The 121,896-nt window shown below is 50.6% G+C and overlaps 1 protein-coding gene across 2 annotated transcripts; it reads left to right on the top strand.

The window, feature by feature from the left end:
* The first annotated feature begins 68,024 nt into the window (after positions 1 to 68,024).
* UNC5B (unc-5 netrin receptor B) lies at positions 68,025 to 121,597 on the top strand. Of its 2 annotated transcripts, XM_074830229.1 has the most exons (17): positions 68,025 to 68,188; positions 106,733 to 106,954; positions 110,707 to 110,850; positions 112,618 to 112,721; positions 113,625 to 113,805; positions 114,371 to 114,538; positions 114,853 to 115,017; positions 115,794 to 115,826; positions 116,940 to 117,134; positions 117,594 to 117,986; positions 118,423 to 118,510; positions 118,600 to 118,768; positions 118,882 to 119,115; positions 120,028 to 120,177; positions 120,434 to 120,598; positions 120,689 to 120,867; positions 121,381 to 121,597. In XM_074830229.1, the coding sequence occupies exons 1-17, from the start codon at positions 68,098 to 68,100 to the stop codon at positions 121,544 to 121,546; spliced, it is 2,847 nt and encodes a 948-aa protein (XP_074686330.1). In that variant the 5' UTR covers positions 68,025 to 68,097; the 3' UTR covers positions 121,547 to 121,597. The 2 variants fall into 2 exon arrangements, with proteins under 2 accessions (XP_074686330.1, XP_074686331.1); XM_074830230.1 differs by lacking the exon at positions 115,794 to 115,826.
* The last annotated feature ends 299 nt before the right edge of the window (positions 121,598 to 121,896 follow it).

Consider the following 121,896-nt stretch of genomic DNA (forward strand, 5'->3'; position numbering starts at 1 on the left):
TGCCTTTGGTAAAGTTGTGATTATTATCAAGGCTATCGAAATCTCCAGAGTCTGAAAATCAAGGTGAAAGCTTGCTTTCATGGATTATTTCCAGTCACTTTTCTTCTGGCTATGCTAAAAATAACACAGGAATAGCTTTCTTCGAACTTTCCTATTCCCTCCTGGCTGGAACGGAGAAGGTCAGGAGGATGAAAGTGAAAAAAGAGTGGGGGGAAGGAGTCACGGCAAACTCTTCACATGTACGTGTTTGGATGAGATTGCTTGCTGGTTTGTTTGGGTTTTTTCCTTTGATCTAAACCTGATTAACTTTCTTTCTGCGTTTCTTTCCTTTAGCCCATGCAATGCTGAAGGCTGGGTGTTTCAGTCCTTCTGGAGCAGAAAACTTGCCATTTTTAACCATTTCCTTTCGAAAGTTCGTTAGAAACATCCCCAGATCTAAAGGTTGGTCTGACAATATTGCCCTCTATGTTGTACGACCTCTATCCAAGACCTCAGAATGATGCTGTGTTGCATATCTTGTGTTAGGATAGCTGACCTGCTTTCCCTTCCAATGGCTATGGGTTTTGCTAAGTACTAGGTTGGTGCCTAAATCTGCTGCATGTTTTTAGTCTGAAGTATTTCCACATGATCTAACAGGAGATAATGGTACCACAGGAGATAGCCAAGGTGTTATCTCAAGGTGCATGTCCAGGAGAGGAGAACTCTCAGGCCACTCTTTAGGCCACTCAGAAATGGCAGAATAATAGTTTCTCTCCAGAAAAGAGAAAAATAAGAAGCCTGGTGCTAACCACAAGTGGGAAGGCATTGCAGCTGAAAAATTTTCCTATGGGAGAGATTTCAGCTCGTTACAGAACTACTTCAGTCAGCTGTAAGTTTCTGAATTGTGATGATATTTTTCAAGCAAGGAGATAATGTGATGATGTTTTCTTCAGCTGTTCATTAGTGGTGTAAAAAACAATAGATCATCAGGTATCCTCTCCCATCCATAAGCTCATGCTGCTTTTAATATCCTTTCTTAAAAAAGGAAGACGAACAGTCCAGTGTTACGCATGAGAGAAGGCACCTTTGCAAGACAGTTGTTTGTTCTTGACCCTGGCCACCATAAAAGCTCCACTCAAATTCTCTTTATTCTTTCCTACCCACTTCAGTGACAGGTCACCTCTCTACAAAGAGGTAAGGTGAAGGGTCCAGCCCGGCTGCCACCTCCTGGGAGGGGACTTTGCTCACAGCTGTGGGTCAGCCTCTGATGGACGCCCTCCTGCCCACAGGAGCAAAGAGAGAAGTGTTTCCTCAGCCGTGGCTTTTCCAATCATTCCCTTTTCACCATTTCCTGGCTCACAGTAGTCTCTTTCCCTTATAAACTGATATTCTAATCCAAGCCTAAAAAGCTGCCTTTCCTACCCATCCCTGCTGCCCTTCACACCGGGTGCCAGCTGCAGTAGGAGATCACACTGTAACAACCAGTGCAGGAATTTCTGCTGTGGCTTGGCTAATGAGAGCCTAATTCTGTCACCTGAATGTACCTCAGGTTAATTAGAGGTGGAAATGGCCTTTTATTTTCAGCTGAAACGTGTTCCCTGCAGTTTTGCTGCTTGTCCTGATCTGGCACAGCAGTGCTGCAAGCAGGACCGAGCGGTCTGCAGGAGCTTGCATGGGGTCCCAACCTTCTTTCCCCCAAATGTCTGTTTCTGGGCTGCTCCAAAGAGCTGAGCTGGCTCCCCACAGAGAGGAGATGCCCCCCACAATAAATTTGTGGCAGGTTGGCCCCTGTGGAGCCAAGAGAGCCCTGCTGGTCCCACAGGGAGGAGGTCATAGGAGCTTCCTCGGGTTGGTGGCACTAGCAAATTCCACTAGCTTCTTTGATCATGGGTTATTGATATTATTGTGTGCCCACCCTGATGCCTAGACAAGCACAGTGTTGCTGACATATGTTGTCCCAGCCTTTTCAAGAAGGGCTTTTCAGAAATGTCTCCCAGGATGTGAGTGGTGGGAGGATAACCTTGGAAAATCAGTAGGGGAGGCATGCGTTTTTCCAAGGCTTGTGATGCAAACCCTAACTCGGTGCAGGGCTTGCTGGACAAGGTGCTGCAGGCTATTTCCAGCTTTCTAACTGGGGTAAAGCCAGAGTTTCTGCACTCTTCCTGCACTAAATGGTAATATGGTGTAAATATGTGCAAGGATCAGGCCCTGCTTAGGTTTCGAAGCAGCACCTGCAGAGGTCAGATGTGTAAGACAAGAGGGTCACTGAGGGTGACAAAGATGGTCCCAAGGGGGGACTAGAAAAGAGCTGCAGCTAAACCTTCAGGGTCCTGAGAACAGCACTAAACCCTTCAGCCACAGTGCCCTGGAAGGCACCAGAACATAGCCCAGCACTGTGTCAGAGCATCCCAAGGCAGCCTGGGGTATCAGGTGGGATGTCCAGGGACTAGCAGCCACCTGAGGGACCAGCTGAGGCAACGCCAGGTGCCAGGCACGGTCGCAAGGACAACAACCAGACAGGAAAGCTCTGGGGCTCTTTCAGCAGTCTCCCCCTGTGTCACTTAAGAAATTAAATAATAATGTATTTATTGAAATTCATTGTGTCATTCCATGTGCTGGAAGTAGCAGACGCACAGCAGCTCAGGTAGACTTTAAAAAAAAAGCAACATGTGGAAGTGTTTGCAAAATTTCTGCTGAAAGGAGGAAATATATATTTATATGTATATATAGAGTCCATCAGCTCTGCCAAAACTGTGGTCCCTCTTGCTTCTCCAAAGAGTAGGGGAAAAATGCAGAGCACATCTGGCAGGTAACATAAAGGTAATGCAGCACTGTATTTTGGGGGGCAAAACATTGTCATCGTGAAGAGTTAAGCTGAAGCTGCAACTGTGCAACATGTTCCCAAAGATGAGAGACAGACAGGCACTTACAGGAGACACAGACATTAGCGGAGCAGGGGGACAGACAGCTTGGCCCCCCGTTCCTTGGTAACTAAGTACCACTTATCTATAGAAGTGTATTATGGGCAGAAGTTGATGTCTGTGCCTCTTCCCCATGGCAGGACTAGTGACTGTGGAGACCCACACAAGCCTTTGAGTGCAGTTTAGATCAACATTGATCAGATTTTATCTAGCTTCTCCTTTTGCCACTTCTGCCAGCAGGGCTTTGCTTTTGTTTCCAAGTCATGTGATGGGGCTCTTTTTGCTTCCCAGTTTCTTTGGGTGGGTTTGCAATGATGGAGAAGCTTGGGCTGTATAAGGAAGTCAGAAGCGATCTTGTGATACAGTGATCTACCTTATTCTTAGTTCAGGAGACATTATCTTCAAAATAATTTTTGATGTCATTCTAGGGTGCAGAAGGGTTCTTTTATAATTACTTATTTTATTCTTGTCTCCTGAGTGATATGTCGGTAGGCATCCGATGAACCTTGGCCCCAATCCAGAGGCACGTGCTTACATCTCAAGTATATAAAGCAATCCACAGGCATTGATGGGATTGCTAAAGGCTTGGCGTTAACAATGGCCTTAAGTGGGTGTTGAGCCTGGGATCCTATTCATTGGGCAGAAATGGTCACTGAGCAGCTTGTGCGAGCCAACGTTAGCCCATGGATCATCTCAAGTGGTCACTCCAGCTGTTTATTATTCCTTATTGGTAGCGTGTGACTGATCACCGAAATTACCCTCTGTTGCTTCTGCGCTCTGATTAGATTCCTGCAATTTTGGAAGAAGTGGGATAATAAATAACAAATCATGAGGAGTGAATAACAAGTGCCTCTGTTTGTGCCGAGTGGTCCTTCTTTGCATGCTGAAATGGGGATTTATCTGCTGTCGCTTTCCTCTGCCTGCTATTTTTTATTAGTGCAATGAGTTTAGGTGTGTTTCTCCTAGCAGCAGCTCAGGTCTTGCTGAAGCAAAGAGCTGTTTGCAACCTGAACGTGCATTAGCCAGGGGAGCTGGCAGCATTTGGCCAATTCTGAATCTGCTGAAAAGCCTGTAAGAGAAAGAAAAAAAACCAAAACAAAACAAATAAAACTGGAGGGGAGGAACCCGACCCTAATGCTTTTTATTCCTGCAACTTTCTGTCACCAGTTAAATAGAGAATCAAATATGATCAACCAGTTAGAAAAATGAAATAAAGTCTGGGTTTACTTGATGTTGTTGCTTTCTCTGGCTGTGTTTTTCTCCCAGTGCACGTGGGCTGCAGCTGCTGACATAGTGTTGGCCATGTCAGCAAAGGTTAGGAATATTTTTTTTTTTTTTTTTTTTCATCTGGTGCTCTCTGCCTGCGCTGTCAGCCGCTCGGACAGAGCTGCCTCCCTTCATCGCCCCTGTTTCGGTGTCCTTTGAAAGCCAGCAGTGTCACCTTTTCAAAAGGGAGCATAAAGCTAAAACTCTTCTACAGCTTTACTGGAATGTTGTGGAAAAGTGGCAGTAAAGTTGACTAGGCAGGGAGATAAATTGCCTTTCCTGCCCATCAAAAAAATAAAAGCCTTCTCTGAGTGAACGGAAAAGGTATTTTTCCCCCAGTTTTTCCTCCTCCATGCTGGCTGCTGTGTTCAGAGGGGAGATAGTGTCCTGCAGCGAGATCCTTGCGCCTCGTGGAGCGTGCTCCTGGTCCCCACGATGCCAGCAGGAGCTTTGCCATCGACACCCATCGGGGCCAGGGTGCCATGCTGGGGTTTTGGTGTGGCTGCAACCAGACAGGCCTTTCTAACGCCGTTCTGCAGCGCTGAGCACAGCACAAGTGTTTGCAAGGGCAAGGCTGGAGGTACCAGTGATGCTTGTGCAGGCAGATCCATGAAAGCCAAAACCATCCCCAGCCCCTTTTCTACTAGCAGTGAGGTAAAGTGCTTGCAAAACCAGCCTCTTGCTTTTGGCTCTGTGCACTATAACAGCATTTTGCCGTCTTCTCCTTGGTCCTATTTTATTTTTTTTCTTTTTATTTTCCCTAAGGACTTCTGTTTTTGAAATACTCTGTTGATTTTTTGATCTCCTCTACTTTTGAAAGGGCCGCCAGGAAGGTCTTGTCAGCAATTTAACGGGGAGATAAAAGAAGAAGGAAAAGGGGATTGTTAACAGAGGGATAGTGCCTGACATCTGGACAGGGCTAATACGTGATAAGACAGGAGGGTGGTAGGCAAATCTGCTGTGCTTGATCTCTTGCCAAGGCAGGACTCGAACTCGATGGCTTTAAAGCACGTCAGTGTGGATGGAGCCCGAGTTGCCCAAATCCCTAGCGATGCCTGCTGATCAGGTATCTGGAGGCCTGGGATCCCTGCTTGGATGCTCGTTGAAGTTAAAAGTCTTTTGGTTGACTTCAAAAGGATGTAAGCCCAGATTATCTACCCTGTCTGTTTTGACTGGGGGAGATAAAAAAAATAAATAAAAAGGAAGTTCCTGCTTCAAACCTGAGTCCTCAGGAGATGGAGGATTCTTGTAGGACAGGAAGTTAGCAGCCAGGGGTTTGGGGGTGCTGATGTCTTTCCAGAAAGCTTTGTCCCACGCAGAGCTCCTGGGCAATCCACCTGAACCTGCAGGTGGAGGTGGTTGGAGCAGGCATTAGGAAGAGCAATCACCAGCTTGTTAGTTATCGAGCTTGTTAATTATTTGGTTTATCTTGGTGCTTTTCCATTCCTCCAATGACTTTGAGCTGGAGTAGCTGGTTTTCAGTAAAAATCAGGCAAATGAATAGGAGGATATGTTTAGGTGCTGGCTTGAGACTCCTCTGGGGCTTCAAACAGCCTTTGGCTCCGGTGGAATTGAGAGCTAGTTCTTTAATAGATTGGTTTTGTAGTAGATCACATCCACTGCCTTGTCCCCAGCTGTGCATGGACCTGAGTGGCAGCTCCAAATCCAGGCTTGGTTTTGCTGCTTGGGTCCAATTTCTGTTTTCTGCTGGCTGCTCTTTGCAAAGTTTTGCTCTGTGCTGGAGAAAAACATGATGACAAAAGCTCAGTGTTTGGGGAAGGACTTTTCCCGTGAGTGCAGAAGTCTGTGCACAAGGAGAGGTTCCAGCAAAGAAATCGATGTTGAATACATGCTACCTTCCTTTTTTGGTCCATAGCTAGGAAACAGGTGGGGTTTTTTAAGGGCAAAGAAGGCAGCAGTTAGCCATGGAAATAAATTTGGCTACTGCCTGCATTAGAGATAACTCTCCATAAGAGATGCTGGCTCAGATGCTTCTTCCTCTCCATCCACAGGTGAGAACAACTTCAAAACTTAAATCCAATATATAAAGGCAGAGAGGGAAATGTTTAATTGTCCTAACTCTGCTGCAGGCTGATAAGCTCGCATTGATTTTCTGTAGCAAAGTCTCCAGAGTGTACATGTTGGTGTGTGTGCATGTACCTGCGTGAATGTTTCTTGCTCCTTGGGTATTTCTAATCTCCCATTGCATGGCAAGAGCTCGATGCTTCCTCCAGAAAATGGCCATTTACAGCACAAGCTTTTATTTTTTTTTCCCCTCTCCTTTTCATCCTTTCTATTGGCTTCCTACAAACTTTCCACCACAGTGGGGAGAGAGGTCTCAGGAAAGATGTCCTTTCACCAACGTGTGTATCTCAACCTGAAGCTCAAAGGCAGGTTCATATTCACCACATCATTTAAAACCATCCTGTCCAGGCGTCTAATCCCTGCAAACAGAGGGAATAACACAAATAAAGGAAGTACCCAACTGGGGCTTTACGAATAGCTTGAACTATTTTGTACTGGAGAAGAACAAAAAATGTCCAGTTTACCCGTTTATTCTGAGGGGTTTTTGGAAAGAAAAATAAATGAATGCAGACAAGAAGGGGTAGTCCAGCAAGTTTTATAGCTCATGTCTGAAGCCTATGACTTCCAGAAATTTTGGATGTCTAGCTGGAACCTGGCTGTTTATCTCACCTGAGCCTCCAAACCCACTGAGATTTTTTCCCAGTGCTAATTATAAAAAATTGGTTTGTCTGTAGTGGTGGAGAAGTGTACAGAGGAGCCAAAAAGGAGACAAGCAGTGTTCAGATGGGGGGATAGGAAAAAGAGAAAACGCCAACGTCCCTAGAGATGTAATAGGCTTAGTAGGCCTGCTTGACACATGTCGGATAAAATAAAAAAAAAACCACAACAATATTTATAAGAAGATTAGCTTGAACATGGTGAAATTTCTCTAGGGACTGTCCATGGCTGAAGCTCAAACCAACAACTCCCAGGGCCTTATCAGAGTAATGAATTTCCACCACTTTGGGCCATTAGAAATCCTCCCCTCGGCGCCTTTCCTCACCCGAAGCGTCTTTGATTTGGGGCGCATCTGCTGGGAATGGTTCAATTTGTGCCGTACCCCTACTCGGCGGGACAGAGGTGCGGCGTTGGGAGTTAACTCACTGGAAATAATGTGATGTGACTATCTAATTTGTGGCTGCCACCCCTCTGGGAAAAAGACCTGTCTCTGGGCAGCAGATTATCCTCAGGCTCATTATGACATTGTTCCGAAACAAATCCCCCAGGCTTCTGCCTGTAATCACTTTTACATACGTGTGGGCAAATATCTCTCCATCCGCGCTCGCCGTGTCGCAGGTGGATATGGAGCCAGGGCCGCGTTACACCGCAGAGAAGAGATGTGGCCATAACTGCTAGCATGGACAGGGGCTGATAACTGGTGATTAGTACCGGCGCTTAAGTTTCAATCAAAATTAGGGTTAGGTTTCATTTTCCTGAAAGCCAGGAGATGTAGGTTTGGGATCTTTTTTTGGTTGGTTGAGTTTGGGGTCTTTTTTTAGAAAAGCAGCTAAACAGCAAATATAAAGAGACTAACCTTTAAAAATTTCTGCTTAAATTTTCAGCAGGCATAAACATCTGGGAGAGCAGAGAGGTTAACCTGTACTCCCCTTGGCTATTTTTGCCCCATCCAGCAGTGACATGGAGCTGCTCCAGTGTTTTCAGGGTTGGTCCCTGCAAGTCTTGCCTTGCCAATGTCCCAGGGCTATGTGCCGCAGTGCTTCTTCTGCCACTGCCACCACTATTTCCATGAGTGTTCTGCTAAAAGTCATAATTGTCATGTTTTTAACCCATATACTTGGGTGAATCAGAACAAACATGCTACTGAACGCAACAGCAAAGTGGCTCTTTCATATCCCCTTAATGGTGGGAAGCACTGAAGACCACGCCAACACCAAAAGCAAGATTTTCACTAGTGGTAGCCAGTCTATAGAGACTGTTTGGGGACCTGTTTGGGGATATTTTGGTGATAGCTCTGGGTGTGCCTATCAGCGAGCTGGTGGGGTTGGCGGGGGATCTGCAGCACATAGCTGTGAGTTATTTTGAAGATGTGTGGTGGTGATGTTTGTGGGGTATCAGGTGAGCAGCTTGTGATATTTGGGATGTTTGTGTTACATGGAGGACATGCTTGTGGCACCAGGGGAATTTGGGTGGGATTTGTGATATTTGAGTATTGAGGAAGCTTGTGGTTTTGGGAGAAGTTGTTCTGTGTGGTTTCTGGACCCCTTGAGATAGCTTCAAGAAGTCCAATATTGCTGACTATTTTCAAAACTTATCAATGGCCAGCTCCAACTAGGTTTATTTATTCTGTTGCATCAAAATGCTTCTGTCTGTTGTTCTGCAGGAGGTTCAGACTGGACATTAGAAAAAAATTTTTCCCAGAAAGAGTGGTCAGACAGTGGAATAGGCTGCCCAGGGAGGTGGTGGAGTCACCATCCCTGGGTGTGTTTAAGGGTCGTTTGGGTGAGCTGTTGGGGGATATGGTGTAGGGGAGAACTTTGTAGAGTAGGGCTGATGTTTGGACTCGATGATCCCAAGGGTCTTTTCCAACCTGAATGATTCTGTGGTTCTGTGATTCTGTGCTATTAGTCAGCTGCAACAACATGCAAGCTTTCGATTAGCAGTTGCTTTACAGCGACCCGAGAGGGGCTTGGTACTTGCTGAGACAAGACAACATATTGCCTTGAGAGCCTGGGCTTTGAACTGCCTTCGTGGCTAATGTGGCCAGAAGCTATCTAGAGACAGAAGCCAAGGTTTGAAGACATTGGTGTATTTTTTGTGTTTGAAATGCCCAGATCCAGCCTGGAGCAGCTGGTGGGGGAAGGACCCCGTGCTGGCAGCCAGCACTTACATCGCTGAACCCATGCTCGCCCCAGCATGGTTTGGCACACTCGCCCATTCCTGGCAGCCTGCTCCTCTGGGGTTACAAGCAATTAAGCAGTGACCCTCCCTTGTCACTCAGAGGCAGGAGCAAAGGCGTGGACCCCCCTTCCCCTGCTCTCCTGGGTGTCCAAGAGTACAAGTTTCCTGCTGGCCCTACGATTTCACATGACAAGGGCCACGCACAGGGCTCGGGAGTGGCCCTTGCTTTAAAAATCACTTTTGCAAGAATTTGCTGTAGCAAAATTGTCCTTGCTACAGCAGACATCCTCCTGGGGTTTGCATGGTGCACCACAAGAAACTCCCCAAGTGCCGGGAGATCGCTGCCTTGTCTGGCTTTGCCTCCTTTCCATGAATTATGATCATCCTCTCTCTTGTCATCCCCCTGCTCCACCACAGTGAGGAAATTATTTATTTGGGTGGGGAGGGGCTGTTAAGAGAGATGGATTATGCATTTGCAGTTTAAATACAGGGAAAAGGGAGAAAATACTCTTCTTCCTTCTTCCCCCCCCCCCACCATCTTCCTTGGTGGGCTCGGTGCTACATCCCATATTTTTCATCCAAATGGAATGGTTTATTTTTATCTCTTTAGAAAAATAAGCATTAAAAGTTACAAGATGGATCGCCTGCATGCAGATCTTCAAGGGCTGGAGGGGGAAGCTGCAGGGATATTGTGACCGAGAGGAGGCTGAAGGAATAAGTCAGTAATATGTGTGGAACTGAAAGGTGGCTGGACCGTTCATTCCCATTATGAAGAAGTGCACTACCATTAATAATCATTTTAACAAGAGCTGGCCTGAGCTAGGAGATCTGGGCTACATTTCTGGAGAGTGAATTTTTATTTAATAAAAAAAAAAATACCATGCATACAAATGAAAAGGTACGGCAGGCTCAAGTCTCCTACCTGATATTTATTATTGCTTCACCTGCCTTGAAATAGGAACATTTATTTGGCTAACACATATTAAAAGGGCTGTGCATGCCATATTTCCTTTCCTACAGCACTCAAAACCCAGAATACTTTGATTTAAAGCTCCAAAAGTGCTGGTTTCTGAGCAGCTGTAACCTTTCCAAGGAGGAAAGGACCACCTTGCCTGGATGAAAGCTTCTAACCATCAGAAATCCCATGTTTCTAAGGAGGGGTCGTACAAATCTCAGAGGCTGCCCAGTAAGGCTGAAGTTTGCCAAAGCATCTGATTTTGCTCAGGTGCGTTTCTGTAGCTCTGGCTTGTCTGGAAAGTCAGTGGAGTGCAGGTTCAGGAGATGGTGCATTGCTGCGGATTTTACCCATAAACCCACATCTTTTAAAATAGATAATGTGTTCCTTTTTAAAGAAATAAATGAGTAAAAACCTTTGGGTCTTTTATGAAGCAGCCATCAGGAAGAAAGCTTTTAATCTTGGCGATTTAAGAGAACAGAGAAATTAGTTGTTAACCAGGCACTCCTCATCTACTTTATTTTTTAGGGAAAAAAAAGCAGCAAGGCAAAGAGCCAAACCTGAGTCAGGGGTGTTTGAGCTGCAGGCTGGGAGCTAATTGAAGCCCACTGGTACAATCCCTGCTCCAGCTGTGTTCCCTGAGCCTGTAGGTATGTGGGTAGCAGGAGGCACAGGAGGTCTTTCTGCTCTTACTTGTGCCCAAAACATCCCCGCACTTAAATATAAGCATCTTTGTCACGGTGTGCCAGTATTTGTGCCTACACATGCCATGGCAGGTATGTGGGACAGGGGACATAGAGCCAGCTATGCATGTAATACGCAGCCAGCATATTATAACCTTGAAGTGCCACCAGAAAAAGTTAAAAAAGGGCAGAGGGGTTGGGCAACACTAAGCTAAGATGTTCATTCAGACATGAAGATCGTGGCTGAGATACCCCTGTCAATGAGGAAAGCACAGGCAAACTCCAGAGAAGGACTGTCCCATGGAACTTCTCATGCCACGGTGGTGTCAGAGCAGTCCTGGTCTCCTGGCACCTGATACAGCATCCTGCAGGTCAGGATGCTCTGCAAGTGCTCTTCTCTATAGACAGACCTATCGCTACATTAAGGTACTTGGATTTGGACACAGTTAAGGTCTGAGAGGTCTGCAGGGCATCCTGGTTTGTTTTATGCTGCTGGTGGTATGATTCAAAGTGAACTTAGCCAGTTTGTCCTCAGGAAAGTGGTTCTTTTTTAATTAATACAGAAAAAAAGAGTGACAACGCACTATCAGCTGGGCTCCTGCTATGTCTGACACCTTTATCTTCCCCTCCTGACGTTGCTTGCCCAGACTGTCTGGTAAATGTATTTGATGTTTTCTTCTCTAGATGGGCTGGGATAATTGATGTTCGCCTCCTGTTAAGCACAGGGCACCACACCTGGGAAGGGGTGCCACACAAGCCACATGCTGCGTGCTCGCTGGGCATGTCCCAGTGTACCCTGGGGCTAATGAGAGCTGTTGCACCAACAGCAAACTCCTTATTTTAGTTAAGTAAGTCTCTTTTCCCAGCGACGCAGCTTGTGTACCTCTTTGGACCCAGTTATTCAAGCACTGGGCTTTCAGAGGTGACTCGCTGTTGCAAGGACAGCGTATCTGACTGAAGAGATGGCGGTTTTGGGTAGTGCCAAGCAGCTGTTATTTGGAAATGAAGGTGATCCTAAGTGCCAAGGGACAGGGACAGCTCGCTTTCATTAGTCATTGTTAAGATCTCAGTCCCTGGACCTCGCAAAGGCCAGGAGAGGTTGAGGATTTGCTATTTTCATGGTGTCGCAGCAGTAGATGCTACGGGCTCAGTATCTGATGGGAAGCGGAGAGCAGAGGAGCTATCTCCCTGGAGGAACTGAGGAGATGGGGAGATATCTTCTCCTCCTCATTTAACAGAGCTTTCCTGCCATTAACTGAGCCACTTCAACCCTCTTTCCAAAAAAGCCCTCTCCCGTTCATTTTGCCTTTAGCAGGGGCGCTCACAGAAACCTGCTCTTGCAGCGTTTGCCCCAAATTTATGGGGATTTGCTACTTTGAGAGCACTACCCTTCTGCTAGATTTGCTTTAAAAGAAAACAGAGTCAAAAGCTAATAGCGGACGGGCAGACAGGTGCTGATGTATGAACACGGAGTGTGATCCCACATGCCTTTTCTCCTTAGGAAATGAGAAGAAACTTAAATTACCAAGATTTTGGTTTCCTCCTTCATGATCCACAGCCCTCCCGTCTCTGTACCTGGCTCACTCCATACCCCCACCTCCTATCTCATACCTGCTCTTTCTCCATCTCAGAGATTTTGGAAATTCAGATCCATCTGGTTTTTCCGATGGCAAGATAGTGTATCACAGGCAACACAGGCAGGGCCCTGGAGGAAGCACGGCATTAATTAATGGTAATCCCTTAATCCTAGGGTGATTCGAGAGACTGCATTGCCCACTTTGTCCTCTCCTGAGCACAGAGAGGTGTCAGACCCGTAACAGCAAAACTGCCTGTCCAACACTGCATCAAGCATCAGAAGTGGTTTTTTTCCTCTGATTATCTATATTTGAATAACTAAGTATTACCACAGGTTTGTTTCTCCCCTCCCATAGGTTGTCATAATCTGGTAAAACCACTTTTGCCACAAAAAAAAGAGGGAGATTATTTCTTTTGCAATTCTAAGGGTAATTAGGGGTAGAATTTGCTAGGACGGGTTTTCTGCCTTCTGCCCTTCCCCTTGGCATCAACATTTTTATTCAGAAAGGAGCCCTGAGTGCCCAGAACACCATTCCACTTGGACATCTCATCATGTTTGATATGGAATTTTCCTGAATGCTTTCATCCAGCCGATCAAAACCCTTCAGCTCTCAGCTATCCAGCATAAAAACAACTTTTTTAAAAAAAATTTTTGTGCATATCAGTTCTTCAACACCAACATGAAGCAGCAGGAGAAAACATCAAGATCATGTAATTCCCACAGAAAATTACATTTGGATGAAAAAGCCATTTTATCTCCCCACATCCCCAAATGATGGTTTGAATAAAATTAAAAAAAAATAAAAATTGACTAGTTCTGCTTCTGATGGTGTCTGTCTTTCCTTCTCCGACAGGAAAGCACCCCATCCTGGCGTATGCCAGGAGGCACTATTGGGCTGTGAGTATTAAGGCCACAGCAACACAACCTATATCCTTACCTCTCCTATTTCCCACTGGCAGCCTTTGAGCTTTCAAAGTCACCAACCCAGTAGGAAACTGCAGGGCAGCGTTTTGATGGCCTAAATTTCGTCTGAGTCACCTTAGCTGTGCCTTTCTTCTCTTTAATTTGCTCCGGTTTTGTTATATTGCTTGCTTCTGCATTTCCCATTGTAACTCAGCCTTGGGTCGAGGCCAGCATTAAGCACATTTGAGCCTCCAAAGGAGCCTGTTGATATTTTGTGTTGGGTTTGGCACAGGGGTGAATTTTATCCCTGGATCATGCTGACCTGGAATTTAAAAGGCCAGGAGACCTCCCCAGCTGCAGTGCAATGCAGCTCTGCCCAGGCTGGATGCTCACACAAGCTCCGGTTCTTCTCGGCTGTGATGAGGTCAAGGCTAGCAAGCCAGAGCATGACAAGGAGGGTAATGTTTGCTAAAATTTGTTATCTTACAATGCAAAGCTCCTCAGAGTGTCTTGCATCCTCTCCAAGGACCCTTGATGCTTCCTCTTGGACCATCTTCACCAGGGTGGTCCAAGTCCTCCTCCCAGCATCCCCTGTCCCCTCCCTATGCTCCTCAGGAGAGGACAATTTACCTTGGGTTTGCCTGTGTGTAAAATTTAGGACCACTTTTACCTTTTCTCAACATCAGCAGAGTTGTAGAAAAACTAAAGCCTGGGCTTCAAATTAAAAATTAAGACTGATGATAACATGCCTATATGTGTCATTAAAAAACTGCTGGGTTAAACAAGTACAGCACATTTCCACACACCTGACAGTGCTGTTCTAGGTCTAATAAAACCTCTTCTTCTAATGCAGAAAAGTATGAATATTTCTCCAAAGCTCTCTCTTTGAGAAATTCATCTCTGCTGTAAACACTGGCCATCTCTGAGGGTCTGTAGGTGACTGCTGTTGGGGTCAGTCCTGTTTCCAACCTTCTTTGCTGCTCAGCTACATGAATTCAAACCAGAGTGAGTTAACAGATGAGGCACAGTCCCAGCTACGGCCATTTAATTGAGTGGACCCAGCTGCTGGGGGATAAAAAGGGAAGAACTGAGCAATCCTGGGTTAGTGAAGGGCTTCTGGGGGTTCTTTTTTGCTGGGGTTCTGTTATCAGGCTTCTGCAGAAAGAACCCCAGGTCTGTTGTATTTAAGGTTAGTAGTTACTAATGCCCTAAACTTTTCTTTTTCCTTTATTTCAAGAGCTAAAAGGCTTTCTGGCTGTGCTTCTATTTGCTTTCTGTATCTTTTCTTTTGTAGCATAGGAGAAGGTTTTGGGGAAGTAGAGCCTGTCTTTTTATCAGCTGTTAATATATTCAAGGTCACCAGCTTTTCTTCCTTTTTGGTGCTCAAATTTCCTTATCTTGTAGCACTTAGAGCAGCCTTCTGGTTTATGAAAGCTGCGTGTGGGAATGCCTGGGAAGTCAGGAAAGATGCCTGATGAAAGCATCTTGGTCTGTGTGTAGTAACAGCAGCAATCCTTCATATGGGAAGAAAAAATAGTGGAGGAGCATAGGTGCTGCGATATGTGCTGATGCTGTGTGTGTAATAGCTGTGATGTGGATAAAACCCCAGCTGTGTTTAGCCTTAGTTTTGTATTACTTTGGATGGGTGAACCGGAAAAGAAAAGAAATGGAAAAAGGAGTCCCACATGCATAAAAATTAGAGATGGAAGGACCTAGGTCATCTACTCAATACGTTCCTGCCACTGGATGGTTGTTCCTGGACTGAAATCTCTGCTTGGAGTTGTGGCTGGGAATACATTAACCTTTAAAACAATAGTATTAGAATGTTATATATTTTCTTTAACCCAGATGCTGGAAGCCTGGTAAATGTGAAGTGTATCTGAGCGAGTGGTCCCCCAGGAAATGGGATTTTTGGGGGCTTGCTTTCTGAAGGAGTGCTCAGCATGCTGTAGTTCCCTTGAAGGTGGTGTTGACCTGGAGCACAGCTGGCCAGCCCCTAACCCAGGGAATGGTATTGTGTCCTGCCAGGGCTTTATGAGCACCGGTGCAACAAAGCCAAAGTCACTGGGGTCCTTGCAGCAGTGACCCTGTGGTGGCACTGGTCCTGCCATACCCAGGACTGGTCTCTGGTCTGTCCACAGGAGTCCCACCTTGAGCTGTAGAAACAACTCATGAGAGTACAAGGAGATGAGAAAGTGTTGCCTTGCAGGCATGCAGTTGTTTTTTTAACCTCTCATGTAGGGTAATTAAATGATACTCTGGAGCTGAACTGCAGAGGTCTTGGGTAATTTCAGCTCCTGCTTCTGTGGCTGTTTCCTGGAGATGGATGACAGGGAAATCTTTCTTTGCCTCTCCTCACTTCAAAACAGCATAGAAGCCAGCAAGGCAATGTGTCTCCTTGAGTTTTGTTAGTGCCCAGGAAGGCACTTCAATAGTAATGATTTGCCTATGGCTTTCAAAGTGGTGCTCTTAAATTCCTGTCGGTGTTTTAGCCTGTGTTTCATGGGCAAGAGGACTGGGACACCAAATTAGAGGAACTCTGGTGCCTTATCTGTTGAGCACTTCTCCCCTTCCTCAGCCTCTGCCGCTGACTTCTTATGGGCTGAAATGGTGCCTCAGTTACAAGTGGCTGGAAACTTTTTCCAAAGGCAACAGGTTGGTAGACCAGGTCCAATGTGGAAACCACTATTTTTTTTTTTAATCTTCTGTTTAGACTGTTGTCTGCTGCTTCTCTGAGTTGTTCGTCAAGTTGCAACACAAAGACACAAAGAGAGATGTACTGTTATTATTGGTGGTTGTTGTTCCTAAGTCTTTATTGATTTTTATGAAAGAAATAATAACAATGTGCATGAGGTATCCAGCTAACAAAAGAGGTCCTGCAGTACTCATCTTGAATTAAATATATAGAAGCAGAATCCAACTGGGATATTGACAGGCAAATACAAAGCTTTGTGATTCAGCACAGTGCTGGAGTGAAAGCAGGACTCTGCCTTGCCACAGCCCACCTTGGCGAGGAGAGAGACAGCATTGTTCTTCTCCAGCTCATTGAGAAACATGTCCAAAACATCTTCGCCTGAGGTCGGAAATAAGAATGTTATCAGTAGGAGGGAGCTGCTACCTAAGACTCAATGGTGGGCTGATCTGTGGTATCTAGGGGGGGAACTGGGATGCCCGCATGGCAGCAGGAGTGGGGTTTGAACCTATCCCCTTGTAAATCAGGACGGTAACTCAGTCAAACTGCTGTGCTTGAGCTCACCCTGGGTGAGCAGATCTGTTTCTCTAGAGGGTTTCTGACAGCCATTTGTTGTTTGTCTGGGTTTGTGGTGTACATCAGCTCAGGGCATCCTGCCTTTCAGCAATAAAAAGTCCATGAGGAGGGAAAGCAAAGGGAAAATCTGTTCCTCATGGTTGGTCATTTTTTCCTACTGGATTAACTTGCCAAATCTTACTCGATGGTTGATGCATCCCAAGTAGGGAAGGATGTGAGGAACTAGCTCCGACATTGAAACTAATCTGAACTCCATCTGCTTTAAGCCAACCCTAACAGAGGGGTTGGAAAAACTCACTCTCCTTTTTCCCTTTTCTCCCCTTACTTTTGCATGTTCTCATCCAGGTCAGGATGTAACCCACAAAAAAGACCATGTCACTGCTGTTCCACCTGGGAGCAAAAGGCGTCGTGGCCTTTGTAGGTTTGTTGCCTGCTTCTTACTCCAGAAAGACTCTGAGATATTCAAACGAGGCTCAGGTAATCCTGTAATGTCAGAATTTGTCTCTCCCTTGACTTTACAAGGAATTCCTGAGCATGATATTGAATCACAACCATATCTCTGCTCTTAAATCATTTCCTCTAGCAAAACATCACCCCATAGAGGAAGTCCTTTCAGCGAAGACAAAAATGAAAGCATTTATCGGTTTGAAAAGATCCCTCTGTGTGCCAGAATCAGTGAGAGAGAGAATGGGAGTGTTAGTGCCTCTGGCAATGCCTTCACAAGGCTGTTTGTCATCCCAGCACAAGAAGAAGCTGAGCACACACAAATATTAAACTAATATTTTTGGCGCTTGGTGAATTTTGATCATCAGTACATGGTGCCTGAGGCAGCAAACAGGAATGAGATGCAGTATCCTTAAGCTTTGTATTCATGGCTGAATTGATGCTCCTTTTATATTTATTTATAAGTGTGTATGACTCTTAGTATTGCTATTTATCTGTTGTGTGAGAGAGAGATGCTAATGATAGCCAGTAGCAGGACCCAACCCAGACTGCCAAGTCAGGAAGCAAAACAGCAAAATAAACTGGTTTTGGTGCTCAAGATGGTGCCTACACTAAATTGATGACATGGCAATTTTCTGCTCAAATGTGAGTGGAGAGATGGCTGAGGATGTGCAGGATCACTGGAACAGACTCCACATTTCTCAGATCTCTGCAGCTTGGTGTCAAAATCCTTAATCCTACCTAGATATGGGGCAGAAAAAGAAAAGGAAAGCTGAGAACTGGTTATCACCAGAAGGTCAAGGCTAGTGCTGAGGCTTTTGTACAGCTGTAGGATAGAAACCTGTCCTCCTCCTCCAGACATGCCCTAAATTGGTGCTACTAGACTTGACTTTGAGGAGCTGGGGTGTTTTTATTTTTTCTTGGACAAACAGAGAGGAAAATAAAGGGGGTTGTCAACCCATGACCCTTCTGAAAAGATGAGGCCACCCTTTGCGCTCCAAATAGCCACACTGTTGGTTGAGATGTACTTTGTAGAGAGTGTACCAATTATGTGGGCTCTTTCAGAGCCTGGGAGCGGTGTGAGCTGTTATTTTCCTGAGTGAACAAGGAAGAGGCTGAGAAGTACAAGAGGTGATAGACAGCTTTGCAAATAAACTGCAGTTAACCCAGAGTTAAATTTAACTCCCTGGGAACATCAGGAGCCAAAGCCAAGTTTTGAGCGTTGCAGCATATGGGGACAAGCACCCTCCCAGCTCACTGTGTCTGGCTTCATGGAAGGAGCTGGTCCAGCACTAGGTTCATTCAGCTTCTTCCTGTGGGGAGATGCAAGAAAATTCCCGTGTTATGCTCCTTGCTCGAGCCTGGGACAAAAATGAACTGAACTGCAAAGAAGAAGGACAAGAGGTTTTCTCTGTTTCACTTCACAGCCATCTTTGAGGGTGATTCATCCTCCCCAAATTCCTGGCAATTTCTCTCAATGACCAGCAGCTCTATCTTGCGTTGCTGACTCATAACTGCTGGAAGCTTCTTTGGCTGAATTCAGAGTAAGGAATATTTATGCATTGGCTTTGATCTTGCATGAAGTTGTTTTATAGAGGGCAAGGGGCAACCCAAGAGAGGCGAGGAACAAAAGATGTAGTGAGGAAGAGGTAAAGATGAAGGAAAATGAGGTAAAACCCAAGGAAGGAAACGTGTATGTGGATTTTGAGCAACGGGGAGAAAACATTCAGCTGATCTGAAGGCAAACAAATGAACAGCATGATGAATGATGCAAAACTATGCACGGCGGTTGATTTCTTATTGTGGCAGTGATATTAGTAATAAAATCAATACCAGTAGTTAGCTAGGCCTAATAACTACACAGATAGGATCAGATGAGATTAGATTGATATTATTTCTCCTAATAACCCATTATTGTTGCTATTGCACACTAGGTAGTAACAGATACCATGTCTTCTAATTAAAATGGGGGCTCCAGTACTTATTCACTCATAGTCATAACTGGAAATGGCTAGTCCATACCCCAGCAATTAAATCTGTCCTGAAGGCTTTCATAAATGAAAATAAAGAGAGAATCCATTGAGAATCCTCTGCCTGACAGCCTGGCACTGTGGGCATGTGTGATAACCAAGTGAAAGGCATGGAAAATCAAGGCAATTAAAAACAGGGTTGCCCTCAGCTTTGGACCACTCAAAAGCCCCAAAATAGGCTCTGCAGCAATTTTTGAGGTTCTGATGTCAGGTTTCGAGGCTACATTTCATGCTGGAGCACAAACAGAGCACTTCAGGTTGTTTGTCGAAGAAGACTGTGTTGAAATGTCTGCCTTCACATCAGACATGTCAGGCTGCGGGTCACCACCTCCCCCTGGCTCGAGGTGACCACCGTGCCCGGCATCTCACCTCGGAAACCTCCCTGGCGAACTCCTGGCCTCAATCAATGCACTTCCACGAAAAACGCTAGCTTAGAGAAAACAGCATATTTAAAAGCAAAAGGCACGCTGGGTTTTATTGAATTTGTTCCAAACGGTTCTACATTCAATCACCCAGAAACTGTCTCCCTGCAGGCAACAATATCTTTTACTAACGAGTGTTTGCTGTACGAAATAGCCTGTCTTGTACTTCACAAGTTCTTTGCTCTGACTCTGCACATGCCCTGTGTTAGGGCTCCTTCCTGCTTTTCTTGTCTTTTGGGGCTTCTTCATGTAAATGAAGCCATCTGCAAAGGGGGAAGGAGGGGAAAATCAAGACATGAGGTCACTTCAGGTCTGAAATGTGGTGAGAAGAGTATTCTGTTCGTCTTGGATCCTGGCCCTGGGGGCTGGATAAAGTCACTTTGGGTTGCTCTCCTGATCTCCAAGCAGAGCAGGTCATAGTACAGCATTTCTGTGGAGTTACAGCCTGGGTGCAACATCACGTACTGTGCTGCAAGGATGCTTTTGGCTTCCACAGAGGCTGGGTGTGTATCGGCCACACCAAACCAAAGTGCACAGTGCTTTGACTTGCTCAGACAAGGTGCTCTGCTCCCACCAGCTTTATTTTGGTGTCTCTGCAGTGCAGCAAGGATGTTATGGAGGAGAAGACTGTTCTGCACCAAGGTGTTGCAGCCCACATGGCTGCCTTTAATCCTTTTCCACTGGTCACCTCTTTGGTTTTAGTTTTATTTTTTATCTTTTTTCTTTTTTTTTTTTTTTAAAGCAACTGAAATACTTCTTGAGGATGAAGTTTGCTCTCCCCTAGCTCTCCTCCCCTATCTTTCCCCTCCCCAGTTGTGGCCAGAGTCTCTGGTCACCCAGGGGTCTGCTGGATGCACCAGCTGCGTTGGGGCAGGGATTTAACTTGAGCCTTGGGACAACTTTGCCAAAGGGAGATTAAAAACCTGACTAATTAATTTGGTCAGCTGATCATGGGTTAAGTGAGATGTCTGCCTTGCATCTCTCAGGTGACAGCCATCTGCAAAGGGGAGAGCTGGAGGAGCAGGCTGCTCCTCTCCCTACCCCCTTCAAACCTGTGCTTTCAGAAACAACAGGAGCTTTGGGGTTTGTGTGTCTTGAAGAGCTAGAAGAGGATAAAACTCTCCAGCTGCCCAGGAGGGAAAGAGAGAGAGAGACTTTGAATTTCTTCCCTTAACTCATAAGTCACTCCAATTGTTTTCTTCTTCATTTTTCTGCTTTTTCTTGCTCTCACTGCCTCTCTTTGAATCAGGGATTTATCTTCACCGGCACACATATGCAGGGCTATCGCAGAGAGCGTTGTCTAGCAAAACACCCGCCGAGTGAGTAGGTGCTGCTGCTGAACTGCTCTCCGCACCTCCGGGACTCTCCCTTCCCACCTGCATCCTGTGCACAGCACCGTCTCCCACCTCGCTCCCATCAATCGAGGTGTAAGAGTTTATTAGCAAAACTGCTCAGACGAGCAGAAAGGATGGAGCAAGGGGGAGAAAAATGCACTGAAGAGACTGGGAGGCAGGAGTGAACTAACCTAAAGCGAATGAGGAAAGCCTGCAGGATTCCCAGAGTAGGACTGCGCTGGGGGGCTGTACTGCTGCCTTGTCTTGACAGTATCCCAAGGTGGAATGCTGAAGGACAGCACATGTGGAACAAGACAGATCATGCTCCAAGGTCAGCTAGCAGCCACGGCTGGATTATCTGTGCTGTGGTTTTACAGCTAAATATCCCCAAACTTTGCCTGTCCCGCCAAACCTAGGTGTAAGTGCTGTCCCACCAGCTCCAAAAGCTGCTGGGTGTGGGTGAAGGGATGCTCAGAAAACATCTGCATGGGCAGCCACTCCTGAATCTACTCCCACATCTATGCCAGAGGTGTATACCCCCCATGCAGGGAGACAGGTACCCCTCAGTGTGCCCCCTCCCCATGCAGCCATCCCCACTGCATTGCCGCTGCCTCATTTCAGCAGCCCGGTGGTGGTTGGCAGTGCATCAGCCTAAAAATAAAAAGACAGATTGTCCACTTCAGCTGTAATTACCGACTGAAAAGACCCAGTGAGGAAAAGAAGGGGCGGGGGAATGTGGAAGGGAGGACAGAGAAGGAAAAGAAGAAAGGGAGAAAGCAGAAAGAAACACATCCTTGGACAGGTTATATCAATCATCCAGGTTGCTGCTTGTGCAAAGTCCCTCTCTGGTCTCTGGGAGGGATAACTGCATCCAGCACTAGGGAAGCATTGCCTGAGAGATTACCTGGAGCTGTGGCTTCCTTGGGGTGCAGAGGGAGGGGTTCTACCCTGAATTATCCATTCACCCCAAATTATTTGCCTACCCCATTCCTGCCATTCCCCAGCAAGCAGGGCTGGCTGGGGTTGCTTACCTTTGCCCCAGGGCCAAGCCAGGCTCTTTTTCAGGCAGCATCGAGCTCTGTGGTGTGCTTGGCCAGACTTTGATCAGCCCTGGCCTGTGCCCACACACAGAGCTCCTGGCGAGCATACACAGAGAGGGGAATTTCCTCTTGTCAGGAACCAGGACTAAACTATGCAGGAGTGCTAGATCCACAAGAAATTTTGTTTGGGCTTCTTTTGCCACCCTCCCCACCCCATATATATCCGATTTGCTCATGTCTCCATTTCTCTAGAGTCTTTAAATCTCATCCTCCTCACCAACTGGGTCCTGCTTGTAGACCTGTAGTTTGGCTTATATTTATTGGGGTTTTTTTAAGTGTATCTGCCTCACTGATTGGGAGAAGCCAATGCTCTTTGACTGGACCAAACGTGAGGGAAACACAATGCCAGTGCTCTTGGTAGCGCTGCCGGCCCTGTGCCTTCCCCTTACTTCAGCCCCAGTAAGTGATGATGAATCCTGGGTGTCAGAGGCAGCAGATGATGAGTTAGCTGGGGAAGCAGAGAGCAGTTTGGGTGACATTCTTGGAGTCACTGACATTTCTTGGCACTGCAACAAGGTGTCGGAGGCAAGGATGGGTCCTGGGGGAGTGGTGGCACAGGTCACCCAAAGGGTCAGCAAGGAGAAGGCAGTGATGACCCATGGTAGGGAAGTCTTGGGGTTGCAGCGTCGGGGCTCCCATGCCTACTGCAAGATGGGTGCGATTCAGTCACTCCCACAGAGCTCCATGAGTCAGAAATACACCCTGGGGATGGTCACCTTGCCAGCCTCTGGCTTCCCACCTCCTCCAGCACCTAGAAAGGCTTGAGAGACCATGTACGAGTCGCTCCCTGGGAGAAGCACTACAGCTGGTCAGAGACAGCATGGCAGATGGAGAGGCACACGCATACCCCAAGCCTATAGCTCAGGCTATGCCTGTGTGCGCTGCCTCTCTTTAAAATGCCAGCAATGTCCTGTCATTATCAGCTAATGCCCTCTAATGGGTCCATTAAACAGCTCTGTCTTTGCCTTGGCTTCTAATTCCCCCTCCCCTACTCATAATCAGGCAGCATTACCTGCTTCAGAAGATACGATTACACTACTTAATTCTTTCTAAATGACAGCACTGAGCCAGCAGCAGAGAGCCGTTCATCCTTACTTGGCCGAGCAAGACCCCTGGATGCCGGACCGAGGGCAGCAGTGGCAGGGGAGACCCAGCTCTCACACCCAGCTTTCCCCTTCACTGCTGCAACAGCAACACGGGTGTCCCTGAGGGCACCTGCCTGTAATTATAGCAGATTTATTGCAAGTAGTTCCTCCATCTCTGTCTCCATCCCTTTGGGGCAAAGAGCTCTTTGCTTTATCTCTACCTAAAGCAAGTTTTACCAACCTGCTGTTGACCACAAGGCTTGCTGCCCCTCCAGCCATGCCAGCCCAGATCTTTGCTTGCTGCTAGGGTGAAATCTTCCACAAAACCCAGCAGGACAGCCACATGCCCATTGCTGGCCCCTGTGTGCCCCTCCATGTAACCGTCTCTTAGAACACTAGAGGAACAGCGACTGGAGGGACTCAAAATCGACTGCTTTTTGCTCAGTACTTGGCTGGCTTTCTCTGGAGTTTGGGGAAATTTTTGATAGTGCTGACTATTGATAATATGTCACTGGGAATTTGCTTAGCACTTCATGGCACAAATGCTAAAAATACAAGGTCCTGCTCCCCAGAGTGCTTGGAAACATTGAGAGAAAGCAAACTCGAAGAAGCAGTAAGGGCATGGAGAGGTGTGGAGGTCCCAGGGGCACAGCCAACTCAGAAGGCTGCTGGGGATGGGCCCAGGCAAGGCTTCTGGGGGACCCAGAATAGGAAAGGGAGGGAAACATGGGTCTGCGGGAAGCTCAGTGAAGGGCTGATGGTGCATCGTGATTTCGGGACCCACTACCACCACATGACCTTGGGTGAAGTCATTTGCTTGTTTCCACTCCCCTTTCCCTGAAGATGGGGAAAACAGGGCTCTGGGGGCTCTTGGAGATCCATGGGTGGAAACCACAGTGATACTAATTTTGGCTATTCAGAGGAAGGCTAAAGGAAGACGTTGACAAAAGGAGCCACAGACCCAAGAGATATGGCGAAATGTGCGCACTGCTCTGTGTCCTATAGTAGAAGGTTATTTGTAGCATAAGGCAATGACAGAAATAGCCTTTAAGACAATACGGTCCTTCCTGCAAACTTACTGTGCATTTTACTCTCAGTTTTATGTGTCAGTTTTATTCCTAATGACCTCTGATATGGCAGGCGGGCCTTCATCTTCTTTTCGTGCTGGGCTGCACACTTCTTGAGGTTTGTTTTTTTTTTCCTTTCCGTGTTGCTCTGTTATAATGTCATGCTGAGCTGCTAAACCCAGCTGCAGTTTTGACAGATGATGTACTAGTTCCCTCTGCTTTGGATTTGACATTTTCATGAGCACTAAACACACATGCTTACAAATTTTAAAAGGGAAAAGAACCCTCCACCACCACCACTCTCTCCTGTTTTTTTGGTTTGGCTTCATTTTGGAGTTGACGAAAGGTGCCAGATTAATGGCCCTTGAAACTGAAACCCTCTATTTAGCCACCAAACAAGTGGGGTGAGGGATGCTGCTCCTCTGCTGCTTCTGCAGCAAGCCTCACCCCATGGCAGTGCCATTCCTGACACCTTCACACTGTGGCTTTCTGCCTCGGCTGTGGTGACAATGCTGCTCAGAAGGAATCATCTGTACCATTAACCTCTCCCATGGCTTTGCGGCTCAGGATTTAGCACATGAAGCTCTAAATATTTCAGGACTGTGCTGCTAGACACAGCAACTCTGTCCTTCTTTCCAGCCAAGGCTGTGTTGTGCAACCGGTTCAAGAGAGATGATCCTCTGGCGGATGGGAGGGAGGGTTAACCCCAGAAGGGAGACCGTACTTGAAGCCCAGTCTCCTGGCAGAGAAAGGATAGGGAAAAAGGTGAGAAGAAATTTAAAACCATCAGCCCGTGCTGATATTCTGGGAGCTTTTATGCTGCAGCAGCAGAAGACAAGGGGAATTTTTCCTTCCATGTTGATGGAAGCGGGATCAGGCTATTTATTTTTGATGAAATGCCAAGAAATAGTTGATTGTGTTTAGAAGCAACAAAAAAGGTATAATAAATAGTGCTTCCTGCTCAGAGACAGAATGAGAAGTGCAAGTGAAGAGACCATATCTGATAACCACCTGCACACATCCTTTTTTGTGCTGTGACTGATATGACTCCAGTATCTATAGTGGATCTTGGGCTAGAGAAGACATTGAGGTCTATCTACACTTCTGTCACCTAAAGAGCTGACTAACCTTGCATTGAGATATTACAAAACAGGGAGTACTCTGGCACAGCAGATTTTAGAGGTCCCATTTCCATAAGGTAGCTCTGGATAACTCAGAGGGAGAAGCTGTGGGTCAGTTATTGTAGAGAAGACAGACAACCCTGATTCTGAGGCTGCTGGGGCTCACCTAACCTTGGAAAGCCAACTGAAGAAGATCATCTTCAAACTCCAATCAAGACAGAGAGGAGCTCCAGGCTGCTTTTTATTGTATGGAAGTACCATGAAGAGAAGGTAGCTGAGGGTTTGCTGTGCCACCAACTGTCAAATCACAGACAGCTGAAGGAAGGAGGGAGGACCTCACACACATAAAGGAAATCCATCTGAGTCCATACTCTGCACCCTCCCAATTTCTGTCTAATGAAGTGCTGATCCTATTACTGGTGGAGCTGAAGCAGTGTGAGATTTAAGAGGTTGGTGGACAACTGTGAAGTTGCCCATGTGAAGGCTGGGTTAAATCCTCTGGTGGGCTGCACCCAGTTGCATGGAATTGGGGCCGCAGGTGTTGTGGAAGAAGTGGTGTTTTGGTCCTCTGCTGGCATCTCGCAGAGGTTTGGTCTTCAGAAACAGCAGGCACAGCGTGGAAGCTTTCCTCTTTCTTCTTTTTTTAATTAAAACCCAAACAGGTGAAAAAGAAATATCTTTTTTCTTTCAGGGAAAGTAAATGCTTTCTTGCAACATCTTAATTTTAACTGTAGGGAAAAGAGGATTTTCCTTGCTTTGGGCCCATTATCAGTCCATCACAGTTTCACTTCATCAACTGCGAGCTCCTTGGGCCAGGACTGCCTCTTGTACATGAACCAGGGGTATAAATAAATGGAAAAACAAACAGCCTTGCAGAGACGAGTGGTCACCACTTTTGTGTTGGTGCTGCTTTGGGCATTTGTGGAACAGAAAAGGCTGCGCACTCTGGGTCAGCTCTCCACCAGCTGGCATGTAGATGTTGACCTGTTTGCTGCCACCTCAAGGAAAAGGTAGGTGTATCATTCACTAATTAATATTTTGCACTGAAAATTGGAAATGCCATGTAAATCCTAAATGCCTTTACTGGGTTTTTTTATTGTTATAATAGAGCCAGAGGAGCAGCAGCAAGCGGGAGCAGCACACCCTGCCCATTCGCAGGCATCACAGCATCTCATTGAGAAGATGGTTTTCTCTATGCTGGCCACCCACTTTTGCTTGCACAGGAAATACTAACCCACGGCATTGTAATGGGTGAGAAGAGAGAGGAGGGAGGCCAGGCATGAGAAAGGCAGGCACAGGCAATCAGGTAATATTTCCCTTTACTAGTCACAATACTGTCTGAGGCATAAAAGGAAAAAAAACCCAGAGGGTTTGACCTTACTTGCCACTTGCACCTTGCTCTAAGCATGGCATTCACCTCCATCTCTTGGACCCTCAGCAGCTGGACATCACCTTCATGTCCCTTTCCCAACTGGGCCCTGGGGCAGCAGCTGATGGTATGTTGTACCACTGTGCTTGAACGTCAGCCCTGGGGAACCGATGGGCATGGAGGACAAGGAGAAAAAGTCCTCAAATATGGCAAACCTGTGCTGCTGCCAGAGACAACAGTCGTGCCGGATTTGGTCCCGAAGAAGTTGGTAAAATAAAAGGAGCAATTTTTTGCTGGCATCACAACTATGCTTTTCTCAGGTCCCTCTTCATTTTGGTCCTATGTGTTCCACTGAAAAGAGCTGGTGGGTGACACTGACACATATCATCCCGCTCCGCAGGAGGAGCACATCTTAATTTCAGGGCTGAATGGACAGGTAAACTCCTCCACCGGAGGAGCACCCACCCTAACATCCCTTCTGAGATTTCCCAGTCAGCAGCTTGTGGTGAAACTCTCCTTTTTATTTCAAATCCAGGGAAGATCATGGCTGGGTGCTGGCAGGAGGTGGTCGAGTGGGAGCCCGTCCAGGTAGGAGGCAGTGGGCAGAGATGTGGCCATTCATTTCCCACTGAGGCGTCCTGCCAGTCATACACAGCAACTCTTTGTGAGGGGAAATTATCAGGAAACAAACCCAGCTCCTCATCTACACCCCTGGGACTGCTTCTTCAGGCACCCCCAGGCTCCTGCAGTGCAAGTGATGCCAGGGAGAGCGTCAGAGGTACTGGCCCCGCATCGAACAACAAGGAAAGGGCATGGGTAGGTAACAGCTACCCAGATGATGCCTGCTTTTTTTCTTTTAGTGCCAGTGATCTGGGGGTAATGCATTTGTTTGGGAGATTTGAACAGAAGTGGCAACAGATGCACTGTGTAATAAAAAACGCGAAAGCCACTATTATGCTTTCAGGAAGAGAACAGAGAGGAGAAAAACTGCAGGCATCAGAGATAAACACACGCAGAATTATGAAAAGGCAATATTTAATAGTTCACCAATCACATTCTCATTTCCAAGGTAAGTTACCCCTAGAGCTGAATTAAATATAGAACTTTTTTTTTTTTTAAAAGCACAAAACCAAGCACCTACCACCACTAAAAAATAAAATGTTGGCTGCTGCCCCTCCATTAGGAGAGCTCTCCTATTTCTCACCCCTGCACCTCATCCCCCACTTTTAGGCAGCCTGGGTCCGTTCTTATTCGGCATCACCTGGCAGCCCCTTCCCAATGGCTCTGCCTATGGGTAAGTCACCCCACTGCTTGCAGGGGCTGAGCTGCGTGCCTGACAACGGCAATTGGGCAGTGGGTTTTTTTGGAGCCTCTCCTTAAGGGCTGTGTTTTCCCCTTCACACCTGAATGTTTTCACTAACACAACATCAAATCTAGAGAAACTCGTGCAACTTGATGGAAGGTTGGAAGAGGCAGTAGGTAAAGGAGAAAGGGCAGTTATGGGAGCTTCTTACACCAGCTTCACCTCTAAAGGCTGTAACAGGGTGAAATCAAGGTCCATCTAGACCAGTATCTTCCACAGTTGCTATAGGCATATTTTCAGGGAAGGATAGAAACAGGCAAGTTGATGTGACTGGTCCTAATCTCCTCATCTTCATGTTCCCATGCTGTTGCTTGTTACCTCCTCCAGCAGTGGAGGTTATACCCCTGTGCATGAGGCAGAGGTGCCAGGTCCCTCAGCTATCAGCAAAGTTGGCACTGATGTGCTAAGGCTGCTGTGGATCAGCTGGACCACGAGTCTCATTCCCCCCTGGCTATCAGTATCTATCTGGTGGCTCTTCTCTTGCACCTCCATTATGGGACCCTCTTGTTCTGCACTAATATCCCACCAAGTACAATAGGACTTGTGAATAGGCCTTTTAGGCACTGCATTAATACCACAAATAAAAAAAGAATAACTGTCCCTAAATGGAATAGTTCTTTCAAGGAGGTATTATCTTTAATCATTTTTAAATTCGTGTAAGGCAACTTGGAATTACCTACAAAGGACTCTCTATAAAGCCAGATTGTATTGCATTTAATACCTATGCTTTTAGCCCTCTCTTTCCTTATTTTCTTGTACTTAGATAGATTTTCCTTTAGAGGGCTTTATTTTTTTTTCTTTCCAAGTGTCTGTGCTGGCTCAAAAGTGACTCAGTACTTGATCAATACCTCTGGTGGCTGTCGGTACAATCACTGATGGGAAGCCAGCAGAGAATTATTCAGGTGAAAGTCTCCAAGAAAAATCAGTCAGGGGAAGGTCGGTTAGTTTGCTTGTTTTCAATCTCCATTGTTTTCAGAAATGGGGGGGAACCAGAGAGACAGCCAGAACAGATTTTGGAGAATGCCAGAAGTATTTAAATACTCAATGGAGGGAGGTGGGAGTTTATAGCAACACAACACATTACCAGTAAAATATAAAAAAAGACAGATTTCCAATACAACTGCACTTTGCGGTAGGGAAAAGCCTGTAAGGACCTAAGAAAGGCCTTTCTGGTTCAGCTGAAGAGTGTATCTGTACTTACCACAAAGGCTGTCCTGACCTCCAACTGCTTTCCTCTCTGAGGAACCCTGGAGTCTGATGTGATTTCTCTGCCTAGTAACACCCAACGGATTTTCCTCCCTGCCTTGACTCCATGCCCCCTGAGACTACACAAACCTCTTCCTCCCAAAGATGTTAAAAGTGCAGAGCAACAGTGTTGAAGTTTGCAGACAGGCAGAGGGAGGGGAAAAAGTCAAAAACTCCTTAAAGGATCAAATGTCCTTGCAATATTTTACCTTGGTATGCACTGCTGTTCTCTTCTCCAGCAAAACACCGCAGCTCAGAGTGAGCAGGAGGACCCTCCCTGCCTCTCCCCTCTTGTCTTTGGGAATTAAGTTTATTCGTGATGTTTGCAGGGTGTTAAACCCCCCCAGAAACACCTTCAGATGCCAAGTGATGCAGGAAGCAGTCCCACTGTCTACGATGGGGACCGGTCCCTTAGGACCCTGAAAAAGTGCTGCTTTCCACCTGGGACTGAACCAGGTCATGCCACGTTGCAGACCCTTCAATGCTCTGCTCAAGGGATGTTCTGCTGTTAAAATCCTCCCCAGTGACTTTCCACTCCAGCAGAGCATCTTGACCTTACAGCGCTGAAGGTACTTGAGGAAAGACCTGCATCGCTTCTGCATTTGGTTCTGGGCAGCCGAAGGGAGGAGAAGCAGCAGCTCCTTAGCACCCGGCAGACATCTCTGCTTGGGAAACCCAGCCCCTTGCCAGCAATGCTTCCTCCGTGTGTCTCACGTTCCTCCCCTCTTGCTCCAGCCCCATGCAATGGATGCTGTGCTACATACTGCGTGTGCCATCCATCTTTCCCACCATGTGCTATCACATCTTCCAGGAAGGGGCAGATTAACAAATTGATCTGGAAGGAATTTCTTCATTAAAGGGAAAATGTTTTGGTGGGACAACAGCAAACTGTATCTCTCACTGGTCTCCAAGCACTTACAGGTGATGCTGGTACTCGGGTAAATAAGGTGAGGGGCCAAACTTCAGGGAGCCCCTCGTTAAAGCATTTGCAGCACATTGCTGCATCAGCCTGAGAAAACATGACTGTGACCCCCCCAGGCTAAACCCGGCAGTGAGAAACCTGACAGCCTAGGTGGAACCAGCCACAAGTGACTTCTCCTGTCCTTCTCAGGAGGGAAGATAAATGTCGTAAGTCATCAGCCATCACAGCTTATACAAGGCACATTTTTCTGGTGCTGAGCTGAAACCACTCTGGATGGAGGCAGCGCAAAGGGAAAGCACAGGGAGGGCAAGGGGCAAAGCGGAGCTGTGAATCCTGCTAAACTTCTCATGTCCCTTGAGCGGGTCTGTCAGCACTGATAGAAAAATGTGTGCGTAAAACTGAGGGAAACAAGGCATGCAACCATCTGAGCACTGAAAAGGCAGCCAAAGCAGGTAGATAGATGGATGCCTGGATGGGTGGGCATCTGTGCAACACCTACCCCTGCAGAGACTAAGCACAAACTCTCAGAACCTGCTGCCTTTGCTGAACAAATGGTCTTCCAGCAAAGTGCTGCTGATTGCCAACAGTGGTAGACCACAGGGGTGTCTAGAGGGGCTGAAAGTCCTCCACCCCTTCCCAGAAGCTGCCTGCTCATTTTTGGCATGGATACCTGAGCTGAGCAAGCCCATCTTCCACAAGTCCTCTTCCTTGGCTGAAGTTGCACCTGAACTGCCCATCAGGTGGGCAGCCGTCCTCCTAGCACCCATCAAGCCCAGCCCCCAGATGCTCTGTGCAGCCCAAAGGCCATGGACCACGTTCTTCTCTCCATGCATGGGAATGAGTGCAAGGAAAATATTTTCAGTGCTGAAAAGTCCATTTTCTTCTCTTTTTCTGTCTTCAAGAAACTCATGTACCCCAGGAGAGCTTCCTTATTCTGGACACGGAGGAGCTGGCTCTGCTTTCTACAAAGCAAAAGTCATCCCAGCGGCTTGTGAGCAAGGTGGCCATAAGAAAGCAGCAGACTGGAAAGGGTTAGAGCAAGGGGAGGAGATACACTGGGAAGCCCAGCTTCTCGCCCAGCTTCCAGGTAATTTAAGCTTAATGGTGAGTAACAATTCCTGTAAAAACAGTTAATTTCCCATTGCTGTCATTTCACATTGCAAAGGCCAAGAAAATATTTTCAGCACAGTGGGCAGTGCTAGGCTGCACAGGCAGGCAGGAGGAGGCAGGGATGGGGATATTTAGCCCAAGAGGCAGGCACGTTTTCTGTGAGCCGAATTCTGATTTGACTGATTACCCCCTTGCCCTGAGTTTGGATGGGGGATGAAATTATGGGTCTCCTCTTCCCTGAAACTCTGGTTGCTGCTGCTTGGTCTCACTTGTCAGGGTGAGAGAAGGCAATTCATTGTCGGCCCATGGCAGACACTTTCCTTGGGGATACCTGGAGCCAAATACAACTTCTGTGTATTTAACAGTCTGTGGTGCAGACTTACCCATGATCTTGTCCAGTCTCTCCTGGAGCCCACGCAATCTTTTGGCATCCTATAGAAAGCTCTCTCATGCTCCAATACACTCCATTGCATGAAGAATCACTTGTCCTCTTCTGACAGCATCCCCAAGCCATGGGCTCTGCCAAAACACCTCCACCCTGGTCGAGGACCACTGTGGTATTTCTGCTGTCAATTGACCCCAGGGAGAAAAGGACAAATCTTGCTGAATGCAGGATGACTTTGGGTCATGCAGACAAAACTGCACCACCAAACTTTGCTGGGTGATGAGTATAGCCCTGCAAATGATTCCGTGCAAATAGCTTGCTAAGTGAATCGAGCTTCTCTTGCCTCTCGCAAACCACCCGTGAACACGCTGCGACCCGCGATGTCCTCAGGTAAACCAGTTATTGGAAATCATTCGCCACTTCAAAATTTGTTCTTGGGCTTATGGCGTTCAATAAGCGAGCTGTGCAGATTGGCAGTGGCTGGTCACATAAATCACGAGGCATTTTTTTCCCCTTCCTAGACATGCCAGAAGTCAGTGGGGTGGGACACATCCTGGAGAGAGACGGTGGACACACAGGATCACTGAATTTTGGAGCATTTCAAACCTTTGCCTCCCCAAGCAATTAAGCCTTGTGTAACACATCACTCCAAGGGAAAATGGACCCTGGCAGAGAACATAGTTCAGATTTAATCTTGCTGTATTGAGTTCACACATAAATAATTACCTGTGAACTTGCTGCTTCGATCTGCCCCACTGACCGGCCTCTGTTGAGGCCTGGGAAATTCTCTTTAGTCAGATGTTTTGCATAAGACGAGCCAGAGGAGAGGTGCCAAGGAGAGGTATGATTTTTTTAACGTGAACGCATCAGGCAGTGTTTGCAACATTTGCCCAGAGGATATTCAGTCCTGGTATCGCTATTTTCGTGGTGGCTCTTTGCAATGATTAATTTAAAGTGCCATCATCAGGAATCATGGGAACATATGATGAACCCAATTTTCCTTTTAAAATAGAAGTAAGTTTCCTTCCCAACATTACAGAAGAAACCTGGGAAAAGGTCATCATTAAAGACATGTAGAACACCCCTCTGCTTCTCATCTAATCTCATACTTTTTCATTGCATTTCTTAATTTGGAGAAGAAACCCTCTCGTTTGGAGTGCACCATATGGTTGCAGATCATCAGAATGGAAAAGCCGATATCATCCAACCGTTAGCAGCAGATGCCCCAATTTCCCACAGCCAGGGTGCTCAACAACAGGCATGCCAGCCACTACCTTATGTACATCTTTCAAGAGCTTTCATGTCAAAGTCGGCCTTGTGGTTCCCACAGCAGTAAGCGAGGTGTGCAGACTGGGGATGATGTCTCCATCCATCACTTCCCTGTGTATATATTGAATCTTACTCCTTCCCACCCAGCAGTCCTTCCCAGTCACTTCTCTGTCCCTATGCAAGGACGAGAATTGCTGCCAGCCCTTGCCTGGGGTGCCTTTGCTATGCATTATTTGCCTGCCTTGATGATGCAGCCTACTTCTTCAGGCCATCTGACAATGTCACCTTTTAGGAACCTTCACCATGGCCATGAGTTTGTATTTTCTTACACTTTGTAGCTTTTGGCCTCTTTGCATCTGCTGTGTAACACTCAGAAACACGTGGCCTTTGGTTGGGTGGAGGAGGTAATTTCCATGTCTCTCAGTGTTCCATCTCAGAAGATGGGACCTCTTAACTGAGGGTCTTTCTTTTTTTTTTTTTTGTTTTCCCCAATCTTACATTTTGAAGCAATATCTTATTGCTTGATGAGGCCAGGAAAAGCCTTTCCTGTAAATTTGCAGGCTGCTTCCCTCCAGCTGTACTTTGGATGAGGCCCCATGGTGGCAGATGACCCCAGTGCTCCCCTCCCCTTGCCATATACATGCCTCCCCGTCCCCATCTGAGGTGATCCCATGGACATCTCTCATCTCGCTGCTTCCTAATGGCATCCGCTGTGTCTGCCTGGGCTTCCGACACTACTGCTGCTCTCGGTCAGGCAGAAGAAAGTCAAACTCTCTCTGAACCAGCCCCAGACATGGGCTAGCATGGGGGTAAAGCCACTCAGGCATTTGAGCGGCTCGGGTTTGATACAGCAGGTCAGGTGTGCTGTGGCGCACAGCATCTGGCTGAATGCAGAGCTACTACTTCGCCTAACGTGCCAGGTCACCTTCACGCCAGGTCTTCCCTGCCTGAGCATCCTCCCATGGAGGCAGTGGGCCAGACCTCCGGGTGACAGCCAGACAGCAGGACAGGGTTGTACTCACCACATTTTGCTTTATCCACCCACTCAGACATCTCACACATCATCTGGATCTGGGATTTCTGAAACATTTCTGCCACGTCCTTTACTCCAAACCCATCCACTTTCACAAATGTTGCATGCAGGTGCGCTCTGCTTCATCCCCAGTGACCCTTCCCTGCCTCAACAATTCACCAAACAAGCCACCTCCTTGTGTCCCCACACCTATCCCAAAGCTTCTCCATCTTCTTCTGTTGCGGCACCTTGCCTTTATTGTACCCTGCGCATCTTTCCTCTCTCTTCCCATCCCCTTGTCTTAGCCACCCTGGGGTGAATCCCATCCCTTATGGCAAACCCCTTGCCTTTAGCAAGCAGAGGGCTCACAGTTATTTACCGGGGAAAGGATAAGCTACGGCGTTTATATAAAACATATTAATAATTTCTCCCTTTCCCTCCACATTTACCAAATTGATTTTTGAACTGCTAGCAGTCGTATTGCAATAAATATAGTTGAAATCCATTGCACGTAATGGTTTATAAATTGTGAGTCATAATTCAGCGGGAGCCTTGGGTTTGGTTTGCTGGCTTCTGTCAGTGCGTGCGTGCGCGCCTGTGTTTTCCTTTCTCCAGCCCTTAAGCCTGCACAACTCTCCAGTGGAGTAATAAATTGGGAATAATAGAAGCTCTGCTAACTAAATTTCACTTGTCGGTTGGAAGACTTCATGCTGTGCGTTAAGTTCTTGCAAATAGTGCAAAGTAAAAAATAAAAATAAAATAACACCCCCCCGATCCTCCAGCTCTCTGGTCTGTGTTATCAGCGTGTCTGGATGGGAGGAGAGCTCCTGTTTCCCACTCCCAGCAGCAGCATTGGTTTATCCCCACCATGAAAATAGCTCCTTGTGCCTCCAGGCAATGTTGGTGCTGTGGGAGGGAGTAAGTTTGCAGCTATTTTGTGATGGGGTCCTCTTGCTGGGGTGCCCACCTGTCCCCCTGCCACAGTGGAGATGGAGAGGGGGGATTGGCAGGGGACCAAGTGCTGTCCCAGGATGCGATAGCAGCAGCATGAGGTTACATATTCAGTTCACAGCACAGGGTCCTTCCTCCGAACCATGTTTGGCTGTTGTTCGAGATGACTGTTTTCAGTACATCCCTGGATCTGTGCAGAGGGAGGTTTTGGCATCAAGCATGGGAAGGTCCCAGGGTGGAGGAGGTGGGAGCAGCTTTGTCCTGGCTAATCCCCCAAAAGTTTGGCCCCAGCAAAGGAGAGATGCTTGGGAAGAAAGAGCATCTGACATCAGGGCAATGTCCCCAGGAGAGGGACAGTGATGACCTCTGTCTCCACCAAAATCACCTTTGCACAATGACGCATGAGATGCTGTCCCCACAGCCACCATCCACAAAAATGTGGTGGCAAAGGCACCAGGCAGGGGAAGCAGGAGGGTCTTGTGCAGGCTGCGAGATCCCCCTGGGGTGCAGAGACCGAGCTGGAGCTCAGTGCAGAGGCTGGGCAGGAAAATCCATATCTGCTGCAGATTTATTATCTGTCGGGCGAAATGTAGCACAGATATTTTTAAAACGTGGGGCCATTAAGCTCTCCAAATGGGCCGGCTCACCTGCTATTTTAACAACACGTTGTGACACCATCTGATTTTATAAGTATTCCTCTCGGACTTATTAACTCTAAGCTGTCTCATCCCATTTTGAGGGAGGAAAATGCCATCAAGATGACCGCTCCAGTCGCACCAAAACTGTTTAACGAATTTTTATGGGGCGCAGGAAATTTAAGCACCAGTCCAGAACTTTGGAGAGGAAAAATGGATGTTAGGAATGGTGGTATTTACATTGCTTTTCATTTTCTTGCTCTTTTCTCTGCATGGCCTTGTGTTCATTGTGGGATTGGTGCACGAGAGCCTGTGAACTTCATCTGGGTCTCAGTGATGAAGAGGATGGGAATATTTACAGCATCATCCCAGCAACATGATGTGTCTGCAATAAGAGCACAACCCTGGACACAGACTCCTTTTTCGTGCCAAAAAACCCCTCTCCTGAAAAAATACCCCCCCAAGTGCTGCCAGTGGCCGGCACATGCCCCTGGGCAAGGGGAGAGGCAGTGCCAAGAGAAACGGGGGTGAGGTCATGGAAAAGGGAAAACAAACTATGTCTCGTGTCTGGGAATTGGCTGCCAGCACGGAAGAAGGGCGGAAAAAGGGACTTTGCAGCTTCCTAGCCCTTCGCTGGCGGTGAAGGGCTCGTGGCAGCTCTGGGGATGAGGAGAAGGTTGGATGCTCAGCTCTGCAGTCTGAGTGTTTTTTGCCCAAATGAGCTTATTTTGGGGAAAGAAAAAATTAAAAAACACTTTGGAGAAAAAGACATCTTGTCATGACATGCCAGGAAGCTGGTGGGTTTGGGGGATGCTTGCAGCACCGCTGCTCTGTCACATCATGTCACATTAACAGGGGACCAAGACACCGAGCCCCCTGCCAAGCCCTGCTCTCCAGGTGCAGAACAAGCCAGAGGGCTGCGAGCAGGGGCTTGGCTGTGCTGTGCCCTTCATGCACACACTGTGCATCCCTATGCCAAGGCAGGGGGGGTGTCTCGGCACCCACTTTCCAGCGCCAGCCCATTGCCCCTTCCCTGGAGCACGGCTTTCCAGCAGGAGCCAAGCTCTGGCACCCACGGTCGGTGGAGCAAACCAAGTAGAAGCATGACACATCCCAGAAAAACAACAAAGAGATGACTGAGAGGAGCTGGATTTGGAGGCGAGGAATGACAGCATTTAACCCTTGGTGAGACTCACTGCTTGTGGAGATGGTGCATGGTATGGACCAGCTGTGGCAAGGCAGGCCAATTTTGGGAAAAGAGCCAGGTGCTGAAGAGAGGCACCTGTGACCCTCCATCTCTGCCTTTCTGTTGCCTGTGAGGGATAACCATGTCCACCTGCAGCAGTTTTAGCCACATCAGGGCTCTAATCCCTCCACCTGCATCCTAGCCCTGCTATCAGCTTTAAAGGGTCTTGTAGATACTGCTGTTAGCTCCAGGATCTGGTGGGTGGGTAGGAGGTCTCAGACCTGGGTGCTTGAGCACTGTGGAATGCACAGGTAGGAGATATGGCAGCTATAGTATGGCTGTGAGAGTTGAATGCCTGTTGTAGAGCGGTTTGGGTTTTTTTTACAGATAGCCCTTAATGATTATTTGCTGAGGACTGTACTCTGCTACCAATGTTCTTACTAGCAGAGCTGTGTGAGCACCTTCTAGTTTTTACCTTTAGGAATGAAAAAGGAAACTTTGGTTCCAATTGCTGGCAGAGCATTCTCCAAAAACTGCCTGTGCTCTGCCTTGCTCCTTCTTTTTTTTTTATATCACAAACACAGTAGAGCTTTGCTTGGAAAAATTGATAAAGTAGCCAAGAAGAATACACTCAACTGCCTGGGAGAGATAATCAGTTGTTAAAACATGCCTGCTGCTCTAATTAGAAAGGAAATTAAATTGGGTTTAAAGTGGAATTAACTGAAGGCTCCCTTATCCTGTCCATCTATTGTGCTCTCCCAGCCCTTCTGGACAAATGTGATGGAAAGAAAAAGGAAAGCTGATCCTCTCTGAAGCCCCTGGAGATCCCTCCAGAGCCTGGACCTGAGCAATGCCAGAGAAAGACATCCATTCCCTTCTGCTCAGCCAAAATGTACCTTCAGCTTCAGTATCACCAGTTACATAGGCTCACGCAGAGCTCGTGTTTCACTGCTGTCTTGTGCTAATTTTTGGCATCCAGGGAATAGGCAGAAGTAGATTGCCTGTGTCTAATAGGTGGTTTAAGCTGTTAGAAATGATTTTCTGTTTATTAAATCTTAGTTGATACCACAGATATTTTCTACTTCTTTGGGTGAAGGGTTAAAAGCCTGTGTCACTGGTGCTAATACAATGGCAATAACACTCATAGACTTTGCCTCTCCTTCTAAAGGAGAAGCAATCTGGCCCTTAAACCTGTCCCCTTGGGAGGAAAGTGTGCAAATAGGTAGACTGTGTTACGTGGTCAACACGCTTTTGTTGTCTGCTTTGTGATCCTTCCCCTCTTGACAATAGGGTAATCCATCTTTTGGCCTTCTCTAGAAAGGTTCCCTCCCTCCAAACACTTGTTGCTGCTCTCTGCTGTTTGGGGAATGATTTCGGGTTTCCCACATGTGCCTGAGGCTTTCCAGGATGCTAACAGCTCTTAAAAGTGGATGAAATTAAATATTAGCAATAATAAAAAGAAATGGTAAGGCATTGACATGACCCCAGTAGCATCTGTGAGGACACTTCTTGCAGTGCCTCATCACCCTGCCTGACACCTCTTACAGTAAAACACCTTCTCTCTGCTTTCACTTGAAATCTGCCTTTGCAGATTTGGAGGAGGAAAAACAAGATGTTAGCTCTGTGTCAGGAGTTTGCCTGCAAAACCATAAAAGATGGCTCTAAAACTGGCTCAGGGTGGTGATGGGGAACTCCAGGACAGGGACCAGCAAGGGTCTCTGTCAGCATGCTGTTTGTAGGTATCAGTGGGAGAAGCCCATTTATCAAAGGGAGAAGAAAGAAATGGCCCATGGGCATACTTTGCCACCACAAATGGCACGTTGAAGTTCAAACCATGGGTCCCAGCAGGGAAGGCCTTATCTGAATACCAGCTTGCATAGCAGTAGCTGTGCCAATTTTTATTCCTGTTGGCTGATTTGAATGTATTTATTGGCAGAAGTCAATGTTTGGAGATATTTGCTAATTTTGGTATCTCTAGGCAAGCTCCTTTGCAGCCATCTCATGCCATGCAGCCTTCACCATTACCTCTGAGCCTGAATAGCAAAGGCAGGCCCCTTCCAACCAGACCTTCCAAAGAGCTCAGGCCCTGGTTAACACTGGACAGATGTTTCACCAGAGGGCTGCATGCATTTTAAAAATTTGGCTGCTCCAACTTTCCACATCATCCTCCCAACATCTCTTCTCTGTTAACATTTGCATTTAATACCTGTGCAACTCCAGGAGTTAGGGAGGTAGGAGCAGTTGTGCTAGGGCTGGCAAGAGGTCCACACATGATGCCATCAAGGTTGGAGCGAGACAGTGTCATGGGGCACTGCACCCTGAGACAGTGAGTTCCAGCAGTAAATCACACCCCACCCCACCCCCCAAAGGCATCTTTCCCCTTTTAAATTTAAATCAAGCTCCCACCCCCACATGTTTTCATGGTGTGAGAAAGGGGAAATACCTTCCTGGGACCATTAGTTATGTCTGTGCTCCATTAAGGCCTTCTTATTCAGCTGCTTTCTGAAACTGCCAGTCCCTGACCCATCAATCTCTCCTTGTCTATGATGATTTCTATTAGTTGTCTCGGAGCCTCTTGTGTTTCTGCTATGTCTTTTCTTGGATTAAAAATATAACCATGTATTACACGTCCTCTGAGGACTTGGGGGAATCTGATGAGTGGGTTCTTTGGAAATGCAAACGCTCAAGACTAAGAAGCTGCTGTACGCTCAAGTTCATCTCCATGCACTGTTAGACATGTACCAGAGTGTTTTGAAATGATCACATCCACAACGTATTAGAGATCCTCAGCTGGGCCATGCACAAAGGAAGGAAGCAACTTCTGTCTTTTCCCTTGGATTGAATTCCTATAGATCCCAGCCTTCTACCTGTCTGTCATGGCTCGCTCTAAGGAGATCCTTGCAGATAAATGAGCAAATTGCTTGATGGCTGAAAAATGTGCATTCTGTGTCCTCTGTAATTTTTACTGCCACACAACTGTTTGTGGAAGTGAAATGCAATCAATAGATCAGACCAGAAGGCTCTAATTTCAGCTCTGCAAACATTGAAGAGTCAAAGTTTTCTCTTGTCCTTTTTTTTTTTTTTTTTTTTTCTAGTGCCACCAGAGCACTATCTTCAGGTAAATTCATACCTTTGTACTTCTTGTTTCCTTTCTTTAGATGAAACTCCCTCCTTGTCCAGAGGGTCAGCAGATGTGCCATCAGAATCATAGAATGGGTTGGGTTGGAAGGGACCTTAAAGATCATCTAGTCCCAGCTCCCCTGCCATGGGCAGGGACACCTTCCACTAGACCAGGTTACTTAAAACCCCGTCCAACCTGGCCTTGAATCCTGCCAGGTGTCCAGGAAACCCAACTGAAATCCTGTTCCCCTGGTTGAGGGTTTGGCAAAAATGACCAAGTGGGGTTTATCTGTCATCTAGTTCATCTGGCTGTCCTCAGCACTTTTGGTGAGAAGAGCATTAATAATGATTTCTATCTTCCACCCATGACTGCATTGTAGCACGGCGCTCTGATTCAAGACCCAGAAACCACAGCTTGTCCCTCTTGCACTTGCCTGCCTGGCTAGGGGATGGATTGGGACCATGACCTTTGCTCTGAAGGGTTTCTGAAGGCACCTAATTTGGTTCAAGACCAAGACGTGGCATAGCCCTTTGAGCCAGCATTATGGAAACCTCATTCACCAAGAGGCTTGTCTGTCTTCTCCAACTGGCAGAGCTGCAGAAAAGTCCACTACGTAGCAGCTGTGAGGTGGCTGATCTGCATAATTTTGTGTTTTACTTGTTTCTGGGTGTTTTAATCTGTTGCAATTAGCTAGCAAGCCTTGTTTTCTTTATGACCATTTGTAGTGCTGATTGTTTGCCATATATCTTTGGGCCTGAGCCAGAGAGAGCGGCAGTCTGGAAACCAGCTGGTACCTGAAGCTGGTCACAGAACTGGACTGATGCACAGATTATTTTGTGATGACTTATTTTGATTCAGAGCCATGAAGAGGTGAAGGTTTGATCTTTACCAGCCTGAAGTATCACTCCCCTAAAAAACAAAACCTCCCCAACCCCCCCCAAAAAACCAAGCCTCTACTCTTTGACTCAAATATTTGGCTCCTTCAGGTCCAGTTTACACTGAAAAACTAGTGAATAACTGTTCAATATGACTTGAGGAGACTTCATACTTGATGGTGGTCCACAGGAGATGGAGATTTTGGTGTTGTTCCATGAGGCTGCCAGCCGCAGAAGGAGGAAGGCATCACTGATAATTCCTGCTTAAGTTACCTGACTGTTGCTAGTTCAGAAAAGGCTTGCAGGCTAAAGAGTGTAAGAACTTGCTCTCAGAAAATTTGGGAGGAAAACAAAAGAGTTGAAAGCTGCTTTGCAAATCTGTTCTGTGTTGCTTGTGGAGTAGGAGAGGATGAAAATGTTAAAAGAGCAAATTTGTCTCTGGGAGGTAAAGCATGTCCTCAGTGGAACTTGCAAAGTTGCCAGTCTGCAGGAATTGGGGTGCTCTGATTAGTGGAGAAGTCTGGGTGGTGCAGGCATTGCCTGAAAGCATTTGAAGGTGGTGATCAGTGACACCAACCTTGCTCTGCATGCTCTTCTGGTCCTGGTTTTTATACAATGCCCTCAGTCCAAGCTTCTTTTGCTAACTGCATGGCTGACACCAGTCAGGATCTCCCAGCAAACTCTTTCTGCTGCTATAGCAGACACATAAGAGATAGGAACACCAGCCACCTGGGCTCCTCAGAGGTTAAAAATAATCAGCTATACCCAATATAAACTCAAAAATACGCATCACCTGAGCACTGCCACTGTTACTCTACCCATGTCAGGAGATGTGGGCAGATGGGAACAAAAAAAAAATTTGACTCCATCAAGACCCAGCAAATACACACCCATGTCTTTTCACTGATGGTGGTGTCCTTCTTCACGTCCCTACACCTGGGCTGCAAGGCAGAAGTGCCCAGGGCATAACTGTGGTGCAGAAGGGAGGCTGGGAAGGGCAAGCAGGTATCCTGGTCACCTTCAGGATGCTCCTGTCTCCCGGGGCAGCTATGGGGTGGGGGAAGCTTCCTGCATCCCTACCAGGTATTTGGGGTGTCTGTCTGGCAGCTGGGGCTGCTCAGGCTTCCTGCTGTGCAAGACATCGCACAGAGTCAGTCTGGGATCACAGGTGGTGCTGGGTTAGAAAGAAATAATATTCATGTCTCTGTTCCTGGGTCACACTTGAAATTAATGAATGGCTTTGGAAAAAATGGGCAAGTTTCCTTTTATTAATATAGTTTGGACTGTTTCTTTGCCCATGGGTGTCTGGGCACAATTAGGTCATGCTCTCAAGCTTTCTTCAAACCTAGAAAATACAAGATTTTCTCTTGTAATGAGAACAGAGATGCTCCACTAATCACATGACTCCCGAAGCAGGGTCTTCAGCAGGAGAAAAGGCAAATTTAGTAAGCAGCCTGCAATAAAATGATGATCTGGTGTGACTGGCACGTGTAGATATCCTTCAGTAAGAGACATAAAAGCCCACGCCAGGATTCACAGGGCTGTAATGAAGTCATTGCAGAGTACTCACTGCCGGATGGCTTCCTGGGTCTAGCTCTTAACGGGTCTTAATGGGCCAAAAAATGGGAGGCTGCAAGGGTGAGCCTGAAGTGAAGTCCCGATTTCTCTGCAGCGTGGTGTAAGTGGTTTAGCGCCCCATCCAAGCGCTGAGCTTTTTGTTACAAATGGATGAGAGGAGCAAGAGAATTGATGTTTCTCTGAGATTGCATTGAAGATGGGTATTTGGCAGGTACCTTGTCAGGAAGGATTACTTTGTGGGCAGAGATGCTGGAGGAGAGGAATATTAAGGAGAGTTTGGAGATTTTTCTTTTCTGGGGGACTTTGAGGGATGTGTGCATGCTTCTGTAAAAAGGAAAAGCCCCCCAAACAGCTGCCATGGCCTGAGCATCTCTTGTGGAGCACAGCCTTCTTGGCATGGGTCCCCTCCTGCAGCCCATTGGGGACCCGAGGCCACTGTTCGCTCTCCAGCACCACCCATCTCACTTTTATCCTACATTTAAGATGTTAAAATGTTAGTTTGGGGTGTTTGGGGGGGATTTGGATGCTAGGCTGGCTCCCCATCCTGCTCCACCTACCGCAATGGGCACTGGGGTTTGGGCACCCCGGGGCTGCGTGCATGGATGGTAGTGACCGCAAAACAAAAGATAAAAAAGAAACCACATGCACAGGAGGGAAAAATAATCAAGCCGAGGGGAAGGAAAAAAACAACTTGTCCTCTTATAACATAAAAGCCCTCCTCCCCTCGAAAGAAATAAAAGCCAGAGTGAAATGAAGGTAAATGCCAGAGGTTTAAGTACCACACTGCCGAGTGTGTTTTAAAGGTTACCTTTCAGGGGGTTGAAGAGAGAGCGAGCGACAGAAAGGGAAGGAGTTGGAGCACTTCCCATTGCGAGGACCACTCCAGCTCTTAATGGATTTTTATATCCCTGTCTGCTTTTTGTGACATTATTAAAATTGCTTATTTTTATTTTTTTTTCCCTTTTCTTCATGTAGGGGAAGGGGTTGGGGCGGGGGGGCATGAGGACAAACTCTGTTGCCATGGCAATATCCAGCTACACAGTACACATCTGCATCACTGATTTGGTCCAAAGATGAAGTTTTAGAGTAGTTTGTAAAGAGGAGAGATAGAAGCTATGTCTGGGAGCGTGTGCATGCACACACACATGCACACACCAGGACAAAAGTCACAGGGTATAATTACAGGCGTGGGAAGGTGACATTTCCAGTGCTTACCTGACCAGGATAACAAAATGAGGAGCCTGAAGCAAGATAAACAACTGTGTATAATATGAATGTGGCAGACCCCCCTTGCCTTACATCTAGCATTTGCTATTCAAAAAGTATGCCAAATTTTATCTCCGTTTTAGGGTTTATCTCTGTTTTAGGCCTTTAGCTTTGGTAGGCTGTGTATGTGCCTGGAGGACCTGTGAGATGTGGGTCACTATCTTCCAAAAGCAGGCATGAAATTGCTCTCAGAGGGCAAGTACCATCTTTCTGCACCCCAGAGAGCTCTCCATCATCTGCTCCTGTGCAAATCAGCCTGCTGGGTAAAACCCAGGTACCGTGGGTGGCCTCAGCCCCTGACAGTTTGGGCTACCAAAGCAAGGGGGGCCGATGGCACAGGACCTGCCAACACACTCACTGGTCCACTTGTGGTCTGCAGCGGGCTCCGTGGCATACCCCTGCTTTGCCTTCCCAGCTGGATGGGTGGCAGGAGGGCCACGAAAATACCCCAGCAGACAGTTTTGCAGCAGGAGAGTGACCCAGCTCCTCCCTGGGACAGCTGAGGATTCTCTCTGCCTGCTGGCCAGGGCTTGGCGTGGTTTTGCCTCCAGAAGGAAGGGGGTCTGGGGAGCAGTGTGGCTCGGCAGCACTCGCCAGTCCTCCCGGCATGGCTCTGAGCTGTCGTACAAGCTACTGTAAGATGACACAGCCCTTCCTTCAGCCCTTGCTCTCCTTGGGACAGTGATTTCAAAGACAGCAGCAGAGAAAGCAAAGCTCTGCTCTCTTGGAGGGAGAGGAGAAGCCTTCCACCACACATGCAGGCAGGTGGGAAATCAGCATACACCAAAGGTGTCTGCTATACTTTTGAATCCTGCTTTCTCCTTCCGGTTCCCCAGCCCTTTGATTGGGTTTGCTCTTTTTAATTTTGTTTTCCTGTCAGAAGGCAAACCCAAGCTATTGCACCCAGTGGTGTTCAGATTCCACGTGGCTGAATGAGCTCAAAATTACTCAGAATGAGCTGCCTGCCCCAAAAGACCCCTCTTCCCTGCCCACCCAGCCATTGGGGAGAATCCTATTTCAAGATAGTTCCTGAGCCTGGCTTTGTTACCTGCCTGGGTAAGCTCTTTGCTCTTTACAGCTCAAATGTCTCATCCTCTTGACACACTGGCAAAAAAAAAAAAAAAAAAAAAGCAGCATATTTTAGGTTTCTGCATGGGATAAACAAGTCATGCTGGGACTAAACTTGGATGGGAACCAGCATTTCAGCTGGTCACTTCCCTTTTCCTCTGTGCAACTGAAAGATGTCCAGGGCTGCTTGCTGTGAGCAGGGTAGCATCACCTGGTGCTTAAAAAACCAGTCCTTGCCAGGGCTTGCTGAGTGCAGATGCTCCATTTCCTGCAATGCCTGGTGGGCATGGGATCCTGGGGCGTTCAGCCTGCAGCACCCTTCTTTTTCCAGGGATGGAAAAGGATCTCATGGTGCTCAGCTTGCACTGGCTCTTGGGCAAGAGAGATGCCTCCCCTCCGCTGCAAATCTCTGTTCACGAAGCAAAAGCACACCGAGCGGAGGCATGAGGTGATGCAGAGACTGGGATGCATTAGCACCGGGTTGCTTTGGCAGGGTTTGGCATAACCCGATAGCATCCATCAGGGCTCAGGCCCCCCTGGCAGGCCAAAGGGGTGCAAACTTCTCCCAGAGGGCTCAGGAGGTGGCATGGAGGAAAGATTCTTCAGCACGACGGCAATCTCTGACTCCACGGGCCCCAGCTCCCCTGTTGGGCGCCCTGCCTGGGCTCTTGCTGGGTGTCAGATGGCCTCATGGAAACAAATTATCGCCTTGGCTGGGGAGGTTGATGTGATTTCATTTGCTGCTGCTTTTACCAGCCATGCTCGGTGCCCAGCAGGACCCAGGCAGCATTGTGGTGCTGGGGGAGGAGAGCAGATATGATAGAGGGTGTCCCCCCCTGGTGCTGAGCTCAATTTTAGCCACTCTCACAGCTCCTGCAGAGAGGGATTTGCTGTAATCTCAGGCACAGCTGGAGGGAGAGGAGGAAATCCCATCGTGGGCTGCCCTCACCGGGTGGCCAGGCAGAGCAGCATCCCCTCCTGTGGGAGATGGCAGGAGCCCCCTCCCACCTGGCCACCACCCTTGATTCCATGGCAAAGCCTTCAGCAGCGATCCCAGCTCCTGGCAGGGGACCAGAAATAGTGAGAAGAATGAGGGATGCTACCTCTGTTCCACCTGCAGCCCCCTCTTTGGATGCATTAGTGGGCTGCATTCGTACCCCCATCAAGTGCCGGGGTAGGGACGCAGAGAGGACCCCCCCCTTGCACCCAGAGCCCTGTCTGGTGGGCAGCACATCAGCCCCCGGCTTTATGTCACCGAGCCCCCTCTTACACGACCTCCATCCCACCACCATGCTGAGCTGCCCAGACACGTCACCTGGCACTGTTACTCCAGCAGATGGGTGGGAAAAGAGTTAACTTGTTAAAACTTTTCAGAGCCTCACATCTGAAATCTGTGTTTTGTTGGCAAACAGGTAGTACATCTAATAAAATGAACCTAATCTTTACTCCAAAGCTGTATTTTTTTTTTAAGCTCCAGGGGCTCTAGCAACTGCTGCTTTGCTCTCATTTCTTTTGCTCTTATTTCCTCAGAAAACCCACAATAAAAATACAGTGGAAATGCTTGGAGAAAAGTAGTTGTCAAGACAAGCAGTTATTGGAAATACTTGGGGCTGAGGAGTGACACAGACATCACGCAGTGACCAGGCAGTGCAACCCCACAGCTCCTCCTGCACCCAGCCAAGCACACCGGGAAGATCTCCACAGGGACAGGCCTTCACCGGGGATGGGCTGGGGCCCGATCCTGGGGCTGTGCTGGCCACGGCTCTCGCTGCAAGGCAGGACTGGAAAGGTATTAACCCTTTTTTTTGCAAGAGAAGAGTTTATCATCCGCATGTAAGGAGAGCAGCAGCACCTACTTGTGCCATGCTCGGGCTTGTTTATGGCGTGGTGTCAAAGGAGAAAGGATGGGCTGAATAAGAGACCTGTGCTATCAGAAAGAGGAAAAAAAAGCCTGGTCAGGCTCAGTCCCTCCTGAGACTACGCAGTGCGTGCCAGTGTATATATTTAGGGTTTGGTTAGCTTTCCTTGGCTCCCAGCAGTCCCAGAGTGGTAGCCTGGCGCCCCAGGCCAGTGCTGCAGGGACACGCAGGCGTACCCGATGCCCGCAGTGATTGCTTAATGTGGACAGCACTCGATTACGACTTGTGTCTATTGCTTTGGTTGATAATGCTGCTACAATGGCGGGGGGAGAACATGAAAGCAAGGGAGAGATGGAGATTTAATTGGATAATTCTCACTGAAGCATCTCCTGGTTAACCAGCCAGAACCCCACCTGCATCTTTACATTATTTTGCATGTTAACAAGGTCTGCGTCCCGTGAAGCGGCTGGTGGGATATGAGGGGTTATTAAACCTGGCAGCACCACTTCCATTTATCCTCCAGGGTAACTAAAGAATGTAAGTGGATGTCAGTGCTCCTCTCCAGTAGCCCTTGGGGAGCCGGGTGCCCGGTGGGGTGGCTGGGCTCTTCCTTAGGATGCTCACACACAGAGTTGGAGCAAAATGCTGCTGTTGAGGAGCTTGGGCAGCTTTAGTGTCATCGTGAGCAAACACTACCCACCAGCAGAGAGAGAAATAATGAGGCTTTAACATATAAACTCTTATCAGGGTGAAAAAACGGGAGCCCTGTCTTTATTTTGCCTTTTCCCCTGCATTTGACTGATGAGTAATAACACAAAGCAGGGTAGTGGGAGCAGAATCATAGAATCTTTTAGGTTGGAAACCTTTAAGATCATAAAGTCCAACGGTTAACCTAACACTGCCAAGTCCACCACTAAACCACGTCCCTAAGCGCCACATCTACATGTCTTTTAAATACCCCCAGGGATGGTGACTCAACCACTTCCCTGGGCAGCCTGTTCCAGTGCTTGACAACCCTTTTCGGTGAAGAAATTTTTCCTAATATCCAATCTAAACCTCTGCTGGCGCGGAGACCTTGAGACCACTCTCCACCTGAGACCATTTCCTCTTGTCCTATCGCTTGTTACTTGGTTAAAGAGACTCATCCCCAGCTCTCTGCAACCTCCTTTCAGGTAGCTGTAGAGGGCGATGAGGTCTCCCCTCAGCCTCCTCTTCTCCAGACTAAACACCCCCAGTTCCCTCAGCCGCTCCTCGTACGACATGTGCTCCAGACCCTGCACCAGCTTCGTCGCCCTTCTTTGGACACACTCCAGCACCTCACGGTCTCTCTTGTAACGGGGAATGGAGCAACAAGGACAACTGAAAATGTCTGGGCTTGTTTATTTTGCTCTCCCTAATTATCCAAAACAACCTGAATGGATGGATTTCTTTCTTCCAAGGCCAGGCTAGGCACAGACATTAAGCTAAGTGGGAAAGACCTGCAAGAGACGGTCACGGACAAATGCTTAAAAATATAAATATATCACTGGAAATTTCTGGAGCTCTTCCCATCCCAGACAACCTGACCTTCAATTTGTTGAACTTCATCCCACGATTTTAATCTCTGTCAGTGCAAACGCAAGCTGGTTGTTCCTGGAAACACTGAGCCATCCCCCAAGCCTTGAGAGAAATTCATGTTGCCCTTGTCCCGCCCCAGGATGTTTCACTCCAAGTGCTTTATTTATCTCAGAAGCATCGTGCTGTTCTCCAGGAGGTTGCCCTCTGCTCCAACCCTCAGAAAACATGTCCTGAAAGTTGTCACTCGATGGGGAAGCAAGGCATAAGTGTGTTTGTCTGAAAAGCTGCAGAAACAGGCTGGGGAAACAAACACTGGGAAGGAAGAGGAAGATCTCAAGTTCTCCCCTCACCAGCATTGATAATAGTCCTAGCAAAGAGTGGAGAGCCAGGGAGAAAGCTGCTGTAGGACCCACTCCTGCCATAGGACCCCCCAGTCTGGGTATTTTTCACATTGGCTTCTAGGAGGAGAAAAATTCTTATGAACAGCTGATAATCCCAAATTCTGAAAATGATTGTGGGTAGTAAATTAGCAGCAGCAAGTGGAGGCAGGTGACTCAAACTGACTCATAACGAGTCACAGGGAGCATCCTTCTCCCAGAGCGTGGTCACAGCTTGGCTTGACGCAGCCTTTGGTAGGTATCCTTTAACTAGAGGGAACCTCTCTGAATGCCATGAAATGCCATCAGGTTTGCCCATGCTGACATCAAGTCCTGCTCCAAAGGGAAGTGCTTTTCTGGTAATTAAAATTAATGGGCTGTTACAGTTTGGTTCCATCCAGGTTTTCCCAGCTAATAGATACCATGGGAGGATTGGTCACTGCACAAACTGCTCCCTGAGCTGCACGGCTCAGACTGAGAAGGGACGTTTAAAATCCCCAAGGTCCCCAATCCAGACATAACTTTTAGCCAGGGAGCACAGCCGGTAGTAGACATTAGAGACTCCTCACCAACACCCATCCGCTCCAGAAACACAAACTCCATTCAAAACCAGGCACCTCTGGCCCTGTTACTCACAGAGAGAGACGTCAGGCTCTGGCAAGCTCCAAAGCCTTGTACTTCGGGACTTTGGATTTAGGTCAATGTAAGCATGGTGTTAATTTAGCATCAGCAGGAAAGGCTCCAGTCCCTCAAACGTGTTCCTGGTAAACACATACCGCCCTGGTTTCGGGGTGGGGTGGGAGGTCTTTATGCTGACCAGCAGTGTGTGGCACTGTCCTTAGTGTCTCACCCAAAAGACCAGTGTTGGCAATAGGCAACACGGTGGACATGCCTGCAGGTGCAGGCAGTGAGCACCTCCACATCATCGGGAAGCCACAGCTTCGGTCAGCTGCTATGGTCTTTTCCCAGATATCATGACAGTCTCCTTTGCTGCCTGGTAGATTTTCGCCCACCCTCTTGGCAAAAACAGAGGGAGGATTTCTGCCAGACTCCTCTCCTCCTGAGTGGCTCTTGTTTTCATCTGATGAGCCCATAATCAAGCGGCCACCATCCTCCTACACTTCTCCCCTTTACCCAACATGGGGTTGTGGTTGCAAATGGAAATCTCGAGCCCCATTTCAGCATGTGGGGATGAGAACAATGAGAACAGCATTTACGGGGAACTGCTTTTTCCATTGATTCCACTACCACTTACTTGGTCATGTAGGATGTAACACAAAGTGTGCTGGATTGAGCTGCAAGACTCTTGCTTGCTTGCCTCTATGGTGGTGGAAAACCACACTGCATTTCCCTGACAGCAGAGACCAGGAGCACTCAGCACCTCCAGAGCCACCAAATACCCATCACAGAGTATCATGCCCAAGCACTAGATGGCTTCAGCCAGCTGGAAGACCAGGAGATGCTATTCGAGGCTCATCACAAATAGAAATGAACTGGGATGCGTGGCCGGAGACCCCAGCCCCTCCACCCCATGCCCCTCCTGGATCCGGCCCATCTGGTGGATAACCCCCGCAGCACCCCTGGTGCTGGTGTTGTTGGCAGGTATATTACAGGAGGAAACTGGGCTTTGCCGTGGAGAGCGCCAGGTGTCATTCAGCAAAGGATGTTCCCAGTGCTGGGCAGTGACACACATTGTTAGCAAGGCCAGGCTGAATCAAGAAAAACAAGTGAGATGACACTCAGCGATCAGTAATTCCTCCCCCTCACTCATAACTCTGTCAGCCCTTTCAGCTGGATTGTCAAAATACGTTTGTCACAGAACAATCCCTACTCTTTTTTTTTTTTTAATTTTTATTATTTTTTCCCCTTTTTCAGACTTTGGCTGAACTCATCCGTTTGGAACAAAACCCAATATTCATTTCCTCTCTGGGCAGTTGATTTTATTATTGGCTCACCTGCTCCCACAGTTGAAAAGCTATAAGACTAGCTGGGTCTTCAAAATTAAATTCTGTTGGGTTTTGGGTGGTGGTGTTTTTTTTTTTTTTTTTTTCGCAGCCTCACGTATTCCATGACTCCAGGTTACTGGCAGGGATTTGAAGATGTACTTGGCAAAGACACTTTCTGTCTGGGATGGGGATGAGCAAAACAGGAAGCCTGCTTCTCTCTAAATCAGCATCTTTCCAAAGGCTCAGACTATTCCAGAGCAGGACAGACCTTGCTTGTGCCTTGCACACCTTTTGCTGGGGGTGAAGTGGAGCTGGGGGCAGTCACTAGATGTTCCACTGGGCAGATGAGGCTAAAGGAGGAAAACATGGGTTACTTTGGGGCTTTTTTCGGAGGAGAAGGCTCATGCTCAGCCCCAGTTGGCAGCTGGGAGCCCTGCCAGGCTAGGATGGACTTGGGATGTTGGTTGGTCTTGGGATCCTTCCCAGGCTCCTCGATTCCTGCCATGGCAGGATGAATTTTGCTGCTTCAGGGACTGCATTCAGGAGGCCAGGTTCAGTTCTGCATTGCACTGCCAGCTTTACTTATTTTAGTTACTGATCTTCTCTGCTGGTCTAGTAGAAGAAAAATCTTGGGACAGGGAGGGAGGGACCCACGTGTCCCATTGCATCGCTACGATCTACTCTCCCAAGCCAAACCCAAAATGCTCCAAGGGCTGCTTGGAGAGCTGTGTTAAGGGCTTAGAAACTCCTGATTAGCCACTGTTGGATTAAACTCCCCACCTTTCTTTGACTAGGTGATGTTATCTTCATTCTGCAGTCGGAGGAGTGAGGTCCAAGTATAGGCTAGCTTTCACCTCCCCAGCAATATTCTCTGCCTCACTTGTCCACGCGCGTGTTTTCCATGCCTGTCTTTTCCGTGGGAATCCTGGCTGAGACATTTGCTCCCTCAGAGTTCCCTGCAAGTGCTAAATGAGGTGCCGAAGCCAAAAGCTGACCTCATCGTTTCTCAGCAGGAAATAAGTTTGCCAACAACTGGGATTTTCACTGACCTCATATCATGAAAGATCTGCGTCCCGTCTTACCTGGAAACACCAGCCACGAGACAACGCTGGTAGCAGGAGCCAGCATTTTTACTGGAAGGAATATTTTTAGCCTGGCAGGGCATTGCGCTGGGAAGCTTATTCCTTCAGACAGTAATACCTTGGTCTGTTAGAGCAAGCACATGGGCTCTCTGACTGCAGTGCCCGGAGGAGCAGCCTGGCCAGCCAGGGGCTGCGCCAGCACCGTCCCCATCCCCATCCCCATGCATCCCCAGAACGGTGGACGGATCCAGACCTGCCCGTCCGCCAGCACGGGTCAAGGCCGGACATGTGTTAGAACATGAAAAGCAATTGCAGCTGAAAATGAGAGGAAGGGGAAGTGTGAAGAAAACCTCATGGGTGTCAGACAAGCCCCCCCCGAGCCTGCCCTGAGAGGTCTCCCCATCAGATAACGCCCGGGGAGACGGCTGCTCTGGCGTGCACACTAGCATTACTGCTCTGCCCCAGGAAATTGGTGCCAAAGACTGGTGGACTGGAGAACCTGGAGGCTGCTGCAGTGCGTGGCATCGTGACGAGCCGCTGTTCCCTGAGCTGCCAGGCACTCACCCACGCCGCCACGGCTGCAGAACATATGGAAATGTGTAAACGGGGTTGGGTATCCATGAGGCAAGAGGGGCCACGCACCCACACTCCCTCCAGGCTGGCATTTTCCTCCGTGATCCTCCCGATAAGCTGGGTGCAGGAGGGTGGGGAACAACACGAGCTGTCATCTGCTGTACCTGCAGACTGAAGAGAAGGAAAGAGCCGGCAGACACTACATGTCCTACACGTCAGGCTGCCCACGCAGTTTTCTCCCTCCCAATTACCAGCTGCAATAAAGGAATGGGCAGGACCAGCCTCATTAGTGGGACTGGGATTGAAACTGGGGCTGGGACAGTCTGGGCTGAGTTTCCAGCCTCCGTGTGGGCTGTGTTTCTGTGCCCGCACTGCGCAGGATCTTGCAACACAGATGGAGCGGTCAGGGGGAACCACGCCGTGAGCCTGCGAGCCTGGAGCTGGCTCCCGAACGGCTAGCTTGAAACCCAGAAGAGGAGGATAAATCCCACCGGAGTGTGTGCAACACCTGGATCTTGGAATAAGGGGGCCTGTCGGAGGGCCCAGGGGGATGCAGAGCAGGCTGTCTGGGGAAGCCTCTCTGCCTGCATCCCTGACCCAGCATCTGCACTGTCAGATAACACCAAGCGGCTGCTGCCTTCGTTCCAGTCTTCCCCTAGCAAGCCCCCTTGCACCGTTGCCCTGGTAAATAAAGATCTCCAGCCTCCCAATATCGGCACGCCGTTTCCCCAGGCAGTCCCGGGCTCCGACCCGCACTGCTGAGACCTTGCCCATGCTGTCGCAGCGTCTGGCAGCAGCAGGCAGGAGGGGGAGGTGGAGATGGGGTGGCAGGTGAAGCCAGGGACTGAGAGTGCGACTGAGGAGGTGATTATTTTATACTTTTGGGGGAAGGAGGAAGCAATTTCCATGTGGCACTCCCTGGGTATACCTGGAGGGCGCAGCTGATGAATAGGACTGTTTTACTTGCCGCAGGCTGAGCCACGCAAAGCTCAAGAGAGTTTTTTTCCTGAGCTGCTCCATTAACACAAACAGACAGCAATGCTAGCTGCTGACACCAGGGTTAATTAAATCCATCTCTCCATCAATTCTTATTCAACTATTATCGATGGTCATTAGATCAGCAACAAAGTGACAAGCAAACAGTAATAGACTCATCTTAACCCTTGCGGCGCTGGAGAAGGGTAAGAGGACCAGGTGAGCGGGGAGGTGGTTTCTCTGGCGCTCTGCTCAAACCCTGCTGTTCTCCCTTAGAGCATCCCACCTGTATTTGAATTAGTCCCCTTGGTAGGGCAGGTCACCAGCCCTATTACTCCAAGAAGCGGAGTCTATGCCTGTGTCCCAATCTGTCCCTTTCCAACAGCTTCATGGCCCGAGGTCCCCACAGGAGTGTGCTGTTCCTCAGGGATTCTGGGGGCAGCATATGCAGTCCGTGGCCCGGTGACATGTGGACTGAAAGCAGAAAGGTCCTGCTGCTGCACCCTTCTCACCAAAGCACAGAGACAGCAGGACGTTCTGGGGCAGCTGTGCCTTAGTGTTGGTCCATGGGGGCAAAAAATCCCCCTCGTCACAAGGTGGCCCCAAGCTGCACGGCGGAGTCAGGGCGGTGATGCCACCCTGGGAGGGGAAACCCACCGACCACGGGAAAACTAGTTCCTGGCATAACTCCATCTGTGAAAGGACTAACAAGAATAAGGGAAATGTGTGCTTTCAGCTCCTAGAGCCCTTCCTTCCTGCAGCAAAGCAGAGCTGGTTTCCCTCTCCATGCCCATGTCCTGAAGGCCCTCCCAGTGCCACTCACACTTTTGCAGTCAGGCTCGTGGGGAAAAGCTGCCGCTGCTGCTCTCCTCCCTCTCCCCTTCTGATTAACAGCTTAAATGAGAACTGAAGGCTGCCCAAGGGCTGCAATACATTTTCACGCTTCTGCCGCTGCAGCCAACAAGCCAACGTCCAGCTCTCTTCAAGGTCACTCGCAACCTTCAAGTGACTTTCTGGCTTGCTCAGGGAGTGATGCTTGCGTCCTGTGGTTTTAACTCATGGAGCAAAGAGATGGGGTCTTGCTGGGAGTGCTGGGGCTGTGTCTTGGTGGTGGGTCACATGGGACGCGTGGTGATGGGTTATGAAACGCCTGCAATAAAATTAATACGGAATTCTGTGCATACATGCAGGTAAAAAATCCACATGTATTCACCCTGATTTTTGCCTGGCCATAGTGAAATCCTGTGCTAACATTGCCCTTGGTGGTCCATGCAGGTCTTTCCAACCACCTGGGGTAGTCCTTGGAGGTCTTACATACAGGTTAGGTAGCCCCTTGGTTAGGAAGGGTGAGAAGGACTACTGGACATGACAAGGCAAAGCCACCGCTATTTCATGACCCCAGTATTTGGGGTTACATTGGTGGGTGTGCTGTAGCCCAGAACTCTCCAGCTTTATGCTTTCTACTTCAGCAAAGTTACAAAGTGCCACCAAACATCCGTCTCCAGATTGGTGGGATGGAGCTTTTGGTGCTTGTTGGCTCGCAGTGGAGGCTGGCTATGACATCTTGACCCATCATGGTGCAGGTAAACTGTTAAAAAAATAGATTTATTTAAAAATAGATTTATTACCACTTTTCTCCCTCTTCTTGTTCTTTCCTGTTGTTGTGTTACTGGAGTCGGGCTGGTTGTGATGGTAGGGCACAGCCAGGCAGGGGAACAGGGCACAAATTTCTGGAGAAGCTGCTTGAACACCCTCTTCCCAGACTCAACCCAGAAGGTTTCAATGTGAAGACAAGATTTCTGAGTGCTCATACAAGTTCCTCATGATGGCCCATCTAGTCTGCCACAGAAAGTGTTTGTTCTTGAAGGATTGCCTGGTGTTTGTGTTTCTGGAAATAGTTAATAGTCACGGTGTTGGTTTATCGCTCTTAGGTACACACTGCTGCATCTCTTTTGTGTTTTTGTGGGGTTCAGAGATCTCGGCATGTGCCACAAATAGCTTTCTTTGTGTAACTCTTCACAGCGGCTTTTAACACCTGCAGAAGCTGCAACATGTTTGAGAGCTGGTGAAGAAACATTTTACGAATTGGCATAGTCAGGAAATGGGCACGCACAAAGCGAATGGCCAGGAAAAAAAGAGCTAGGACATTGCAAGGCGTATGTGTGGCAGACTTCTGTCTCAAAACACAGCCCTGTTGCTACAGAAAGACCTTCTGGGTCACTGACCTCTGGCAGGGTCCGTGCGCAGGTGGCCCCTCGCCGCCTTCTTATGGCGGTGAGAACGGCAGAGTGGTGACAGCAGGTAGTATCTGCCTGTGATGGGCTAATCCTAGTCTCCTGGCCATCGTCCCAGTCCTTTCTTTGGAGAAGGGAGACTTTAGTCCAGGCAGGGAATGGGGCACTGGTGAATGAAGAAGCAGAAACATAGCTTTTCCATGGTCATCTGAAACTGGGATACGTAAGTCTCTGGTGTTCCCCCTGTGTACATACCTGAGGAAGTATTTTATCCCTGCTCTTCCTCAGTGAAGGGATACAGGATGGGCATGTTAGGAAATGTCCTTTGTTCCTAAGCTGGGGGAAACAGCACAGAGGGGGAAAGTTATTTTGGACTCAGGCGGATCACCTTTAGCTGAGGGCAGAGCTGCGAGAGAGAGCGATCAACCTCCTCACTGCAGCCCTCTCCCGCTCCCTTGATCCCTGCTCGACAGGGACCCTCAGCTTTGCAAGACTGAGCCTGAACACAGCATCGGGAAAGATAAGAGGTGGCTCCGCAGCGGGGCGAGGAGGGGGCAGAAGCACTGCATGTGGTGGTCTGCACGCCTGGCCGGCGAGCAACGCCCGAGAGCAGCCCTGCTCCAGATAGGGAGCGCGGCTCTGCTCGTCAGCTTCAACCACACACACATCCCTTGCTTCTCGAAAAGGAAAATAATTGCCATATTCATTTGTGGAGGGAAATAATTACTTCATTCATGACATGAAGTCAATTTTTGTCCTGAACCGGAGGGAGCCCTGTACTGACAGAGGGAATTTCAGCGAGAGCAAAAACAAGCCTGGCATTTGTACACCGCAATTAAAGGCAAGAAGGAGCCAGTGTTGGGGTTTTTTTTTTCCTCTCCTCCTGTTTTTTTGCACATCAAATCAGATAATGGATAAAATGTTCTGGCTTCTCTGGCTCAGACTGAGGGAGAGGAAAGGTCTCCCTTAACTTCATTAGCCGTGCTGAAATGTTGCGGTTCAAAAGATGACTGCGGCAAGAGAGCACTTTCCCCCCCGCCATTTGCCACGGAAGCTGGGCAAGGACTGACGGGCAGATTGAAGGAGCCTGTCCATCGTTTAGCAGGGCCAGGAGAGGCACAGGCAGGCACTTAACACAGGTTAAACAATTTATGGGAATTAAAAAGGAAAAGAAGAAGAAAAAAAAAAGGCTAGAAGGCCTTTCTGCCTGTGCCATCAGTGGGGTCAAATCTGAAATCTATTCCTTGGAAAGATCAAAGGCTCGGGCTGGGATTTCTGGGCGAGCAGCACAAACTGCTAATGGACTCTGGGCTTACGCGCTGCTGCGCACAGCCGTGCTTGCTCGGCCATCGGCACGGGCAGCAGCAGTGCCTGGCTTTCCTCTGTGGGCTCCAAATGGAGGTGAGGCATCCCCATTGCAGCCTGGGAGGGTGTGAGCCCATGCACCCTGTTGCGTGCCTTGCTGCCCTGTGTTGGGGTCCCTCGGGGAGCTGGTGCCAGGGTGCCTCGCTGCTGCAGGACCCGGTGTCCGGTACGTGCCCAGGAGTGCAGCCACCGCGTGAAAAATGGGGCTCCCGGGAGAGCAGGGGAAAGGGCAGCCAGCATCCTGCAATGGGAGCATGCAGGCTCCTGAGGATAAATTTTAAGCCAGAGCCTTTGGTAAGGCTCCTCTGCTGCGGGGTGGGTCCGACAGTGCTGAGCTCCTCACGGCGAAGAGGATCCCCGTGCTTGGTCCGGATTGCCCGCCGCTCGCCTCTGGCTGCCCCCCAGCTCACCCGCTCCCAGAGGAAAGCTGGGGGCATGGCTGGCTCACCCGGAGCAGAGGGGAAGGTGATATCTGCACAGGCTAATTGATACTAAATTATGTGGGAAAAGAGGAAACTGAAGGCGGGCGGTTCTGTAAACATATCTATTTTTCACAATCTGCACCACCATGATTGAAACTGGTGTCAAGGGTGATATATGATAGAAAATTGATGAAACATTGATGTCAGGGGATGAATATTTCAGGAGGAGCTGTATACATTGTACAGTGCTTTTCTTAAATCTTTAACCAATGTTGGATAACCTTGAGAGGGGTGTTCATAAGTTTATTCTGTGACAAGGGGAGCAGGGATCCCGAGGGGATTTGGGGTCTGCTGCCCCAGGGAGGAGGGCGATACCCCAGTGCGAGGCTCAGCGCATCCCATTGCACAGGGCTGTCTGGCTAAACCAGCGCCACAGGGAAAATCCTTGAGGCTAACACATGCCAAACCTTTCCCAGCTCTGAGAGCAAGCACAGGACATAAAGGTCAGCCCCAGCTCCATCTTCTTTCCTATAGCCCTTGGAGCATCCCCAGCCTGCGGCTCTCCTGTGCACCGGCTATAGCTGCTTCCCAGCCGCTTGACCTGATCCTGGCCTCAGTGTGCTCGGGCACAGCACCCTCAGATCGATGGAAAACGAGTTTGCAAGCTGCTTTCTCCTCCAGGTTGACCTTTAAGCATCAGCACCTGGCTTCAGCAGGGAGTCTGTCCTCGTTCAAGGGAGAGGGAGAGTAACTGGAGGCTTGGGGTCCAGCTGGGGACAGTGAGCCCAAGCCATGAGCAATTACAACATGGGGGAAGCTCAGTGCAGCTCACAGTCTGGTAAGTCTAGAAGAGTCCTGCTGGCTCGTAGCTATTTTGAGGTAAGGCATTAATTGAGGACCAGAGGGAAAACAATAAAGCCATCCCCGAAATAGAAGCTGTCAAAATGTCGTTGCTAGGAGTGAAGCCGAACCCGACTTTTTCTTTTTTTTTTCTCCTGTTGCAGAGCCTGTTGGCTTCAAAGCAACCGTGAGGGGGCCCGAGTTTGGGGTTTTTCTTTGCTCCCACCAAAACCAAACTTCCCAATCTCCCCTGTGCCCAGAGTAGGGGCCGAGAGGCAGCAGCAGCTGGGTACATGTTAGGACTAATCCTTTTTGGTGACATTTAGAAGGCGCCTCGGGGGCCCTTTGCGTTTGCTGCTCCAAAGATTTGCTTGTTTATTTTGGAAATTAGCAGCATTCAAGCTTTTTTATTAATTAAACCTCTAAGAAAAAGTTTTTTTTCACATGGAGGGAGCATCATCCAGACACATGGGTGTTCAGTGGGGTTTTGTTTCCAGGATGGGGAGAGAGAGGAAAGATTTTCAATCAGGAGGGTATTTTTAAGGAGCACTTTTGATGATTCATGTACAAAACCAGTGTTGTTGTAACACGTGTGCCTTTCTGGGACAGGACCTCCCGCTGCAGCTCCTTCCTGGGGCTGGTACCTGGGAAGGGTCATCATCTCATCAGGACTGGCTTCTCCCCAGCAGCCCCAAACTGAACCAGAGCCAGATGATTTACGCATCTCCCATCCCATCCTGCCTCTCCATCAACAACATTTTATCAAAGAAGCAGGATGAGCATGAGTGGGGAGGGAAAAACAGAGGAAAAAGCCTGCTCTGCTCCCTGTCCCATCCCCAGCTGGACAGGCATGGTGGCCCCTGGGGGCTGTCGGTGCTGCTGGGCAGGGAGCCTCTCCTGCATGGTCCTTTTGGGTTGTGCCCATGCCACAGTTTCTGAGGCCCCATCAGGAAGACCGTTTTCCTGCCACTGATATTATGTCACAGCACTTGCCATCTTTTATTCCCCCACACAAAGCTGCAAATCGAGACCCTGAGGCATCTGCGTAGCACCAAGAAGACTCTCATATATCTTTTTTTTAAAGATATATTTTTTGGTTTGCAGTGTTCAAACACCATCTGCTGTTTTGTACAGTGGCACTTGCACAGGAGGGGGTAATTTTTAAGTGTAAATTGTTGCTTAAAGTACATATTGATGGTACCGGAGGCTGAAACAGCTGGGAAAGCCCTACAGTGAGCACAGAAAGCACCACAACCCTGGTCTGTAATGGCCATCCTCATTGTGTGGGGATTTCGCTTCTTGCCTTCCCACCTGGAAGAGCATCATCCACCCTCGGTCTCCTGCAAACCCAGGGACACCTAGCAACTGAGGTCCTGGTCCTGAAATACAGGCTGGAAAAAAAATCCCGGATGACCTGGCTGAATCAAGGCCAGCTTCACCCCACCAAAGCCACTTGGGCTTATAATAATAAACTGATAATGCTGCCTGTGACGTGCAACGATCATGGTTATCGGGAGCGATGAGGCATCATTTCAGAGGGATGCGCTTGGCCAAAACCAGAGTAATGGTAAGAGCTCCCCAGTTAATCCCCTGGGCGCTTGCTCTCCATTTCAAGGTGAGCAAAGCAACAGCAAATACCTGGCGAAGAAAGTTAGTCCCTGATCTGTAGCACTTAAACAAATACGATTAAAATAATTGCTGCAGCTGGGTGGCTGTTCTCTCGTTTCTTGTTATGGAGTGTCACCAGGATGTAATGACTGCAGCAGCGCGGCCCCGTGCTATTTCAACATTAATTTGGTATCTCATTTCCAGCTATCACCTTATTTATTTTAGAAGCTTTAATTTATGTCAGGCCAGGTATGCCAACTGTCCCAATTACACGAAGGTCGGGGAGTGGCTCCTGCAAACAGCACGTGAGTCGCAGTCAGGTGTGGCAACAGCCTCTTCCCTGGGATCTCCTCCTGCCACACCGGGATGATGCTACCAGAGCTCCTGCCGTGGTCCAGGCTCAGGTATGCTCCATAGACCAAGCATCTCCAGCCAAGCACAGGGAAGCAAATAATTCTTTTCATGTGTGATTTTTATTTTTCCTCCCCCTTTTCTATTTCCTCTTTTTTTTTTTTTTTTTTCTGTTCTAGTTTTTGCTGGCAACAACAGACGTTATATTTTGACGAGTTAATAAACATCTCCCCCGGGAGCGAAGGAGCTCCAGCATGCTCTGCTTCACCATGTTTTACGTCTGACTAACAGAGTTTGCAGAGCAAGAGGTGTTTTTCTAATCTGAGAACTTGGTGGTTCATGTTTCAGACTTCTCCCTGAAGCTGCTTCTCTTCCCTGCATCTCAGAGGCTGATACCATGATGCTCCTGTATTATCTCCTGGGGGCTAAGCCATTGCTGCAACCTCCCTCAGCCCTTTCTGTCACCGCTCCCAAACCCAAATCATCACTTGGATCTCATGTTTTTGAGCTGTTTATCAGCCTCGGATGTTAAGATACTGCTGTAAATCTTGCTCTGTGGCATCTCTGGGAGCTGCATGCTCCCATGGCGCAGGGTTCCTGTGCTGACAGAAATCCTTTCGCTGCAGGCAGGGTCACCAATGAACACCAGGCACTGCTACAATGAGCTGCTGGGGATGCTAGGTCTCTGCATCAGGGATGTACCTTGTCTTGCTCCTTCCAAGCACCTCCATCTATTGCTCCAGTAATACAGAGTCCCACAACCTGTAGTTTTTATCAACCTTTCAGACCAAACCCCAAGGTTTCTTCATAATTTTGAGACCGGCAGGTGAAGAAGCCCTTGGAAACCTGAAGAGCAGGGACAGATGGACACAGTTCCAAAACCTGGCACTTCTAGGATGTCCCCATGGATGTATCAACCTGGAGGTGGCTGCTACCTTCATGCCTTTTGGCAAGAAGAAATGAGACCTTGGACGTGGCACAAGGCAGGCCCGGGAAGACAGCGCATGGTCCAGGGAGCCAAATTGCCAGTTCTAACTTGTAGAACATTATTGCTCGTGAATTATGGATAGTTATTGCACCTCCTGGGCGATAAATTATTGAGCTGACATGCTGGATGGAGAGCAAGGAGCCGGTGCCATGTCTACGGCAGGCGGATCTGGCACGTGGTGTCTTTACAGGGAGGGGGGGATGTTTTTTCTCCCTTCTGAGCAAGAGCATCTCTGCCTGAAGCTGCAGAAACAGCGGGGCTCTGCCTACTGTAACTCACCGAGTCAGCTGTGAAAGCAGCCGCAGGCGAAAATCCCTGGCAAGGGATCCCAGAGGAGTTTGGGGGGGTTCCCCCCAGTCCCAGAGGTTTTTCTGCTTGCACTCTTATTGGGTTTGCACTCTTACTGGGGTTTTGGAACGGATAACACTGGTCTGCAAAAGGAAATGAGATGGGTTCCTTAAAACCCAGGTATAGGAATGCTCACCCAAAGCAGGAGGAAGGGCAGCATGTTGGCCCCTGGCTGCAAACAGCAGCTTCTTCCCCCTCTGTAGCGTCAGATATAGTTTTGCCTGCAGAAGAGGGAAAACTGAGCTTAGTCTGTTCAGTATACAGTCGGTTGTGTAATATTTGTGTTGGAGATGGAAGATAATGAGAGCTAACCAATGCTGTAAATGTGAGGGTGCCACGCACACCACTGTGTACGCAGATGCAGGAAACCAGCTGGCCAGTATCTTAACAAGAAGGATTTAACAGGGATCATGGCCATGCTCTGTCAGCCCAGGCACTGTTTTTTCTTATGGGTGAGGACTCTTCCTGGGGAGCTGTATGATTCGCTCCAGTGCTTGGTTTGAGCACACCCTGGTCCTAAAGTTTGACATGGCCCTGGCCAGCCAGCTTGCCCCCCCACCTGCCCTATCTCCCCAGAGCAGCCTGCCCAGTAACTTGGCGGGGATGGGATCTGGCACCTCGCTGAGGTGGTCATTAATCACCCCCAGCATCTGCTCTGGAGAAGGGGCAGGCAAGCAGGGGCAGCCAGTCCGTGGTTTCTGAGCCTGGCTCGGTTCAGCCATGAGGCAGAGCTATGTGTTGGTCCCAAGACGGGACAGAGAGACACTTGTTTCACTGCTGCTTTGCTCTCCAGCACTGCTTGTGCCACCTCAATGCAGCTTTGCAATGCCCAGGGCTGGGTGCCACCCTGCACTGGGATGTGGATGTAAAGCCCGGTGTGTGTCCCCGCCTCTCTCTGCCTATCCTGTAGCATCATCCCGGGCACTTCTGAGGTCCAATAATGTCCTCCTTGCCCTCAAGAGGATTTGGGGAACAGTTTATTTAGGTGATGAGACACACTACCTATCTCTTTATCTCCCTCGCTGTGCTGGTCCAGATTGCTGGCAGGGGATGGCAGGTCTGCCAAGCCCTTTGTCCCACTCGTGCTCCCGGCAGCCCCAAGCTTAGAAACTCCCTGAGGTGGCTGCTCCATCATGTTTAACAGACCTTGACAGACCTGTGTGCCCCTAGAGTTTGCCTAAATGCTTTCTGGGGCCCATTTAGGCTGTAGGTCTCCATAGCACCCTGTGGCAATGAGTTCCATAATTTAATCATGGGTGGCGTGGAAAAAGCACTGTCTTTTGTTTGTCCTTAAATCTGCTGCCCGATAACTCGATTTGGACACTCCTAGTTCCTCTGTTGGAAGAAATGGGGAATTATCACTGCCTCTGCACCTGCTCCACAGCACTGGTGCTTTTATACTGGCCCGCTACAGCTTTTCTTTTGCTTCTCCCTCATTCATACCTCCTGGCAATTTCCCACTCCTGTGCCAGCCCAGCCTGGCATCGTGTAGAGGATGGAGCTGGAAAGGTCTCTGCTCTGCTTCATGGCTGTGTTTATCTCCACTTCTCTCCTGCTCTCTTCTTTTATAGGCGTGGGAGAGATGCTCAGGAGGCACTGCTGGTGCTGGTCCAGATGCTGACAGGCTCCCTCTGGAGCAAACTGTGGCCTCAGTGAAAATCCCCAGGGCATCTCCTGGTGGTTTTGGGCACTGGCTCCTGCCTGCTGAGTCTGTGTGCACATGTGGACCTTTCCCCAGCCACCCAACCCAGCCCCTCACAAGGGGAAGGGTTCATAACACAGGTTATGGTCACCTTGGGAATTACTTATCTCCTAACCAGGCTTTCCTGGCCCCAGGGGAGCGGCTCTCACCTCTGTCCCACTGTGGGGCAGACATGCCGTGAAGCATCAAACAGGGTGGAGGAGAGAGGTGGCACGAGGGCCTGAGGGGGGGATGGGGAGGACAAGGAGGGGTCAGCCTCTCGCCGCATCGAGCAGGACTTCTATCGCATCTCAAGCTGAAGCTGCGGAGGCTCTGGAGTCAGTAGAAAGTGAAGTGCTTTCCCTAATCGAATCACACGCCAGTGTCACTCGTAAAGCTCTGCAAAGCAGAAAGGACTTGGGAGCCACTGAACCACAAACACCTCCTCCCCCCCAGCGCTTCCATGGAGACCCTGACTTTCTTCTCCTCCATCACGAACAGGGTTTGGGAGGGAGCTGGAGCAGGGGCCCAGGGATCTCACCTTGTGCCTCATTGTCTGGTGCAGAGCCATCACACCAGGTATCCCATGGGCTCGAGGATTTAGGGAAATGTATATGGTGCTTCATGGTCTTGGTAGTCTTCTTGGGGATGTTCTGCCCTTGGTGGTCATCTCCCCAGCAGGGATGTCTCCCTCCAAGCAGGTGCTGGGCATGTATCACCTCTCACTCATCCAGTGGGTCTTCTCCATCGTCAGCTTCCAGGAAGATGTTACCTCTTCTCCTGCTCCTCGCTTGGCTCCTTCATGAGCCCCTGTCAGCCCAAGCATGGGATATACGATGTACAGCCATGCCGTTGGGAGGCAAGGGGTAGGACAGTCCCTTGCCTTCACCTCCCTGGCCCAAGCTAAAAGGGGTAACCTGGGGACCAAAGGACACTTTTCCCAACGCAGAGTGGGGGAGCCCACAGAGCAGAGGAAGGAAGGGACAGTCACCTTCAAAGAGTATGGGAGATGCTGACGGGGGTGGACATTTCTGAGAAAGCCCTTCATTCAGGTTTTGACGGTGTGTCAAGCCCCGAGTACATTGCTGCCTCTGAGCATCCCCACAGAGCTGTGCACAGAGGCTGGCTAATGTCGAACTGAGAGGACAAGCTGGCTGCCCACCAGCAACAATCTACCCAGCAAAATACACTGGTCTGCCTGTTTTGCAGGAAAACCTGCTCTCTGCTCCTCCAGCCCTTTTTCTGCCCTAGCTTTCTCCGCGTTACAGAGAGAAACAAATTCCCCGTCCTTTACAGGCAGCAGCTGGGGCTTCTCCATGGCAGTAAACATCATCCTTGAAGCAGGTCCGTCAGCGGCAATTTCCACAGCCTCCTCCCGTGCACCCAAAGCACGCAAACAAGGAAATTGTCAGTAGCAGGGGAAAAAAAACCAAACCACTGCTAAACTCAGTATTTACTTCGTGCCGGGGCTCTCTTGGTAACAACAAGCTCGCTAGAAAAATCCCCCCTTTAAAAAAAGCAGGGTGATTTCAGCCTGGCTGGATTCCCGGAGGAGGGAAGAGGCTATTTGTGGAAGAGGAGATGTGGCAGGGGCCGAACGAGCCTCCTGTGGCGGCGGGACCAGCAGATTTCAGCGGCGGCTGCTTTCCATGAGCTGGAAACATGCAATTTTCCACATTTGGTCCCTGCTGGTGAGGGCGAGCTGGTGGGGAGCCAATGCCAGGGTGTCCGGGCTGCAGCATCTCACGGAAAGTAAAACTGTACAGCCATAGCTTTTCCTTGCTGGGGAAGCCCTTCCCAGTATCTCAGCCCTACGTTATCTGTAGCTTTGCTGCGTATCTCCTCTTCTTCTCCTGTCTGCACGTCTTCAGACGCTCTCTTCTTACTAATGCCTAATTAGGTTGGCGGGACTGTTTGGCCCGATAGCATAGTTATGGATAATGTTATGCAAATTGACTTGAAGACCTATGAACCCCCAAATAGATAAGCACCTCTGGCTACCCCCGTGCTTAGCTGCCTGCGGCCCTTCCAGCCAACCACCGCTGCAAATACCATGTGGGGGCTTTAAAGAAAATGCTCTTTAAAAAAAAAAAAAATTATCCTTTCACCCCCAGTAGAAAATTCTTTGTATCATAAAGGTACCTTGACATCTCAGTGCAACCAAGCCCAGCCTTACCCCAGATAGCTGAGATATTCAGTGAGGAGCATGGTCACCGTCCGAAAGAAAAAGGCACTTACAGAGGACATTTCGGCCCACCTAAGGTCCAGACTGCCTCTAAAGTTTGGGTGGGAAAGGATACCCACCCCTCCTGTGACAAGGCGATCACGGCTGAAGGGCGCCGTGACCTCGAAGTCTGAACAAGCGAGTCTTTGTCTCACCTCCTGATTATGCTTTGGGAGTTTCCTCTGTTTATTATTCATCTGATTGCAATCTTTTTTTAACGCTTTAACGCACCCCCCTCCCCGCTATGCTAGAGACCCAAATGCCGACCTGAGACATGCCCCGGCGAGGTGGGAGGGTCCCTGCTCAGATGCTGTGCATGTCAGCGGTGGGGTGCGGGCTGCTGGTTCTCCCACATCCCCGAGCGGGAGCAGTCCCTCCCCATGTCCCATGCAGAATGCCAAAAACCAGGCATCCCCTCTGATGCTGCCCCTCTCCTGAGCCATATCCAAACCGGCTGGTACGGACCCTTTCCCACGTGCTGCCCGCTTTCTCTTGGCTTCATCCAGCCCCATCACCCACTGTCCCTCTGGGCCTGGTGTGGCTGGGCGGCTGAGTCCTGTGCAACTCATTGCACCTCCTGACCGGCCGCTGGGAGTGGTCCCGCTGCACTGGGGGTTTGATCGACATGTGCATGCCAGGCCATTAGAGGAAAACGAGGGGTAATACGTAAACACCTGGGAGGAAAAACAGCCCTTTGCCTTAATGATAGTTTGTCATGTCATATTTTTCTAAAATTGCAAAATAGTGGTAGGCTAACCATTAATTTGCATTGCTTTAATTCATATTTTGAATACCAGACAATGACTTAAATGCCACCCGATTTAACCCACACGTTCTCACTCACTTCTACAAAAGAACCCATACAAAAGGCGCACTCCGCTTCCAAAAGCAGGCGCTCTGAACGCCCGCTGGCTCCTCCACTCATTCAGACCAATACCCACACTGGTACCGAGCCATTCTTCAGAGCCCCTCAAAGTGCTTTACACACCGGCCTGAGTGTTATCGTTGTTTTTTAATAAAAGAAGAAACACCCGCCCAGGCATGGAGCCCTCTCTTGCACAAACGGTTACTGAGCTTCGGTGCAAGTGCCCCGGCTCTGGGGGTGCACGTGGGGCCAGAGCCAAGTGCCACTGCGCCTTTGCGTTACGCTGCCACAAACTGCACGTGTGGCCTGAGCCGGCTGGAAAACTGCCTTTTTTGCTGGTTTATTTTCCCAGACCTCTCACTCCCAGCCCCTCTCCAACGCCAGCAGCACTGGGTTTGCATCAGGTGCATCCCTCCCCCTCGCTGCCAAGCCAGGCTCTTCTCTTACAGCTTCACCCCCTTGACAGCCACTGGAAATCAGATTTCTTTTCGCTCTTAAGCCTTTTCCGGCACGTCCCACTGCTCTGTAAATACAGGCTGAAGTGCAGCCGAGTGTGGGATGCTCGAGGTAGCACGCAAGGCAGCTGTATCACTGGCAACGTGCAGGTGGCTCAAGCAGCCCCCGTTTTGGGGTCTGACTGGGGTACCCACAGGACTGAGAGGGTGCTCTGCGAAGGTGGGAGAAGGCAGCTGGGCAGCAGGGAGAGCTCATGACGGCTCTGAAAGGTATCCAAAGGTGGATTTTCCATTTTTGGGTGATGCCCAGAAGGCCCATCCCAAGCACAAAGGCCACCCCTGGCTTTGCTGCGCCCCCAGGCATAACCCCCTGGTCTGCACGCAGCACCCCGATTCAACAGCAGAAGCCGTCCCCCAGCTTCTCCATCCCATCAGGGTTTGCACTAGCCCTCCCGAGCCGACAACCGAGCTCAGGCTGAGGAGCAAACCCGTGGCTGGAGCAGCACATTGGGCTTGGAGAGATCCAGTGCCAAACCCACAGCCCTGGTTCCACCGGGCTGGCGGTGAGGCACAGGCGGTAATTACTGCCTGCCTGCCAGGGTTTCTTCGCCCCCACTGCCCTACCGGGGAGGAACTGAGCAGCTGCCAGCAATTAAAAGTAGTTAGCAATTCCCATGCTATTTTAACCATTTATAGGCAGCAATGGCAGCCCCTTCTCCACTTCTCGCTGTCACGCAGCGGTTTGCAGGCCTCCTTGCATGGATGGTGCTGCACGAGATGCAGTGCTGCTCCAGTGTAATGCAACTTCGCTGAACTTGGGGTTGTCTCCTCTCACCCCGCTCCGGTGAGCACAGGGGCAGGATGGGCTTTAGACCCAGCCTGAGGGGAGACTCACCACTCAGAGTAATGGCCTCAAGCTGCACCAGAGAAGGTTTAGGCTGGCTCTTAGGAAGTATTTCTTTCCAGAAGGGGTTGTTGGGTGTTGGAATGGGCTGCCCAGGGCAGGGGTGGAGTCCCCATCCCTGGAGGGGTTTAAGAGTCGGGTTGACCCAGCGCTGAGGGATCTGGTGGAGTTGGGAACGGTCAGTGTGAGGTTCATGGTTGGACTGGAGGATCTTCAAGGTCTTACCCAACCTAGACAATTCTGTGAGCTTGCAAACCTCTAAGTTTGTTTTCAATCCTTTACAAGAAGGGAGATGTACAGCTATTGAGGTGTGGTTGCAGGATACCTTCCCCCAGTGTATGAATTTTATTTTTTTAATTATTTTGTGTGCGTGTGCCTGGGTGGCTTTATGCTCCTGCGGGTGTATTCTGCAGCCTGGGTTTCAATACCGGTTCTTGGGGACGGGGGGGGGGGGGGGGGGGTAACAGTCCATCAGCCACAGGACACGTTGCGTCACGCGTTCGGGTGTTTTTCACGCGTGATTCTCCCCGGGGCGGTGGGCACGGCGTTTCCCTGGGGGCCGGTGCCCGCGGGGGGACACAGACCGACACGACACCGTCGCCGAGCGCGTTGCGGGGCTCCCCCGTGTGCCCGCACGTCCCCACTGCAGAGCTGGCCCCGGCGGTGCGAATTTAACGGCGTTTTTTCCATCCCCGCCTCGCAGCCCCTCTCCCCGCCGGGCGTTCTACACCCTCCTCCCCCCCCCCCCCCCCCCCCTCCCCGGCCGCACGGGATGATGATGATGACGACGATGATGATGGGGGGGGGGCGCTGAGGCCGGGAGCAGCTCATGGCAAGCGGGGGGGGGCGGGGGCTCCTAGTCCCGCCCCTTCTAGCCCCGCCCCTCCCAGCACCCCCCCGGCCCCGCCCGCCCCGCTCGGCGCCGGGCAGCCCGGCAGTGTGGCGAGGCGGGCGGGCAGGCAGCGCCGTGCCGCTCCGCTCCGCTCCGCTCCGCTCCCGGCCCCTGCCGCCATGCCGCCGCCCGGCCCCCGCCGCCCCGCCGCCCTCCTCCTCATCCTCCTCTTCCTCACGCTGCTGCTCCGCCGGGCGCTGGCCGCCGCAGGTAAGGGGGGAGCCGGGGAGGGGGGCAGAAGTTTTTCGGGGCGGGGGGCGGTGGGCAGCATCCCCGTCTGCCTCCCCCCCACCCCCAAAAAAAAGTTCACTGCGGTTTACCCCTTTTTTAGGGGCAGATCGAGCGGGTTTCCATCCTTAGGGCATTTTTTTATTATTATTTTTCTTTAATATAGAGGTTGAGGGGTGTGCAGGGGAGCGCTGAGCCGCCCTCCGCTCCGGGGGATGCTCCGGGGGATGCGGGCTGGCAGCGCCGCTCCCCGCCCGCCCTGCCGCTGCCGCCTGCTTCTATTTTTTATTTTTTCGATTCTTTTTTTTCCTCGGGAAAAGCAAAACAAACCCAGCCCCATTTGTAGTGTCGCCGGCTGTGATTCCCCAGCGGCTCAAGTAAGTAATTCTTGAGCCTGGATTTTTTTTATCTGCCTTTTTATAAACCGAGCTATTGATGGCCGGGCAGCTAAGTGGTCTTTTCCTATGGCTCTTCAAAGTTTCCTGTGCGCAACCCAATCTTGTGATTGAGATGCACTTAAATCCAGCCCTTCCGTTGGTAATCCCTGCCACAGACAATAAACAGAGGCGCGTCTCTCCTGCTGCCCTCTCTCGTTAGGACTCCTGTGATCAAATTCAGCCTTTCTGCTATATTTCCACACACCCCCCACCCTCCCCGCAACTCAGGAACATCCTCAGCATCTCAGGACTTTGTCCTTTGTCATCCTCCGGCGGTGGCAAAGCAAAGGTGCCGGTGTTGATCCTCCAGGTATAAAAAGATGTTCTCGAGTTTAGAGCTCAGAAGTGGAGCCTTATAAAGTTTGATGGCTTTTAGAGGTTGGAAGAGACTATAACCGTAACCGTTGGGGTCCCGGTGATGGGCAAGGTCGTCATCGCCGTGGGATCTCGGGAGGAGAGCCCATCGCTCGCTTCCCGCAGCTTGTGGCAAGGGTTTGAGGACGCATCGCGAAGCTGCGAGCAGCACGGATCGGTCTTGTTAGTAGTTAAAAGCGTCTCCCGATAAGCTGATTTTCTAGGAAAATGAACCAAGCCTTTTCTTCTGAAGCGTAATGAAGGTGACGAGGAATTTTGGGGAGGGAATTTAATTAGATTAATATTTTTTCCGCCTCCGCCACACAGAGATCTAGTGTGTTTCAGCAAATGGAAAACAGAAATGGCACTATTGACTTATTCAGTGGCCTTGACGTTGCTGCCGCAGCATCCTCCAGCCAGAAGAAACTCTCCCTTGCTGGAAAGGGCGAGCTTTGAGAGCTGGCAACCAGTGTCCCGCATGGCGTGTGCCGGAGGGTCCCACGCTGTGGGAGTGAGCAGCGAGGGGCCCGGAGGCTCGGCACGGCGTGGGATGCTGCGGATGGCAGGGGGTTGGGAAGGCTGGATTAGCCAGGCTGCTGTGGGTCAGGGTTTAGCTGTGGCCAAGCAGCCTGGGGATGCTGGGGTGGGGGGAATGTCGGCGGGGTTGGTGGTGCAGGACCCCCGTGCCTCGCTCTGTCCCGTGCCGAGCTCTTTATTTTTGCATGCACCAAGTTCACGCAGGGGTTGAAATTGGGCAGGAGGGAGGGAATGAAGAAGCTAAAAACAAGTTAAACCTGACCAAGCTGGATCAGTTTGAGTCTGGGGAGTTTTCTAAAGGCACACTGTTAAATCTGGCATATGTAAACGGGTATAAAGTTTTTAGCTGTAGAGCTATAATTAGTGTTTCTCCAGGAGTGTAGGGTAGAGATTGCATGTGATGATACAGAGGAGGGAGCCGAGATGGGTGATTAGCCCCGGTGATCATCGGCTCCCTTTCCCATCTTTGCCTGGTTTTAAGGAGGGAGGGAGAGACATCACCCAGAAAATAATTTGCGCTTTTAATAACAGAGAATGTATTGGGGTTTGAAACCCAGAAGCAGTCAGTCCACTCAACCCCAGCACTGCTGCTCTGCTCTCCAGTGCTGCTGGGGGAACCCCAGCTCCCACCCACGTCCCCCCTTCCCGGTCCTGGGGCTTTGCCTGCGGGGCCGCTCACCATGGTTCCTTCTGCTTGAGTGTGCTGCTCTCGATAGGAAAACAACTTGGTGTGAGGATTTTGAGCTTGTTTGAGGGCCTTTCCCCGCAAGGCGGGTTGCACAGAGGTTGCAGAAGGGCTGCCAAAATCCAGAGGGTGATGCTGGAGGGGGGCTTAGCTTGACAAGTGTGTTTGCAGACAGCGTGACGCTGCCGTCCTCGTGAAGGACTGTCCTTCCATCCTTCTGCTGTACCACCATCAGGAAAACACCTGAGGAGGGAGGGAGGGGGACATCTGCACTGCTGTCCTCCACTGGCATGGGTCGGGGGCTCCTGCGCATCGGTGGCAGGAGGCTGCCTGCCTGCTGCTGCCATTGTGAGCAGATGGCCGGGGGAGAGAGGCTCCAGGACCTGTTGCTCATCAGCAAAACCTACCCTCACCAGAGGTGGAGGCTTGCTTGCTTGAGGACAGCAGTGTGTGGATGGATCTGCTCTGGCTTTTTGTCTCCTTCTCCTTCAGCTCCTTGGTTATGGAGCCCCCTCTCTCCCTCTTAGAAGCGGGTGCTCTCTGTGCATGACAGTGGCAGAATGAAATAATGAAACAATGAAAAAAGGAGAGAAATGGAAAAATACTACTTTAAAGAAGGCAGAATCTTTGAAGTGGTAGTTGGGGAGGAGGGGAGAAATCCAGATTGCATTTTCTCTGTTTAGAAATCAAAAGTGCAATACTGCTGACCCAGTAAGCGGCTCGGGGAGTCCAGCTGTGTCCTTTATCTCCTCTCCTGTGTAAGGTCCCATGGGCCCTTCTGGTGCTGTGCATGCTGGCTCCCTTTCCATCCCTGTTCTAGCCATACAGGACTAAAAAAAAATAAATCTGTATTTTGGGTCAGTTAAGCCAAGATGATGCAAGGAGCTTGGTTTTGCTTCCATTTCTAGCAGCAGCAGCGCTTTCAAGTCCTCAGCCCTGTGGCTTTCTCCCTCCCAGTGTGTTTGGGGCTGGTGGGATCAGTCTGACAGCCCTGTAGGTTATCCAGAGAGTCTGTGAGCTGGGCTTTGCTCGGCAAAAGCCAGGCTCGCAGGCTGGTGCCAGGGAGGCAGCAGGAAGCGCTGGGCTGCGAGGTGAGGACGGAAGGGGCTGTATGGAGTCAGCGAGGAGTTCATTACAGCAGATGTTGGTGCTATAAAGCCACAGGTTCCTGCTGTTTCCTATTCACTTATATCCTCCCGGCTTTAGCGATGCTAATGCGAGGGAAAACATTTGCCGGAGCAAGGGGGAGGGGGCATAAATCACTAGCCCGTTCCCTCAGCCCCCTCCTGCCATCCCACCCGCATGTCTCGCCTTGGGAAGTGGGGAGATTAATATGGGTGCAAGAGATGCCTGAGCTGCTCGCTGGCTGCCGTCAGCCCCACCGTGGCATTTTCAGGCCCACTGCCTCTGATTTTGGTTTTCCTTAATATGCAAAGCTGTAATTTGCTGTAATCAGTTGTATTGTGCAAGCCACCCCTGCTCGTGAGTCAGAGCGCGGTGGCACCAAGCTGACACAGCCCTGGCCCTTTGGATGCTGGGGGCAAGGTGTGTGGGGGGTCCTGTGTCTGGTGGCATGAAGAGTCATTCCTCCTGCTGTTCATCCTGAGGTGAAGGGAGCTCAGGTGGTCCTTCCCTGGCTCTGCCAGAGCTCAGGACCTAAAGGAAACGTTTGTGCGAGATGCTTTCCCCCCAAACCAGAGCCTTTGTGGTGCCCCAGGAGTGGCGAACCAGTAGCTTTTGAGTGATGTGGCTCCTCACATCAGGCTGGGGCACTGGAAAAAATCCTGGATGACCTGCAGTGGGGTTGCGCTAGGGCTGGGAAATGCAGAGCTTTGACTTTGGAGAGGCAGAAAGCCCCATAAAGCTGCTCTGATGTCTGGTTTCACACCCACCCTCCAAGGGACCTCTCTTGGTGGGGGCCTGGAGGCCCCTAGCTGAATGCAGCACCCTCCCTAACACTCCCTAAATCCTCCGGCTCGCTGTCCCTGCAGCTCTGTAGGCTTGGCTGATGCTTGAATTTTTACTGTCACGGCAGTTTTGGAGCGTGGGTTTCCTTTCAGCTTCGCTGGGGTCCCGGCACGGCGGGTGATGTTGTTCTTGAGGGTCCCAGCTGGGTTTTGGTTTAAATCAGTTTTGGTCCCGTTGGGGAGAAAAGTGCTAAAAACAGGGGCTGCGTGCACGGGGGAGGCTGGGGAGCCAGAAAGCAAGCAAAGCATCCTGGCTGCACAGAGTATTATTTTTGAAGCCTCCTGGTTTTTCGGAGGCCTGACTCACGGCGCAGGAATGCACTGGGCTGGCAGCCCCGGACCTGCTTCTCGGCAGAGGGGAAGAGCTGCCGTCTCCTCCTCCGGAGCCCGTTCCCCATCCCCTCTCCTCCCCAACCGCCAGGCTGGGCTGGTAGCAGCCACATGTTTGCTGAGTTTGGATTTTTTAGGGGATTTTTTTTTTTTTTTTTTTCCCTTTTCTATTTGCTTTTTCACGTAGGGGCTGCCTTTTCTTTTTTGATGGGGCTGAGGCAGCTCGGTGGATCATAGCAAAGCACCTCTGGGTTGCATCGGCTGCTTGAAGGCAAGGGGAAGGCAGAGCGAGCCCCGAGATCAAACGCAAGCCAGGCTGGGAAAGGCTGGGCAAAGCCACGCTGGAAAACGAGGGAAGGGAAGCAGGAATTATTTAGCACAGGGCTTGCTCCAGCGTGTCCTGCATGCTGCCTTTAATCTCCTGCGAGTCCCTCCCCGGCACGGCCCTGCTCAGGTCTTCTCTGCTCCCTGCTGCCTTTGGTGGCTTCTCCCAGACCTGCTGGTTCACCTCAGCTTTTGGGGGGGGCTGTTCCCCGTTGCATTGAGCTCCCCTGGACCCACATGGGTGTGTTCTATCTGGCTTAGGTTTGTAGTGAAATGCTCAGGGTGGTGGGTCCTAGTCCTCATCCCCAGCCTGGGAGTCCAGGCGCTGCTACCCAGTGAGGCTTGGTGGGTGCTGAAGCTGCAAGCCTTAGCCCAAACCCTTGGTGGTTGGGCCCGTGCCTCAGATTAAATGTGGTAAAGGGACTGTGATGACAAGCTTGGCTCTGTGTTTCTCAGTGTTGGGCTCCAGGGAGAAATTCAGGTGGAGAAGGGGAAAAAGCAATGCAAACCAAGCGAGCCACGTGCCACCACGATGCTCAGCAGCAGGCAGGGTGTCCTGCAGCTCAAGGGGAAGAAAGTGTTTTCATCTTTGGTGTGGGCTCTGCTTCCCATCTTTATTCAGCCCATGGGCCCAGGCTCTGGTGGGTCCCTTGCCTTGCCTGCCTGCCTGTCTGGAGCGTCCATGGAGGCCACTGTGTCTTCCCTCTTCCTGCTTCAGCCCCTTTCCAGTGGGGATTGATGGCCAAGGACTCATTCATTTAGGTGCTGGGAAATACCCCCTTTCCAGCTAACACGTTGCTGACGGTACTCCTTGCTGTGAGGAGGAGGAATTACCAGGTCTGGAGCCCTGGGGGTGGCTGCGGAGCCACCTGGAGCACGTGCATAGAGATGGCAGGCTGTGGGCCACACGTGGCGGTGGCACAGGAGTCCCAAAACTGGGCTGTCACCATGAGATAAGACTTCCTCCTGGAGCTGGATTTGTGCCAGGGGAAATATTTATCAGGAGGCGCATCCCATTGCCTGACATACAGGGCTCGGTCTGGATGGATGGGGCTGATGTAGTCCCCCAGGATCTAAAAAGCAAATGTTTTGAGCCAGTTTTTTCCCCTTTAACTTTGCTCGTTGTTTAAGTTAAAGGCAGTGCTGGCTTTGTTTTTTTGTTGGTTTTTTTTTTTACCCTGGGAGATGGAGGACACAAGTTGAGACAGTTATTAAAAAGTAATATACTCAGATACACAAGAAGCAAACTGAGCAGGGCTCTAGCCTCAGACTCTGAAGCTTTTCTCTGCGTGCATTTAGGGTCTGGGCTGTCCCTTTTTTTTGGGGAGTAAGGCCCTTCAGGTAAAGAAGACGACATATATAGATTTGCAGAACATCTTTGGGGGTCACCTTCTCCACCTCCATGCCTTTGCCCCTCAAGTTTGATCAGCAGCAGCTGATAATACACATATGTACACGCATATAGCACAGCTGTCCTTGTTTCTCTCCCTCGTTTATTCCCATAAAAGCTAGGAGGAGAGAAGGGGCTTGTTTGCACCACAAATGATGCCTTCCCTGCCCGAATACCTGGGGCTGCAAACGTGGGCTGTCCGCCTAATTGATACAAACCCCTCATCAAGCCAGACACAAAAGTCAGATCCCAGTATCTCTCTTGCTTCCGGGGGGTCCTGCTGGTATGGTTTCCATAAAGGTCCCATGAGTAACCTTTACTGCCCCCCGGCTTCCCTCCTTCACAAGCCTATGCCGAGTGCAAAAGCTGAGGGATTGTTTCCCTTTGAAAGAGCGTGGCAAATCTCATTTGGAGATGTTTAATGCGTATTAGATCCATCTGCCTTTCTCTTGTGTGGAGGCCACCGCAGAGGAGAGGCGAGGACATCTGAGTGCAGATGCCTGGCACCCAGGCAGGCTTTGGGGCTCTGCTGTGGGCAGCATCCTCGGCTGGAGGATCTGTGCAGGTGGATAGCATGGGATGCTAGAAAGATGCAGTGGGGAAGAACCCTACAAAACTTCCATAGAGGTGGAGAAATGCTCTTGGTATTAATGTCACTGCAGGCAGGTGCAGGATTGTTTTGGATGTTTTGGCTTGCCCTAAGGATGGGATTCAGCACACCTTGATATATTGAGCCAAATGGCTGTCAGGTGCAGGTAAAATGTCTGTGAGGGGGTTTCGGTGCAGGATGATGCATGGGGAATGCTCCTGTAAGGCACGGTGATGCTTCTCCCTGCCAGGCTTCCCTCCCCATTGAAGATGGAGGTGGCTGTTGGATGACAGGAGCCCTGCAAGGGGGAGGCTCGCATCAGGCAGGGTGGTGAGAGCATGACCAAGGTCAGAGCAAGCTTTTCTCCACCCTGACTTTGTCCCGCTGTTGCTTTGTGAGTCTTCCCTTTTGTGGGGTGACTCTCCTCCCTGGGAGCTGCCACCAGCCTGGACATTATCCCCTGATTGCCACTTCTTGCCACGTTCCCTCCTTGGTTGGCAGCATTTAAATGCCTCTACATGTCCTCCTGCATGACTTAAACAAGGAGCAGTATGGGCTGTCCACCTCTGGGTGGGCTCCTCGGTGCACCTGCCACTCCTGGGGACGTGGCAGGCTGGAGGGACAAGAAGTTGTAAAACAAACCCAGGCTCCCCGGCTGGGTGGCTTGTGGAGGCGGGAGGCTATTAAAAGGGTTGCGTTGCATTGTATAGCGTGGGAGTTTTCCTTAGGCAGGAGGTTAGAGAGCCCAGAAACTCCTCGGGACAGATTTAAATGGGAGAAGAGACACGCCTGGGATGCAGTGTTGCTGTCTCCTCCTGTCCAAGGTTGCTGTCAGCGAGTATCTTCAGTGCTTTCTAGGCTGTGAGGTTTTGGGCTTATTCACAACCAGTGGCACACATGGGTGCAGTCCACCCAGCAGTGGCTGAAGGCACCAAGAAGGTCCTCAGCAGAAGACCTTGTTTTGTTGGCCATCCAGTTTTCCGGTGGACTCACATGATGTGCTGGGAAGTTGTAGTTCTTCCCTTGGATGATGGTGACCCCTAGTTGGAGGACCAAGTGCAATTGGGATGGAGGAATGGGACTTTGGAGGGCTTTATGGAGACGGATGAACTTCCTTCCAGTGGGTTGATTTGCTCTGACTCTCTACCATCTTGAGGGGGTCTCGTCCTGTCCCCCCCTCCGCGCCCCTTGCATGATCTGTGAGCGGGGGCTGATCTCCTTCACGTGCCTGTTATTCCCCGTGGACACCTTGTCATCCTACGCCATCACCTGGCTGTGTTATTGGCTCTACCTGTTTGGGTTGGCTTGAAGAACAGAAGGGGAGGGTGTTTTCCAGCAGCCAGAAAGTGGTTGCTATTTAAAACAACAACAAAAAAAATGCGGTCTGCAGCTTGCTTTTCATCCACGCAGCCAAACGGAGCCGAGCAAGCATCCCCACCCTCACCTGGAGGGGCATCTCTGAAGGCTTTGCAGGGCCTGCAAGTGAAGCTAGTAATTAGTGCTGGTCATGAGGGTGGATCTTGCAATGTGGCCATGCTGTCTGCTGTGGTCTGGCCTGGGGCCATCGCCTCATTTCAGATGGCCGCTGCCCAGGTGTGGAATCCCAGCAGCCTCCCTCCACCTCTGTTTATCCCAAACAGGCTGGGGATGCTGCTTGGGGTGCCAGTATCCTCGCCTCCACGCCTGCTGTGGCTGTTTTTACAGTTGCTGGATGGTGCTGTGGTGTTCCTGCACTGGAATAGTATGTGGAAGGTTTTTCTTTTCCCCTTGACAGATGTGAAACGTAGAGATGTGCTTAAAATGAAAGCGTGGCTCCCAAGTCCAATTACACAGCAATTAAAAGTAATCAGCGGTCTAGGTAGCATTGGAGACTAGGCTCGCTAAAGGGCTTTCTGCTCCAGCCTACCTTGGAGGAGCTTAAATGTCCTGTCCCTTCTGCTTTCTGGGACCTGACCGGAGGACATCTTCCTAGAGTGGGTCAAGTATTGCTGAAAATCTTCATTAGGCTGGAAGTAAGCTGTTCCTTGTGCTCAGGAGCTCCTCACTGGGGCTGTGGCATCCCTGTGTGGCTCAGTACTGTCTCCTCTGAGTCGCACCAGTCTATCCGCTTTGAGGACAAGTGCTTAGTGACGTGGTGTCGCTGCTGGGTGCCCGCCCGGCTCTGTCGACATCACTGGGGCCGTAGGCTAAAGCTTTGGGCTGGAAGGAAGAAGAGGTGGCAATTCCGGCTCCTCTGCCATCTCCACCCGTGCATTTCCACCTGGGTCTGCGGTTCCTCTCATCCTCCCCTGATCTTTAGGAGGAGATGCTTGACTTCTTTGGGGAATCACGTTTTCCTGGAGGATGTGTGATGCCTGCTGCTCATCGTTTTGGCTGCTTTTCTGCAGCCAGAGCCCTTCAAATGCCTCCTTCCATGCTCTGGTGTCGGCACTAAAGGGATTTGTTTCAGGAGAGGGGATTTGGCTGCACGGCTGTGCAGCACGGAGCTGCTCTGGTGTCTGGAGTCCAGAGTGTGATGGAGCTGGGCTGCCAAGGGCTTTAAAACTTATTTTCTCCCCCTTTGTAGTCCCTCTTTTTTTCACATGTGTCTACACTAAATGAATGACTAGTCTGTGCTTGGGTGAAGCCAGCAAGGCTGGGAGGTGTGTCTGTGGAGGCTTTGCACGTTAAAATCCCATGGTGCCATAGCCTAGGGATCCCAGCTTTCGGACTGCAGGAGTTACAGACCCACAATTAATCCCTGTCCTGGGTCGTGGCTACTTCAGCTACCCTGTTTTTTATATATATATATATATAAAAATATATATAAAAACCAAGGTATTGAGGCACGTATTTCAAACTCAAATTTATACACCGAGATAAAAATGCTGGCTCTGCCCAAAGCTGGAAAAGCAAGATCCAAAAGCTGGGAAGAGGGTTGGGTTTTGTTTGGGCTGAACGGTGACTAACAAGAGTTGAGTTTTTAAAACAAATGCTTGGGATAAACTGGTTATGCAAACTGGGGCAAATTGGGCAGGTTCCTTTGTAGTTTACAACAAAACCCCGGGAGTCTGGGGCGTGTTGGGGCTGGTCCTGCCAGGGATGGAAAAACCCACGCACTGGCTTTTCAGATGGGGTCCCAGCGGATCAGGAAGGATCTGGGGGAGAAGTGTTAGGGAAAGCCACAGGTTACTGCAGGGCCTCATCTGTCCGGCTAAAAGATTGAGTAATGCCAATCCTAAAAACACAATGGGTAAAAAATAGATGATTTTTTTTTTAAAAGTGTGGTTTTATAATACCTGTTAAGCAGAATTCATGTGGTGCTCGGCTCCAAGAAACTGTCAGGCTTGCTGGTCCTGTGCTGCCGAAAATACAGAAATTCAGAGGATCTTTGGGTTTTTTGCCACGGTGTTCGTTGGCCACGGCTGGGAGGATGGTGTGGGGTACGCAGGCGCGCCAGCAATGCTCGGTATGCTTTGCAAAGGCAGTCGAGCTCACAGACCGCAAGGCTTCTGGTTTCTATCACAGCCTGCACTGTTTTGGCCAGGGGCGTCCATCCATCCATCTATCCATCCATCCATCCATCCCACAGCCCTCCCAGGTTCCGCAAGGCTCCTCTTGAGTGCGGTGCTTTAAGGACACTAGAAAAAAGAAGTGGGTACGAGGGCCCTCATGAATTTTCAGCTTCATCCCGCGATGTAGGCTGGGGGAAGGCAATGCCTTGCTTGTCAGTAAGGCAAAGTAATGCTCTGTAAAAATCTCTCTCGCCATTTCCTGCTGGATCGGTCCTCTGGGCTGAGCGAAAAGCAGCTTCAGCTGCCATCGTCTCTCTGCGGGGAGAAGCCTGGCTGCTGGATGTAGTAGAAAATTAGATGAAAACTGCCGAACAGGAAAAGAAAGATTTTTTTGCACACGGGGCGGGGGGAAAGGGGAGGCGAAGTTGGTGCTTAACCCCATCAGTGGCCAGTGCCTGCCCTTTGAGCATCCTCTGGCCACCGGCACACCACAGTGCCTTGGCACCGCTGTACCCCTTTGCTGACCCCACATCCTACGGGCTTGCTGCTGTTTCTGTCTTCTCCTGCTAGCAGAGAGGGATGAGGTTGGAGGCTCAAGCAGGGTGGCTTTTCAGTGGGCCCCGGCCGGCTGGGGAAGGCAAAGCTCCCCTTGCAGGGCGGGTTTTTGTTGTGCACGTGCTTGCTGCCTCCCCCTTTCCATCTCCATATCCCAATGACATACTGGCTCTGTTTTCATTAGTATTTATGGACTGGCTATAAGGGGCCGCAGCAGATCCAGCCGGGCTGTTAATGACCCCTGCATGAAATAGCAAAGCCCACTTAGCGGTCGTGGCCGAGGGGTTTTACTGCATCCTCTCCTGGTCTGCCTGTGCCCGTCTCCTTCCCTTAGAGAGTGACGGGGAGGGCTGCCGGCATGATTTCTCGCTTAAAGAGAAAAGGGCTTGGATTTGTGTGCCTATGGGAGGCGGGGGAAGGAGACCGTGTGCGAGTCTATGGAAAGTATAGGGGGGAGAATGCAAACCATATGTTTCTGTGAGGGTCAAGTTGCAAAGCTAAAACCAGCAGGGAAGCAAAAGAAGCTGGAGTCCTGCAGTTTGGCTGTGCTTTGCATCCCGGTAGGTGTGGGGGGGTATCCAGTGTGGCTTACTGAAGGATGACCTTAAAAAATAAACCCACCCTAAAAGATGATTTGAGTCCCTGCCTGGCGTTCTGTGGTGTCACCACTGTCCCGCATATTTAGGGCTGGGGTCCAGGACTGTTTCCAAGCCCTTGGGGCTCCTATAAATAAACAGCAGGGATGCTGGAAAGAAGCTTCTCCAGGTTGCCTCGAGTTCATGGCGTTTGCAAATTTGATAGGAAGTCAAGGGCAGAAACTTTTTGCAAGGAAGGGAGTGCCTGCAGGTCACTGCAAAAGCAAGGTTGATGTTGTGCAGTGCATCGTGGCTGTCCTTGCGTTCTCCTTCCAGCTACAGAGAGGAGAGTCAGATGAAAAGATCCATTTTCCCTTCTTGGAGTGGAAAAAGTTATGTGCAAGCAGCCCGGAGAGTTGTATAGACTTCAGACCTAAGCGATGTGAGCCGGATTGAAGTGCTTTTGAAAAGAAATCCAAAAATAGGGGGATAAGCGAGATCCCACAGCAAACTTTTTTAGCTGGGAGACATCTTTTGTTTCCAAAGCTAAAGGCATGGAGACAATATCTGATTCCCCGACCGGCTCTACGGAGCTGTTTGCAACCTGTCAGCTTGGTAACCATCTGCTCGCAGCCCATGGGGACCGTGCTATATATGGGATGCGGGAGGAGAGAGGCATTGCCGTGCCCCCCCCGGGAGGCTTCAGCCCCTCCGCAGAAGGGACCGGTGGGGCACAGTGTCTCCTTGCACCAAGAGGAGCTGCTGTGCCTAAGATGCCAAAAATCCTGTTGGATTTATCTTTGGCTGTCTGGCTTATTTGTTTGGGTTTTTTTGTTTGTTTGGGGGAGATTTCTTCTTTTTTTTTTTAGCCTGATTTCCTAAAAAAATTCAGGTTTGTGGTTTTTTTTTTTTCCAGTCGAGCTGTTTGTGTGTCTGCATCCCTCCCCCTATTTGACTCAGAAGTAGATGTCTCGCAATTAAGAGCCTGCCTGATTAGGAAATTAGTGATAAAGTTTTTTATCTAGGCGAGCTGGTCGGCCAGTAAGAGGGATCTATTAATATCCCACTAAAAAAAGCAGCATCACACGCTTGCCACCTACTATTGGGGAACACAAACACGCGTGGGTGTGAGTATTTTGAGCAGCAGATCTATAGGGAAGCAGGTTTCATTCTGCTGTTAATGGGACTATGTAGTTTTAGCTGAGATGGGGTACCTCAAAATGCATGAAGAACAAAGTATAATGTTGGAAAAACCTTAGGCAAGGCAAGGGAAGCCTGAAGGATGCCTTCAGGTCATGGCAAAAGACACTTGTTGGCAGATGACCTTTATTTGTGGCGGAAGGAAATCGTCCTTTACTAATGATGGTGGAGTGGCTGAAGGGGAAGCAGGAGGAGGAGAGCATCCTACACCTGAGTCAACCAGGGAGAGATGGGGAGGGGACGAAAGGGTGGGCTTCCCTGTAGCCTACAGACATGCTTTGGAAGAAATCGCTTGGCATGTTGGATGTCTGGTGCTTTCTTGGGGCTCACTTTGCCAGCATGTGTAAAGAAAAAAAAAAAAAAAAGAGTTAAAAAGACATTTTTAACTTTGAGAAGTTTGGATTATTGTAGCCTTTGGGGTCAAGTGTATTCTGTAGCTTTGACTTTTCAGTTTTTTTGGGAGAAGCAATCTCATACCTCTCTGGAAATGGAGCATCAAGGGGAAAGATGGGGGGGAAAGAGCATCTTCCTGTTGGCATGGTGCCAGCTGCTTCTGCAGGTCCCGAGGGTCTCCACAGGGTTTGATCTGGCTGGCATTTGTCCCTAGATAGGTGCCATAATAAACCTGGCCCTTGCCTCACTGGCAGAGAGGCCTCCTGGCTCATCCCACCTGAGTTGCCCAGGAGATGCTTTAAGCCAAGAGGTGCTGAGCCTGGGGAAGGGCTGTTCTGACGTCGGGTTGCTTGGGTGCTGAAATGTGTCTTTGTCCTGTTGCAGAGTTCCCTGGGTTTTAAACCATGTTATTTGCAGAGATAGTCTCTTGATGTATTGCAGAAGGAGGCTTGAGAAACCATGACGAGGTTCTCAAGAAGGTGGTGAAAATGAGAAACTGGAGTTAGGAAAGCAAAAGCAAGTTTTCTTCCAGTACCAGGATGTTTATTCCAGATAAAACACAGATGCAGAGAGATGGCATCCCTTTTAATTTAAAAAAACCCAAACCTCTATTTTGAAGCTGCTGAGAATGTGACTGGCCCTTGTGATGTTTCACAGCTGAGATCATTTCTGGCTGAGTTAATCCACTCTGGAGGTTTTGGTCTCAATCTGTGTGTATGGGTGAGCTCAGAATCTGAAATTTTACAGGGGAGGGGATGGGATCTCAATAATTTTGGACCAAAAAGTAAAATAAAGCTATAAAGAAGCATCAGTGAAGGAAAGATTTTCAGGTTTTTGGGTGAATCACGATCCGGAGCTGCTCTGTTATAACTGTAATTTTGCACATACCAATAAGTGAAACAAGAAATGCAGGGCATTTGCTAAAAGAACATTAGCAAAAGCTGGAAAGAATTACTCTTATTTTCAGAAATAGGTAATAGGCATTATTTTTGGAGTAATTAAATTTCACGAGTGCTTATTTAGAAAGAAATTTAGTCTCTTCACCGTATTACAGACTTTTGCAGAAGATATTAAGTCCGAGGCAAGCAGGCTGCCCCTGGGAGCAACTGAGACTCAGAGCAGAGCTTTAATTTTGGTGGTGTATCAGTGTAATAGTATTGTTTATAAGCTTCTCTTGCCACATGAAAGCAATGTTGCATTATCCTGGTTGGTCCTAAAAGCAGTGAACCAGCCAGAAGAGGCCTGATTACAGAGCAGCAGCTCTTTCTTCCCATCACTACAAAAGAATAGACAATAGAAAGCGGGATCCAGTTTTAGCTCCAGTAATGCGATGCCTTCCTTCTGGTGGTCATGTCACATGCTGCCTGAGTAATTCCCATCCTTGTTCTGCCTGGAAAACCAGCCTCAGAGGGAGGGAGCAATGGCTTTGGTGGGTGATGCCAGGATCAGGCGCCTTGCTGTGGGTGCAGGCTGGTGGAGATGGTGCTGCAGGTGGACCTTGGATGAGGCACGGAGTGGCGGGTTTGGGGAAGGTGGTGGCCTTCAATGTTTGTAGGGATGGCAGTGCTGCAGAGCTGGTGGGTTGTTGACTGGGGGCTCATCACCCCTAGAAATGGGGAGCAGTTTGGCTGGAGCCTGGAGTTTGCTTGGAAGACTGAGCCTGAGGCATTGGAAGAGGAGCTTGCCAAAGCAGCTCTGTGGTCACTACTTGCTCGTGCCATAAGCTTGTCATCCATGCACGCCAGGGGTACTAAGGCATGGCAAATGCGGATTTTTAGTTTTTTCCTTCGGCAAGAATAACTAACTCAACCTGTGGGTAGCTGCAGGACATGGGGGGCAGCCGGGAGCTGCACAGCATCCCTTCGATGTGGATCCTGCAAGTCAGGTTACCATATAGCTGCACAATGTGCAGCTTCTCGCTTTTCTAAGGTGGTTTGGAAATAGGACAGGGCTTTGTTTCCAGCTTGTTTTGTGTCACTTGGTTTCCCCAGCTTGGGGGATCCTCATGGGATTTCACAGGTGAATGGAGAGCAGGGGATTGCTCAGGAGGAGAAGGGGGACCCCTCCGAGGTTGTGTTGCAAACACCATCATTGCACAAGGCGCAGAGAAAATCTGGTGGAATTATTTCTTAAAAAGCAGCTACAGATCACAGCTGGCTTGCTTTGACCAGGAGTTTCCAAAGAGCTGGATGGCAAACTGGTGCAAAGAGAAACCCACAGTAGAAACCTCACAGCTCTTTGTGCCTGGGACAAAGAGTTGGTTTGGAGTTACAGAGAAGAAAAGGAGTGGGGTTGCGGAGGGGGGGGGAAGGTGTTGTAAGATGGATATTGAGACTTGAACATAGCAGGAGGAGGCAAATGGGGCCATAATGAGCAAATACATTGTTGGGGATGATTGAGGATGCTGGCCTGGGGGGGGGAAGAAATCTTTCACCAGCCTGATAGTGGTATGGATGCTTTTTCCCACTTCTCTGAAGCTTTAAACATGCAGAAAACAAACTTTCTCTTGATGTCTTGGTGGCAGGAGATGGGTGCTCAGCATCAGCATCCTCCTGTTTATCCCCGGGGAGTGTGTGTCGGGTGTCAGTGATGCTGTCTGTTCCGCAGACAAGCCCCAGACCTGCTGCTACCCCCTCTTCTCACCCCACCCCACCCCCCCTCCTCTTTCTTTGGCCTCTGTGGTTTTTTAACCTTATTTTCCCCCTGCTCACTCAGTTTGCAGTTAGGAATACCTTTTATGCACTGAAGACTTATGGTTCAGCCTGAATACGTTATCAATGCGGAGTCTGATAAGTTTTCTGCCTCAAAGCTCTGGGGAAGCGCCTGTTCAGGGTCGCTGTAATAGATTTTCCTCCTCTTTCCCAGCTGCCTAAGAATAGTGTGATTTTTACTTACTCCTTAACTGTGAACAGAATTACTCTCATCAGTGGAAAGAAAATGCATGTCCTAGCTAGTGTTGTCCATAAAGGCTTGTGATGTCTCTTCCTGCTTTCATAAATTCATAAATGGGTGGCAGGACGTGCTGTTAGGAAAGAATAAATCTCTGATTATTCGTATGAGCTCGGACTGTATGAAAAAGGTGGCAAGAGAAGGATGAAGGGTTTGACTTGGTGCGCTGTGGAGCTGGTGGCCTGATCTTGGATGTGGAGATGATTGAGGGGGGTGGTGGTGGAGAGGCGTGATGGTTTTATGTGGATGGCGTAAAAGGGGGAGTGGTGGAGGCATCAGGACATTGTGTTTTGCAAGAGGAGAGATGCTGAAGCATCCCTCTGAACGGGCTTGCGATGGGGCTTGGCACCAACCATCCTCTGATGGCTGCGAGAGGTGAAGTGCAATGCCCAAAGAGAAGGGCTTTTCCCCAAGCTGACGTCTTGCCGCTCCCCTTCCCACCCTGCTCCTGGGTCTTGCTGGTGGGATGTGGTTGCAGTGCTGGGACTGCGGAGAGCCTCAGCCCGCTGCGTGTGGGGTGTGGGTCAGTGGGTCGTTTGCTCAGTGATAAATGAATGTCTCGACCACCCATTGTGATGTGGCTGGAGGGATTTATGGTATAAAATGGTGTCAGAGTGGGCATTTGGGGCAGCTTTGCCAGGACAAAGTGAGGATGTGGCACTTCTGGAGCAACCTCTGCCCAAAATCTTTATACTCAAGAGCTAGGACATACATGGTGGCGGATTGTGCCACCTTCCTGCCCCTACAGGGAGGATGATGCATGGGTCCCTGTTGCAGTTTGGTAGCGAGGTACCATGTGGCGTGGGATGCTGAGCATCTATGGAAGCAGCCTTGTGTGCATTAATCAAAGAGCCTGCAGCTCCCCTTTCAAGCCTTTTCAAGCCAGAGCATAGAGAGTCAATCCGTATCTATTTAAAGCACTTCAATAAATAAAGATACTAAATAAAATCACAGTGGCCCTGTACTCTCTCCTTGCTTCTAGGATTTCTCTTCCCCGCTCACACACATTTGTCTCTGGATGCATCCAGAGGCAAAGATGGGGAAGGGATGGGGACCCTGAGGACTCTCTTAGTTTGGGGGGGATGACCTACACTTCACAACAGCGGTCTGGAGCCAGACGCCAACTTGAGCCGCTACCTGTGCCTCTAGCAAGCAGCAGCCCTGTCTTATGGGCATCTGCAGGGTGATGGCAGCGAGGGGACCAGGATGCACCCAGCTCCTTTCATCACCCCAAACGATGACAGTGGAAGGAGGGGGACATATTTTCTTACGGACGTTTTATTAACGGCAGTTCCCCTGCCTTCCTGGCGCAGCGGAGAAGCTCCGATGGTGTGTGTGCACTTGCTTTTTTCTGTGGCAGGGAGGTGACAAGTGGGGAGCTGTCTTTGCAAGCCCTCTGTAATGCTAATGGAAGCTGCAGGTTGTTGCTCCCCAGAGTTGGTGGTGGTGTTTTGTTTTTTTTTCCCCCCTTCCCAAAGACTAACCAGGGAACACTTGTTGAAGGATAAAATTAAAAAGCCCATGGTGGTTTATTTTGAGGACAGTGTGTTTGCTTTCACATCATGCTGGAGGGAATTGCTCTGCTACTGTCAGCAAATAAATAAAATAAGAGCTTTGTTTTAAATTAGACTTTCTTCTGGTAGCTAATTAGGCGAGCTGATACCTGCAGTTGCCTTACCTAGGCACCAACTGTACAGTGCATATTTGAGGCATATGGCTGGTGTTGGCGGCTTCTAAACTTCATTAGCCCCTTATTATTTTTTTTTAAATATCCCTTTAATTGGATGCAAATTCCTTGGGGCTCTGATGGCATCAACAGAGTCCTCCTTGGGTGGCTGCCCATGAAACCCCTGGCAGGGATGAAGCCAAGGGTGCCAGCACCGGCCGGGACTCGGCTGTCCGTGGCAGCCACGTACCCATGGCACCACGCAGTGAGTACAAACTCACCATGGGTGCGGGTATGATGCTTTCCAGCCACTGAGGGGAAAGTTCTGGGTTCCTAATTGTGAAAATAACCACTTGAAGCTCTTTTTGGGTATGAGAGCATCCAGCCCTCATACCGGGAGGGAGCTGAGGGGGCGCCCGGCTGGAGCCATGGCTCCTGTCCTGCCTGGCAGCAGGCGGGAGGAAAGCCAGCAGCTTGGCTTTTGCCTCCTCTCCTTCTCCCCTGCTATTATTAGGCTGCTTGAAGTTCCTGTCGGTCCTGTTGGTAATGGAGATCAGCCCCCGGGCAGCGCCAGAGCCAGTGTCTGGGCAGAGCCCATCACCCTCCTCCTCGCCAGGGAGGAAGGCTCTGGGGGGCCAGTCCTCCTCTCCCGCCCACCCTAAAGGCTGCTCCTGTCTTGGAGGGTCCACAAGCCAAGCCCTGAAGGTCTTAGGCTATTTTGGGGATGGCTTGCAGCCCTCACCTTGGGTCTTTATGGGTGGGAGGGGAGGCAGGGCTGCCTGCCAGCCAGGGTGGGGAAATGTGGCTCTCCCAGCCTGTCGCCTCACGTCCCCCAGGCCCATGCCCTGGGCTTTTCCCAGTGGGATCAGCCTGGCCCTGGCTCCTCGCTTGGCTTTTTTTGGAGCCGGCCTCCCCAGGACTTGACTTTATGGGGAAATTAAGCAGAGCAATTATCCCTGGGATAATTACACGGCCCTTGCACAAGGCGGTGGGTGCTTCCGACCCCTCCGGCCACCCTGGGAGCCCGTGCTGGCGGCTCAGCTGGAAACGTGGCTCTGTGCAAGCAGACCAAGCCGTGGTCACCCCCTCACCCACCCCGGTGGGGTCCCTGCCTCCCCCCCATCCCCACTTCTGCTCATTGTGTGCAGGGGGCATGGCGAGGGGGGTTTCTCTTCCCCCCACCCCCCCCTGGGGTCCCTGCCTCCCCCCCATCCCCACTTCTGCTCATTGTGTGCAGGGGGCATGGCGAGGGGGGTTTCTCTTCCCCCCACCCCCCCCCCCCGCCTTCTCTTGGGTGGAGATAAGGATCCTGTCTGGCGCCGGGGTTTCAAATGTGCTCCCTGATTATCAGCAGGCGCCGGGGCAGAGCCCCAGGCAGCAGATAAAGAGGGAAGGGGAGCGGAGGAGTGGGGGCTGCCGCCAGCCCTGCCCCGCTGCTCCCTCCGCTCCGCGCCCCGCAGCCCCTCGGACCCCACTTAACGTCCCCACTGCGCTTGGGAAGTTGTTAATCCCACTTGAAAGGGTATTTTAAATTTTCTTTTCCTTTTTTTTTTTTTTTTTTTGTGTGCAACACCGCTGCTGGGGCCTCATGACTGCCAGAGAGGACTTGCAGATGGGGCTTGTGTGAGGATGGAGAGGGATGAGGGAGAGGATGTCCCAAGCTCAGCAGCTTGGTTCGTTGCTTTCTATCTTTGCTCTGCAACAAATTGCCTCCCAGCACAGCACTTTGCCTCCTTTCAGCAGCCGTGTGAGGTTCTGGCACAAGGATGCCACCGCCAAGCGTGCAGCGGTGCTCTCCTCCCCTGAAAGAGGGGACACGCGTGTCCAACGTCACGTGTAATGGTGCAGAAGACACGGTGTTGCACAGGACATTGCCATGTCACACAGATGCCCCACCAACCCCTTGCCTTGCACGTCCCCCACCAGCCTCTCAAGCTGGGCCAAGGTGCCCTCTGAGATTTATGAGCTGTAGGGCAGGGTCTTTATCAGTTGGGTGAACTCCTCAAGTGGACTAAAGCTCTTATCATGCTCGTGTCCCTGCCGTGGCATCTCTGTATGCAATTAAACCCCATGTGTCTCCTCTCTGCCAGGGAATCTGGAGGTGAAGGAAGAGGCTTATCTTCCTGCTGGTGGCTGGAATGCTCTTGCAGCCCAAAGGCATTTCTCTGCTGTGCTAATGCTGAGGTCTGGGGAAAAAAAACAGGGAGTTTCGCCCTCTCTTTTCACTATTAAGCTTATAAATAACAGTGCAGCATCCTGGGAAGCACTGGTGGTTTGTTATTTTTTTTTCCTTAACTTTTTTCTCTCCTCCCAATTGCAACTCTGGGCTGATATCCCAGGAATGTGATCTCTCGTGCTTGTAAAGCCCAGCTTCTGGCCTCCTCCTTTCTCCTCCTTCCTTCCCAGGCATTAAAGAGCCATGCCTTGGGGATGAACTGGTGGGATCTTGCATCCACTGGGATGCTCCACAACATATGGGGCCTCTGGTTTCCAGTGTGATCTCTCTGAAGCTTCCTGCATTAATATTTGATGCTCTTCCTTGGGGTGAACATTAAAAAGAAATGACCACCACCACCCAAAAAAAAAAAAAAGGTGCTTTTTGTTTTAGTGGGTAGAGAGAAAGAAAGAAAGAAGGAGGGGGAAAAAGCTGAAATGCAATCGTTTTTTATGGCTTCCCGGAATGGCTTGGATGTGGGTTGGACGGCAGCGGGTCAGGAGCAGAAGGAGCAGATAGCCCCATGATCGTCTGCCTACTTGCATCTTTCCCTTTCAGGTCGTAAATATAAAACCACTACTTGAAAAACAAAAAGCTCGTTAAGCTGTCAGCGGGCTCCCTCTTGGAAGGTCATAAATGTGTCTCTTAGCAGCAGCTTTCGTTCCTGTCTTGACTGGGGCATAGGCACCACGTCCCCAACGGGGCTGGATGGCAGTCACTGCCTGTAGGGACACCAGTAGCTGGTGGGGGAGCAACATCCCACCATCACAAATTTGAGACTCCCCATCCATTCTTGACCTGTGCCTTGGTCTTCCATGTGGACCTTGGAGTATCATCTCTAGGTATGATGGTGCTCCAGCGGAGCTGAAGTGAAGCACAAACTCTGCACAGGTTCTGTCTGCTGGTGTGTCGGTGCAGAGTCAGCGTCACATCTGCCGGCCAGGGCCTACGGAGTGTTGGCTTCTCTTATAAAGCTTCTGGTAGGTTGGTAAAAGGCAATAAAATACTTGAAATTAGATTAACTCTTGTGGTAATGGTGAGCTGGACGTAGGATGAAGGGAAGAGCATCGTGGAGCGTGATGGAACATTTCCACCAAGTGATCTCTGAGCACAGTTGAGTTTACAGTTGGGTTGACAATGACGAGCAGTGACCCTTGTTGACTGTCCTGTGGCAGGGGCAGGCGCCGCAGGCAAGGGCACAAACTCCTGCTTCTGCACCACCTCATTGATTTTATTGCAAACAGCTTGGCTCAGCTCCTTGCAGCTTGCTGAGGCGGGTGTTAGAGATGATTCAAATAAACAGCCCAGCAACCAGCAGACAGGAGGAGGAGGAGGTGGTGGTGAAGAGCGTCCTGTTGCCTTCTCCTGGGAGATGGTCTACAAAGAGGCAACCAGGAGGGTTGGTTGGTCTTGTGGCTGGTGGTTGACCTAAACACAGGTTTGGTTTGGGATGTCTGTTGTTCTGGTGGTGGTTTTCCACTGTCTCTGGCTGCATTACAAGTAGACAAAACAACCTTGGAGATCCTTCCTGCACCCTAGTGAAGAGGTTGGATGTGGGGATGGAGAGGGAAGAGATCTGAAGCAGGCACCGTTGTGATCTGTGGGCATCAGGCAGCTACCAGTGGGCGCAGAGGTAATCCATTCTGGTGTGGAAAGGGTATCAGTATTTTATAGCCTGTTTTTCTTCCAGAGAGATATTTTCCACACTGAGAATAAGGACGCCCATCCCTGTGATCTGTTTGTCATTTAGGGCCCTGATATTTTTCTCTTGGTTACACCATGTGCTGAAAACGCAACCGCTCTCGCATTAACATCTAATTAGCAGCTAAAAAAACGTGCCTGAAACAGGAGGAGAAAGAAAAGGGCGAGAAATTAAAGATGCAAAAGACCTGTTAGATCATCTGGCCCTTCTCTGGGGATTGTTTCTGTGGTGTTTTGTCCAGTCTTGCTCAAAAGTCTCCAGGGCCATTACCGCTTCCCTCGGAGGACATTTCATTGTGTATTGAGAAAAACCTTTATAAATGTAAAAGCTTTATACAATTGAGGTAGAAGAAACAGATTGAGTCATTGTATTGTTCTTTGTAATCAGCTTTGCTTTTCATTAATTTCCTCCCCAAAGCCTTATTTAGGCTGGGAATTTTAAAGAAAAAGCAGGGAAACAGCACGTGCGAGGGATGGTGGGAACAGGCTGCCCGGCTCCGGTGGGTTCCTGTGCATCACCCTTCTTGCCCGACTGCCTGGATGTGTTCAGACATCTTCAGGAGCCTGTCTGCCTGCTCGCTGGGCCAAATTTAGCTGCGGTGTTGCACACCGGGCACTGGTTCAGTGCTCTCACCACCTCTTGCAGTGGGGTCCAAGTCATCTGGGCAGCTGCTTGCTGCTGTAGCCTTTTCATTTAGCTATTTTTAAAGATGACAAATAATAGCACAAAAAAAAAAAAAAAAAAAGGCTACAGGTGGGCATCAGCTGGTGCAAAGATGACCGAAAATCAAGGAACAAAATAGGACTGGGCTTTTGTGGCACCCTTGCTGCTACAGTGGCTTGGGGTGCTTGGGGTTTGGGGGCTGTGCCCTTTGCTGCAGGGCGTGCAGCGACATGGGGGTGGGCATGCAGCGTCCTATGTCTGTGTCCCTGACACGTTGGATGTTTTTTGGTAGTGGCGCGTTCTGGGTGAGGCTTCTTTAACTAGCTCTCTATATCCTCTGCTGTCCCAGTGGTTTTGCTTTTTTAACCTTGCCAGCCTGCTGGATTAATTTTTTCCTTTAAAGTGCCTTGGTTCTTTCCCTTTCCAAACCACTGCCCTTCCTCCTCTGATATTTTTTTTTCTTTCCTCCTCCTTCTTTTTCTCTGACATCCTCATTCTCATCCTTAATGTCTCTCTTTTACTCCCCAAGACCCCTGCATCTTGTCTTGCCTCTCCAAGGGGAGATGCTTCAAATTCAGGCCAGCTGCCAGCATGGGTGCAAAACACCCCATAAGAAATGTCCTTGTCCTTCCTGCTCTTGTGGGACAGATGCCTGAGCGACGAGCACTATCGCTGTTGGCCCTCAACAGTCCTATATGCTGCTGCCCACGTGTACACAATGAGAAATGAGCAGCGGGTGCCAGATGCTGCACAGCCAGCTGCCGCTTCCTCGCCGGCGTGGTCCAGCGCTGGACCAGCTTTAATCCTCCCTGCTGGAAAACACGAGAAGCTAATCCCAGACTCTGCCAGAGCAAATGGAAAGTACATCTCTGCCTGCATAGGAAATGCAGAGGAGATGTTTTGGGGGGAACTGGGGCTTGCTTTGGTTTTATCTGGTGAGCTGGGGGGCTCCCGTCCTGTGCAAGGAGCGACTTTTTTGGTCCGAGGTGAAGCTGGGTTCGCCAGTGGTTTGGTGCTTTACTCCATGGTGTAACAACAAAGGAGGCAGAGAAATCTCTCCGTGCGTTTGAGTGTGTTTGTTGCATTTCCCAACTATAAATGCAGCTGGGGGTGCCTGGAGATCACAGAAGTGATCCAGACCAGTCCTGAGCATCGCTGCTCTTTTACTGCAACTCCCCCCTGCTATCTCACAGCTCTGTGGGGTTACTTGCATTCCTGTGCCCCCTCTTTTCTCACCCCCAGAGCACCCCATTGGCTGTGGGTGGGTGGAGAGGGAAGACGTGGGATGGCAGCTTGGGCTGGCGGCCACGGGGGAATTCCCCAGTGCGGAGGGCCCCGGCTGCGAGCCTGTCGAGCCAGCTTTCCTCCCGCGCAGCCGGGCTGGAGCCTGCCCAAGCATCAGGCCCTGCAACCTCCCCAGGCTTCCCGGGTCTGTGCATGGGGTAGCGTGCCAGGCGGCTCTTTCTTCAGGGCTTTTGGAGGCTTAAGAGTAGGAGATGAGAAACAGAAAGAAGAAAATACCTCCAGCCCCTGCGTCTGCTAGGCAGGACCTCCTCTTTCCTGCAGAGGAGGATGTGGGGCATCTCTCGGGGCTGGGAAAGTGTGCCCTGGTGCCAGCCTGCCTCTGTCCCCTGTACCGGGATGTCTTGCAATGCTTGGGACATCCTTTAATGCTCAGAGCCCTTCTCAGGGGCATCCTGCAATGCTCAGGGGTGTCCTGTGATGCTCGGAGCCCTGCAAAGGGGCATTTTGTGGTGCTCGGGGTGTCCTGCAATGCTCTAACTCCTGCACTGGGATGTCCTGCTCAGTGGTGACGTGCCCCTGGGGCTTCCCTCCTCTGGCAGGGGGGCTGCCCATGCACGCCATTGCTATGGGCTGGGATGCCCATGTGTCACTGGGCGCCCATGTGGGAGTATCACAAGGGTTAACTCAGTTCACCCAGCACAGAGAGGGACAGGGAAGCTCAGGAATTGTATTGCTCAGCAAATGAGACGAGCTGAGTGATGGGCACAGGTTTCTCCAAGGAGTGCCCTTTTGGGGCAGAAAAAGGGGGTTTGGGTACCTCTGATGCCTTGGAACTGCAGGAGCAGGTACCCGGAGCTGTGCCGGGGGCTGGCCTCGCAGAATGGCCGGGGCCAGATGTTTCCCAGATGTTACTCACTTCCTGTCTGGCTCCTCCGCATTTAGCTTTTTATGTACTTGTTTGTTTTGGACTACAAACAAAATAAAAAGGGTTTTTATAACCCTGTTCCCATGAGGCTGCGAGTTCAGGATATAATCTGAAGTCTATTCACTATTGTCTCGATCCCCCTCCCTGCCCTCGGTGTCGTCCCCGGGCACGCACAAACTCACACACTGCTTTTGTTAAAATGGTTTTTTTCCCACATGACGTCTTTTCTCAATGAGCCACAGGACATTTTTCCTTATGACCTCCTCCAGTGCTCAGGGGAGCGGTGGGAATATCCCTGGCCGGTTTGGGATGGAGGCAGGAGGAGGAAACACCATTTTTTCTCAGTTCTGACCTGCTCCTTGCCATGGGCTGTATTGGGAGGGTTCTCCTGTACATCTGAGGATGGGAAACTCATGGCATTGATGGTATCCAGCATCCTGAGGGATGGTTGGAGAGGGATGCGGGGGGGATGTGGGAAGAGCAAAGTAGCCACATAGAGAACTTTTAAAAGAAGATTGAAACACTTGGATTAAAGGTGTTTGTACTTGATCAGGTCAATGCAGAGGTTAAGAAGAAAAAAAGTCAAAAAGGGGTGAGGAATGGTATTATATAAGGGAATGCGGTCAGCTTAGGGGTAGGGAGGAGGAAAAAAACCTTATCTAAAAGTATTGTATGTTCTGGCATGTCAGGAGGTCCCAGCAATCACCATAACCAGGAGCTGTTCAAATGCAGCCATGGAGGTTTCCTCTCGTGGAAAGGACCTGGAGCAAAGCTGGTGCTGCTGCTCGGTGGGCTCCTTCAGCAGATGCTGCCCTGCCTGTCCCCCTGGGTCTAGGGGCATCCACTGTCATACCTGCGGGGCTCAAACACACAGGGAAACAAAATGAAGCTGGCAGTGTCCCTTTAAAATGGGTGTGTTTGGCTCTTTCTGGTCTCCTCTCACTTCGTTTATTTTTTTTTTTTCTGCACATTGGGGTTAAGGCCCCTTTTCCTCTTTTCTTTCTCCTTCTCTCTTAATTGCCTGTTAAATAATTTAAATATTTAGGACTAAAGGGCTTCAATTATCCATTAATTTACATTAGTAATTTATATATCAGGCTGAATGGACACACTGTTAGTGTAATGGGTCCCCGTGGACAGGCAGAAGCTGTGCTGCAGTGCATTTTCCTGGAAGCACAGCCCTTTCTTTACACCTCCCAGCCTTTATTTCAAGCGTGTGGGAGGGAGCCCGCTGCCTTGCACGCATGCGGGACCAGGCTGCTGCGAAGCCTGGTGCGCTCCTGCAGGTGGCAAAGGCGACCCCATCTCCTTGGGAGAGGGTTGCTTGGGTTTGGATGCAGCTTTATTTTTTTAATTTTTTTTTTTTTTTTTTCAGTCTGAGCTGTGCTTGCAAGAGCCTGGCACTGCCCAGTGCAATTCCTGCACTATATGGAACACACCTAAATATTCCCCTCTGATCTCTGTCCTTAACAGGTTCTCGCTTATACTTAACACTAGGTTTGAGACTAAACCATGGCTTTAAATTCAACCAGAAGGGCTGTTTCCCCACACGGGTCTGCATTTTATGATTGCTGCTTACTGGCACTGAGGAACCCTGGTCAGGGGCTCCTGTAAGCACCAGTTGGCTGAGCTGGAGGAGCTCGGCATGCTTCCAGGAAAACTCGTCTCTCCGGGAGAGAGGAGAGACCTGAGGGAATGTGCTGGAGGATCCTCAACCCCTTCTGCTGCCTCCTTGGGGAGCGAGGGCATTGCAAGCCCTAGTTAAACCTCACCTATAGACGAGCCGCCTGGCTGGGGTTGAACACGTTGCGTGGTGGTGGGCATGTCCCTTAGCAAGGACAAGGTTAATTTGGGAGGCACTGTGTGGGGCGGTGGGGGCTGTCTGAGGCTAAGCCCCTTGGCCACTGGCCAAAGCCAGCTATGGGTGCCATGGGGATGCCAGGAAGTGGATCAGGGCTGGTGGGTAGCTGGCAATTAGCCTTAAAGGCCAGTGTCCCCTGGTCAGTGACAGCTGGCTCTTCCCTCCTGTCACCCTGCCCCGGGATGGGGATGGGGCAGTACCTGTTTTCTGCGTTCAGAAATACCATTTTCAAAGGGGATTTGGGGGTTTTCAAGTGCTTGTACATTGTTGATTTGAACCCAGCCTGATCACCACCAGCCCTGGGCTTGCTGACAGCCACAGTGGCCAACTGTGGACGCCACGGTATTGCCAGCAGCTAGCCCAGCCAGGCATCACCAGGACCCATCCCTGCTGCAGCACGGGTGTTGGACAGCATCTCGACTCCCCGCTCCAGGGCAGGAGGGAGGCCATTTACTTGATTGGGCTCCAGGGAAGAGCAAATTGGAGCCGAGCTCCATCACTGCGGCTCGCCGGGGGTGCAGGAGCGTGCCCCACTCAGGGGGAGGCTGGCCCATGGCCCTGGGCGCGGGGCTCTGCACCAGCCCTGCCTGCCCTCCCGGAGCAGAGGTCACTTAATGACTCTGATTACCCACAGCATGGGTGAACTTAAAGCAATTAGCACAAATCACTTATGGAAATGCAGCCACTGGGGGATGGAGAGGAGAAGAGGAGGAGGCTGGGGGGCACGATGCTTTTTTCCTCCTTTTTCTGTGTGCTGCGTGCTTGATGCTCAGTATGCGTGATCTTTTGCCCCTGCTCCCTTGAGATGTTTCTGGATCACCTTTGGTTCCTCTCTCTTGCTGCACATCCCTCGGAGGTGCCTCCGAGTCCTGCAAGAGCCGTTTCACTGCTAGCCTGGCTAAGGCTGTGCTTTTGGTGTCCTGCATCCATCCTAGCTGCGCTCCGGTTTTGAGGTTGGAGATGCTCAGTGTGTTTGTCACCGTAAAGTCCTTGGATTCAGCACCCCAAACTTTGTTTAATTTGGTAGTGTTGCACCTTGCCATCAGGCATCCTAATTTTTTAGGGCAATTTGTATCAATACCTCGGGGTCCTGTAGCACCAAGCGAGAAGGGAGGGAGGGGAAGGTGTGGGTGAAAGCGTGACTTGCGTGTCAGTGTATCACTATGTGTAGGTCCATAGAGGTCATAGCATCAGTGGGGATGCTGCCATGTGGGCTGGCACAGACCCCCAAAGTTGGGGTATTTCCAGCCTTGGCACCTCCAGCTGAGAAGGGGAGGATGCTTGTGGGGCAGCTGGCCCACCTGGCAGTTGGGGTTTGGTCCGTGGGGCAGAGCAGGAGTGTGTGCGCTGGAGGACAAAGGGAGGAAAGAGAAACTCAGCGCTGCGGGAACACGGTCTGTGTCCGGAGAAGAAAAGGTGGAAATTGCCAGTGGTGAGAAAGGAGGAAACCGACTGCAGCAGCTCAGGGTCCCAAAGTATGTAAATGCCAGGGAGCACAGGAGGGGAGGAGGGTGCCAAATGATGTTAGGAAGCTCCTGAAGGGTTCCCTCCTTGCCATTGATGGAAGTGGGAGCGGGAGGGAAAAGGCTTTGTGTTTTGTTGGGGTTTCCTTCTGCTGGAGCATGGGGTGTTTCTCCCCGTGGTGCAGGAGGGGGGGCAGCGATGCCAGGCAAAGGCAGGCACCAAAAAACAGTCATCCACCAGAAAAACCCCCAAAACCCTCTCAGCTTTAATCAAATCTCAGGTTTTTTGCTCTCTGTAAAAGCAGGTGCGAAGTGCTAGGAGCCCAGCTGGCTTTGGGGTTTAGAGAGGAAGGAATAAAACTAATCAAGGCAATTGCTAAAACCCTTTTGCAACCAGCCACAGACCTCTGTCTGTGCTGCGATGGGAAAGCCAAGCTCTGGGCTTGGGTACCTGCTCTCCTACCTGCTCTCGGCTGCGGGGATTAAAGTATAACGAAGGCAAGGGGATGGGGAGGCCTTGTCATCGAAGGTAGTCTCACTGATTGTTTGGTTTTTCATTCCTTAATAGGGATATTGCTGAAAGAGGGGGGAGAGAAATGTCTTAATATTTGATATTCAACATCAGCAGGGATTATTTCTTTTTTTTTTTTCTTAAATCTTTTTCTATCCCTGTTCTCCCCCTCCCCCCTTTTTTTTTCCTTCTGTTTGTCTCTTATTGTTGCAGGAAAATGAGAAGGGAAGAAAAGGGCAGAGAAAGGACAATGAAAAGCAAAATATTTCCAGCCTCCATTTGTGGTGGTTGGGTGGGTGTTTTTTTTTTTTTATCATAGCAACAAATCTGAAAGATTAAGGGCAACTTTAAAGACTGTTTAATAAAGGGACCTTAATCAGTTGTTCTTGTGATGTTCCTCCCCCAGTTGAATTAATGGGGAATTTGGGGCATCGAATGGACCTTTTCGGTTGGTTTTTTTATGATTAAAAAATAATGCCATGATTAAAATGATTTAAAATCAGTGCAGCATTGCACCGAGCACCTTCCTCTATCGAATTTGAGTGCCCCGCGGGGTGGGAGATGACCCTGGCTGGTGGCTCTGGCAGTGGAAGGCCTGGCATGGGGTGCTGCAGGTACCGGGGAGCGGACGATGCTCCCGGCCCACGCCTGCTGCCGAGCGAGCTGCGGGAGGAGAGTGGGAAAAGCGACGGGGAAAGTAGGGCAGCGTCTGGCGAGGGGCCTGCGGAGAGGCTGGCTGGAGGCGGCGGGGAGCATCCTTCCAGCCGGCTTTGGCTTCCCAGGGCTTGTGGGAGCTGCTAGGGAGGAGAGAGAGTGGGTGAGAAAAAGACAAAAACGATGGGAGGGGGGGAAAAAAAAAAGCTTTCTCGTTTTGCACTGCTTTTCCCTTCTTTGCAGCCAGCTGCTGAAACTTTTTGCTTTACCTTGTTGGGCTTATGCCATCCCTCACTCCTCTGCATCGGCTTCGTTGGGGTGGGCCATACACAGCCCTCCTTCTCTGGATTTTGGCACAGAAATGCCACCCAGGATCATCAAACCTTGTGAGCCACTTTTACAGGGCAAAGCTGGGTTGTTCCCACTCGGTGTTTGGCATCTGGATGCTCAGGGGGTGAAACCTGCTCCTCTCCAGCTCGTGGCCCCCGTGTGATGTGTGTGTCCGGGCAGGGATGTGTGGAGCTGGGATGCGCAGTGCGCAGCAGAGCATCCTTCTCTTCCCAGGGAGCACCGGGCGGTTCACAGCCCCACTCTCTACTGGTTGAAAGTTGCTTTTCTTGCCCAAAGCCAAGGCAGTCGCCTCCAGATTTGCACGTTTATAAAAAAAAAAAAACCAACAAAAAACAACCAACAAAACCACCAACATTGCAAAAGAGCCGCCTAGAAATTGCACTCTCAAGGGGAATGCTGGGGAATTTACATTTTTAAATATGTATGTAATTTGGGCGAAGGGGAAATCGCTTTCTGTCTGCGAAACTGGCAACTTTCTTTCTCACGGAGTTAGCATTTTAAAACTGCATTGCTCATTTGAACCTTTTTTTTTTTTTTTTTTTTTTTTTCCAGGGAGAGATTGCATCTTGCACTTGATTTACTGCAGTTTGAATGATAATTAATAATTCCTTGGACTTTCTGGCATTAACTGGGGCAACAAGTCCCTGTTTGTTCCTTGTTTTCTTTTCCCTTCTCTCTTTTCTTGTTGAAATTATTATTCTTCTCACAACAGAAACACAGTACACGCCGTACATGTGAATAAACAGCATATTACCGCATTATCTGCTGCTGGCTTTTTTCTTTTATGAGCCAAAGCAAATAAATAAAAGTTCATATAATTATTATATCCATTAAAAATAACACTGTAGCTCAGTAAACAGAACAAACTATACAAGAGTACCGCGACAATGGAATTAAAATAGCACAAAGAAAAGTGTCCGTGCCCATAACAAGAACCAACGCTAGATGAAATTTTGAGATAGTTTTCAAACATAACTGCTTCCCTGAAGGAAATGTATAAAATAGCACAAAAGAAGAGAGCACAATAGAGTGTAATGGGGATTTGCTACATAATTCCTCCTCCTTTTTGCTTTCCTTTTTTTTTAATTCATTCTCCTTTCCGTGGGTATTTACGGGGATTCGCGAGGCTCACAGCTCCGCTCTGTTAAAACCAGAAATAAGGAACAATTTACTCCAATCTGCCTGCGCCGTGTTATAAATCTATATAATGAAAAATGAAGAGGTTCGTACCATAAGGGATCTCAGCTGTTTACACTTCTCAGGAGGCTTCGCCTTTGATTATCATAATCATAAAGATAAACAAAAGAGTAGTGGCTCCATAAATACTCCAGCGTAATGCATAATCAACAAGATAAATCTCTCTCCTCTGAACTCCCAGCAAGGGAAGTTGCTGCCAGAGCTTGGGTGTTTCTCCTCCAGGGATGGCAGTGGTTGGGATTTGGGTTGGACCCTCTTAGCCGTGGCTTGCAGGTACAGGGATGCTCTCCTGGGATGCACAGGGATGCTGTGGTGGGCGTCCTGTGAGAGGACACCCAGCTTTTAGTTTTCCTCTCGGGCTGCTTTGCAAAAGCTTGACCTGGGGATTTAGCTAAAGAATTTTTTATTTTATTTTATTTTTTTTCAGTTAGGTGAAGTGGTTTTTGATTGATAAGGCTGTTGCATGCAAAAACCTCCTTGGCGCTTCCTGGCTCCTTCTTCCCATCCGTTCCTCATCACAGACTTTGTTTTCTGTTTTTTCTTTCCCCTCCCTGTCCAGTCCTGGCTTAATAAAGGTGCTCAGTGAGGGAGGCCGGCTGCAGGCTTTTCATTTGCCTGAGAGAGGAATCTGCTTATTTTTTTCCAAGGGTGTAATTAGGGCTGGCTGGGTGCACCCCCTCATTACCCACACTGGGGAGGAATGCTCTCTAATTATAATGTTTGCCTGCCGCCGGGTGGGGGGAACTGCTTAACCCGTCTGGGATGCCGCTGCAAAATGTCCGTCTGTCCCAGTATCTGTCTGTCCCGGGCTGGGTGGGCTCCAGGAGGAGCTGGAGGTGATGGGATGGAGTCACAGGGTTCGCTCATGGCTGGATTTACCCCAGGAGATGATGCCAGGTTTGGCAGGAAGGGGATGCAAAGCAACCTTAAAACTCCTGGAAGAGGGCAATCAGGAGAAAAATGAGCAGGTTTGTCAGGCAGAGATGCTTTGGGGAAAATGTTAGGTGACTCTTTCCGAATTTAGTTATTAATAAAAGGTTGGTGAGAGTAGAGGCTCTATTGTGTTGCATAGAGGAGGATGAGGGAGTTTGCAGCCTGGGGTGCCGACGAGCAGCGTGTCAGTCTGTCCGTGCTGCCTGTGAGTCCTGCTGCTCCATACGGGGAGCAGGGAGGTCCCCAAACACAGCCCGTGCAACCCAGCTTGCAGGTGCTTTCCTGACTGGTGGGAGCAGGAGGGGTGGGCTCTACTTTTTGGGAGGTGGAGAGGAAGACCCTATAAATGCACCACCCTGAGGTCGAACAACACCTTCTGTGGACCCCAGCACACTGCTGGTAGTGAGGGTTGAAGACAGTTGAGTTACCAGTGCATGTGCTTGGGGGAGGTGTCAGATGCCACGGGGATGGGCACCCCCATGAGCACATCAGTAGCTGGACATCCCCGTCGCTTTTTGACCTTGAAATCCAACCCTGCTACAGGCTGGAGATGAGATGCTGGGTACCAGTGTTTCTTCTTGCTACCCCTGAAGGATCTGTCCTCTCAGGTTTTTTGGCCTCTGTGAGCAGCTTGGGTCTGTCCCATCCCATCCTCCCATGGAGGGAGAGGTTAATGAGCGCCATGCTGAGTTAATGAGGCTGGGGGTTACATCAGCAAGCTGCAGCCCTTGGGATAGCGGTGCCAAGGGCCTGTTACATCCCCTGCATCTCACTTTCATCAGCTTCTGTCTGAACCTGCTTTAAAAAATTCGGAGGGTTTTGAAGGCATGAGATTTTGTGGGCTCTGTGCAAGGAAGTAGCAGGGAGAGAGCTGGGGAGGAGGCTTCACGCGGTGCAAGTGGCTTCAAATCTTCCAAACCCATCCTCAATGACACCCTTTATTTTGGGCCATCCTCCTTTCTCCCTGATTTGCCTCAAATGGGACGAATCCCCAGAGAAGGGGCAATGGGCCATGGCTTTGCATGGCACTGATCAATGTAGACTTTGCCTTTGAAGCTGCCACGAGCTGCCAGCACCTCCTCGGCAGTGCGGCTTCGTGTTGGGGTGCTTCATGTCGGGGACCACACTGGTGTGCAGGAGGCTGAATTTGTGCGATGGGAAGCAGAGCAGCAAGGAGAAGGGAATGCTCGGGGAAGAGAAGATGATGTTTTGGGGAGAGATGATGCTCAGGGTGCTTTTAGGAGGAAAGTTTTGGCTGTGTTGTACTGTTGGACCCGACTTTATCCCAGGAGGGCGCTCTGCAATGGGAAGCCCTTGGGAACAGGGCAGGCCTGGACTGGTGATGCGGCTCCCCCCTGAGCTCAGGAATGGACTGAAATGTGGTGGGATAAGGACTGCATCCCATGTGATGACCCTCGCTGGGGTGGGGATGCCTTCACATTCCTCTGGTGCTTGCAGTGGGGATGTCCTCAGTCTGGCAGGCATTCTGGCATGGGAGTGAGCCACGCCACGGCTCCACCATCGCAATTTGCTGGAGCTTAAATGGCAACAGCACTAATCCCTAAATGAGTCTGTTCATACATTTCCCCAAAGGCAATAGAAGAGGGGATTTGGAGTGGGGGAAGAGCCCCACTCCAGCCTTTCAGACACCTCCTCGAGCCAAGCCAGTGGCTGGAGCATCCCTGCCAGTTCAGTCTCTGGAGCTGGAGCCATCCCCCACTGGGGGATTGGGAAGGCAGGTGACTCTTCTCCTCCGGTGCTGGAGATAAGCTGTCGTATTTTTTTTAATTTCTACAGGAGGATTTCTACCCATCCAGCAGGCAGGAATGGGTTTAACCATTGCCTCTCAGGCCTTTGCATGAAATAGTGCTTGCCACAAGACAGGCGTGAGTGGGGAGATATGGAGGCAGAAGGGGTTAAGCGCCCACCGCCACTGAGATTTAGCTGGAGAAACCCAGCCGGAGAAACCCAGGCATCCCGGCTTAATCCTTACATCACATTCCTGCCTGCCCGGTGCGGCAGGGAGGGATGCGTGGCCATGGGTGATGGGCACCAGGCTTCGCTGCCGCTAATGCTCCTGTAATCTTCCAAATATTTGGAGGGATAACAATTGCAGGAGAGAGGATTTTAACGCTTTCCTGCGGAGGTTTGCTCGGCCATTGCTGCAAGGGGAATTGCTTTCTGGGTTTGTCATCCCTTGTGCCGTGTGTTTTGGGGTGATGGAGGGGTGTTAATGCTTGACCCTGGCTCCAGTGCTGCTCTGGGTGCAAACTGGTGGTGCTGGTTGGTTGGGGCCATCGATCTTCAACCCAGTTGCAAACACTAGCTGCAAACATCTGCAAGTCATGCCCCAGGGAACAGATGCTGCGGATAATCCAGCTCAACCCCAGCAGATTAAAACGTGTGATGAAGGATGGGCGAGAGGAGGCTGGAGAGGAAAGTAGTCGGTGCCTATTCCTCTCCTCCCTTTTCTGCCTCACTGCTCCTACCACGCTCATCTTCAGGGCTTCGGGGTTTGGTCGTGTGGGTCGAGCCCAGCGCTGCCCCTTCCTTGCCTCTCCTCCCAAATACAGATATAGTGCTGAAGTCAGTGCTCCAGCCTGTCCTGTAGCACATCGTGCTGCAACACCCGACCACATGTCTGGGGGATGACAACAGCCTGGGACTTCCAAAAAAAAAAAAAAAAAAGGCCCAAAAGGGAGCTGGGAAGCAGGCACCCACCTCCAGTGGGAAGGAGGGAAGCCGGCAGATGGGAACCCCCTCTAGACGTCTGCCAGGGAGATGATGATTACAGTCACTGTAGCGTGCTCTCAAATATTTATTAGTTTGTCGCTGCTGGGAGTTTTATTGCTTGTCTGATTGCAGTACTGGAAATCCCGACTGTGCAGGGCTCCTTCCCTGGCTTTGCATGCAAAAGTGTCTCTCTTGTATGTGCTGCTCTTGTGGTCAATGGGCCAAATTGTCACCTCAGGTGGGATCAGAGCAGTGTTGGCCAAAGCAGCAGTGGCCTCTGTGCACATGTGGGGTAAAGCATCCGTTCCCAAGGGTGGTGCTTATGGCCAGCTCCCTACAACACCCGTGCAAAACCTCCTGCTGATGAGGTCTTCACCGATACCAAAAGCATCTGAACGTCCCAGTGCGTACCCCTGCCTGAGACTGGTTGCCCAGCCTGGAGAAGCCAGAGACCCACTTCTTGCAAGGTTTCTTATATATGTAATGCAACCATAACATAATGTTATGCAAGACCATTGCAGGGGAAGGTTGTCCCAGCAGAAGATACCTTCTCCTGCATTTATGGGGCCATTTATTAATGTCCTTATTACGCTGGAGCAAACCAAAACCTTTCCCCAACCTCTCCACCCTCTGCTCTTTTAACACTGGCACCTTGTCCTTGCTTGCTGGAGCTCTTTGCCCCCCTGTCCTATGGAGGAAGGACCACACGGTGTTGCACCACTGGGAAGGTGCTTTTTTTTTTTTTTTTTTTTGGTGTGTTTTGCAGTTGCTGCTGGATAGTCAGGGCAGCTGGGAGCAGCAATTGTTCCTTTACATGGTGCGAGCGGGCATGCTTTCCCCTCCACTGACTGTACGTTGGTTTTTTGGGGGGCCCACCCATGAGCATTAACAGAGCGAGAGGTTTCCCATGCAGCGGGTGGCTGGGCGTCAGGAGTGGGTTGATGGCTTATGATAAATGTGCCCAGCATGATTCTCCTCCCTTTTCTCATCCAAAGTCCCCGTTGTTCCTCTGCCTTAATTCTTCCCCAGTGTGTTTAAATACCAGCAGCCATACCGTGCTGGAGCCAAATGCCCTGCCCAGCTGCAAATGCTTTTTGTCGGCTGTGTATGGTTTCTGGATGGAGAAATCAGCCTCCCCCTTGCCTTGCTCCTCCTGTTCATGAGCGGGCAGGAGCCTGGAGGAGCCGTGGGACTGGGGCTCTGCGGCACAGCCATGAGTCTGCCATGAAAAACCCAGCATCGTTTTCCCTGTCTCCTGTTAGAGCTGCTTTTTTGGCCCCAGATCTCTCTTGGCCAGAAATAAAAGATCTCTCAGCTGTTGCAAGTTTGCAGGATTTAAACTTTTCCAGCAGCCAGGATGCTCCTAGCTTTAAAGATTCGGGTTTTTGGGGTTCAAACCTTAAACTGAGCAGGTTTTTATAGCCACCAAAAGCAGATGCTGGATCTGGCCAGGGCCAGGAAGATCATCCTATTCCATCACCCTCATCCACAAAATCACTGTGCCCCCATGGAGAAGAAACCTAAAGCATCGAGCTTGAGACCCCCAGCATGGATTTGGGCAGACCCCCTCTCAAGGCAGGGGGCCAGATGGGACCCGTCGATGGGAGGATCAGCAGATTTTTGGTACCACTGGCAGTGTTTCAGCCCTGAACCCTGTGCTGGGGGATGGAGGTGGCTCCCACCACAGCCCAGAGCATCACCCATCCCACTGCAGATGATCACAGCTGAGTCACAAATCTGCGATTTTCATCCCAGTCAGGCCATGACTCATCCCCTCCCCGCTCCCAGATGCTCTTGGGTGACCGAAAGTTTCATTTAGCATCACCGAAGTGATGGTGGGGTGGGAGAAAATGTGTCTTTGGTGTTGGTTGCTGTTGAAGGTCTCTCCTTGCCTGTGATTTTGGGTCAGGGGACACGTGTGCTTCAGGGTGTCACCTCCATGGGGGAAGATCCTTCCAAAAATCCGAAAATTGGCTTCTTCAGGGACATTGGGTCTTTGTGGGTCACCCTTATGGTGCTGGACAGGCTGCAAGACTCCTCGCCTGCATCCTGGGGTATTACACCTGGCTTGGGGAGGAAAAAAAAAAATAGGAAGAAAGAAAAGAAATAAAAAGTAGCTGGCGCAGACACGGAAAAATGACTTAATGGGGAGCTTCAGGCCCATGTAACAGCCAGGGATAGTATATTTTGGAGTAGTGCTCATCTCTACCACTGCCCTCGGTGGCGCCTGGGGGAGCCTTGTGCTGGCCTGGGGCAGGGCTTGTGGCAGGGCCGGGGAAGTGGGGGGCTGCCCTTTGCCAAGCCTCCTTGAGAGACTAATGACCTTCAAGTGTTTACATTCTTTACAGCAAGCCTGCTTTCTAAACCCACCTGCCCTTAGAGTTGTAAAACAAAGCCCGGGAGCCACCCCCTGTCCCGGGGATGGGTGGCAAGCAAGGATGTTGTGTGGTGTCCCCAGCCCCCTGGGCATTGCTCCAGTGGATTTCGGAGGATGCTCTGCAGCAGGTGCTACCTGCGCCCTTTCCCGGCCGCCGAGCTCGGATCCGACTCTGCAGGCTGTGTGCTGCAGGGATGCGGAGACCATCATTTCAGAAAGGTTTTCGCATGAGCCCGTGAGTGAAGTTTTGTTGGCTGCCTCCATTGCCAGTTGGATTATCTCCTGCCAGCCCCCTTTGGCAGGGAATTTAGGTTTGTGGCATCGAAGCAATTTAAAAAAACAAAAAGAAAACCCAATAAAACAACAACTCAGAGGATGCAAAATTGAATAGTAAATTAAAAAAGAAAAAAAGTTTTCTTTGCTGCTGTGATACAGGTAAGAGGCTGCTCAGCAGGACAGGGGAGCAGGACCAGTGACCTGATGTGGGCACTGGGAGAAGTGTGGGGCAGTTTGTGGTGGGGGGTTCACACCTCTTCATGCCCTGTCCCCCGCCCCGCTGCCCATGGCGAGGTGCTGGGAAAATTACAGGTCTGCAAATGAGATGGGGGAGGAAACGGCTGCCAATGGAGAGGTGGGGAAGAGCCAGCCAGAGAAAAAGAAATTAGCCCGGAGTTTAATTCATTGTTTCCAAAAGAGCAGTTAATGGATTATGACAAATGTCCTACTGCTCTCCCTTAGTGCTGTGTTAAATGGAAATGGAAAGTCAATTTTCCTAAATGGATTTTAAACGACTGACCTCGTGTGTTTTTTTTCCCTCACTGATTTTTGCTTGGGAGGCAGCTTGGTCATCTTGTTTTCTTGACGCATCTGATTATTTTTTTTCTTCTCCTTCTTACATCTCGGGAGCCTCAGATTCTCTCCGTGCAGCACTGCTCCTTGCCAAGGGTGACGAAGGGAGTGGGCTCCTTTCTTCCTTGCCAGTTCCGGAGATGTTATCACAGGGCTGGGGATATTTACTGTTTTCCTGCATGCTGCAGTGACTGGAGTTGAGAATCACAGCTCTCACTGGGGAAAGAGAGGAGGAGGAAAGGCTCATAACTCTTCTAGGTGTAAAGAAAAGCCTTGTGATGTGACCCGACTGCTAGCAAGATGCCCAGAAACAACAGGTTAAGCAGTAGCATCCCAGTGCGTGTATATATTTTATCACTCCTGCAATATTGGTGTTTGATCTTCATGGGTGAAATGGCTGGAAACAGGTTTCCTGTGTTGGACGCTGCAGGTGTTCCTTGACATCAGTCATAGCATCTTCTCAAGCTGGTGCTGGGCATGAGCCACCATGAGGGTCCCACTCTTCAGGGATTATGTCCCTGGGTGAGCACTGAGGTGCTTGCCCCTTTTCAAGACTTTTCTTGGCCTGGCCTGACCTCCTCTTCTGGTTATTTTTTCATTTGGATTGTTTTTGAGAGCAAACAAGCAAGAAGATGGAGTTCACCGGGGCACTGACCCGATCTGCTTTCTGGGGTGGGATAGTGTGAGTTCTGATTGCGTTTTTGGGTGATGTTCTCGGGAGGTGGCTGGGCTGGAAGCTATCGCTCGCTTGTGATGGGCAGATAGCCAGTCCATGGGGGCTGCCAGTGCCCCCCAGACCTTGTGTGATGCCAAGATCCCCACGCACGAGTGTGAGAGCTGGCAGGGGTGTGCGATCCCAAACATGGCTCCACCGAAGAGCGGTACATGTGAGATTTGTGCGGGGTCATGATCAGTGTTCCCAGCACAAGCCCTGCCAGCATTTTGCTCTGAGCATGCCTGTGCATTCCTCAGGGCTGTGAGAGGGAGACTTGGGATGGGGGACACCAGCCCCTCTGGGTCGTCTTTTGTTGTCCCCCTCACCATTTATGGGCTTGAGTTTGTTTTGATTTTTCCCTCGTGGTGTCCTCTAGTGAGATCACCCCAGGCTTTGGGGTTGGCCAGGGCTCGGGGTATGGATAAGCGGGCTGGTACCCAGGCAAAAACAGGATGCACCCCGCAGCAGCAACTCTGTAGCTAGCAGAGATTGCTTTTCTTATTTTTGGGAGCCTCCAGCCCTCTTTTGCTTTTCTGAGCCTCCTTAGCAAGGGCTGCTGGTGACACCACCACCACATGCAGGGCAGTCCTGGGAAGGAGAGGGAGGGATGAAGCGGCATAGGTAGGAGTTGCATCCCTCCTGGGACGGGACTAAGGGCACTTCCCGACCCTCTCGCTCCCCTGGCAGGGCTGGAGTACAGCGACGTGCTGCCCGACTCCTTCCCCTCGGCCCCGGCGGAGACCCTCCCTCACTTTCTGCTGGAGCCGCAGGACGCCTACATCGTGAAGAACAAGCCGGTGGAGCTCGTGTGCCGTGCCAACCCTGCCACCCAGATCTACTTCAAGTGCAACGGGGAATGGGTCAACCAGAACGACCACGTCACCAAGGAGAGCTTGGATGAGGTCACCGGTGAGCAAACCCACCCTGGCATCCCCCTGCCTTCCCTTCCTTCCTCTCTCTTCTTTCCAGGCGCTTCTGCCCTTTTCTCTCTTGCACATCCACGCTGGAGATGATTCTCCTCCAGGTGGACCAACAGGTTCTTTGATTCATTTTTACCATTCTTAGGTGATTCCAATCTCACGGGGTTGCTTTTGTATGTTTTCCATCTCCTTGGTCTTGTCTCTCTTTCCATACTATCAGTGAATTTTAGTAGAGGAGCTGCCCCTTTCCAGACTGTTGATAAAGACATGATGATGGTACGGGTCACCATACCCTGTAGGAGCTTGAAGAAGTCAGCCTGCATGCTTGCCTGCTTACCCTTTTGCAGGACTTGGGGTTGTTAAATGGGATTTGAAAGGCAGCACATTTAAAACTGATGAAAAAAAGGAAACACTTTCCTACAAATGCCTAATCAACGCGTAGGAGTCATTGTCACGAGGGGTGGCAAAGGCTGGCAGCTTACTCAGGTTCGCAAAGGGGTTAGATGTTTAATGGGTAATGAGAACATTTGCAGGTAGGATTTGAAATGCCTTTTAATAGCAGATGAGCTCTCCCCTGCCTCAGAGAACAAGTCAGCCGCTGGCTGCCTGAAATGGGAGGGTGAGAAGGTGGTTTAAGCATTTTAGAGGGTGTCTTATTCCATGGGATTGAGCTCCGCAGAGCTGCTTGCCCTGTGCTTTGAAACGTCCTGGCATAAGAACATGGTGTGGGGGTTGGATATATCATGTAATCAAGTAAATTTGCTAAAATTGGTATGCTTTAGCTCAGCTCCCACCTTTTCTGCACCAATTTTGATACCTGTGCCCTGATCAGGAGAGGAGGAAAACAGTCGTGTTTCCTATGTAAGATCTGTTCTCTGCAAATCCCCGAGCCTGCAGCACTCCTCATCTCCAGAGGGCTTTAAACCAAGGCGGCCTTTTGAACTGCTGCAGCATTGGCCCCAGAAGGCAGGCTGGGCTTAGAGGAGAGACTTTGTTAGCCTGGAGGAGCACAAGTACTTTTATAGAATCTCCTCTTGTCCCGTTTTTCCCCAGCCTTGTCCTTCCCCAGGATCTCCCCGGCTCTTCATCCAGTGCTAGCCGTTAGCCAGTCCTCACTTGAGTATGTCTCTGAACCTGCTCTGCAAAGGGAAGATCATTTATTTTCTCCGTGGCTTTCTGAGCCTTTCCTAAAGCTGCTTTGATCTTTTCCCAGGGTGTTTTTCTTCCAGAGGATCTCTTTCTAAAGAATGGCCAAAAAAGCACAAGAAGGCTGTTCCCTCGCTTCTCCGGAGGCTGTCAGGAGCACTGGCAGCACCGTTTCTCTCTTTTGGGGGGCATCTCTACCTCCCAGCTCTCATGGAGGCCAGATTTGAAACCCTCACCACTCTAGGGCAAAGTCAGGGCCAATTAGTGAGCAAGCAGCCTTCGCTGAGGGGTTATTAATTTATTTTTAACGTGTGGCCATGTAGGGTCAAGCCAAAGGTTCACGTGCCCTGTGTGCAGCAGTGGTGGATGCTTTAGGGGAGGAGCGTTGAACCGGGACAAGGATGGAGCGATGGACCCCACTCTGTTACCCTCCCAGCTTCCTGCAGTCTGTGATTAGGGACTCCCTGGTCCAGCAGTGATATCTTAGCAGTGTGGTTCAGCCCCAGATGGATTTCACCTCTGTTAATTTGTCTAAATGCTGTTAGGACTCATTTTTCCTCTGGATTGTCCCAGCGTCCTGTATCAGGGAGTTCCATGGCTTAGCAATGTGGAGTGTGGAAAAAGCACTATATTTCTGGACCCACCACTCACTCCACCTCTTGGATGAATACCCCTTACTGAATAACCTCCCTCATGCAACTCTTGAACAAAACAGGCTGGAGCAAACGTAGCAGAAGGGGAGCAGAAAGTCTGTGCAGCAGGAGCTTTCCCTGTTTTAGGGGAAACTCATTTGCTTTGGGCCAGCACCTCCCTCTCAGATCCCAGTCTGCAGATGCAGAACGTGTGCCAGCAATCTGGGGAGGAAACAGTGCACACCTTCTTCACTCAGGCTTCAGAGATGGTGTTGCTGCTATCAGTGAACAAACCGGCAATACCTTCAGTGTGGAGGTGATGCTGTGCATGTAAAACTCCGCCGGCGTGGGCATATCTGCCCAGCAGCTATCCTAAGAAAAAAGGAGCTGGAATCAAAATGGTTTACTGTGCTAGAAAAATCTGCATTTGCAGCACCTGCCATTCGTAGGAAAAGCTGCTGCAAAGGGTACAGAGCAGAGGCTGGCCACAAAGCGATGGGTTAACATGGTTAGGTGTTCGTGGCTTTTTAAGTGTCCTCAGTTAAAAGCTTGGAAAAAGGGACCTTTAAGAAAAAAAAAAGCAACTTTTAAGGTGACGTGTCTTGAATGAGCGGGGCTCAGTAATGCTCTGACTGTGTCTGATCCAAAACATTTCATGCGGAAGAAAGCAAAAATAGGCCAAGTCAGAGAGGATAATTCAGCTGGACGAGAAGGGACTGTTGGTAAGAGCGGCTGTGTTTGGATGCGTGTAAGCCCTTTAAATAGTCGCTCCTGTGAGCCATAAGCTCAGTCTACACTTTGTGGTAGTCTTTGCTTTCAGAGGTTACAGAGATAGCAGGGCATTTGCAGGTTGCTCCCCACCTTTCCATGGCTGCTCAACCCACCCCACCGGGGCTTTCCAGGGAGACGAGATGGTTTTGAGCCACCTCCGTCCTGGGTCCTTCTAAAAGCCATAATTTTTTCCAAAAGTGCTTGGCCCAAATGCCTTTTATTTTGGTTTTGGTTTTGTTTTGTTTTTTCCCTTAATAGTGGCAAAATTAATTGTATTTCCTTGGTGCATGTTTGTCAGCTCTTCCATGGGAAGGTGGCAGAGAGACAGTAATTGCTCCTCGCAACACTGGGCATGAGCTAACAAAAATTACAGCTGGGCAGCATGCAGCGCTCTATTGCCATGAACTTGAGGCCTTTTTATAAACAGAATCTAAAAGAAAAGGGGAGGTATTGCTGAAAATAAGGAAAAGTAAGCCCCGAGGAGACCCACCTGTTCTCAGCAATGGCCACGTATCAAGGGGTTGATGCTTCAGGAGAGACTCAGCATGCTGCAGTCCAGGGGACCATGTCCTGGACGTGGTGGTGGTGTCACCTTTGTCACTGCACCCCTGCCACAGCCAGGGTGTCCTGGTAGACTTCACGGGGGTGATGGGCGGTTGATGGAGGCATGTAACCCTTTCTGGGGTCATTGGGCATGACATGCCATCATCCTTGGATGATTTCCTTAAGATCTTTTATTTGTCTTGTTATATTTGTATTTAAACGGCATCTGACAGAGATAGTTTCTCTCCACAGCAAAGCCTCGGAGGCATTCCTTCAAACCCAGTGGGTCTGGGCAGGGATGGGGACGTTGGTGCTGGGGTAGAGGACTGGTGGAGGAGGGTGATGCCTCTTGAAATGTTCAAGAGGTCCAGGTCCTGCCCAGCCAGACCAGGGGGGGGAAAAAAAAAAAGGAGAAAAATCTCCTCCACATGAGCTGTTGCCCTGGCTTCAGCTCCAGGTCACTCTCCAGAGGGAACAGTCTCCCTGATTTGCAGAGGTGCGAAACCCAGATGCTTCTGAGCTGCCTCTAACCCGCTGCCTCCATCCTTGAGCTTGGTGCACCCAGCAGCATTCCTCTTGGGTGCTGCCTCAGTTTCCCTCCTCCCGGGTGCTCCTGCCGAGCTGATGCCATCCCTCTGTCCCCTTCCAGGGATGCTGGTGCGGGAGGTGCAGATCGAGGTCTCCCGGCAGCAGGTGGAGGAGCTCTTTGGCTTAGAAGATTACTGGTGCCAGTGCGTGGCCTGGAGCTCCGCGGGCACCACGAAGAGCCGCCGGGCGTACGTCCGCATAGCGTGTAAGTGCCCGGTACGCGGAGTGCTTGCTCAGACGTGACCCCTCTGGTGATGTCCCTGCCCCTCTGCGAGAGCTGCCTGCACACACCTACACCACATCAGTCCTTGTTTCGTTTCAATGAATGCTTCTTTCACCTTCTTTTCCACTTTGGGGGCCCCAAAAGATTTCAAGAGGGTACAACCCACCGACTTCTAAGTAGTTTGCAAAGCCTGAGGTGTGACCGTGGATCCCAGGCTGAAAAAGCAGTGATTTCAAACCAGGCGAGTGCCGCTTCTGGGACCAACACCAGCTAAGACTGTTCATTCCTGGCTTCCCGGGGACCAAGACATGTTGGGTGCAGCTGAGTGGGGTTGGCAGTCTCCAAAAGTTGGGTCCCTGTTGAAAGCAGTGCTTTTTAATTAGTTGTAGATGACCCATCCTTACTGGATGGCCCTTGATCTTAGCTCCCCATCCTGGCTCTAGCTTTGCTTCTGAGCAGGCATCGTCCCTACCTGCCTGGGCGAGAGGCTGTGGCACCACCTGGGTTAATACCGCATTGCCCATCAGCGTGCTCAGCTCTTCCCGGTGCTTTATTATCATTAATAACCCAGCGGTTAGCACCTCGCACACTTTGCCTGAATCAGCGACTCTGTGTCCCTGGAGTCCCTGCTGTCATATGTCACTTCTCTAAGCTGCTGTTTGTGGGTGTCAGCCTGATTAAGGATGAGTTAATCAGGCTGTTACCCAGCTGAATTTGCTCTCTTAGCAAATGAGATAGCAAAGCTATAGGAGAATGGCCAGGCTTCCCCAGTCATAAACAGATTCTGCTATTAGAGGGCTAATAATCCAACATGATATCCAAAACGGAGGTGGATGGTGAATCAGCTACACTGATGAAGGATTTAGTCTGAACAGGGGAAATGTTGAGACACAGAGCTGGCTACTGAGGGAGCTCTTTTGTCCGGCCCCAGCCAAGGGTTTGGTGTTTCTCGGAGCCGAGCAGATGAGATGAACTGAACCGAGGGTTTGCTGCCCTGCACGAGCAGGAGCCGCAGCCATAGAGGGCTGGGTGCTGTAGCAGAGGATTGCAGCACCATCTAGTGATGCTCCTGCTCCTTTCAAGGCTCCTCACTGGGACCCTGCCATGTCCCCCACATCCCTGGGGGCTCTGCTGGGCTTCTCGCCTCTCCCCCTTCCCCAAAATACTGGCCAGCCCCTTGCTGAGCAAGTCTGCCTTTTCATCAGTGGCCGTTTCAGCACTGAAATGCGATGGCTGGGTTTCCAGCAAGTCTGGGGACCTGGGTCAGCTGGGACTGACTGGGGCAGAGCCAAGCAACAAGCCTCCGTAGCCCTGAAATTTGGGGATTCGCTTCAGTGCCGACATGGGAGCCAAGCTGTTGTGCAAATCTCATTTCCCCCCCTTCAGCAAAGAAGGGTCCTGGTGCAGAGTCCAGAGGGAGAAAGAAATGGAAGGGTTGAAGCAACAGTGGTTAAGTTGAGGTTTAGCCCCAGAAGGAAAAGAGAGGAGTGGGGGGTATAAGCTTGCAAGTGCATGGAGGAAAGGCATCGTCCTCGAGCACCACGTGCTGTCCCAAATCCATCCTGGAAAAGACACTTCTTCAGCTCCTTCCTCCCAGGACATGTTTTGCTCTAGCTGTGTTATGCCAGAGGGATTTCCCTACTCGTGGGCCCCTGGTGCCAAGGCGATGCTCTCTCCCCACCAAGGTTTTGCAGGTTGCCCTGTTTCTGCAGTGGGCTGGTAACCCCTGGGTTTTCCTTTCCCTCTCAGACCTACGGAAGAACTTTGACCAGGAGCCACTGGGTAAGGAGGTCCCGCTGGAGCACGAGGTCCTGCTGCAGTGCCGCCCGCCCGAGGGGGTGCCACAGGCCGAGGTGAGCAGCTCAGCAGCCCAAAGAACTACCTGGTGGGGTGTCCCCTCCTGTCCCAGGGAGAGACGGGGCACGTGCTTGCAGATGGCTTGCAGCTGTGATGGATGGCCTTGTGCCGAGAGCGTCAGCTTTCATTATTCATCAGAATTGTTTATTTGGGGCAGTGGATCTGTTATTCTGACATCTAATAACACACGTAACCTCAGCACCTGCTCAACCCACCTCTCCCACACTTCCTGATGTGCCATTAACCCATTAGAGGGAAGATCTAACAAGGACCCAATGACTTGTCTGAACGGGAGCAGTCACAAGTGAGAACCAAGTGCTGGGAAAGTCAATACAGATGGGTTTCCCTAGCACGGTAGCGGTGCTTTCCTTGCCCACAGCTCCGTCAGCCCCCGGGAGTTGTGCACTGATGGTAGCCACAATGTCCCATCCTTGGCCAAAACAGCAGTAATGTGCCCCAGTCAGGCCTGGTTTGGCCCAGCTTTTGAGGAGAAATAAATACAGTCAGAGGCAAGGTTGGCCAGGCAGTGGTTGTGGTGCTGAGGACATGGGTGGTCTCTGTGACCATGGGTGGGGAGGACTTTGGGGCAGGTCATAGGCTGGTCAAAGGGGCTTTGCTCTCTATCAGGGCTGTTGCATTCAGCCCCTCCAACCTGATGTTTTTCCTTGCTTGTGCCCACACCCACGCTCGATGACGGTATCTACTCACGCCCCACGCAAATAGCCTAGTTAAGCACTTGTGTCCTAGCTTAGCTTTGGGGCACTTGGTGACCCTCATGATGGGGAGCACGTGGGATGGGCATTTCCACTGAAACCCATGGCAAGCTTTTCCTGGCTGAGTGTTCAGTTCTTGTTCAGCTTAGTCACCGTCCTTACCCATCCCTTCCTTTGCATTGCCAGGTGGAGTGGCTGAGGAACGAGGATGTCATTGATCCCACCCAGGACACCAACTTCCTCATCACCATCGATCACAACCTCATCATCAAGCAGGCCCGGCTCTTGGACACTGCTAATTACACCTGCATGGCCAAGAACATTGTGGCCAAGCGCCGGAGCACCACGGCTGCTGTCATCGTCTACGGTACCAGCCCTTGCTCTTGGGGAGGGGACTTTTGCTGCCGGCCTTGTCTCCAAGCCAAGGGGGAATACAGGCACTTTCTGGGAGTGGTAGGAGTGAACCCCACCAGGGCATTGCATTCAGTTGGGTAATAGCCAATGTCTGCAAAACAGGAACCTCTACTAGCTTGCACAGGCTATTAAGAGAGGTTATTAGGTGTAGGTATTTGCAAGCCTCCTCGGTTGAGTACGAAGCTGGGTGGAGGTTGGACCCAGATGGATTGCTTTGACTCTCAAAGCAGCTGGAAAGCTGCGTTTGGCTGAACTTTGCTATGAAACCAAAGATCTGCTGTGGCCAGGTGCAAAAGTATTTGCAAAGTGGAAAAAGGACGAAAGCAAGCTTGAGCATCTTGTGCATGGGATGTGTGACACGAGGAGGAGTCTTAATGATTTGCTTTTTGTGAGGGTGAGCTGTCCCAGGGTGTCACAGAAGATGTATGGCCAGAGGACCTGGTGACCCTAGGCTTAGCTCCAGTCTCTGCTGCAATAGGCTCCATGGATGTGTTAACGCTGTCCATCTGCTCTTGCAGTGAACGGTGGCTGGTCCACCTGGTCCGAGTGGTCTCCTTGCAACAACCGCTGCGGCCGGGGCTGGCAGAAGCGCACCCGGACGTGCACCAACCCCGCACCGCTGAACGGTGGCTCCTTCTGTGACGGGCAGCCTTTCCAGAAAATCACCTGCACCACCCTCTGCCCAGGTAAGGCGGGTTCAGAGATCTTCCTCCTTCCTCCACGGTCCAACTGTGCTCCTGGTGCTCCCTAAGGAGACAGGGGTTTAGGAGACCAGTCAGTCTTAAGCATCTTTCAGTCTGCCAAGACCTGAAAGAGCTGGAGATGTCTGCAGAGACACAACAGGGCTGGGTTTACTGGGATAACACTCCTCAAAGGTCTCTGGAAGCCCTGAGATGAGCATGGGCACCTTTCTGCTGCCGGAGACATCCTGGCACTGGGGATCGAGCCCCGAGGCCGTGCCAAGGGGTGTACCGACATGCCTGTGTTTGGTGGCCCGCAGTGGACGGCGCGTGGACGGAGTGGAGCAAGTGGTCGGCATGCAGCACCGAGTGCACCCACTGGCGCAGCCGCGAGTGCGCCGCCCCGGCCCCCCGCAACGGCGGCAAGGACTGCAGCGGAGTGCTGCTTGACTCCAAAAACTGCACCGACGGGCTCTGCCTGCAGAGTGAGTATGCGGGCAGGCGGGCAGGGCAGGGACCCGTGCCGTAGATGATGCCAGCAGCCGTGGTGCTCTGCGCTTGGCCGCGCTGCTGTTGGCTGCGCCTCCAAGTTGACAGGGCAGGCAGCAGCGCTGCTGGCACCTGATGTTTAAATTGTGTCTTTAGCAAGGTTTTTTTATCCAGACTCGCCCTTTCCAAAGCTAGTTCTCACCCAGTGGAAAGAAAGGCTTGAGGATTTTTTGATCTAAATGTCCTACTAACCCTTCTGAAGCAGCACTAGGTTTGAGGTCTCTGCTGAAATAAGGCTGGTTGTGGTTAGTGGGGGCAAGCCAGGGGTGGTTTCTCAGCCCCACCATGAAAACATCTGATCTGGGTCATTGCTCGGTAGGAGCCCTGGAGCAGCAGCTAGGGAAAAAAACCCAATAATAATTACAGTGGTGCTGCTACACAGTGAGTGGGCACACTGATGGCTTATGCTGCCACCTGCTGCTCTGTGACACCACTGTCCCCTTTAATGCTGCCGCAACCAGAAATGTCCAGAGTCCTGTTAGCTGGGGGCTGGCCAGGCGTGGGGACATCCTCATCCTCATCACCGTGCTTCTATGTGGCTTTCTGCATGCCCTGGGGAACGATGCTTCTTTCCCATCCCTCCCCACCATGCTGTGGCTCCTCGTACCCCCCGGGCTGGCTTCCCCCCTACCCCCTGCCTTTTGTCTCATCTCATCCCCATTGCACCATTGCCACCTTCACCTTTTGTTTTCTAATTTTTTTTTCCTAACAGATAAAAGAGTTCTAAGCGAACCCAAAAGCCACCGTAAGTGCTCATTTCATGGCCATTTTGTTTCTTTGCGAGGCATTGCTTTGGTTTTGTTCTGTTGCATTCATGGTAGGGCTCCTTGCAGCTGGGGCAGGACAGGGTGGGAAGAGGGAGCAATTAAAGACCACCCCAAACCTCTTCTGTACGTTAGATCACGTACTCTGCTTGAAGCTATAAATATGACCCGCTTTTGTACCACCACTCCCATCCCCCTTTTGCTGCCTGTAGTTCTTGGGTGCACCACAACGCAGCCAGTGTCACACCACCAAAGCTACTCCAGGCATTGTCACCCGCCGACGAGGACTCCCTTCCTCAAGTCGGGGGTCCCGGGGGTGCATCAGGGTTCCCATTTGTCAGAGTGAGGGGACTTGGGGATGAGGTGACACCTCCCAGAAGTGACATAGTCCTGATGTGGTGCAGATCACTGAGCTTAGGACAGGGCTTCACTCCAGCACGAAACCTTGGAAACCAAGAGACATGGGTGAGCATCAAGGGAGGAAGGAGAGAAGGGTGGGCTGAGCGTCCTCAGCTCCTGCTGCTGGAGGCTTTACCATGCTCTGCCTTCCTTCTGCCTCTCATTTCTGGGCAGATATATCAGGCTTTTAAAGGTTGAGAGCCTTGTGGCAGGGGAAGGGTAGATGGGGAAGCTGAGGGGTGTCTATATAAGTGCAGTGACACTCAGTCTTTCTGTATGGATAGATAGCTCAGGTACATATATATGAGATGCATGGATAGGCGTTACGTTTACTTCTCAGGGTTGTCTCTGTTAGGATGTGAGGGTTGACAGCTTCATGAATCTGAGATGCGCAAAAACCTAATGTTTCTGGGCTTCTTGGTGCTCAAATAAAGTTTGCATGAGCCATGGCAAGGTGTCCTCCAAAGGTTTGAGGGGTTAACCACCAGCTCAGTCTCTGGCTTCACTCTGACTTCTGGACCACTCTTAGAAAACACCCTCTATCCTCCTGCCACAGCCTTTCCAACAGGCCCAGTACACATCTTCCCCTTCGTGCCTGTGTCTCAAGTTAGCAGTATGGTTGGGGAGCACTGGTGGGTCTTGACGTGCATTTCTGGTGCTCCCTTTTTCATCTCCATTTCTTTAATCCTTCACAGTGCTGGAGGCCACAGGTGACGTGGCCCTGTATGCTGGACTGGTGGTGGCTGTTTTCGTCTTCATTGTCATCCTCATGGCTGTGGGGGTGGTGGTATACCGGAGGAGATGCCGGGATTTTGACACAGACATCACAGACTCCTCAGCTGCTCTGACCGGAGGCTTCCACCCTGTCAACTTCAAGACCTCCCGGCATGGTAAGAGCCATAACCTGTGCAGGTCCTGCTCACCAGCTCAAGCCCAGGCAGAAAGAAAGTCAGGCTGCAAATCACAGTAGGGGATGGGTTCCTGGTGGACCCCCAGCCCCAATTTTCTAGGGGTATATGCTGGTTTTTGTAGGCCGAGGACTCCATGGAGGTAGTCAGGTGTTGATGGTGGGAGTCAGGGCAAAGCATCTGCAAAGTGGATGCGGTGGGTATTTACTGTAGGATGCTGCTCCTCGCTTAGTCATGATGCTGAGCAGTTCCCTTCCAAGTGCCTGGTGGAAGGTAGCCAGATGTAACCCAGTGCTGCATCTGTCAGACCTCCTGCACGTCCTCCATCCCTTGCCAGGAGACGAGGGCTTTTCATGGGCATCTCTTCCAGTCAAGCAGTGCTTTTACATCCCCTTGTTTCCACTGTCATCTTCATCCCATCCGTGTTTCCTCCTCCTGCAGACAACCCTCAGCTGCTGCACCCCTCAATGCAGCCAGACCTGACGGCCAGCGCGGGGGTGTACCGTGGCCCCATGTACGCCCTGCAGGACTCCTCCGACAAGATCCCCATGACCAACTCCCCCCTGCTCGACCCCCTCCCCAACCTCAAGATCAAGGTGTACAACTCCTCCACCGCCTCCTCCTCGCCGGGGCTCCATGACGGGACAGACCTGCTCGGAGGGGTCCCCGCCACTGGCACCTACCCGGGGGACAGCACCAGGGACAGCCCCTTTGCAAACATGCGGAGCAAAGCCCTGGGCTCACAGCATCTCCTCAGCTTGCCCCGGGAGCATGGCAACAGCGCCAGTGGCACATTTGGCTACCTGGGGGGAAGGCTCACCATCCCAGGCACCGGTAAGCCCCAGGCTGGGGAGGAGGTTGTGTTTGGCTGCTGAATGATCAGGGAGTTGCTCTTGTCCTAGCAGATCCATGAGCAGGATTTGCTATCCCAAAGTTGGCTCAGGGGAGGAAGGCAGGGAGCCGTTCCCAAACCAGGCTTCTCAGGCTGGAGGTCACAGCCTCCTGAGACTTTCCTGGCCGGTCCTGCCATTGATCCAGGGCCAGTGCCTTGCAAAAAGATACAACCTGTGGTTTTGCTTCCTAATGCAGTGGCCTAGCTCCTCCCTGCAAGCAGTGCAGCTGAGGAACATCTGGAGATATTTCTCCTGGGGTGCACTGGGCTGCCCTAGCTCGCTGCTGTCCTTGGGCTCACCAGCCGGGGTGGAGGGGTGGTTTCTCCCTGGTGGCTTCTCCCTCATTTTGTGACCAATGCCTGTGTGTGCCGTGCTAGGGGTGAGCCTGCTGGTGCCCCACGGGGCCATCCCCCAGGGGAAGTTCTACGAGATGTACCTGGTCCTCAACAAGGCAGAGAGCGTCCTGTAAGTCACACCGTGCCGCCCGCACTTCTGCTCTCCGTTGGCCGCCATGAGGCTTTCTTTTCAACCGATGTCCCATCTCCCCTCCCCAGCCTGCCCTCCGAAGGCACGCAGACGGTGCTGAGCCCAGCGGTGACCTGCGGACCCACCGGCTTGCTCCTGTGCCGCCCCGTCGTCCTGACCATTCCCCACTGTGCTGATGTCGGCTCCTCAGATTGGATTTACCAACTGAAAACACAGTCCCACCAGGGAAACTGGGAGGTAAGGTGGGAACCCAGCCCCTGCAGCCAGAGAAGGCTGAGAGCGTTGTGGGACACAGCCCCTCGCAAACCCCCCTGGATGATGGGCTGACCCCCAACCTTGGTTCCCTGTAGGAAGTTGTGACCCTGGATGAGGAGACCCTCAACACTCCCTGCTACTGTCAGCTGGAAGCCAAGTCCTGCCACGTTTTGCTAGACCAGCTTGGCACCTACGTCTTTGTGGGAGAGTCCTACTCCAGGTCAGCCATCAAGAGGCTCCAGCTGGCAATCTTTGCCCCCACCGTTTGCACCTCCCTGGAGTACAGCCTCAAGGTCTACTGCTTGGAGGACACGCCAGATGCTCTGAAGGTAACATTACCTTACAACTGCTTCCCAAAGCTGCTTGCTCTGGTGGCAAGATGCTGCCTGCTGCCTCTCTGGATGGCCTGGCCCCAGGGAGCAGACAACCTGATGCAACTGCCTGCAAAGTGACCACAGGGAAATAATAAGCGTGTTTACGGCTCTCCCTGTCCTTCCTCATGCTCTCCAAAGGAAACAAGGAGGGTGTTGCTTAGCTCCTATACTGGGCCCCCTTTCTGCAGACATTACATGAGAGATTTTGCAGCTCCTGGGTGGGTTTCTCTCTCCTACACAGAAAACGCTGCTGTGATTTGCCTTGGTTTTGTATAGATCCTGTTATTCCTCCATGGAGATGTGTTTCTCCCCTCCTTGGGAGGGTTTTGTGACATAGATAACGTCGAGCACAGCACGGAAAGCTTGAGTTTTGATGTTTTGGCTACCTGGACCACCACCGGCGCTGTGGCTGTTTAATTCCCTGTGACTTGGCCTGTGGCGTCAGGATTGCTGTAGTGCCTCTAGGTGGAGATGTAGGCAGTGCTCTGGCTCCTGAATTGTGTTTTTCTGCTAAGAGCTGATGGTTTAATAGTGGGATGGTGTTAAAAACAGACAGGGTGGCACTCTTCAAGAGAGTGCCTGACCTTCACATTGGACCTTTGCATTGTCTGAGGAGTACAGAGGCATATACGGATGCTCACATGTTAAAAATCAAAGTGGGGCTGGTGTGTGAGATGACTTGGCAAGTTCTTGGAGAGCAGCTGTTGGGGTGGCAAAGGCTGCTCTCCTGTGGAGCACTCCCTGTGGTCTTGTTGCTGCTGCTGGCTCCTTGTGGGAGGAACATGCCTGGCTTTGGGTCTGGAGGGGGGAGAGGAGCAAGCCCTGCTTTCCTCCTGGGTCTGACGCTGCCTGTCCTGCTGCCTGTAGGAGGTGCTGGAGCTGGAGCGGACGCTGGGTGGGTACCTGCTGGAGGAGCCCAAGCCCCTGCCCTTCAAGGACAGCTACCACAACCTACGCCTTTCTATCCATGACATCCCCCATGCGCTCTGGAGGAGCAAGCTGCTGGCCAAGTACCAGGTGAGGAGCTGAGGCGGGGTCAGCCGGGGTCCTGGACCGGGGACACCATCTTCAGCCAGGCACCATGGGGTTGTGAGTGCCCTGGTCTTGCCTCCAGAGTTGTCTCCCAAAGGGTTTTCTGATCTTTCCTGGTGGGATGCTGTCTGTGGGGTCCCTCTGTCCTGTCTCATCCCAGTGGGGTGGCTGGAGGAGGTAGGATCTCCCAAGGGAGCTGCTGGAGCCTTTGCTGAGCCCATGCTTTGGTGGTGGTCCGCAGGAAATCCCCTTCTATCACATCTGGAGCGGCAGCCAGCGAGCCCTGCACTGCACCTTCACGCTGGAGAGGTACAGCCAGGCCTCCACCGAGCTCACCTGCAAGATCTGCGTCCGGCAGGTGGAAGGGGAGGGGCAGATCTTCCAGCTCCACATCACGCTGGGAGAGGTGAGCGGTGGGGAGGTGGGGGGACAGCAAGGGGACACACTCAGGAGCCGCTCTGTGCTGCAACATCTTGCCCCATCCTTCCTCTTGCAGCACGCCAGCTCCTTCGACACCCTCCGCTCCCACCACAGCGGTGCCACCACCACCCAGCTGGGACCCTACGCCTTCAAAATCCCCCTCTCCATCCGGCAGAAGATCTGCAACAGCCTGGATGCTCCCAACTCCAGGGGAAACGACTGGAGACTTCTTGCCCAGAAGCTTTCCATGGACCGGTGGGTCTCCCTGGGCTTTGCTTTCCTCTCCTGTGCCTGGCCAGGGGGGCTTTGCTCTGTGCTCCCTCCCTCCCTGCTGCAGGCATCCGGCTAGGTCATGTCCAGCTGCATAGGTCCACCTGTAAATATGGATATTTTTTTATGGATATTATACTATGCATAGTTACACCCATCAATATCCATGCATCTATCTGCACCACAGTCCTGGGTCTCTTGTCACTTTGAACTGGCCCTTATTTATCTGGGACCATGCTTCTGCTGTTCCTGCCTGGGTTCACCTCCGAGGGCTGAAGGGAGGGTAATTTCAGCAAAACAAAGCTTGCATTGCCTTTGCATGAACGCCAGCTCTGTATAAAAATTGAAGACAATGTCTCAAGGGCTTCGGCATCTGTGTTATGGCATTTCCATCAGGGTACACGTTGCAAACAGGTTTGCTGCTCCAGCATCCTCCCTCCTTCCGTCCCCAAAGGGCACCCCACCAACATGGACCTCCCCTCTGCTTCCCCTTTGCAGGTATCTGAACTACTTTGCCACCAAAGCCAGCCCCACTGGGGTGCTCCTGGACTTATGGGAAGCCGAGCACCAAGACGACGGCGATCTCAACACCCTGGCCAGTGCCTTAGAAGAGATGGGCAAGAGCGAGATGCTGGTGGTCATGGCCACGGAGGGGGACTGCTGATGATGCTTCCCATGGATGGCGGGCCAGGAGGTTGAAATGGGAGGCGAGGAGGGTGACCTTCCCTGGCAGTGGGGGGAGGTATATCCATTCCTGGGCAGCAGCTGGGTGAGGAAGGGCCAAGGCTGTCTCTTCTCCCTCCCTCCCCACATCACTGTCAGCCTTAGAGACCCATCCTCAGCGTTTACAAGCAATTCAAGTGTTACACAGCATTCCTCTTCCTCCTTCCTCTCCTCCTCCTCCTCCCCCCAGCTGTCTCCAGGGCGGCAGTTGCGGTGTGGGGAGGAATTAGGGCTTCTCCAGTCAGGATGGGGGCTTTCCTTCTCCTTTGTTTGGGTTCCCCTCCGGTTCTC

This window comes from Strix aluco, chromosome 7 (assembly GCF_031877795.1).
Source record: "Strix aluco isolate bStrAlu1 chromosome 7, bStrAlu1.hap1, whole genome shotgun sequence".
In the NCBI taxonomy this organism is placed as follows: domain Eukaryota; kingdom Metazoa; phylum Chordata; class Aves; order Strigiformes; family Strigidae; genus Strix; species Strix aluco.

Bases quoted from the DNA above. Each gene is read 5' to 3' on its own strand.
- UNC5B (XM_074830229.1), top strand. From the start codon at position 68,098: ATGCCGCCGCCCGGCCCCCGCCGCCCCGCCGCCCTCCTCCTCATCCTC. The intron at 114,539-114,852 runs GTAAGGCGGGTT...GGTGGCCCGCAG, and splicing joins CTGCACCACCCTCTGCCCAG to TGGACGGCGCGTGGACGGAG. The intron at 119,116-120,027 runs GTAACATTACCT...TGCTGCCTGTAG, and splicing joins ACACGCCAGATGCTCTGAAG to GAGGTGCTGGAGCTGGAGCG.